Below are 144,179 nucleotides of genomic sequence, written 5' to 3'. Positions count from 1 at the left end.
TTAGCATAAAAAATAATGAATGACATAAGTGTATAAGTATATGCATGAAAGAATTTTGTGCAAAATTGACTTAACATGACAAAATTGTTTCAATACTTATGATAAAAATTTCCGTTACTCCCCGGCAACAGCGCCATTTTGATGTAAGATTTTTCCTACACGTCATATAACTATGTACACGTGAGTATATATAGGATCGTTTCCACAGGGAGTTACGTTTAATCATAAGCATTTACACAATCGTTCACATTAAGGGTTTGGATATAATTTGTTTGTTTGTAACACTATATCCATGTTTGACACTAAAGTAAAAACGAGAGGGGATCGAACTATTTCGCTTGCGGTATAAGATAACGAGCAAGCATAACAGCAGCAATCTCTCGATCGATTAACAGACTCTAGCTTTATAACCAATATTATTACAATCATTTCTACAATATCCTTCGTGTCCAAAGCGACATCGTTATTTCTAGGTTATCGTTTAAACATTCGTGTCCAAATTCCTTAAACGATAACAAAGTCGATCGGATAACTTAATCGACCGTGTCCAGCCTGGTTAAGCATCCGAAAGCATTAAAATCTTGATTAAAAGTAATTATCAAAGGTTTACAAACTTGTCAAGAGTGATATAACATAAGATAAATTGTTATTCTAGTTCTAGATTCAAGAGTTTGTGTCCAAATCATCTTGAATCTCTTTGAAAGCATTAAAAGCAAGAATAACAATAATATTGAATCATATAGCTAGAACCATATATATTAAAAGATCAAAAGATTACATAATAGCTTGATTGTTACCTCAATACTACAAAGAAGGTTAGTTACATATAGACATGTAAACTAATGCAAGGAATGAAGGAAAGATGAAGATTCCATGCCAAGATCCTTGATGTCTCAATGAATCTAGGGTTGAATCTACTCCTTAATCATTTGCTTTGTGTTTCTCTCTATGAAATAGCTCTAACCTCTCTCTAGAAATGTGTAAAATGTTTTCAATGGAATAGTGAATAGTCCTAGAGAGAGGGAAAACTTGTATTTAAATGGGCTGAAAACGTGCAATCTCGCTTAAGCGAGCTGCATCTCGCGCAAGCGAGATGCCTAAATATCTAACAATAACCAATGAAGTCTTGCCACGTAGCCCTGCTCCTTGATGAAGTTGTATCTCGCGTAAGCGAGTTAGACCTCGCGCAAGCGAAGTTGCTTCAAACATAAACCGCCTTAGAATCCTGCTTGAGCGACATGGAAGCGAGATGGAAAGCGAGATGCTCATCAGTTCCCTGGAGAAATCTCGCGTAAGCGAGATGATCTCGCGTAAGCGAGATGCCAAAATCCACAAGCGACCCTGGAAGCGAGATGCAAGCGAAGGTTGAGCTTCTCCCTGGAGGAATCTCGCTTAAGCGAGATGACCTCGCGTAAGCGAGATTTGCTTGGTTCACACAACTTGAGTTTTGGTCCTTGCTTGTCATTTCCTGCATAAATTGGGTAGAATTAGGCATATAAAGCATAAATGGTATAATTACAACAATTGGTTGCTTTTCCGTAGATAACTTGCATAACAAGTCACTAAAAATGCCTCTTTTAACACATGAAATATATTACTTTTGAGCACTTATCAGTGAAAAAATATAAAAATAAAAAATTGTCTACAATTTTCGCGGGTGGGGTTGGGGCGGGGCTGGGGAAACCCATCCCCGTTGGGGGCAGGTCTAGGTGTAAAATTTCTATCCCCGACGGGTTTGGGGGCGGGGCCGGGAATGTTAAAATTCACCCTGCCCCGTTGCCATGTCTAATATACATTCAGGGACCAAAATGACTATTATCTTGACAACATAATGTGTAAAAGAAATTACATCGGCAATACATAGAAATTAATATTTAATAACAAACATCCTTTAAAAAAATAAAATAGAAAATTCTTGTAAAAAAACATAGAAATTAAATTTCTAAATTAAACTAATAAAAGATGCGTGAAAAATAATTGCATTGATAATAATAAAATTAAAGTTGCTGATTTTATTTGTCTATATCTCTTAAAAAGTTTTTTTATGTAATGGTATGAGATACGTCAGAAAAAATGTACTGCCGTAAAAAAAAATCGATACATAACATTTTGAAATTTTAAATTTCATAACTATTTTCAAAATATTAACATTAATATAGTGTTTTTATTAATTACTTTGTTATTTTATTTGCAAAACAACTTCATAAAGTGGTGGGACATACAATGATTTCATCCAATAAATAATGAGTGCAAGAGATAGGGTTGAAAAGTGAGTGTTGCTAGCATTCCTTTAAAAGATAAATGAGGTTTTTGCAATTTAGTCTATTTGCAAAAGAGAAAGAGTTTAGGAGTAACCTGTTTTGATTGTAGAATGTTAACGGCGGTAAGGATTCTTTGAATCCCCTCTATTCATTTATTAAAATTAATTAATGGTCAAACATTATTCAGGTATTTGTTAAAAGTCTCCCATAAACGTGATGACTTCGTGGGGTTTTATTATCCTACCAGTTGTCGAGTTGCACAGATTGATCACACGGGTTTGTACGTGTGGGGTCTTACTCTCTCAAAGGTCATGTTTTTATTCCCCTCCAACTGTTGAGTTACACTTATTGATCACGCTAAGGTTAAACACGCGTTATTGGCTAGGGTTGTCAATCAATTAGGATATGTACTGCTTCGTAAGAAATATTAGAGTGAGGTCTTACTCTCTCAGATGTAATTTAAACATATACTTAAATTATCGTTCCTAAATTTACAATGATCCTAAAGGTTCCCTTATCTATGAATCTTAGAAGTATATCAACATACTCTCTCTTTTGGTAGTTCTACAAACGAGTAGTCCTATATCGTCTACCTAACCAAGGATGAAAGAAGAGTAAAGTTACTACGCTGATTTAATTCCCTGAAGTTACTACGGTTTCCCTAATTACTGTAAGTGTTATCTCAGTTACTTCCTAATTCGGGTAGGTTTTCACCAATATTATGTATGTCACTTTCCTAAGTACCGTAATCACGAGGGTGGTTCGATTCCGTAGAAATAAATAATTCGCATAATAAAATCAAATAGAATTCATAAAATAACTGAATAAGTAACTTCAATTAAATAATCCAACAAATAAGTTAGAGGTTCATCTTAGAATCTTACCCTAATAGAGTTCGGTTACTCATGGTAACTAAAGATAAATTACAAAAGAAATAAAACATACTATAGAAACATAGAGTGAGGAGAGACTCCTAGTGCTTGCCTTCCTCTTGAACCGCTTCGTTCTGAATGAAAAATTATTAATGAGAGAAGTTGTATTTATAGGTTTGGTTTCCACATTTATTTATAGGTTTGGGATGACAAAGCTTCGTATGACATTTTGGCTATGTTTTTAGTACTTTTCTTTGCATTTGAAGACAAATAAGATGATAATTAGAAGAGTTGTCAATGGTTTGAGGAACAAATTGTATTGTTTTCACTCGAGTCGTGGTAATTTAGTTTTATCCTAGATCTTGCAACTCCACAAGTGTTTTGAGTGTTTTGTAGTGAGGAATCATGTAAATCAATAAATAAAGACATCAGGTGAAGGATCAAGGATGAAGAATTGAAGATCAAGGGTTCTTAGAAGGTTGTTGAAGATAATACAAAGTGAAGAAAATTCATTTCAAGTTCCTAGGAGTTTCCAAATGAAAGAACGATCGAAAACAAGAAGAAAACGCAAGAAATTGCACCAGAGGGGCTGCCTCATGCACCCATACGCATGTACCATGTGCCCCTGCACATGGGACAACGTTCCTTGCTGCCCCATGTGCCTCTGCCCTTTGGCACCGGGTAAAAACCCCTTTTTGCTTGTTTTCAAGCTGGATCGGCGGATAAAAGTCCAGTTTTCTTCTCTTGACCCCTAAGTAACCTAATGTTATAAATAGGAACCCCTGCCCACTATTATATTCATCAGAAACATTGACGGTTCAGAGCAAAATGGTCAAGTATCAGATATTTAAGGCGGAATTTCTCCTCCTTTTATTCTTTCTAGGGTATGTTTTCTATTGTTTTGTTGTGATGTATGTTGCCATGAGCAACTAAACCTCTTGATTAGGGTTCCATGATGAACTCTTGTTATTTGTTGGAATTTATTAATAAAGTTTTCATTCAGTTTATTCTTTTTATTGTGTTGAGATTTAAATTAAATCATGCCCGTTCTTAATGCTTCGACAATTGGTTAACTGCGAGTGTAACCTTGTAGATTGATCTATAGGATTAAAGTAAGCACTGACAACCCGAAATCTTATTAGTTCATTGGCTTTTCCAATTACTACTTCTCATAGAGGCTAGGAAGTTAAGTTTTGATTTGTCTCCGTCGCTACTTTTTCTCTGATAACGAGTAGAATCGTCGTGACACATTAAATCGATGATCCACAAAATAAGTTGTTTAATTTCTTAAAAGATAAATTCCAATCAAAGACGAAGGGGAGATTCGAGGAAACCCAAATCGTTGTTAATCATCTGCATCACAAAAACCTAATCTTACATTGGGCAGATCAATTCAACCCTGCAAATCTATTCATCTTTTATTTACTTTTTGCCTTTGAAATAAGTTTTACCAATTATTAAGTTGAACGACAATCCATGTGGAGAACGATACAACTTACTACTTTACTACTTATTGCGATTTGGTGTAATTGCCAATTTCGTTTATCAATTGACATCTTCCTTCTTTTGGTCCAAGGGGAAATTTTTTTCTCTGGTTTCTGAGTTTTGTATTCTTGAATCATATGACACTCTTCCCTTACATAAGAATTGTCGATCTTGCCCCCAACTAGTAAAAGCTTAACTGGTTCTGATAATTTTTTTGAAAACTCTCTTTGCCTTCTTTATATATGTTTATTCAAGAGTCTCTTTTCTTCATCCATATATCTCTTGAATTCCTCATACACATCTTCTACTTGCTTATTTTTTCGCTTGAGAATATATTCTACGAAAGTTTCCTTCCCACTCAATAGGCTGAAATCCTTTACTTTTGTTCAGAAACCTCTTTTGTATTGTGAATACACCCAGATAGTTTACTTGTTCGTGCTTAAATCACAACCCCTTTGGAAGACAGCTTCATGTGAGATGTAGCTCTTCACAAAAATTGCATTTTTCTCCTGTTGTTGTTAACTGTGCTACTTTCAACTTTTTAGTGACCATATCTAGTTTCATCTCCAACAATTCATCGTTGGAGAGCAGATTTTCTTCGAGCATTGTCTCCTTTTCTTATTTAACTTTTTGACTTGTTACCTCTTTGAATGTTGGTTGGTAATCATTGTGGGCCATATTCTCAATCAGCTCTCTGACCTCTTCTGTTGTTTTGGTCTTGATGGTCTCTCCAACTGATGTGTCAGCCAACATTCTAGTCGGTGCTTGTAAACCACTTGTGAAGTACAATATCTTATCCATGTTTGAATACTTATGTCTGGAACACCTCTTCAACAATAGCTTGAACCTTTCCCATGTGTCATGTAGTATTTTGCCTTCTTGTTGCTTAAAGTTAGTTACCTCTTTCTTCCTCGCCAAGTATTTTGTTGTGGGGAAGTGAAGGTCCAAGAACTTTCGTTTGAGCTGATCCCAGGTTGTGAAGGTACCTCTTGGTAATGTGTCTAGTCAATTAATCATAAAGTGCGTAAGATGAGCATTGTAGTCTTCCGACTCCTTACCTGAAAATTAATTACTTTTCAAATCAATCAACACATTGTTCTTGATGTTGAACACCACATGGTTTGCTGGTTGGAAACCAAGAGATACTTCATCCAAGTTATCTAGCCATTCATAGTCTCCTAGAGTTATGCAAGGATTTTTGACTCCCGATTATGTCTCATCTGATAAGTAGTCTTGAATTGGGATGATCTCTGTTTGATTAGTCCATTCTCTTGCAATTTAGGCAACTATCTAAGGTACTCGTTTAGTTTTATCTATGTTTGGATCTAGCGGGAGAATATCTGTTTTGGTATCACGCATGAAACAAACTAAACAAAGTTCTTAGTAGGAAAAAGTCAATTAAAATTATATGTGTATATATATATATATATATATATATATATATATATATAAATTTTTTAATTTTTTGAACAATAATTAAAACGAAAATAAATAAAAGACGAAAAAAATAAAAACAATTACGATTAAGTAATTTAATTGTCTCGTCGAAAATATCAACAATCCCCAACAACGACACCAAAAACTTGATGGTCTGATTTAAGCAAGTGTACCAAATCGTTTACAAAGTAATAAAGTAGTAAGTAGAGTATCGTATCCACATGGATTGTCGTTCCAACCAGGCAATTCGCGTTACTTATTTGGGAACAACAAAACAATAAATAAAATTAAAGATAAAGGGGAGGTTTAGCAATTTAGTTTGTTTGCAGTAGAGCAAGAGTTTAGGAGTAATATGTTTTGATTGCAAAATGCTAGCGGCGGTTAGGATTCTTCGAATCCCTTCTTTTCAGTTGTTGGAATTAATTAATGGTCAAGCCTTATTCAGGGATTGCTTAAATGTCTCTCATAAAAGTGATGAGTTTGTGGGGTTTTATTATCCTACCAGCTATCGAGTTGCACCAATTGATCACACGAGTTTGAACATGTGGGTCCTTACTCTCTCAGAGGTCATGGTTGTATTCCCCTCCCGCTATTGAGTTACACCTATTGATCGCATTAAAGTTATATGCGTACTACGGTCTAATATTGTCAATCCTATAGGATCCGTACACCTTCGTAAGAAATATCAGAGTGAGGTCTTACTCTCTAAGAGGTAATTGAAACATAGACTTAGATTAGCGTTTCTAAATTTTCAATGGTCCTAAAGGTCCCGTCATAAATGAATCTTAGAAGTACATCAACATACTACCTCTCTTGGTAGTTCTACAGACGGGTAGCCTTATAACGTCTACCTTACCAAGGATGAAAGAAGAGTAAAGTTACTATGCTGATTTAATTATCCAACAAATAAAATAGAGGTTCATCTTAAAATCTTACCCTAATAGAGTTTAGTTACTCATGGTAACTAAAGACAAATCACAAAAGAAATAAAATATACTCAAGAGACTTAGAGTGAGCCTGAAGCTCCTAGTTCTTGCCTTCCTCTTGAACCGCTTCGTTCTGAATGAAAAATTATTAATGAGATGAGTTGTATTTATAGGCTTGGTTTACACCTGGGTTTGGGCTGAAAAACAAGCTTATTCCACTTAGAAAGTATAAAAAGCAGTTTTGACCCACTCCCAGCATGGCTGGGTGCATATATAAAATCCCATGCCCTAGTCGGATGGTGCATGCCACAGGCGCATGGATCATGCCCTAGACCCATGGGTTTTATATTATCGCGCGTAATTGATTGTTTCTTTGTCTTTTGGGTGTTTTCTTCCGTATAAGATGTCTTGGGACTTGGGAATAGAATTCCTCCCTTTGTAATGTTTTCCGAGGCCTCTTGAATCTTCATTCATTGTCTTCCCAAGATCTTCACAAGTCTTCAATATGTTTTGATTTGCCGATTTGCATGATTTCTTCATGAATTACATCAAAACACGCTAGAATTTTATTGTTTCGGGAAAAACTAGAATTACATGACTCAGATAGAAAACATTACAAAATGTCCTGAAAACCATAGGCAATTGTTCTAATACGCCTCTATTTTGGATTAAAACTAAATAAAAATGATTGAAAAATATGCTATAGATAACATAATAGGATATGTCATAAACAGTCGTCGAAGGCAGTATGGCGACGGTAACAGTGGTGGCAAAAAGAGGTGGAACAGAAACATGTTCAGTGGAGCTATAACAATATTCAACAGGCAATTAGTTTTGGTGGCAAAAACATTGTTGTTACAAGAGATATAGCGATTACTAGTATGCAACAAAATAGGATAGATATTATTGCTTATGATTAAAAAGCAAGTGCGACAAAAAAAAAAGGCTTAAATGAATTTTCTATTCCCTTACTTGAAACGAAACCCCAATCCCCCCTCCCCCCATTTCAAAATTCGAATTTTGATCCCCTAATTGTACATTTTATTGCAATTTTGGTTAGAACCCATATTTTTAGCCAAAAAAAAAGGTGAATTTTGGCTCACCAAAAGTGGGAATTTCTTCAATTTTGAATTTGAAGAGAAAATACAAAGAATCACTACTATTTGGGCTAAAAGTCACCATTTTTAGGGAAAAATATTTGAGTTGGGACTAAAGTCGCAACAATACGTGAAACTGAGGACCAAAACCTGAATTTTGAAGTGGGGGGACTAAAATGATATTTTTGGTAAAATAGGGGCATCAACAGTTCATTTAAGCCAAAAAAATATTATGTTAATCAATTGATATTTTGTATTGTGTTTCCATAAAATTATAATTGTGAAAAACAACATTGATTTAGGAGTGAAATCTAATGACTTTTGTACTAGTATAACTATACTTTAATGTAGATAGTAAATAAAGATATAAACAAAAATAATAAAAGAGTCGGGGTCGCTACAATTTCCAATGCTAATTGCTCGAATTTCAACTTTCTTTATGTGGCCCTACATAGACGTTTCCTTGTTATCATAGCCTATAGTCAATGGATAGTCCCACTGGCATGCAAAACACGTGTTGGATTGTCATTCCATATTGCCACACTTGCCCGCTCATCATTTTCTCACTTACAATATTACACCATCGCGTAGATAAATAAAACTCAAATCTAAGTGATAAATTCGAACAAACATCAAATAAATCCCATCCATCAATGACAAATTTCCCCCCTCAATCACCCTCCTTGAAGAATAATGACTTTTTTCCTGTTACATCTGCCTCCAGCACCATTGGCAACAAGATGTTGTACGCTGAGCGTCTTGTTATTGAACTGAGCAACCCCGATCTACGAGAAAATGCTCTTCATTTGCTCTCCAAGGTTTGTACCCATACATCTTTCAATTTATGGGGTCTTTTTTTTAATGTTTTTCACTGAATTCACAACTAAGCTCCAATCCCATACAAGTTGACACACACTATATTAAATGTGAATACTCTCTATGGGAGATTCAAACTCTGATGCACCATGTTACGAGACTAGCCCCATTTATATTTTTTTACTCAATTTAACCATTTGGTATTTTGTAAGAATTAGGATGCGGTTTTGATCCCAAATGAGTCAAAAAGCTATATTGTTTGTGTATCTTGAGAAAAATGAAAATTTTAATTAGGATTTTTTATATTTTATTTTTTCCTATATATCATTCAAAGCTTTGTATTAGCATTCGTTTATGTTTATCTTGTTGCCATTTTTAGGGAAAAATATTTGAGTTGGGACTAAAGTCGCAACAATACGTGAAACTGGGGACCAAAACTTGAATTTTGAACTGGGGGGACTAAAATGATATTTTTGGTAAAATAGGGGCATCAACAGTTCATTTAAGCCAAAAAAAATATTATGTTAATCAATTGATATTTTGTATTGTGTTTCCATAAAATTATAATTATGAAAAACAACATTGATTTAGGAGTGAAATCTAATGACTTTTGTACTAGTATAACTATACTTTAATGTAGATAGTAGATAAAGATATAAACAAAAATAATAAAAGAGTCGGGGTCGCTACAATTTCCAATGCTAATTGCTCGAATTTCAACTTTCTTTATGTGGCTCTACATAGACGTTTCCTTGTTATCATAGCCTATAGTCAATGGATAGTCCCACTGGCATGCAAAACACGTGTTGGATTGTCATTCCATATTGCCACACTTGCTCGCTCATCATTTTCTCACTTACAATATTACATCATCGCGTAGATAAATAAAACTCAAACTCAAATCCAAGTGATAAATTCGAACAAACATCAAATAAATCTCATCCATCAATGGCGAATTTCCCCCCTCAATCACCCTCCTTGAAGAATAATGAATTTTTTCCTGTTACATCTGCCTCCAGCACCATTGGCAACAAGATGTTGTATGCTGAGCGTCTTGTTATTGAACTGAGCAACCCCGATCTACGAGAAAATGCTCTTCATTTGCTCTCTAAGGTTTGTACCCATACATCTTTCAATTTATGGGGTCTTTTTTTTTTTTTTTTTAATGTTTTTCACTGAATTCACAACTAAGCTCCAATCCCATACAAGTTGACACACACTATATTAAATGTGAATACTCTCTATGGGAGATTCAAACTCCGATGCACCATGTTACGAGACTAGCCCCATTTATATTTTTTTTACTCAATTGAACCATTTGGTATTTTATAAGAATTAGGATGTGGTTTTGATCCCAAATGAGTCAAAAAGCTATATTGTTTGTGTATCTTGAGAAAAATGAAAATTTTAATTAGGATTTTTTATATTTTATTTTTTCCTATATATCATTCAAAGCTTTGTATTAGCATTCGTTTATGTTTATCATGTTAATTATATGTGAATATAAAAATAAAATATTCTTATATGCGTTAAATTTTTTTATTACCTAGCTTTGGATAGCTATTGCATCATTCTTTATTTCATGAGAAAATTTTGTGTCACACTCCATGATTTTATCAGGATGAAACATGGTTGAAGAAATACATGTAGTTAAAGGAGAAAGCAAATGAGAGTGTGACAGTGAATATATGAGGAAAAAGGAACAAATGAACAATGAAATATGAAATTAGGATAACAAATATTACAAAATCAAGCTCACATTCACTATAATAAAAAATTCATTTCATCCATGTAATCATCTGGTTTAAGTCATTAGATCTAATCATGTGATCGACAATGTGAATTGGGAAAATAATAAACTTGATATCTCGACTACTCGATATTCAATAACAATAGATATCATTGATTGCATTGGTTGCTGATTGAATCAAATCCATTTCTAAAATCACCTGGGTTATTGATGTGTTTCACAAGCTTTTCTTTGATTTTAGAATTTTATATGTTACAATCTTGTTAGTACTTGGCAAATGCTTACTCATATATTATAGTTAACATATATATTTTTATTTTTCTTTGTTATTTATATTTCAGATGACAGATTTGTTTCAAAAACTCGCACCGTTATTATGGAATTCAATTGGTACTATTGCAATATTTTTACAGGTATACTAGTGACTTTCATTTTATATTATTTACTTGCTGATTTTATTTACAGTAGAATTTCTAGGAAACTTCTTTCATTGTTTGTAATATTTTCTTGTCTTAATTTTTCTTTCTCTTTTGGCCTATTTGTAAACACAAATATTTCACCATTTTATGTTTTATGTTTCCAACCTTTTACTTTCACAATTCCAACCAAAGTGACTTAGTGTTGACGAGGGAAAGTTAAAACTAAATGGTTATGATATGTTTAGTTATGAAGTTGTTTTAAATAGTTCACTCTATATTGGGTCAAAGTACCTTGCTAATGCTTAATTTGTTTCTTGATTGTTTTAAGTATTTTTTAATCTTTTACAATTGTGCTTAATTATTGGTGTCCTTGCACTTACCATGAAGTGAAATTTTAAATTTCTCTCAGGAAATAATTACAATATATCCTGCTCTTTCACCAGAAAATCTTACTGCTGCACAATCAACTCGAATATGCAATACTCTAGCTCTACTTCAGGTGAGATGAGTTTGTCCTAACAAGTTTTGTATCTTGTTTAAGGTGTCCATACATAAATATTATAATTTTTTCTCCGTTGTTTTTATTTTCTTCTTATACGAAAAACTAATATCTTTAGCATCTTTCTCTCATGATTTTGTTACAGTGTGTGGCTTCCCACCCTGACACAAAGTTTTCATTCATGAAAGGTAATTTTAATTTGTTTATTAATTTATTAATCTTAATTTCCAACTATTATTGTACTTGTCAATTTCACATAATTTAATTTGATAGTGTTATGACTACAACTTATATTGCAAGAATGCCATGAAGATACTAACAACTTAATGTGAATTTTTATAGTTAAATGTTAGTAGTTAATATAATTTACCACTATCCTTCAAGGAAATTTGTTGGGATTTATAATTGCTAGAAATGAGGGTTAGAAACCAAACAAATAGGCTCAAACTACACATTGACTTGGGATTTTATATTTCTCTATGATAAATATGTCACATAAATTGATGGTAAAATCCTCCCTCCGTTAGATATTATTCCACTCATCTAAACTTTTTTATCATATGATATATTGCATAAATTATTGATCGAAATAATTATCTTATGCCTTCTTTTCTTTTTCTTTTTTTGGTACAAATCTTATTCCTTCTTTATTCTCTAATAAAATGATTTTTTTTGTATAAAAATGGATATACCAACTACAAAGTAGGTCTTAGGTTAGTAACTAAATTCTATGTGAAAAATTGAACTTTCTCTCTAATTTATTTTGCAGGTAGTCATACATTCTCTAGTGACTTGTATTTTTTGCTTTCAATGTTTATATTGTCACAAACATCTGTAAGTAAAAGCATTTAAATTAAACTCAAATGCTTATTATTGTTTATTTTTTATATGAAATACAAGGGGAGCAATTTGACATTATCTTAACATCATTTTTCCTCATAAAAAGGCAACATTTGAAGAAATTTATATTGTCTTTTTATTATTCAAATTTACCTTTTCTTATATGCAGCTAACATACCTATATATCTGTATCCCTTCCTTAATACATCAAGTAAGTTAGCTCCATTTGAAGATTTAAGACTTGCGAGTCTTGGAGTCATTGCTGCCATGGTAAAGGTATTATTCTATTTTTATTTTTTTTTTCATGATTGATTGATTTGTTTTATTCTATTTTTATGTGTATAATTTATGTTTGTATTTTGTCAATTGTAACAATTTCCATTTGTTGATACATGATATTCACAGGTTAAGACTAAGGAAGCAATAGGCTTCCTACTCGCAACTGAAGTAATGCCGTTGTGCCTACGCAATATGGAAATTGGCAAAGAATTGTCAAAAACTGTGAGTTTATCACCATGAACCACCACAATTTTGATAAAAACTACACTTTAAAGTTTCAACAAAACCACTTGTAATTTAGTTACCAATTATAATTCCTAATGAAATGTGTATATCACTACAGGTTGCAACATTTATCGTCGAGAAAATTCTGTCAGATGATGATGGTTTGGCGTATGTCTGTGCTACACCAGATCGTTTTTTTGCAGTTGGTCGAGCTTTGGACAGGATGTTGGCAAGTGTTGACAATCAACCTTCACCTCGTCTTTTAAAGCTTATGATTCCGTGTTATACAAGTCTCACAAAAAATCTAGGGTTGTTTAAGCCGAACCCAACTCCACCATCTTAAGTGCTTCCTCCATTCATGCCCTTTCCCTTCTTTATAAACTTTGAATAAAATCTTTCAGCCATGTTAAGGCATGTGACTTTCACATGGTTACCTTTAAATAAGTACTTGTTGTGAAATGATTATTTGCAAATTTGATTCAGGGTCTGTTTGATACACATGATTGGTTTTCTGTGATTTGAAGGTTTCTAACCATTCTTGATAGGATATGATGGCTCCAATGCAATATCTTGTACCGACAAAATCTATTGATTGTGATATGACTTATTCTTGCATTAGATGAGTTAAAAATAAGGGAAGTTAGGCTTGGTTTTCTGTTAAAGGATCGATTGGAGCTTATAGAGGACCTGCATAATTTTGCAGGTTTGATTGTATAAGAGCATGCATATTAATGCAAGTTTTAATTTGGAATTAGGAGAGTTCTCTTGCAAGTTCCAATACATTTCGATATGAATGTGATGATTGTTCCAGAATTGTTTCGTAGGCTTCTACTTCTGTTGGTGTTCGGCTTCCTGCCATCCATGTTGTGCATGTTTGAATCATTTGGCCTCTTTCATCTCTCAAACATAAGCCGTAACCAAACTTGTTCTTGATTGGAAAAAGAGCCGCATCTATGTTCATTTTAGTGTGCCTCCTGGTAGTTTTCGCCATCTGATATTGCTTCCCGATCTGCTGTGATCCGAGGCTGCACTGTGGTTCGCGTGCACTGCCCTCCAATCTTGTAATGCATTTAAAGCTCTTCTTGGAACCTCAAAGCTACTTCTAATACAACCCTCCCACTCAATGTCGTTCCTTGTCCACCAAATACTTCATGTTGTCATTGCTATAACCCAACTTTGCTCACTTGATAAATTTGACAGCATATGAAATATGGCCCGCCTCACAGAAACCTTCAGCTTCATACACAAGATAAGTTCAGAAAATCAAATAACTTGGTTGTAGTTTAAATAATGTTAATCGAATCAAATCTTATTTTATTTAAATCAAATGAAACATATATGATTTTGTTGTATAAGATCCAATAGGCGAGGTAAGCTATTGGTTTAGTACTCAACCTATAGTACTAAAGGCTATAGATTAGTAAGAGGGTGAAGGATAAAATTAACCATTAATTGCATCCAGAAAATACTTTACCAGAATACACATATCCGGTTTAGACGTGAGACAATATCCGAAAGAAGTTAAGTCCAATATTTTCCCAAATAGTCCTGGGAACAGGTTATTTAAGCATTTTCATTGTTCAATGAATGATGTACTCATATAAAATGCAGAACATGGACAAAATGGCAATTAATCAAGACATTACATACATCTGAACTATGATATTCAAACCTGATTCTACCATATCTATATCAGTTGGCCAAAATGTAAAAATAACAAGCAGCATAAAGTGCTATGTAAGGATAGACTAAGAATGCTAATTGCATAATATTTTGAATAATTGATATTGATAACCCTAATTACAGCCTTCATATTGGAATTTGGGAGCTCTTTACAATTGTACCGCGAACATTATGACAGCTGCATCTGTCATTATTTGCATTCTTTATATTTGCAAATTAACAAAAATTGCAACCAGAACCTAAAATTAGTTCGAACTCAGCAACATAGTTCAGCATAGCATAACTTATGTTATAAATTATTGGACTAAACAAACATGGAAGAAGAAATGACACTCACAAAAGAGTATTCCATGCTCATATATGCAAGAAGAATTCAACTTTTACATGTATTATTGGCAAATCGTTAGGTATTATTACAAGTACGACTAATATACATCATGATTTTGAAAAATAAAATATCAATCATAAAAAAACCAACATTTGTCCTAGTAGGAAATGAAACAAGTTAGCTAAACTAGCTACAACCAAGGTCTGTACGAAAAATATTCAAATCAAATACAGAACATGATAACAAATTCAGGCTTAAATACCGGGAAACTTGCGTTCTTTTTTTTCCGCTAACCCTCCATCAGCAGAACTGAGACCCTAAACCATTTGGCAATGGCCATACTCAATTGATCGATCCAAAACTTCATCACTACATTTATTTTATGAATGGAGGTTAACATACAATGAGGCTGTTTGTAGAACATCTTCATCAGACCAACCCCATCTCTTAAAGGCATCAACTGTCTCTTTTCACCTGGTTTTGGTTACCGTTCTTAAATGCTATTGAGAAAAAAGATTTTGAAGGATTAAACCCCAATTACTTTAATTCTTCCACCACCTTCAGAATGTTGGTTGTGTTGAGTACCTTGCGCTCGAAGCAACCTTGCAATGTTTGAGTCTTTCACTCCATTCTTAATCAACACTAATGTTATGTTGCACAAGATTGTCAGAAAGCAAACTTGGATTGTGTGTTACACAAGCAATAGTGTCCTTGTCTGGTTGCAAGAATGTATACATAATTTCGTAGGTTGGGATTACACGATTCACCAGAAATTTTTGAGGAGAAGGCAAAATTGTGGATGAGGTAGGAGAGTGGAAATGAGATTGAATGGGTGCAGAAATGGAGAGAAAATAGTAAGGCCTTGAGATAGAAAAGGGGTCTATGGAGATGAGTAGTCAACATTTTTGGTTACTTTTGAGGGAATAAGTTAGTGTTGAGTTGAAGTTGAAAATACATAAAAGAATGAATGACGGTCTTTTACCATCAAAGGGAAAATTTGATTGACACTATTAAATAAATAATTTCAATTTATCATAAAAATTATATGTGAGTTAAATAGGGAGTTGGTATAGTATATTACTTCCTACATCCGTAAACATAAGATCTTCATGGCAAAATCACAAAAAATTGAGAAAATTGTTGGTAATACTAAATTTGTTGATAACTGATAGTATTATTTTTACAAGAGGGTCTCATGGGGTATGTGAATAAAGAAATAACTAATACAGTTGAAAGCTTTAAGAGAATTATGAAGAGAAACAAAAAAATCAAGTGAGTCACATATTTAAAGATGGAAGTAGTATGTAAGTGAAAAATAACTAACCTTGTAAGAAAATTATATTTAATTGTTTGTTAAATAAGATTAAATGCATATTTCAATAATAATTTTATTCTGGACGTTCTAATTTCAATAGATTTTAGTTCCATTTAGCATTATGTGCGATGTGTCATCAACATAGAGAAGCCACGGGTGTCACATAACATGACACATCATTACCTCTAACTAAACTACTTGATCGAATGCACATTTTGACTGATCTAACTGATGTAAAACAATTTGACAGAACAATTATTTCATATATATGGTATTTCAAATTGTCAAGACACTTACAAAATCATATCGATGGAATTAGCATTTAGAATTTTGATTTTTGAAGGACGTTAAATGGTGTTTGTTCGTTCTGCAATAACAACTATTTTTTAAGTGAATTGAACAATAAATTTTAGTGTAAAAATCACGTTGAAACTCAAGCTAGAAATCCTAACTTAAGGCAAAATTAATTCTGCTCGAGAGTAGCCAAACAAATCAATCAATTTTACAGCTCAAGAATTAATTCTAAATCACATTGAAACTCAAGCTAGAAATCCTACTCGAGAGTAACCAAACAAATCAATCAATTTTACACCTCAAGAATTAATTCTAATTGCGTGGAACCAAAAAAAGTATAAATCATTCAAAGTACAAATGTTTAAATCAAGGAAGTTAAAGAAAAAACATAGCCAACAAGATATAGTTGCAAATGGTTTTGTCATTCTAAAAGTTGTGCACGTGCTACATAAATAAATTTCAAGAATTTTTCTTTTACTGGACATTTTTTCAAGAGCTGTAAAAGCTAAGAAAAAAGAACTTAAAAATGTAAATATAAAAGTGCAAAATGAACCCCTATTAGGTAACTTAACAGCAAGAAGTTAAATATGAATTAAATCATAGCATCTTAATATAACTTCTACAAAAATCAGTATATCAAAAAGCATAGTCTGTCTAGTAAAATATAGGTATGACATCCTAAGATAAATATCATACCAATGGGTATATGTGGCCCAATGCTAACTCAGTTTCCCTAATGAGAAAATTCTGATGTTTCTATCCCTCTTTGTCCTTCCCTTGTCGAGTACTATATGTCCTTTTTAACCCAAAAAAAAAAAAAATAAATAAATAGATATTGTACATATACATTCCAGATATTATAATAATATCGCTAGCAAAATCGTCAAACTTAATTTATTATAACAGCTAATGAATGGCAGCACAAAGAACCGTCAGCCCTGGAAAAAGAAATTATTGCATGACTTGATTATGAAGCAATTCAATAGCAGCAGCAACCACTGCTTTTCCTTCATCAGAAATGTCAAAACCTGGTTCTTCAATTTTTCTGTTTAGAAGCTTGTCAAGCTCCCCACGCAATTTCTGCATATTCAGTTACGATGAGATTGCTTTATGTAAGCATGGCTCAGAAACAAGTTACAAAGGAAAAGCATTAGAGATTTTGTTGGAAAAAGAGGAAAATTACCTTTATCAACTCAATGACACTCTTAGAAGCAGAGAAATGAAGGTAACCCCCAAGCATCTCAATGCCCTCGCCATTTTTGCTAGGGTCAAGATTACCACCAAATAGAAGTAGGGCATAATCTGAAATGTTGGTAGAGTCTCTAATATAGATGCTGGTTGTTTTCACTTTTTCACTATATACTAAGTAGGGCAGAGGGAAGGAATGAACTCCGGCATTAACAGAAGAGGGATGAATGTCAACCTTCCCGGCTTCTTTAGTGTAGAATGCTGTCCGTTGTCCCCTTCTTTTGCACTGCACAACATTAGGGTAGAGACCAGCACAAAGAATTGCACAAACCATCTCCAAATCATGACTGTATTGGTTGTAAGCCTGCAGAGATATACATCAAGATTGATACACATCCATATCCTTGTTCTCAATTTCGAATAAACTTCAGTTGTCTTTTGTCAGAGTTAAACAGAAAATGGGAGAAGTGCCCAGACTAATATAATTAGTCAATAGGGGAAAAAAAGTATTTTAAGTTCATTCAAGAGTAAGACACTAAATAGGGAGAGAAGATGGGAGAAAGTGCTTCAATTAATATTTTTAAAGAAAATGGGACAAGGGCTTACTTGGACACCCTTTGACTTGTCAACAAACCCAATATCAGATAACAAATCGAGAAATTGTGTTCTCATATCATCAATCAACCGCAAGGTCACTGGGGATAGGAAATTTTCCCAACAAAAATTCTTTTCATCCCCCCAACTTTTTGCGTCCTTCCATTGTTCAAAAGCTTCAAGAAGGGCTAAATGATCACTGAATAAAAAATATACTTATAATTAGCAAGCACAAGCATGGTTAAAGTAGTCAATTTGAATGAACAATCGACCCATATCAATAACTAACCTGCAAGAGTCAGCAGAAAAAGATCTTTTTGCTTCATCAGCTTCTTTTTTTCTGTTTATAGGTAGGACAAATGGGTTGCGGTAAGCAAGAGAAGCAGCAATAGTTAAGGCAGGACTGAGACACTGAAAGATAGAACCCATGAGAAGCATCTTCCCTATATTTGGGTCCAAAGGTACAGTACAAAGATGCCGACCTGTAAAGACCAAATTAGCTCAGATAACATCTAAAGATTAGACTAAAAATAGCCTGAGAAGACAAGCATGTCCAGTACAATATACCCAGTGGAGTAAGCTCCTCATTATTATCTAATGCCCCAATTGTCTTCAGAAGTTCTATAGCATTTTGAACAGCAAGAGAATCTGGCGGCTGAAGTGCTTTCCCTAAAAATGGTGCCACAGTTCCCAGCTGCAAGCTTTTAATGTGCAGGCACAACTCTTGCAAAGGTGTTCGAAGGATTTCAGGTAACTGATACTCTGGCATAGCATCGTGTATCAGTTTTGGATACAATCTATAACAAACTCCAGGTTGTACTCGACCAGCACGACCACGTCTCTGAAATAGTCTACCCATTAGTAATAGAAAACATAGCATGTTATTCAAGCTCAGCCTAGATTCAGATGTACAAAGAGAGCAATAAGCCTTATGCTGTTAAAAAGTTATGTTCCACAGCTTCTATACCTGACGTGCCGAAGCCTTTGAAATCCATGATGGCAACAAGCTGGCAAGCTTATTAAGAGCATCATAGCTGGTTTCCTTTGCTTTGCCACAGTCTATGACATACACAACATCATCTATGGTGATGCTACTCTCAGCAATATTTGTTGCTAGCACAATTTTTCTGCAATGACAAAACAACAGCGATAAAAAAAAAAATGCTAAAATGATACCAAACTCAAGTAACATCCAAGAAAAAGACAGCATGTCTTTACTTTAAAAATCAACTGCTTGTCAATGTATTAAAAATGCCACATAAAAGTAGAAGTCAGGTTTCCAAGAGTTTAAGCCAAGAATATTGGGATATACCCATCAAATGTACAAGAGCCTTCTTGCAATGGTCGGAGTTGGAATTGTTACTGTAAGACCACAGATTCAAGTCATGCAATGAGCCTCTTGCTGATTAAGATTACTTTATATTTTTTAAAATTTGATAAAATTGTCACAGAATCCTTATCATTAAGTGCTAGTTTTGATTTTTATCAATTAGAGTAATTTGTCAGTAACGATCTTATAACTACGTTCATTTTCTTTTAGATTGGAAGAAATAGTCAAGAATTAATTAAAAATTCAGAGAAATCTGTTTCAGTTTAGGAGGATGTCTATCAAGGACAAGTCATTTTCTTCTTTTCACAATAGGTCGAAAGGAGTCTTGATTTGGTCCTGGGTCACAATTTATTCAGGGAAATTCCAGAAAATATAGTCAAGTAAATACGATTAACTGGTTTCCATTCACAAGTTCCCCTTTGAGATCCAAAATGTTTGAAGGTTCAACCTCCATGATTCTTGCATACATATACATATATATATATATATATATATATATATATATATATATATATATATATATATATATATATATATATAAAAACATTCTTTACTTTAAAAACTTGTCCAAGCATATTATCACAATAAAAAACTGTCTGACAAAATTAGCAAAAGAAACATGCTTGCCTTTTATTAGGGGGAGGACGGTCAAATATTTCACATTGGTCGATGGTAGGCATTGAACCATGTATTGGAAGGATTAAGAACTTGCTACGGTTTCCAAGTAAGTAATTTTTTTCAAGATTCTCAAATAGCTTAGAGATTTCATCCCAGCCAGTAAGAAATACAAGAATTGCTCCACCACCTTCATTTCGACATATATATTCAATTGTTGCTTCTACCTGAAACATCATAGTAATCAAACTGAAACGAACACTTCAAACTGATTCAACAAACTTAGAAAATTTCGTCAAAGGCATAGAGCAACACGAATAAGGAAGATGGTAAGAAATGAAATACTACAATTTCAACCGAGAACATAGAATGCACAGTTCATTCAACGAGGAAAGTTAAATAGCAAGCTGTTAGAATGCTTATCTGGATTCATTAGTATATCTCACACAAATTAGAATATTAAACTACTGTAGTTAGTTTAGAGGATGTGAATAATATCTTAGTTTCGTTAGCATATCCACCTCAAATATAGAATACAACAATAACATAATACTCTAGTGGATTTTTTGATACCCATGAAATTTTAGAAAGGATAAGATCTTTTTTTTTGGTGGTGGCCGGGGTTCGAACCCCGGACCTTGCATATATTATGCATTGTCCATACCAACTGAGCTAAGCTCACGAGGACGGAAAGGATAAGATCTAGTAAGACTCATCCTTTCCTACTTTTATCCAACAATTTTATTTAATGAGTCCACTCCAGATCTACTCCAGTTCAACTTATGTCCAGTTTTCTATTTCCCTCCAGTGGAGGACGACCCGTGGCAAACATTCAATAGCTAGGATTAAATAAAAAACAGAAACATGTTGCATCTTTTTGGCCGCCGTTGAACTCCTTTTGCTCTGGATCTAGCAGCACCCTCACTGCTCCGCCACCACGCACCACCTAGCCTTCCATCTCACCGCTGGCAACACCCTTACTGCTCGCCGTTCCTCCCACTTTATTGAACAGGTTTGTCAATGTTTTGATAAAATCATGTCACAACCTCTTTCACCAGTTTCAACAAAACCATAGATGAAAAGCAATGACTCCAATTTCAGCAAAATCAAAACCTATGTAAAACAATGAAACCAATTTCTTGAAAACCAAAGGAAGAATAGTGATTTGGGTTGTTGCAGTCCGAGAAGAAGAGAAGAGTGGCGACAGGAGAAGCGAGAAGAACAGTATAGTGGAGGACGACACTGCAAGACGGTGCAGAGAAGCGGCGAAATCGCAGGGCAGAAGGGTTTGATGGGTGTGGAAGAAGATGAAACGTGTTTCTAAGAATGTGTTTTCTACCATTACTGATTATTCAATCTCAGCCACTGGATACTGCTTTGCCACCTATCGTTCATCGGTGAAGAGAAATGGAAAATTAGAAATAGTTGGGACTGAAGCAGATCTGAACTCTTATTCTATATACTCCCTTTGCACTCAGTTATAAGCGGAAAAAAAACTACTTGCACACTTATTATTTATTAAGAATAGTAATTACGTGCATTTAATTTCCTTGGTTTCATGTAAAAAAAAGTAGATAAATTTACTAATCTACTCCTAATTATAAAGTTCATCTCACAGTTTTAAAAAAATTAATCAAGGGTATCTTTGGAATAACATTAAATGCGGTTCGGTTTGTTGACATTTGCTTATATTTGAGTCCAAAAATTCAGACATTTTTTACTTATAATTGAGTCCAGAGTAGCATAACCTTATTCTGTTATGGTCACTAAACAAACCTATAACTTCAACAGTAGGCTACTGTTGAAGTTATAGGTTTGTTTAGAGACCAGTAGCTACTACTAAGCTCTATAATCAGTTCATGGTTAGCTCATACACCCAATGCACTCATGTTTTAAATAAGATGAGCTATGAGTACACAGCACACTCAATTTCTCAGAAATACTCAGTTTCGACAGAGACTTCTGCACTAGCTGCACGCAAAAAAATCAAACACTTCTAGACTGGACACCCACTGAGTTAAGAGACTTTCCCCACAGCCGGTACCTCTAATTCATAAAATAGAGATTCATCTGGCATTTGCAAAATAAGGAAATGGTGGACATACATACCAGACTCAAATCAATCTGTGAACCTGACCAAGCTTCAAGAGATTTTCTAACACCCGAGCTGTAACTTTTGTAATGAGTATCTATATCAACGTCCTGCAAAAACAAGGAGATGTGCAAGTATCATTCATATATTTATATATACAGCAATGATTGCAAGGGTATGACATTGGTAGGCAGCAGAAACTTAAGAAATAAAGGTGTAAAGCATATTACAAATTGCAAAAAACAAGGACTGTTGGCTACAAAGGCTAAATCTAAGCAAATTTTCATCATGTTTTGGTTTTTAAAGGATTGAAGATTTTACTAGAAGAGAGGAGCATTTTATACGAAGGTCTTTCACTCCTTAAATCTCCAACCCACCACACCTCATCAGAAGCACTGTCAAAGAAGAACATATCACACACCAAAAATCAAGCATATGACCCAACTAGCATCCAACAACTAAAGAACCATTTTTCATGATTCTTGAAGTCACGACGTATGGTCATATGAGAAATTCTAGGAACACTATCTTTCTAGCACTCACTCTCTTGTTTAGTAAAACCCATGTGGGTCTCACCACTTTATGTTGGATCCATTTCCAAAGTGTGAGACCCGCATGGGTTTCAGCCAATAAGAAAGTAGGTGTTAAGAGTGTTTTCAAAGAGCGTGTCCATAGCACTCATCATGGCCATATTGCTCATACACAAATTTCACCACTACACCAAAATCGCTTGTCTATTATCAAAATGTCGCTCTTCGATGATGCTATCAGAAAGACCCATCGGTCATGGTGAATTGTTAATTACCTTTTGGTGACAATAAAAAAGGTTCTTAAAAGAACAAATCTTTTGATCCCAACAGTAACACCATATCGACTCTGTCACTATCATGAACTGAATGCATAACTTTGAGAGAAAAAAACGTAGTGTGACATTAATAAGACAGTTGTTACAATGCTATTGTTACGGAATACAACATTCAACTTGACCCAAGAAACAAAATCAGTGGAATCGTCAATTTAAGTCCTAATTCCATGCAACTAGTATGGTGAAGATAAAAGAGCTCATAATTCAAGGTATCTTCTAAATCACGAATATTGTATATACATGGATTGATTGATATATAAAGTATACATGCCTCAAACATTTCAGCCAAAGGATCCTTCTTAGAATCTTGTTGTTTCTTTTTTCTCCTTGAATTCCCCTCAATATCGTCAGACTCCGACTTGATGCTATATCTAGTTTTCTCCAACACATCTTCTAGGAAATGCTCCACCACAGGGAAAGTAAATCCCTGGCACATATGTCCAAATAAAATAAAATAAAGCAATACAATTTGCATTGAAATAATATGTATATATAACTCAATAAGTCAATAACAACATGAAATTTTAAAATAATGCAATACCGGTATGTGCATTGTTGGGGCATTTGCGAAGTATTTCGAGAACAAATCAGCATTGATTGTGGCACTCATTAGAATGAGGCGTAAATCTGGACGCCGAGGAAGAAGGTCGCGTAAAATTATTATTAAGAAGTCTTCATTCATGCCTCTTTCATGAATTTCATCCACCAGCAAATGACTAACACCAGTCAACTCTGGGTCTTGTACCTATTCAAAAACCGAAGATATAAAAAAGAAAAGTGAACACCATTGGCTGTCAGGAAAAACATATGAGCATCCCACATATAAGGCTGCAATATTATTAACTTCATTTTTTTTCCTCTTTCAAATTTAAAATATATATATATAGTAACACTAATCTTGTAAATACTTAACTACATTATATCCTCCTCACTGTATGAACTTAATTTTATATTCTACATTCATACAAACATCACTACAATTTGAAATAGATATATAGTAAAACGAATCTTGTAAATACCTAACTACATCCTCTCCTACTCACTGTATGAATTTTATTTTAAATTATACATCCATACAATACAAGCATCACTACAACAATCTGCAGGGAAGAAAGTATTAATCACCAACTATCTGAATCTATTAAGTGAAGGCTCGTAATTTATTGTATATCTAACACGACCCTGACACAAGATTTTTATGGGCTCAATGCATTGTCAATGCAAGTGTCTACTATGCCTTACATTTTAAAGCAACTTTCATTTAAATTAATGGGTATGGCGACTTGGCAAGAAATGACTTCATGACTAGCTGATTATAGAGGCTACAATATAATGTTGATGAGATGAGACTCAAATACCTGTCTAAATTTTTATTAATACAGGAATTGAAATCTTAAAAACAGGATGTTCAGTTTTAAGGGAATCTAATAATACCAGTTGCCGCAGTAATACACCAGTGGTGCAAAAAAGAAGGCGTGTTTCCGCAGAACGTTTTGCTTCAAGACGGATGTGGTATCCAACAGTTTTGCCAAGAGTTTCTCCCCTTTCAGCAGAAATACGAGCTGCAACAGAGATTGCAGACACACGACGAGGCTGAGTACAGATTATGTTGCAGTCAGCTCCACGCAAACAAGATATTTCTTCTTCCAGAATGAACTGTGGCAGCTGTGTTGTTTTGCCACAGCCTGTCTCTCCCGAAACTACCAATACCTGCACCAACACCAGTCAGATTTTACTGTATTCTAGAATGAAAATTACAGCTAGAACTATAGAATGAACATGAGCATAGTATTAACATAAGTTCAACCAGTTTGAGCATCACATTGACAATTAGTCCACTTAAATATGAAGCAACAAAGTTTGCCCTCTTTTAAATTTTCATGGAGATTTAAAGATATAATATTTTAAAAGCATCTTGAAACAACAGTTAATAAGTCATATTTCCATGAATGATGATAAATAGCTCTCCACACCTGATTTCCTTGAACTGCTTTCAGAAACTCAGACTTCATTTTAAATGCAGGAAGCTTCTCCCTAAATGATTTCATTTCCTTCAAACTACCACTTGCCTGCACGTTTTCAATATCGCATATGTTTAAAATACAGCATAAAGCAGTCAAATAGATGGCACAATAGATGCAGACAAGAGATACTAGATTAATAGTCAAAATTCCTACTAATTGCTTCAATACCTGCTCCAGTTCCTGCCTTTCCTTGAGTGCAACACTGAGTTTCTCTCTTGAAGTATCAGTCTGTTGTGAAGAAGCAGAGTTTATATTGGTCATTGTTTTTTTATGTCCCGTATCAGTTGATGCAGAAGGCAAACTAGCAGCTGCCGTAGCCGTTGAATGTGAGGTTGACTGTGAGTTATTTAAAAGATTTCCTACTCTTCTCTCTATGTCTGTGGACATTTTAATCTGTAGAAAATCAAACTTGATATATTAGCAAACTTTCAACAAGAAATTGGTAATTGGGCATTGAAATAGAGTATGTATACTCCACCTCCTTCTGTGTTGATCCATGACGCTCATCAAGGTCTGCACGGTAATCAGGCAAAGGAACTTTGCTAACAACAAGAGTCTTCCCTTTATTATATGCATGGCTTTCTTTGCGCAAGTAAAAATCAAGCAACGAAGAATTAAAATGTTAGACAAAACCAGAAAAATATACATCGGATTAAGTTTAGATGTTCACAGGTAGAATCAATAAATGTCGAGGGTGTATTGAATGCAATCTGAGGTCTATATTACTAATGGTGGACTGGAACTAACTTGATCAGTTAGTTAGAATCAGTTAAAACTTACAAGGGTAGTGCTAGTATTTGTGCAATCTACTGTTTCAACAATGTACTTGAGGTATTTCTATTTCATATCATATACTACTACTAGTGTTAATGTAATTGGTGTTACATAATTTCTGTTTTGTTACCTACTTTTCTGATAAACAGCCAAGTTCAATCCAAAATAACCCATGACTTAGATTGTGAAGTTCAACAAAAGTCAAGTATGGTTTGGTTCGAGGCTGATCCTCAGACAGACCCCAACTGGACAATAAATGTTTTTTTGAATAAGCTAAATTAGCCCACCCAAATTGGCACCGAGGAGGATCAAACCTGGGACCTTGAAGAGGAGCACTCCTAGATCTCAAGCCAATACCACTAGGCCAACCCAAGTGGACAGTAAATGTAATCACCTCTAATTCACCCAACAGAATCAATTTAACATTGCAGCAAATTAGAAGCAAACATTAACCACAGGGCCGGGAGGTATCACACTCACAACGGGAACTCATTAAAAAAAAAAAAAAACCTAACTACTCTTTAAGTAAACTTTATAATAAAGTACTAATTCGGACAAACAAATTTAGCTTATCTAAAATAAAGAGTTCATTTATATTTTATAAGGAAAAATAAAGACATACTATAATCAAATATTAAAGTCTTCTCCTACAAGGCATAATTGTTTATCATACATATACAGAAATATTTAAGACAAAAATTAGAAACATACAATTAAAAAATGGTTTCAATTAAATTCATGGTAAAATGAAGAAGTGATTCATACAAGTAAAGTTCAAGTTGATAAGCCATATCAGCTAGGGTTTGCTGGTCTGCAATACTGAAATAATGCTTTATAACCAATTCTTGTTCTCCTCCTCTTTTCATCGTTTCTATCTTTCTCCACCATTCTTTCTCATCAAGCACCTCCTTCTGTAACTCACAAAATTAAACCCTAATTATTAACAATCAAATTCATCAAAGTACAATTTAAACGCACCGACACTTCTGATTGAATGCATGTCCGGTGTCTGACACATATCAAGTGTATGTGTCCAACCCAGACACATGTAATTACATTCAATTATATAATTTTATCATTTTCTCTTGTAAAATAAAACAAAATCATTTTCTTAATCTACACAACTGTGTCAGTATTGTGTTCGGTGTCTGTGACAGTTTCATAAATTAATTGAATGTACCTCTGCTTGTTGTTGTCTAAGGCGCTCAGCACGCCAAACAGGGTCCCACCATCTCTGCTCACCACCGCGTCCACCGCCACCACGTCCACCGCCGCCACCGCCACGGCGGCCACCACCGCGATTGGAAGATGAGGAGTTGCCTCTGCGGCCTCCGCCTTGGTAGTTAGGGCGGTAGGACATTATGAGAGAAGTGGAGATTGGAAGGTTGGAGAGAAGAAGTTTGGGTGCGTGGGGGTGTAGAGAGAAGAAGTGATGAGAGTGAAAGTTAGGTCGGAGAAAGGAGTGAAGCATTTATAGTAGAAGAGATAGTGGAGAATTGAACATAGCAAGAGGTGTTATGGTTGAGACTTGACAGGGGAGTGGACACAGTGTGGAAAAGCAACGTGTAAGTGAAAATTAGTGGGATTTTTTCTTTCTCCACAAGTCTTGCTCATAAATGTTGGTTAGAACATTTGTTAAAGGAAGAAAAAATTACTTCTTATACACAGAAACAAGTAATTAAACTAGCATGATTAATGAGATCCACTAAATAACAAATTATTTGAGAAAATTTAGGGCCCGTTTGTTACGGATTAAAATAAAAGTGATTTTGATATATAAAATAATTTAGAGATTATATTTTAGAAATTATATGAAAAATCAGAATCTATTTTGCGTTTGTTTACTGTAATAAAAATCACTTTTTTTAAACAAATAATCTAGTTTGTTTGGATACAACTATATAAAAGGGATTTTTTTGTTACAAAATTAGTTCAATCTTTTAAATTATATTTTCTCTCTCCTCTAAAAAAATCTATTTTATTTTAAGCTGCTCCTAACAGCTTCTCATTTGAAGCTGTTTTTAGATTATTTTTAGATTCTGATTTTTTTAAAAATCTGTTACAAACGGATGCAAAACTCTTAAAAGTGATTATTTGTTTAAAAAAAGTGATTTTTTTCTTAAAAAAGCTATAACAAACGGGCTCTTAAGTTTGATTTTAGAAAAAAAATTATCAGACAATGTTATGATCCAACTTCGGATTATCAAGAATTCTATGTTCTCTCTTTCAAAAAACAATAGAACTCTTTGTTCTCGGAATTAGAGGATTCAAAATAGGGTTGAGACTTGTTATTAGAAATAATAATTTTGAAGCTTAAATACATTTTTTATTTTCTTTTTTTAAAAGAAAAATGAAGTGTTGGTCCTCTCGTTTTTTTTTCTTTATTTAGCTTTTTTATTTTATTTTGTCCCCAATGTCGTTTTTTTGTCATTTTTTTAATGATGTTGCATATTTATTTATTTATGATGTGTCAATGCTTATTATGCCACATTGAATATCTCTGTAAACAAAAATAGGTCTTTAACTTTCTCTCACCTCTTTTGTCGGCTCAAATCTTGAAATTTCTCATACTACAAGTGATTAGTTCAAAAAACGAGCATCGTAAGTCATCTTTTGGGCGTCATGGGTCATTCCACAATCATCTTATTTTCTCTTTTTCTTGGTAAGTCATCTTTTAGCCAACATGAGTCTTTTTTGTCGTTATTCACAAGTTTAATCTTAATTATTGAAAATTGTATTAAGATATGTTCTCATTGTCTTTAGTTTTGCTTCAAACATGATTACATATAAAGTGGTGTTATTATTTCATTGTGTTGTCACCGTAGGGTATGAATGTATTGAAATTGTAAACACATATATCTGGTCTTGTTTGTTAGTAATTTTATTAACAAAATTGATCAACGAAAAACACATTCAATGACCAAATTTATAGCTTAAAAATATATTTGATGTCAAAAATAACTAATAAAAGATACACTTGTTGAAGCCTTTGCAATTTTGATACATTTGATGACTACAATGACCCTATCTAAGACATTCATAAACCAAAATGGTGGTTTACCCTTTCATTTTTGTTCTCACTTACATATATGGGGTATACCTTTTCGATGGTGGGTCGAGATCAAGGTCTGAAAATAAAGTGTCTATAGGGTTTTAGGGTAGCGTCCTAGCCAATACTAAGATCTATAAAATGTTCTTACAAGGCTTATCACATTCAAATGATTATGAAATATAACCACTCCTTATAAGGTTATAGGGTCACTCGTACTAAAATGTGTGGTCTCTCACAAACCAACACAAATGTGTAGTTTCCCACGAACCAACATCGGGATGTGGTTTCTCACAGACCAAAACAAAAGTTTTACACTTACATCAAATTGTGAACTTACCAAAAATCAAATTTTTCACATACACATGATCTACAACTTTTCAATATGCTTGTTTTTTTTTTTGTTGAAATGTTGTTTGCTAAAGATAATTGTTTGCCACTTATGGTTATATGTGATTAATGCGATGTTAATAGCGATTATTGTTTTTATATGATTTATAATAAATATGTATTATTTGTTGATTGTAAAAATGTTGCTACATATGATAATGTTGAATTATATGTATAAAACAAGCATGTTGGTGTGACTGCATATGGCATGTGATGCGTTTGTTACATTAACATATATGGGGAATCGTATGCTCATGCATTTCATAGTAAATTAAGGTGTTGGTATGTGAGAGACTACATCCAAGTGTTGGTTTGAGAGTTACTACACCTTTGAACTGGTTCGTGAGAGACTGCATATTTTAGTATGAGCAGGGATGGATCCAGAAATTTCAATAAGTGGGTCAAAATTGTTTATCATAAATATTTATACAAAAATATATAATATTTATAACCAATAAAATTACGATATCATTACATTAACCAAAAATTAGAGATTACAAAAATCATGTCATTGTATATACGTAAAATGAGAACAACTTAATATTGAAGAATTACAATATTAATATTAATTGCTCTGTGTGTGACTTCATATTTTAAATGTGTTGTTAGATTTTTTCATTTTTACCACGATCAAATATATCACTATCCATGTATATTACCCGACAATCATAAAAAAATTCATCTACCTTAAGATCGCGCAGTTGATACTTCACAAAGTTCATAGCAGAGAAACTTCTTTCAACGATTGCATTGTCACATGCAATTGTGATGATAACTTCAAAAGTAAGTACACCGTGGGATAAACAATACGTTTTCTAGTAATTTCTACCAATTTTTTTTTTTTGAAAGATCACTAATCCTATCTAAATTAGAAAAATATTCACAAAAACCAACATCCATGATATAATTTTCAATTGATTGTCGAGTCCATAAGCTTTTCAACTTCTCCTTATTAAATGTAGAAATTAAATCTCTTAAATTTAAACTTGCTATGCATATATGCATTTCACTACTTACCTTCATAAATATCTTATTAAACTCTGGAAGTTGTATGTCAATCATTTCATAAAACACCTCCACTTGAAAGTGAAAAGGAGAAGTTGAAAAACTTGATTTGTTTTAGACCCTCTAATTCTCACTTTTCCTTAACCAGTATATACTTAAATTTTCTTTTTATCTTTAGAGCATTTTATATTTGTTTTAAACAAAAGCTAATGACTCTTTGTTTCTCACACTTGGTTTCTACACACGGTAATTGTAACGCCCGTCTTAATTATTTGATTATTTAAAAATATATTTATATATATGATTTAAGTGATTTTCATGATTGATATGTGTGAATTTTATGATTCATGAAGTTGAGTGGTTTATATGATTTATAAATGAATTATGTGGGGTATTTTGTTGTGGTGAAGTTGTTATGTTGTTATGACTTATTTTATTATTAAATAAAATAAGATATGATAAAGAAAATAAAAATATTAGAATTTGGGCTGTGTTGTGAGGTGAGTAAGTTAAGTGGTGAGAAGAGTAATACAAGTATTATAAATAGAAGGTTTAGGTTGTGAGAATTAGTTTTTACAACGTACGTGAAACGTTTTTGGAGAAAAAGGGAGAAAAGTCAGAAAGAGAGAAGAACCAAGGAAGGGCTGCGATTCTGCTATTACCGGGTAAGGGTGAGACTAATTTTCAATATTATTATGGGTATAATTTTATAGGATGAATTTAGCATGATTAGGTTAAGTTTTGGTGAGAATTGAGAATTAGGTTTAAGATCAATTTTGATGATTGAATCAAGAACAGATGTTAGATTGATGCAAAATTAGTGTACAGACCTTAGATATTACTTAAGATGATAATTAGATGCTATTTGGATGAAAGAATCATGAATATAGGTGAAAAGTTGTGATTTTTAGGTTTCTGGCCGTACTGACATTCATCGCTCGCATCTGCGAGCAAGGACACTCGCAACTGCGAGCTAGAACCCAGAGCTCGCAACTGCGAGCAATGCAACTCGCAACTGCGAGTGACCTGTAAGCTCGCCATTGCGAGCAGAATAACTCGCCACTGCGAGTAAGGACTTAGGAACCCAGAATGCATGCTTTGCTCGCCATTACGAGCAAAGTTACTCGCCACTGCGAGTTAGGCTGATAGTTGCCCAAAATTGTCCCGATGCGATCCTTTCACACGTGTAGTCTTGAGTTGACCTTAGAAGTAAGTAAGAGAGCTGTTTAGGATACTTTCATAAGCTCCAGAAGTTTGTTCAGGTGACTGAGATTAGTAGTGTTGTTGCATGAATGTTATAATGATGCTTTATGATACTTATGTTGATGTAATTCATTCCTTAGATGATGTTAACGCATTCAAGTGTTATTAAATGCTGTATCTTGCTGCTGTTCCCTGCTATTGACTGTTAGTGTCTTGAAGTTGCATGAGTCGGTCTAAGTGTTATGAAATGAAAAATATGCTAAGTGTTAATTGTTGATATGTTATTAATGTTTAACTTGTTAAATGCATTTTATTGGATTATATGCTTAATGTATTGATTATGAAATCTCACCCCTTCTGCGTATATGTTGCCTCGACCGTGGGTAATGTGCAGGTAATAAAGATTAGAGGCGTTCGTGAGTGGACTCCTCACTTGGTGTCTAGGTGCTCTGATACGTAACGGGATGGGGGCTTGTTTTTACTTCTATTCCTTACGTGTCTCTTTTATGAACTAATTTATGAGATTTTCCAATAAGGCCTGCGTGCCAAGACTTTTAAATGTTGAACTATTTTCCGCTGCAACAGTTTTAAGATTTTCATGATATTGAATTTGAAGGATAATTATTATTATCCATTTTATGATTTAAATGAAGTATGTGACATTCCGTTTGTGATCACAATACTCTGATTTTAAATGAAATTTTATAAGTTGGGAAAACGGGGTGTTACAATTGGTATCAGAGCAGGTCGGTCCGTCCGGCCAAGTAGTTGAGTCGCGTTGTGTCAGTTGACAGTTTTTGTACTGTCATTATGTTGTCCTAATTGTTGTTTGTTGTTTTTTGTGCAATCCCTGGTATGAACTGGTTGGAGTACAACCATGTTCGTATTAATTGTTTTAGTAAGTCGGTGTATTTCTCTTCTGCCGAAGAAGAAAGTGGAGCAGAGTTTGGTCTACTAAGCAGCTGAAGCAGTTAGCACGCGATGGAATTTTGATGTTTTCGTTGATGGCGTCACTATCTATTGAGAATCAAGTAGTGAGTGATAAGTTACAAATTGTGTGAGGATTTCCCGAAGTTTTCCTGAAGAGATTGTTGTTTGATCTTACCGGCACATCAGGAAGTGTCTGCCACCGAAAAGAGAAGTTGAATTTTCTATTGATCTTGTTCCGGGAACGAAGCATGTGTCTATGACACCTTACCGTATGTCAGCTTCTGAGTTGGCTGAGTTGAAGAAACAGTTGGAAGATTTGCTAGATAAGAAGTTCATAAGACCGAGTGTTTCACCTTGGGGAGCGCCGGTATTGTTGGTTAAGAAGAAAGATGGAAGTATGAGGTTGTGTATTGATTATCGACAGCTGAATAAAGTAACGATAAAGAATAGGTATCCACTTCCTAGAATTGATGATTTAATGGACCAGTTAGTGGGTGCACGAGTGTTCAGCAAAATTGATTTGAGGTCGGGTTATCACCAGATTAAAGTAAAAGATGAAGATATGCAGAAGACGGCTTTTAGGACGCGATATGGACATTATGAATATAAGGTGATGCCTTTTGGTGTTAGTAATGCGCCTGACGTGTTTATGGAATATATGAATCGCATTTTCCATGCATTTTTGGATCGCTTCGTGGTTGTGTCCATCGATGATATCTTGATTTACTCTAAGACAGAAGAAGAACATGCAGAACATTTGAAGATTGTCTTGCAAGTGCTGAAAGAGAAGAAGTTGTGTGCCAAATTGTCTAAGTGTGAATTCTGGTTGAATGAGGTAAGTTTTCTTGGCCATGTTATTTCTGGTAGTGGTATTGCAGTCGATCCATCTAAAGTTGAAGCGGTATCACAATGGGAGACTCCTAAGTCGGTTACAGAGATTAGAAGCTTCTTGGGATTGGCTGGTTATTACAGAAGATTTATAGACGGATTTTCTAAGTTGGCACTTCCGTTAACGCAATTGACTTGTAAAGGTAAGACCTTTGTGTGGGATATTCATTGTGAGAACAGTTTTAACGAATTGAAGAAGCGTTTGACGACGGCTCCAATCTTGATTTTGCCGAAGTCCGATGAACCTTTTGTGGTGTATTGTGATGCGTCCAAGTTGGGTTTAGGCGGTGTGCTTATGCAAGATGGTAAGGTGGTTGCTTATGCATCAAGACAGTTGAGATTACATGAACAAAATTATCCTACTCATGATCTGGAATTAGCCGCAGTTGTATTTGTGCTTAAGATTTGGAGACATTACTTGTATGGTTCGAGATTTGAGGTGTTTAGTGATCATAAGAGTTTGAAGTATTTGTTTGATCAGAAAGAATTGAATATGCGAAAACGAAGGTGGCTCGAATTGTTGAAGGATTATGATTTTAGTTTGAATTACCATCCAGGTAAAGCTAATGTTATTGCAGATGCCTTAAGTAGGAAGAGTTTACATATGTCTGCTATGATGGTGAAGGAATTCGAATTGCTTGAACAGTTTAGAGATATGAGCTTAGTTTGTGAAATGTCGTCTCGGAGTGTTAAGTTAGGAATGCTGAAAATTGATAATGATTTCTTAAAAGATATTAAGGATGCGCAGAAAGCTGATGTTAAGTTTGTGGACTTGTTGGTTGCTAGTAATCAAACTGAAGATAGTGACTTTAAGGTCGATGATCAGGGTGTGTTGAGGTTTCGAGGTAGGATTTGTATTCCAGACAACGATGAGATAAAGAAGATGATTCTTGAAGAAAGTCATAGGAGTAGCTTGAGTATCCATCCGGGAGCTACAAAGATGTATCATGATTTAAAGAAGTTGTTTTGGTGGTCTGGATTGAAACATGATGTAGCACATTTTGTGTATTCTTGTTTAATTTGTCAGAAGTCGAAGGTAGAACATCAGAAACCTGCTGGATTGATGACACCGTTAGATGTACTAAAATGGAAATGGGATAGTATATCCATGGATTTTGTGACGAGTTTGCTAAATACTCCTAAGGGAAATGACGCTATTTGGGTGATTGTTGATAGATTGACGAAGTCGGCACATTTCCTTCCGATTAATATTAGTTTTCCTGTGGCTCAGTTGGCAGAGATTTATATTCGAGACATAGTGAAATTGCATGGTGTTCCTTCAAGCATCGTGTCAGATAGAGATCCAAGATTTACTTCTAGATTTTGGAAGAGTTTGCAAGAGGCTTTAGGCTCTAAGTTGAGATTGAGTTCAGCTTATCATCCTCAAACAGATGGTCAGTCGGAAAGAACAATTCAGTCACTCGAAGACTTGTTGAGAGTTTGTGTACTTGAGCAAGGTGGAACTTGGGGTAGTCATCTCCCGTTGATAGAGTTCACATACAATAACAGTTATCATTCAAGTATTGGAATGGCACCTTTCGAGGCCTTGTATGGTCGGAGGTGTAGGACTCCGTTTTGTTGGTTTGAAACAGGTGAAAGTGTGGTTTTAGGACCAGAAATTGTTCAGCAGACTACTGAGAAAGTGAAAATGATTCAAGAAAAGATGAAAGCGTCGCAGAGTCGACAAAAGAGTTACCATGATAAGCGTAAGAAAGACCTTGAGTTTCAAGAGGGAGACCATGTGTTCTTGAGAGTTACTTCAACGACCGGTGTTGGTCGTGCATTGAAGTCAAAGAAGTTGACTCCAAAGTTTATTGGTCCTTATCAGATATCTGAGAGAATTGGCACGGTGGCTTATAGAGTTGGCTTACCACCGCATTTATCGAATTTGCACGATGTGTTTCATGCGTCGCAGCTGAGGAAGTATGTTCCAGCCCCGTCCCATGTGATTCAGAGTGATGATGTGCAAGTTAGAGACAACCTTACGGTGGAGACCTTACCCTTGAGGATTGATGATCGCAAGATGAAGACGTTGAGAGACAAGGAGATACCTCTAGTGAGAGTTGTTTGGAGTGGAACGACTGGTGAAAGCTTGACATGGGAGCTAGAGAGTAAGATGATGGAGTCTTACCCAGAGTTGTTTGGTTGAGGTAAATTTTCGAGGACGAAAATTCTATAAGTTGGGGAGAGTTGTAACGTCCGTCTTAATTATTTGATTATTTAAAAATATATTTATATATATGATTTAAGTGATTTTCATGATTGATATGTGTGAATTTTATGATTCATGAAGTTGAGTGGTTTATATGATTTATAAACGAATTATGTGGGGTATTTTGTTGTGGTGAAGTTGTTATGTTGTTATGACTTATTTTATTATTAAATAAAATAAGATATGATAAAGAAAATAAAAATATTAGAATTTGAGCTGTGTTGTGAGGTGAGTAAGTTAAGTGGTGAGAAGAGTAATACAAGTATTATAAATAGAAGGTTTAGGTTGTGAGAATTAGTTTTTACAACGTACGTGAAACGTTTTTGGAGAAAAAGGGAGAAAAGTCAGAAAGAGAGAAGAACCAAGGAAGGGCTGCGATTCTGCTATTACCAGGTAAGGGTGAGACTAATTTTTAATATTATTAAGGGTATAATTCTATAGGATGAATTTAGCATGATTAGGTTAAGTTTTGGTGAGAATTGAGAATTAGGTTTAAGATCAATTTTGATGATTGAATCAAGAACAGATGTTAGATTGATGCAAAATTAGTGTACAGACCTTAGATATTACTTAAGATGATAATTAGATGCTATTTGGATGAAAGAATCATGAATATAGGTGAAAAGTTGTGATTTTTAGGTTTCTGGCCGTACTGACATTCATCGCTCGCATCTGCGAGCAAGGACACTCGCAACTGCGAGCTAGAACCCAGAGCTCGCAACTGCGAGCAATGCAACTCGCAACTGCGAGTGACCTGTAAGCTCGCCATTGCGAGCAGAATAACTCGCCACTGCGAGTAAGGACTTAGGAACCCAGAATGCATGCTTTGCTCACCATTACGAGCAAAGTTACTCGCCACTGCGAGTTAGGCTGATAGTTGCCCAAAATTGTCCCGATGCGATCCTTTCGCACGTGTAGTCTTGAGTTGACCTTAGAAGTAAGTAAGAGAGCTGTTTTGGATACTTTCATAAGCTCCAGAAGTTTGTTCAGGTGACTGAGATTAGTAGTGTTGTTGCATGAATGTTATAATGATGTTTTATGATACTTATGTTGATGTAATTCATTCCTTAGATGATGTTAACGCATTCAAGTGTTATTAAATGCTGTATCTTGCTGTTGTTCCCTGCTATTGACTGTTAGTGTCTTGAAGTTGCATGAGTCGGTCTATGTTGTTGGAATTTAAGAAGTTGTCCATGAATATGAGTCGTATGAGTTGTTCATGTTGTTGTCTAAGTTGTTGGAAGTTTGAGTTCATTGCATACTCATTAAAGTTGGGGGCTTAGGGCCCGGCTGCCTTTGTGCTCATTAAAGTTGGGGGCTTTAGGCGCGGCAGCCTTTGTGCTCATTAAAGTTGGGGGCTTTAGGCCCGGCAGCCTTTGTGCTCACATGTTGAAGAGCCTATTATGCTCATTTTTGTAGTTGATTGGTACCACATGCATTTGCATATCAAGAAGTTTCATGATGGTCTAAGTTGTTAAGCTGTTGTTGAGTTGATAGAGTTGCATGGTCAAAGATGAGTTGTGTCGTGAAGTTGAGTGTTATGTTGATTATGATTTGAGATGAAAATTAGTAATAGTATTTGATGATTGTATTTGTTATGAAATGAAAAATATGCTAAGTGTTAATTGTTGATATGTTATTAATGTTTAACTTGTTAAATGCATTTTATTGGATTATATGCTTAATGTATTGATTATGAAATCTCACCCCTTCTGCGTATATGTTGCCTCGACCGTGGGTAATGTGCAGGTAATAAAGATTAGAGGCGTCCGTGAGTGGACTCCTCACTTGGTGTCTAGGTGCTCTGATACGTAACGGGATGGGGGCTTGCTTTTACTTTTATTCCTTACGTGTCTCTTTTATGAACTAATTTATGAGATTTTCCAATAAGGCCTGCGTGCTAAGACTTTTAAATGTTGAACTATTTTCCGCTGCAACAGTTTTAAGATTTTCATGATGTTGAATTTGAAGGATAATTATTATTATCCATTTTATGATTTAAATGAAGTATGTGACATTCCGTTTGTGATCAAAATACTCTGATTTTATATGAAATTTTATAAGTTGGGAAAACGGGGTGTTACAGTAATATAACAACTTATACATAATGGGGTCAACATAAAATATCAACTGGAGGCAAAATGTAAAAAATTCCTATTATTGGTTGAAATATGAAGCTAAGAGTAGGGTTAGCTAACCCCAAACCACACTACCTGCATCTGTACCTGAGTATGAGTGGCCCTACAACCCTCTGAAGAGTGGTGATATTACAGAATCAATTGTGTGTGATAAACCAATTAGGGTTGTAAGAACATTTTACAGAGCTTATTGTTGGTCATGACTCAACTTTAATTCATCCAGATAGGATTGAGGCCCACCATTTTTTGGTCGGAATACCAATATTTTTTGGATTTGTAACGTTGATGTCTAAATCATTATAACTGAATTTGTAATAGATCAAAGCTGATATGTCATTTAAACCCAACAAACCTCACAACAAGACAAAAATCAAATAATGTTGTACCAAAACGACAAACAAAACAACACCAATGCACCCACCTGATCAAAGTCAATAAAAAAATACAATTTATATGAATAACACTTATGTAAATAAAATGCAATGATTGTACCCAAAAAAATGCAAGAAAAATAATATTCCCTCTGTCCCGCAATAGATGACCTACTTGCCCATTTCACACAGATTAAGAAAAATGTATAGATGAAATAAAGAGAATGATATTTTTACTAAATTGCCCTTATTATTATTTTTAAACCTTCAATTTTAAGTAATGATTACTTTCTTTGTTCCACTACAAACTTTTACTATTGATAATAAATGAACTTTGCAATAAAGACTTTAGCTCCACATGCCAAAGCTACGTAGTTGAAATGACACTAAAGAACCAATACATGCCTTATTATTTTTGTCAGATACCAATACTATGCCACAAAAATTGTAACGTTAACCAACCTTTAATGCCCACTTTAAATGCTTAGCCAAATTCTTATTGTTTTACGTTAACCACTTTTAATTTACCTCTCTAAATGCTTAACCAAAATTTCATTCTTAGTTTAAATTTCCCACCAAAACATTAACCAAAATTTCAATCTTATTTTAAATTTTCCACCAACTTTACTCTATAAAAACTTGCAATAGTGGTGATAAACATATCATATGTGCAAAAGAAAATCAGAAAATGTCTTTGAGAGAAATAGATTTAAATTAAAATATTATCAATTCTTATGAAGACAACCAAGATGAAAAAGAATATCACATACCCGATTTGAATGATAGTGTAGAAGAATTAGACATTAGTTTCAATCAATGTCCTTCTACTTCAACAATTCAATTTTCTTCACCAAGTCATTTTTCTTTTGATTTGAATGATAAGCTATTTATGGAAGATGGTACACAAATAGGAGAAGTGTTGCTACAATCAAATTCAAATAATGGTATGTATAAATTATTTATCTAACTTTTATATATATATATATATATATATATATATATATATATATATTGCAATTTTTTATCTTAGGATATATTCTATATAACTTGTATTTTATTAAAAATCTTCTACGTAGTAGGATATATTCTCATAGGAGTATTTATTTTTTACACCAAAAATTTATTTATTTTACCACTAATGTTTATATATATATATATATATATATATATATATATATATATATATGTGAGGCAAGATCCGTTGACACCAGGTGTAGGTCAAAAGACTTACACCAAATCTCAACCGTTAAATTTAATTGATCGCATGGCTCAAATTATATAACATAATAACAAATAAAAACGCAACACACTAGATATCGTTCCTTCTTTCTTCTTTCTATTGCTTTTCTTTGCCACCGTAAAACTAATCAGAAAAATATTTCCATCGGTGCCATGAGAATAAATTAGGATACCTCAATTATTTTAGGTTTGTTCCCTCAATTAAATGAGTGTTGGACAGAATCTCAAAGTTGCACTCATAATATTATAGAAAATCAAAATTCAAAATTGACGATGATTGCTTCATTTTGGTATGTATACGTATTGCCTTAATCACAATTTCATTTTCAAATATAGTATTTGCCTAGTTGTATCCATTTTTTTATAATCTACACATAGTTGGATAGTGGCATCAACCCAAATCGATCTCTTTCAGAATCCCATTTGTCCATGTCAAGTGAAATAGGTAATTAACTTAAAAATAGTGTATTTGTTAAATAGGTATTAGCCAAAAATAGTGTATTTGAATAATTTATTGGATCTATTGTTATAGTTTTTGAACTATGAATATTTTATTATTCATAGGCGAAAATATTGTCAATGAAGTGACAAATTTGCAATCTACAAAAGCATCAACACAGACGAAAAATTTGTGTAATGGAGATAGAATGGCAGTATATAATGCTCTTTTGGGTAAGAGTATTGAAGGAAAACTCATGAAAGGGGCGCTTGAATCGGTGGGATCTCAATTTTGAGTTTCAAAAAGTATTGTTCAACGTATTTGGAGGCAAGGAAAAAATAGTGGTGTGCATGTTAATGTGTCACATAAAAGGACCAAAAAATGTGGTCGTAAGAAAATTGAACTTGATTTGAATAAAATTTGTGAGCTTCCTTTACATCAAAGAACAACTATTAGATCTATTGCTTGTGCATTGAATATTGGTAAGAGCACTTTGCATAGGCATCTAAGGTTGGGACTCATTCGAAGGCATTCAAATGCTATAAAGCCTTTGTTAAAGGAAGAAAACAAAAGAGCTAGATTGCAATTTTGTTTATCCATGCTTGATGGTGCTAGCTTACCACATGATCCAATTTTTTCAGGGATGCATAACATCATTTATATCGATGAGAAGTGGTTTTATATGACGAAGAAGTGTGAGAATTATTATTTAGTACACGATGAAGAAGAGCCCATGCGCACATGTAAATGCAAAAGTTTTATTGAAAAGGTCATGTTCTTAGTTGCTATAGCTCATCCAAGGTTTGATGCAAATGGGAATGAAACATTTTCTGGAAAAATTATTGTATTTCCGCTTGTCACACAAGTGCCGGCTAAAAGGAAAAGCATTAATAGAGCAGCTAGGACACTAGAAACCAAACTAATAACTTCGGTTACAAAACAAGTGATAAAGTCATGCTTGATTGAACAAACTTTAAATGCCATCATGGAAAAATGGCCAAGGGAGGATATAGGGTCTCCAATATTCATTCAACAAGACAATGCAAGAACACATATTGATTGTGATGATGAGGACTTTCGTCGAGCGGCATCGCAAAGTGGATTCGACATTTGTTTAATGTGTTAACCGACAAATTCTCCATATTTAAATATTTTAGACCTTGGATATTTTAGTGCTATTCAATCCTTACAGTATAAAGAGTCTCCTAATTCAGTTGATGAACTTGTGAAAGCAGTTGAGAAATATTTTGAAGCATTTTCAGCAGTGAAGTCAAATCATATTTTTTTTTTAACTTTGCAGATGTGTATGACAGAAATCATGAAGAAAAAATTCCACACATGAAGAAAAAAAGATTGGAACGTCAAGGACAGCGGCCCATGCAATTGAAATGTGATGGTACATTAGTGCAAGATATTGTGGAATATTTGGAATGATTTCTTGACTCATTTAAGATGTTTACGTGTTCATTTTGTATCACCAAAATTTCATATCAGTATGTAGGACAATGTGTATCTTTTTGTGCTCTTTTAGTTTAATGGTCTTTACGTGTCGATGGTGTACGAGTACGATTTGCATTAAGAATTTAGTTGGCACCATTTCAAGTTTAGCATTAGCATATGTGCACCATTTTTTTAACAAAGTGGGAACGTGAGTCCAACTTCACAACATCAATCCAGGACATAAATATTTAATGAGAAAAAAACATGTGGCACTAAAATAATTCAAATCATAAAATTTTCAAAGTTTAGAACAATATTTTAAGTCATGACAGTAAATTACTCATTATAGGTTGGAACCAGAATTTGTAACATATTCTTCACTTCTTCTTTGATTTCAGGATCTTCATTTTCTTCAATATGTTCAAATTCTTTCTCATGCAACTCTCCTTCTTCTAAACCTTCATCTTCTTCAATAGGCAACTCATTCAAATCAAAATCATGATGTGCAGACAAATTTAAATCTATATCCAATAGAACTCTATTAATGTCTTCAAAGTTTTCATTATCTTCTTCAATCTCCGTCTCTCTAAAGAGTCTTTCACTATGTCTTCTTCAAAACCTTCATTATATTCTTCAATATTGTTATCCAAATCTAAAGAATCTTCAACTCTCTATTCTTCCAAGTTTTCATTGTCTTCTTCAATATCACTCTCAAAATCTAAAGATTCTTCCACAAACTCTTCTTCCAAATCTTCATTATCTTCTTCAATATCCATATCCAAATCCAAAGAGTCTTCCACTCTTTCTTCTCCAAAGTTTTCATGATCTTCATTTCCAGCAGTATCTATCTCTAGTTGAGTTGACATAAGTATTTCTTACTTTGTAGGATGATTACTTTTTTGCAAAGATATTACGAATGGGATGAGTATTTCCAGCACTATTTATTTTTGCAAAGATGTTTCTATCTCTGATCATATACCTTCCTCAGCCGTTTTGCACTTCATTGTCATTGACTAACATTTTCCATGCTAGACATGCTTAATTATGAGATACCATTCTATTGGTTATTGTTGTCAAGCTATTGGAAGTTAACGAGACTTGCTCTTTTTCTCAATTGTTTTTGCAACTGACACACACTTTTTACATGGAGACCAGAAAAAGCATTTATAAGGGGTAAACTTGTCAAATTCTGCTTAAATATTTGAGAGGTCAAGTATTGCAGGACACTTTTTTTTCCAAATAGGTCATGTATTGCGGGATCGAGGGAGTACATTGTAATAATGACTCAACCACATTCTCTAATTGATAAAAGTGATATTTACTGTCACACATGGGCACAATTCAGTTGGCAGAGATATTACAAGATGCAAGAGTCAGACTTCAAACCCATGTTTCCACATTGATTCATCTTAAAGAACTGTCTTAGACCTAAATGGGATGGATCTCCAGGCCTTGATGGGTTCCCAAGTCACTTTTATCAATATTATTTGAGTATTGTTGGGACTGATGTGGTGTAGTCTACTCAATATTTTTCATTCATAATGAGATCATGCCTAACATTAACTCTAACCTCGTGATTTTAATCCCAAAAGTAAAAGGTGATGATAAACTAGATAATTCATGATCCATTACTCTTGCTAACTTTCAATTCAATATCATAACTAAGATATTAGCTGCTAGATTGGGAGTTATAGCCTCTAAAATTGTTTCACAATGACAAAAAGGTTTCATCCCTGACAGGAATATTCAAGACTGTATTGTTACTGCCTCTAGGGAAGTTAATCTTTTAGAGATAAAACTTTGGGGGCAATCTAGATCTTGAAATTGACATAAGGAAAGTTTTTGATACACTTGAATGGACTTTTCTTTTGTATGTGTTACATAATTTTGGTTTTAATCATACGTTTTGCTCTTGGATTCTCAAATTTCCGAACTCATATCATTTGTTTATTTCTATGAATGGGAAACCAATTGGTTTCTTTGCCTACTGCAGAGGCGTGAGACAGATAGATCTCTTGTCTCCTTTGTTGTTTTGTTTAGTTGAAGAAGTAATGAGTAAAGGGATAACAAATATGGTTATACACGGAAAAATTACTCCTATGTTAGCATGTAGAAACATTGTTGTCCCAGACCATTGTTTATATGTCGATGACATACTTGTATTTGCAAAGGAACTTTAAGGAAGGTTTATAATGTTGTTTCAAGCTTACAGAGAATATCCAGGACAAATCATTAAGTGCAGTAAAAGTAAGTTCTACTCAGGTGTCATACCTTTGATAAGGAGAACAACTGTTGCTTCCATAACCGGTTTTCATCATGGCTCACTGCCTTCCACATATTTAGGTATACCTCTGTTTAAAGGAAAACCTAAGTGTTGGATATTTGTATGTTGGCCTCATTATTGCTAAAACAAATATTCATGCAAGATGTTTGATACGATGTTCAAACATGTGGTATGGTTCAGTGTGCCCTATTCTTATGCCTTGTATCGCTTTCTTGGATGTTTTATTTTTGCGTGAGATCACTGAATATTCTTTGAAGATTTGATTCACGTGGATTACTGCCCAAGAAGCTTGTTCATAGAAGCAAGGAAAGACGGTTTATAGTTAGCTTAATTCTTAATAATGTTGTTGCGACATTTAAGGAAATAATATATTTGCTTCTAGAATATTGTGGAGACTGAATATATGATTTGGTCTACTGATTTTTTAGCTTATGACGAAAAAGCCCATGCTGCTGAATGGCTATATAAGAAAGACTCAGACCCTAGTTTTATTCACCAATTCAATGTTATTGAATTGAGTCTTTTAGGGTTTCAACTTGTGCTTTATTTGTGAGCATCTCTTTGTATCATCTTGATGCACCGAGCAGAACTTGTAGTAGAGTTGTAATGGATCAAAACATCGATTGATAAAAGTCTTATTAGGGTTCTGAGTCCTTGTTATTTGTGAATCACTCGTAAGCTTTTAAGTAAGAGTGGATTTTATTTCTTGGAGTGTGTCTCCATTTTGATTGTATTTGTTTAAATCACAGGGGCTGTGATTGATTAGGGGAAGTGAGATGAGATCTCAGATCTAAGAGTTTCTAGGTTGAAGTCAATACGGGTAGGTCCTAGGTCTTAAGTTGTAAACTTGGAGTTTGCTGAGAACTTAGAATAAGGACTACACTAGTGGATTTCCTTCCTGGCTTGGTAGCCCCCATAGTAGGTGTGTTTGTCACCGAACTGGGTTAACAAACCTCCTGTGCCATTTATGTTTCTTTCATTTACTTTTACCTTGATCTGTTTGTTTTCTGCTAGCTCGATTTTTAAACATTAATCTCAACATTTTGTTTGTGTCTGATGTTGAAGCATCGTATAAAACACTTGAAAGCTAGCGTACCAGAATTTCAATTGGTATCAGAGTAGGCACCCAGTTCTGCTATTGGGTGAGCTCTAGGGAAGATAAATTATGGACTCATAGACAGCTTTAAGGAATGAGGTATTTGATTTTTTTATAAAGCTAGCGTACCGGAATTTCACTAAGCCTCAATTTTGGAAACCTATAGTGGTCCATGCTAAATTGGAAACTTGGAAAGGAAGTCTCCTCTCTATTATGGGGAGGGTACAATTGGTTAATTTTATTATAAGTAACATGTTGGTTTATTTATTCCACTTATATGCTTGGCATGTGGGCTTACTTAAGCAACTTATAAAATGATCAAAAACTTTATTTGGAGTGGGGATGTTAATCACAAGAAGTGTTGTGAATTCGTTGAAAATCACACCAATTAAATACTTGATGTGTGGAGGAAGTAATAATCAAGCAACCAAAACAAAGTGTATGGAAGTTATAAAAACAAAAAAAAAGTAGGAAAACATCGAGAGAAAAGAAAGAGAGAACACACGAATTTTTTTTACCCAGTTCGGTCCAAAACTGACCTAATTTGGGGGAGAGAGCAACCCTCCGTTCCACTATAATGATGAGTAACTTTACAAATGAGATATCAATGAGTTACAAGAATAAGTCTCCCGCCTCATTCTACCCAAAGTCCCAATCTCTTCCCGTGACCAAGAGACTCAATCCTAATAGTGTTTCCCAAGGTGAATCAACCCCAACTCTAGTGTTTGTTGCCAAGAGCAAACTCTATACAAACCCTAGTTTTCTTGTTGACTTCTAAACCCTTGTTTTCAGCCCCCTATATCTCAAGGTTTACTCAGATACAAGGTCTATATTTATAGTAACAATATCACTCATAAAATTGGAACAAATCCAGCCTAAAAATAGGCATACCCAAGGTCATCCATAGTCGTACCATTCCCAGTGTGTTCAACTCCAACTCAAGTTGAGCGTACTCTACCTCAACAAGCAAATGCATAAATCCCACTATGTCTTCCACCTTAAAACTCCACCTCACAGGTAGATCACAAGCATTCTTACCACCACCTCTCCAGGCTGACCATGAGTATTCTTACCACCGCCTGTCCAGGCTGATGTTGAGTGTTTAACGTCTCTCCAGACGACCACCGCTCTACAAGGTATGACTCATAAGGTGAGAAACAACACCTTTTTCATCCTCCAAACAACACACCACCAAAGCACTTGCATCCTCATAACCCTTAGAGACAATTTGTGATGAGTTACCATTAATCTCCGGACAATCCTTCATGAAGTGACTTATCTTGTTACATTTAAAGCACTTAAACTTTGACTTGTTACCACTCTTTCTTCGGTTACCTCTACCTCCACCATTCCCTCTTGGCCTTCACCGTTTTCATCAGCTCTCAAGTTGTTGGACTTGGTCAACTCCTTGGTTCTCAAAGCCGCTTGAACTTCTTCCAAGGTAACAGTGCCTTCTTTGCCATAGAGCATGGTATCTTTGAAAGATTCAAAAGATCTCGGTAGAGAACACAACAAAAGTATAGCTTTATCTTCATCCTCAAGATGCACCTCAATATTCTCCAAGTCATCAAGGATTTTGTTGAACTCCGTAAGTTGCTCCATGATGGCCTTTGACTCCACCATCTTGAATGAGCAAAGTTGTTGTTTTAGGAATTGCCGATGAGTCAAAGACTTTGTCATATACAAAGACTATAACTTTGACCACATCAATGCCGTGATTGGTTCCTTCGCTACTTCCCTCAAAACTTTATCCCCGAGGCACAAGACAATGACACTCCTGGCCTTGTCCACCATCTCGGTCTTCTTCGCTCGTGACATGGTGACCGGTAACGCACCTTCACCCTTCAAAGCTTTCTCACACTTTTGTTGTATTAGAACCGCTTCCATCTTTACCTTCCATAACCCAAAACTGTTACCTTCCATCTTAGACCCCATGGTGGGTGCCAATTGTTGTGAATTCGTCGAAAATCACACCAATAAAATACTTGATGTGTGGAGCAAGTAATAATCAAGCAACCAAAACAAAAGTGTATGGAAGTAATAAACACAAGAAAAAGTAGGAAAACGGCGAGAGAAAAGAAAGAGAGAACACACAAAATTTGTTTACCCAGTTCGGTCCAAAACTGACCTAATATGGGGGAGAGAGCAGCCCTCCGTTCCACTATAATGATGAGTAACTTTACAAAAGAGATATCACTCATAAAATTGGAACAAATCCAGCCTAAAAATACTTTTCCTTTTTTTTCACTACGCGAATTCGGGCGCCGATTTGCACCCTTTTGCCGTCGAAAAAAGCCGCATTGAAAGGCTGAAAAAGCCAGTAAAAAATCGGCCACCGATAAGTCCAGTTCGGGCACCGATTTTGCACTTCCAAAAATCCAATTTTGAGTCACTTTCCCAACAATCTCCACCTTGACTCTAAATTAGTGATGATGCCAATTTAACATCAACACCTTGCTGTTCTTTCCCTTGCTTCCCACTACACCATGTAGCTCCACAAGTTTACACCCAACCTCTTCAACCATCCGAATGCCTTCCACCCTTTTGAAGATTCCTGCATCCAACTACACAAGGAATTTTAGGTAGTTCCACATGTCTACACCTTAATCTCTTCAGCCATTGAAATGTCTTCTGCCTTCTCGAAGGTCCTTGCACCCAAATACACTAGGAATGTTTAGGTAGTTCCACAAGTATCCACCATAACCTCTTCAGCTGCGGAACATCTCACGCTTCCTTGAAGATCCCCTTGCATCCAATCATCCTTGGCCTTTTAGGGTAATCCAATTTTGAGTCACTTTCACAACAAGAATTTGTGACGATCTCATGTCAGCAAATTTGCAAGCCTATGAATGAGGGAGGTCTGGGCATAAAAATGTTAATGGTTCATCTACGTTTCACTTATGTTTGAACCTTGAAGCTTTTCACATCTGAGGATCAGTGGGCCATTCTATACAGAACTAGATTTTTTGAAAAATGGTCACCCCGTAGTTCATCATATCTCTTATTCTATCTGGTTAGGGTTAAAACCTCATATACTCAAAGTTGTAGAGAACTCTGTTTGGAACGTAGGGGATGGGAAAAGTGTGAATTTTTGGACTTACGGGTGCTTGTCTAGACCCATAGTGGATTTGCCGAACTTGCCTGAAATCTTCCATGTTGCGCTATCCATGAAGGTATATGCTTATATTCACAATGCTACTTGGGTTGAACATTCTACTTAGAGCCCCTATGTTGGCACATGAAATCAACAGTGTAACAATTGCTTTGGAACTTGTGCCAGATAAATTGAACTGGTCTCATTCTTTGAATGGATTGCTCACCAGGAAAGAGGCTTACAACTTTCTGAGAGGTTTTTGGCCCTCTGTTAGTTGGTGTAAAGATATTTGGAACAACTATATTCCTCTATCTAGATCCTTTATTCTATGGAGGTTCACTCTTGGAAAGCTCCCTATAGATGAAAACTTAAGAAAGAGAGGTTGTATAATTGTCTCTGTTTGCTGTTTTTGTCAGAATATTGCTGAAACATCTGAGCACATTTTTCTCAATTGTCCTTTCATAGAGAAAATTTGGGATTGGCTAAGCGCATGAATAAAGTGTAACATTGATAGAAGTAGTTGAAGTGCCTTGGTTGATAGTTGTAACAATCACTGGGGAAGATATGCTCACTGTTTGATATTGTCTATTGTGGTTTATATAGTTTGGAAGGTTTAGATTGAGAGGAATCCTAGGAGATTTCAAAACAAGCACTCATCTATTCAAAGCCTCGTAAGTCAGATTCTTGTTGAGATTAAGCTTAGCAGTCCTCGAGCGAAAGGAAATGGCACTTCTATGTTACTAGGTTCCTTGGTGTCCCTTACAAACATGTCAGGTTGTTGGAGAAAATTGAAGTTAGGTGGATTCCACCTGCGCCTAGTTGGATTAAGGCCAACATTGATGGCTCGACCTTTGGCGATCCTTCATCTGCTTCTATTGAAGTCATCTTTAGAGATGGCTATGCCAATTTTAAGGGTGGATTCGTGCAGAATATATGCATCACAATTGCATTTACTATAGAACTTTGTGATTTGATGTTTGTTGTTGAAAAAGCAAAGGAGCTGAACTGGCGTAATATCTGGATTGAAACAAACTCTCAAACGGTGGATAACACCTTTAGACAAGCTTATGTGGTTCCTTAGAGTTTAAGCAATAGTTGGGCTAATTGTTTAAAGATAGTGAAAGACATCAATTGTTGCTGTTCTCACATTATGAGAGAAGGTAATGCAGTAGCAGACTCTTTGGCAAAGAATGGTCATGGTTAGCCTCAATTTTACTCCCAATTAGGGCTGGACAAAAAACAGTCGACCGGCCCAAACCGCCCGGTCCGAATGGCCCGTTGGCGTGCGGGTCGGGTTGAACGGATTAAACGGGTTGAGCGGGCTTGCAGATCTGGTTTTGTGTGGGTTAGTACGGACGATTTTGGATCGTAGAAACCCAACCACGGTAACCCAATTATAACCGTATACACTGCAAATATTCTACTCTATATGTCTACTCCCATCCTATAAAAAATTGACACATCATTGCTCCTTGAGACACACAATGCTGACAGCTAACACTCTTTCTTTTCTCTTTCTTTTCTCATTACTCCACTGTAACTATTTCAACTTTCCACACTTCCCCATCTCTCCTTTCTCTCTCCCGTGATTCTTCTGCATTCTTCTTCTTCTACACCCAAACAAATACTTCTCTTTATATTAAACAATGGAAAAAAGGAGAAATTCATATTCCAACAAAACCAGAAAAATAAATTCAATTTTTCAATTGCATCAAATTTACTCAAGGCTTATAGATCCACATAACCTTCCATAGTTATTCAAACATCAACACACACAAGCATCGCTTTTCTCGTCTCTGTACTTTATTATTCATCAAATTCATCATGTGTTCTTCCCCCTTCTCATCTCAATATTTCTCTATTATCTTGTTCAACAAATTCATCAATCATTTGAAGTGTTCTTTCATCCTCTATCCATGTCTATTTTTTCATTTCAGTCAAAACCCATCTATGTCGTGAAATCAAATACCCAAAAAAAAAATCATCTCTGTTTTTTAGGCTTTGAAGAATCCGAATAAACCGTCTGAGTAAACCGTCATCCGACGAAACCGATACCGAAGTTACCCGTAAGCTTAAACGGACGGAGATGGGTGATATATTCCCACCCGCGGTTTGCCTTCGGATTGGGGTTTTTCACCCGAAATCCGACCGAACCGTCCGATTGTCCAGCCCTACTCCCAATGGTGGGAGTAAAATATTTTATATAAGTTTTGTCCAACAAAATTTACACATCTTTTGCTTTTAGTTTTTGTACCAACCCAAAATCATATTTTTCAACACTTTATCTTTTACCTGTTAAAATTTATGTGTGTTTCACTAAATTATACGAGTCCTATGTAAATTTACCAAACCTATATTTTAACAAATAAAAGAAATTTCTATCGAAAACAACTAAATGAGATTACATGTCAAAAAAGTATGTTGTTAGTATTATTTTTTGGCAGCATTACATTGGCCCGAGGTCCGTAAAAAAAAAAGGGAAAATAGTCACTTTGGTCCTTGAACGAGTGACGAGCAGTCATAATAGTCCTTCAATGTATCGAAATAGCAAAATAGTCCCTGATTGTGCACTTTGTTAGTCAAAATAGTCCTTGATATTAAAATATTTCGTTAATATTGTCATATTAGTTCTTATACGTACTTACTTATTGTCATTTTAGTCCTTATATCAAAAGAGTTATTGTGAGTATTGAGGGGTTATTTAAGCTTTAGGGACTATTTTGACTAACAAAGTGGACAATCAGAGACTATTTTGGAATTTTGATACATTGAAGGACTATTGTGACTACTTGCTACACATTCAGGGACCAAATTGAATATTACCCAAAAAAATTATATTGCTCCGAGTCTAAACGCATTCATACCTCTTAAACGAGAAATCAGATTAGCTCTCTAGATGAAAAATTAGATTAGCTCTTTTTTCTTTTCTTTGGTGAACAATTAGATTAGCTCTCTAGATGAAGAAATACTAGTAAAGATGATTAATTAGACTTTAAGACAGAGATTACTATCATTACGAAAAAGTGACATATTTGGATTGGATATGGATGAAATAATAATAATCTTACCTTAAAATCCTTCAAAAAAATAATCTTACCTTAAAAGTGAATTTTTCCCCGCGTTTGGAAAGTTTCCTTTATTCTTAAGCTAAAAAGTCATAATTTGTAAGCACACGGACAGCACAATCAAAACTACAAATCAGTAAAATCATTAATCAGACCAATCATGAATCAACGCGCTTCTGTCCTTCACAGTTTGAACTTGTCTCTCCACTCCAATACGAAGTTTCTTCTTTTAAACCAAACACGCCACACGCACGCACGCGGTATTCTCCTCTACATTCCACCCCATTCTCCTTATCCTACTCCATCATTTTAAATATCCATTGACTTCAAAACTATTTCAGTCTTTCTTCTCTCTTTCTCACAAGTCATAACCAATTTTTTTATTACACATTTTTCGATCATTTCTGAATCGAATCTCACACAAAAAAATGAACAACTTATTCAGCGGTTCATTTTCTCGCTTCCGTAGCGAAGAAGTTTCACCGGACCGGCACCACGTCATCGAGATGACAGACGGTGCCGGTGCCGGAGCCAGAACCGGAGCAGGAGCAGGAGGTAGAATAAACCTCGACAAATTCTTCGACGACGTCGAAGGAGTAAAAGACGATTTAAAAGAGCTGGAATCAATCCACCAACGACTTTCTAAGACTAACGAACAAACCAAAACGGTTCACGATGCTAAAGGAGTGAAGGAGCTTCGTTCACGTATGGACGAAGAAGTTTCTGTGGCGTTGAAAAAGGCGAAGATGGTGAAGCTGAAGCTGGAGGCGTTGGAAAGATCTAATGCGGCGAACCGGAATTTGGAAGGGTGTGGACCGGGTTCGTCGTCGGACCGGACGAGGAGTTCGGTGGTGAATGGATTGAAGAAGAAGTTGAAGGATTCTATGGAGAGTTTTAACCGTTTGCGTGAAGTTATTACGACGGAGTATAGAGAGACTGTTCAACGACGTTATTTTACCGTTACTGGCGAGAATCCTGATGATAAGACTCTTGATCTATTGATCTCTACTGGTAATTTTTGAATTTAAAACAAATGTTTACGATAATTTGATGTTGAAATTAATTTTGATATAATGTTTGTTGTTGTATGAATGTTTTAAAATCTAGGATCGAATTGAAATACAAAATAATTAGTTTAGAAAATTTGATAAAAATTTATTAGTAGGTTAATTGGTGTTTTAGATTATGGATTATGTACTAGGAGATAATCATGAGTTTAATTCTTCATCAATTATTTGAATGAAAAATAAACTGAACTGGTGGAGAATTGGTTTATTGATATAAAACTACAAGTGAGGAGAATGTGTACATGATTTTCCTTAGTGTGAGGTTACTAGTAAAATGATGTTCTTAGTATCAACACTTCTAATCTTCGAAGGCGTGTTTGTTGTCTGATTCGTGTCAGTGTCGGATACCGGTTGACATTCAGTTTTGTTATTTTCTTAAATTATTACCAGTGTCAACATGTCAGTATTTATGGGCGTATTCAATTCATGTAACTGACCTCACTTAGTGGGATAAGACTGGGTTGTTGTTGTCGACGTGTTAAGATTAATGTTGCGTCTAGTGTTCGAGTTTGTGTCAATGCTTGATTGTAATAATTGAATCTCTTGAAGAGATGTGCTACCTGGATTTGGTTTCCATGTAGTTAGATTCCTTGGATTCACTCAGTCTAAAGCAAACACTGTCTAATCTAAACCCCGACTCAAATTTCAAAATCAGTTAAGTCAATCAGAAAATATTTGAAAGCTCACCCAAAGTCTGAACTGAACTATCTATCAAATGACATCGATCTACCGATTGTGTGAATGCAGGGGATCCTGGCTTCTAGAGAATTTGTTTTCGTCCTACCCTCCATTAGCCTCGAACAGCCTCTCACGGCATGATACATGTGATTTAAGTTTTAACACTAAAAAAGTGTCGAACTACTGACTCCGTGAATGCAGGAAATCCTCATTGATGGTGGAGAATCTTTTATTGTCCTACCCTTGATAAGCCTCCGGTGGCATGATACATGTAGATTTAACACAAAAAGTTCTTAAATTTTTTTAGTATGTGAAGTGAATCACTTTTAAAGATAACTTGTTTGTTGGGTTGGTGAAGTATACATTGCTAGTGTTTGTCTTTTAATTAAGTTCAGGTTCAAATTTTTTCTTGATCTAATTTGATGTGAGTTTCACTTTGATGCAGGTGAAAGTGAGACCTTTCTTCAGAAAGCAATTCAAGAACAAGGCAGGGGAAGAATTCTGGACACCATCAATGAAATTCAAGAGAGGCATGACGCTGTCAAAGACTTGGAGAAGAGTCTACTGGCATTGCACCAAGTGTTCCTCGACATGACAGTTATGGTACAGTTTCAAGGTGAGCAATTGGATGATATCGAGAGCCATGTGGCGAGGGCGAGCTCGTTTGTGCACACTGGTACCGAACAGTTACAAACTGCAAGGAAGCACCAGAGAAACACAAGGAAATGGACCTGTTATTGTATTATACTTCTATTGATCATTGTCTTGATCGTGGTTCTTGCCACGGTGAAACCATGGCAACATAATGATAGTGGAGGCGGTGGGGGTAATCAGCCTGCTCCAGCACAGACTCCCCCGTCACCTCCTCCTCCTTCGGGTGGTACTTAATCGTAGGGATTAAGAGTGTCTGTCTATAAACTTCTATGAATATTGGTTAAATTAAATCATGTTTTTAGGATCTTGGAAGGGTGTGACTAACATGGATTGACCTACAGTTTTATTATTTCAATCCATGAAAAGGTTGGATGATGAATGTGGGGTCTGTAATCTAGAAAGGAATGGTTGGTTGGGTCTTTTGTTTTGAGGAGGACTTTTGGAAGTCATTATTTTGAGTATCATATTCTTTTTCTGTAAGTATCATGCTGGTTTGAATTTTGATCAGTTGCTTTGTTTGGTGACTGATATTTTCGTTTTACATAGTACAATCCGCTTAATAAGTTATCTTCTTTGCTTTTACAATTTGTGAGGCTCAATTAAACCAAGGCAGAGAAATGCAGCAGCTATTCCCATCCAATGAATTTGTTAATTTTGTAATATCACAAGATTCATAACTGTATCTGTAATTATGTGGGTAAATATGATATGGTGCCATATATGAAGGGTCATCTTCATCGTGGTGAAGAAAACCTTGTGAATTTGCAGCATTTGCAGACTCAGTTTAATCCTGCTCTGATGTTTATCTATCATGGTCACAATGATATATTTAAGCTATGTCCTTGCATTGTTTAAGGTTATAATTCACATCAAAAATAAAATAAATGTATTTATTAATATTTTGTTGATTGATTACCTCAAAAAAAATATTTTGTTGATTGATATTGATGTACTATTTATTTGTATTAAAATAATGATTTAACTTCTTCATAATGTCTTCTTGTACTATTACATAAACATTGATATGTGTGTTATTAGCTAATTAGATAGATAAAAATAGTGATGAAATACATTAGGGTCGGTGGGACTGCAATGTTTCTTATTTTTTGGCTTTTGATGCTGGAGATAAGTCTACATGTTTCATTAGAAGCTACTTTTTACCCACTTCGTTTCTAAATAAGCTGACTTATGTTTTTAATATGTAATTTAGGATGGCATAGTGCTTCTGAACAAACACAAAACTAACGTTTTTATTTTATTTTTATAACTATGTACTTGATCATGATAGGGTAGGAAAAGTTTTTCCATTGATGAATTGGTCTTATATAACTCTAGTTCTGCGGTTAAGAGGTCTATTGTTAGAATCAACTTAATAATTAGTCATATACAAAAATGCTCATTATATTAATCGAAACTCAAATAATATAAATATATGAAGAAAAAAGGGCATGAGTAATGACCTGTTTGTGATTCTTTCTCAATCAAAACTCATTATTTCTTGGATGTTCTTGAGACAGGAAGAAGAAATAATATGTTGTGTCCGATATATTGGAGATCATAGTCAATATATAAAACGAAGATCAATTAAAGTTTCAATTATTTTAAACGATCTAATAACATCAACTTATATTTTCATCACTTATCAATTGGGATATAAACGAGCCAGAGACATTCACAAATTATTTTTGAGTGAATAAATAATATAAATGCATACATATTGCCATCCATATGTTCATTTGACATAACCGATTAAAATTATCTTTGTTCAGGTTGATGTTATTCTATTTGAATCTTCCACAACTGAAGTTGTAGAAACCGTTAGATTTAAAGAGTAAAACCATCTCTAAATTTGACATTTCTACACCAAAAACACCATACTGTAGTCGTAGAGGATCCAAAATCCGATATTTACAAGACAAAAAAAACAAAAAACCATTTTCTCACCCAAAGAACAATTTTCTTCCCAACCTCTTTATTTATACACGTATTACCTTTTCCATTGACAATCAAACAACCTTTCTAGCAGCTTCCCTTTAATTTCACTCTTCATTCATAGGAAGTTTCCTATGAAGCCATTTGTACACGCCCAATTCTCCCAACCCCCTTTGACCAGTTACCCTCTCTTGCCTGACTGCTACTACCAATCTAGACTATATGTTCTTTTTTTCTTTTTTGAAAAAGCCAAGAAAAGCTAGATATTCTTATAAACTTGCCATTTGTGTGTTGATTGCTCAATACATTAATATTTCATAAAAATAAAACTAATGTTTTTTCTCACTATTCCTTTTATATAATAATAATAATAATAATAATTCACATGTTGCACCTTATTGTAATTTGAACTAGTCTCGCCCACTTCCTCACCCTTTTATTATTATTTTTCAAAGAAAACTTCAAACTCAATATCATTCAAAAAACAACCATTATATAAACCCCAAATTCATAATTCTCTTCATTACATTACATATCATATAAATATAAATACTTCTTCATTCATATTCTCTAATCAGGTTCTAAGTATATATATCCAACTTCGAGAAAAAGTAACAAAACCTTCTCCTCTATTTTTTCTTCCACAACAGAAATTGAAACCACATAAACAATATGAATGATTTATTCTCTGGCTCTTTCTCTCGGTTCCGTAACTCGGATCAAGTTTCACCGGACAACCACCACCATGTGATCGAAATGTCATCGCCGAACACCGCACAAACCGGTGTTCATCTTGACAAATTCTTCGAAGAAGTCGAAGGTGTTAAAGAGGAGTTGAAGGAGCTAGATCGTCTCTACGAAAGCCTTAGAGTCTCCCATGAGAGGAGCAAGACCCTTCACAGCGCAAAAGCTGTGAAGGATATTCACTCCAAAATGGATGCTGACGTGGCTTTAGCTCTTAAGAAAGCTAAACTTGTTAAACTCCGGCTCGAGGCACTTGACCGGTCCAATGAGGCTAGTAGGAGTTTGCCTGGCACTGGACCGGGTTCGTCCTCGGACCGGACTAGAACATCTGTGGTGAGTGGTTTGAGGAAGAAGCTTAAGGATTCCATGGATAGCTTTAACAACCTTAGACAACAAATATCCTCTGAATATAGAGAAACTGTACAACGTAGATACTATACTGTCACCGGAGAGAATCCTGATGACAAAACCGTTGACCTCCTCATTTCCACTGGTATGTATATATCATCAATTCACATAACTTATTACTATGATCAGCTTTTGTCTGTGTTTAAATTAATCATGAAGTTATTATACATTTTAATAATTCATGTGGAAGGATTTTGAAAAGGAAAGAGAAGAGAGGGTTAATTTATCTTTTAATAGTTAAATGTTATGTAGATTAATCTATTTTTAAGGTCAAGAAATAAAACCATAAATCTTTATGAAATTTAATATTTTGATATCTTAGAATTTTTTTTATATAGATATTATCATATAACCCTTTCGATTCTGAAATAAAAATTTTATTCTGATTTTGTTTGTTCCTCCAAAATTCTCCATGTACCTTCATACAACTTTGGGTTTTTGACAATCTTAGTTAATTTTCTTTCCGGATCAAATTACTCTGTTTGAAATTTTGATTACTAAATTTTCACATTGATTAGAATTTGATCAAGTAGACCATAAGATTCAGCTCAAGTGATAATGTTGATATTGTTAGGCTGGACACCTTCAACCGAATTTGAATCTAAAACCATTTAGTTGTATGTGTAAGTTTCAGATGGTGTTTACCACTTCGTTTACGGACCTAAAAATAAATGAATCAAGTAATATTATTGTAAGCAAAGACCATACTTAAGTTTCTTTTTATTAATTCAAGACCAATATACTTATATATGTTATATGTATAAAATCCAGAGTATATGGTTTCTTTTTTTAGTTTTTACATTTGCTTGAAGTGAAAGTTTTTAATAGGAGGTGGCTTGAAGTGAATTTTTTTTCTCTTTCTAATTATTGTTCACAATTAATTAAAATTATTGATAGTATACATCTTTTTAATGTACCATAGGTGAAAGTGAAACATTTTTACAAAAAGCAATCCAGCAACAAGGAAGAGCAAACATCATGGACACAATCCAAGAAATTCAAGAGAGGCATGACACAGTGAAAGAGATAGAAAGAAATCTCATGGAGCTTCACCAAGTGTTTATGGACATGTCTGTTTTGGTTCAATCACAAGGTGAACAATTGGATAATATTGAAAGCCACGTGGCACGTGCTAATTCGTATGTAAGAGGTGGGGTCCAACAGTTGCATGTTGCTAGGAAGCACCAAATGAATAGCAGAAAGTGGACTTGTATTGCCATCATAATTCTCCTCATTATCATCTTGATCATAGTTTTACCTATTGTCCTTAAAAAATAGTTTTGAGACTTTTCAAATGGGATATTTTTAATATTATAATCTTGGTGGCTATGACTAGTTCAAAGGTTATTATATTATTAGTCAAGTCAATTCATGCTGCCTTGACAACTATGGCATGGTATTATATAAATATTTTATTCATTGATTTACTATTTTCATATATTGGTTGGTTTGGTACATGTTTGAAGATTGAGATATTTTTTTTTAGATGATTTCTAGAACCCCATATGATGGTAATGGTCAACTACCTTGAGGAAAAACTAGTCAAGAATTTTATCCCATTTTGGCATGTGAATTGGAGGAGAAGGATATAGATGAATGTTCATGGTGGTATTCTTTTTTGTTTTATTATGTTTATTAAATTTATATGTGTGGCAGGAGTTCAATTGTTTTGCGGGTTTATGCCATTGTACAAAAGAATTGCACCTTATATTCTTTTTTTTATTCAGTTGCATTTTTGTATTTTATTATAAATACATAGTTGCATTGTTTAATTTTACTTGGGTTTCTTTGTCATTATCTTTGATAAATATCATAGAAATTGCATGTAATGTTGTAGCATCAATTAAAATTATTATAGTGCACTGCTTATATATATTTTTTAACAAATCAAGATGGAATATAATATTAACCAAGAGTGATTCACCCCACACAAGATGTGCTGAAAGTGAATCACTTAACAAATTACAATGTCAGAGATTGCACCTAGCTAAGATGCACATGAGAACTATCTCTATAAACAATTACATAGAAACTCCCATACAAAGAAGTGGGTGACAATACCAATCATGATAACAAAAAACAAAAAATGGATGCAGGGGTCGTTACCCCATAACCGTCGAAACTAGCATGAGAGTAGTTATTCCCATAGCAGTTGACACATTGGCGCCACTAACCGTCGAAATTGGCGCCTGAGTTGAATGTTCTTGCGTGGTTTGAATGCTAATTTGTGTATTAGATGCAGATGAATTATTAGTTGAATTAGGACAAGCCATTTCTGGAAGGGCATTGCCACTTCTTAAACACATACACAAATGAAAACCATTTTAGAAAAAATTATCAACACGCTTGAAAAAACTTTCCCAGAAACAAGTTTTATCCAAGAACTGTTATCGACACTCTTAAGAAAACTTTGAAACGATGGAGTTTTCTTCCAAAAAATTGCACAAACAGGGTCCCACTAGGTGTGCCAATTTGTTTACCAGTGATTTTGGTAAACAAGGACTAGTTTTAAATTAATTACTTGAATGATCAAACTAGAATCCTAGGCCATGTTGTGCAATGTTTTTTTTTCTAGAAAATATATGAGAATGCATGAATGTTCATCATGTTATTGAGTTTAAACACGAAAATGAATGTTAGCATTTGATTTGGCAGAATCAAACGGGATTTTAGAATTTTGAATAGAGACTTAAAGCTTTGAAGATAAAAGGTGAAAGTTTAAAAGAAATAAATTTGCATTGCATTATTAAAGATGATTCATCAAATCATGCACATACATTCTGTTACTCTTTTCCTCTCTATACTTGAATAATCCGAGCGTGATAATTCTGATAATGATTTGTAACCCTTATTTTCTATGATTGCTCCTATTTAAACATGAGTAAAATAACTAAAAAACTAACGGTCGTAAACTATAAACCTTCGACACATTTGACTTAACTTTCACGTGTCTTGGACCCTTGATCTTGTCTCTTCAGAGAGGATTTGGATTCTCTTAATTTGAATTCACATACTTGAAAATGCTCACATACAACATATCTTGTCGAATGTAATTGTATCCAACCTACGCTTGAAAGAAATTCGCTTTCGACAAACAACTTCTGTTATCGAAAACAAACATTTGAAATACAGGCTAATACCCCGTCATTAACCCGTCTAAAATGGAACGGAACTAGCCAACTAAAGATGTAGGGTTTAAAATTTCACCCGCTTCGTTTTTATGTCAAGTTGGTGGATTGACCCGTCAATGTTTTGTCAAGTTGTGTTAACAAATTTGGATTTGTTTTAAAAAATCATCGTTATTTTTTACCTTATTTTAAATTTGTTTTGGATGTATCACTATTTTAACCTTGAGAAACCCTACTAGGCAATATGTGAGAGACCGTAGATGAAAAAAACAAAGCTATCACCTCAGAAATTTAAGAGTTAAGAAGAGGCATTGGAGTGTAATTGTTGGCTACTAGTTTTCTTGTTCACTTCATTCCCACTTTTGACTTATGGACTCCATCTTTTGCTCAAGAACGACACCCTTTAAGTCGATGCATTTCATGTATATGGCATGATTCATGCATATAAGGTTGAAGACAAAAACCAAACCTCAACATGAATAGGCTAAGGGCAAAATGAAAATAATATTTCACTCAATCAAGATTGTCAAGAAGAAAAAATGGCGTGATTGTCACAACTTACAAGGATGTAACCAATAAAAATCGACCAACCTGCCCCGTCATTAACCCGTCTAAAATGAAGCGGAGCGAGTCACCTAAAGATGTAGGTTTTAAAATTTCATCCGCTTCGTTTTATGTCAAGGTGGTGGATTGACCCGTCAATATTTTGTTAAAAATTGTTAATTGAAAACTTCAATAAACAATGTAAAATTAATAAATATCAGGGAAATTTAAAGAAAATAAGATATGTAACCAACATGTGTATTAAAAGAATGGAATTTATTCACAAAAAAATGAAATTTATTGTTGGTGATCTTCACCATAATATCTGCATTGGGTGATCCATGGGGAAACCACCTTGATAGAATTGTTGTACATTTTGTGAAAGCAATCTACTTGTTTCTACCTGCCGTCCTCTGGTTTATATGTTTGCTCGTAACTTTTTCCACAAGCCTTTTTTGTATCTAGCATATGCTAGGATACAAGTGTTTCCTCTTAACAACACTCTCATCTGGGTTACTATATGGCTTGATTGCTTGCTTTGAAAAAGCATATTGCTACACTGTCAAGATAGGACCCCACCTACTCCTGAATGGGGCAGCTTTTAAGATTGGGTATGTTGTTGTGGCTTCCATAGTTGCTGGTATATTGATCCTCATAATTCTAAGGAAGAAAACCGCCGAGAATGATCATTCCAGAGGCCCACCAAGAGTTGTGGGAGAAAGGAGGTTCAGTGGTGACCGTAATGACGGATGGCCAAGAGACATAGCTTTGGGGGACCTGATGGTAGACCTAGAAAGTGGTTTTCATGCACTGTGAGTTGCATTTGTTGGTGTTGAGTGGTTTTAAGATGGATATACAACCATATTTTACATGACATTTTAGTTGGCACCGGATGTCCTGATACAAAAAGTGAAACTCTTAATTTGGTTTAACACTTTTAAGTGTGTTTGACACGAGCTTTGTATGTTTGAAACTATGACTCATATTTTGTTGTTGGTATGGAATGGAATGTTCCCATTTGATTGACTTAAAAAAAAAAAAATGAAATTTATTGTTCAAACACCCACGTCTCATCATCTAAACATATACGATAAGATAACACAACTAAAATAAAAAGTTCACTAACCGACAAACTATTAAAAACACAAGGCTAAAATCATTAAATCAAAGTAATATTAAATGATTTTATCTCTATTCTATGGAGGAGGAAATTGTAAAATAAATTGTGACTTATAAATAAATAACTTTATTTTATTTTAATCAGACAGACCAATCCATCCCGTCTCCGCATGCTATTTTAATGGATTAGATGGGGCGACCAACTAGTAGTGACAAATTCAAAATCTCAATCCACCTCACTAAAAAAACGGACTAAACATGCTAACTCAATAGATCAAACCTGTCCTTACTGGCCATTAAACTCTTTATATTAATTAAACCTTTTTCTTTTGACAAATATTAAATAAACCTCTTATCTTTTTAAAAAAAAAAAAAAAAAAACTAAAGCTGTCCATGTGAGAGATATATATTAGCATGGTTTGTAATTTTTTTTTATCATTCAGCATTTTCCTTTTCAAAAATAAATATTGGTTTTATAATTAGAATTTAGATTACAATATGTTTCAAAAACAGAATCAATTTTCTTTTTGAAGGGGAAATGGAATCAAGTTTGAAATGTAGACTTGTGTTAACAAATTTGGATTTGTGTTTTAAAAACTCATCATTATTTTTTTACCTTATTTTAAATTTATTTTAGATGTATCACTATCTAACCTTGAGAAGCCCTACTAGACAATGTGTGAGAGATGGTAGATGAAAAAGACAAAGCTATCACCTCAGAAATTTAAGACCTCAGAGGCATTGGACTGTAATTGTTGGCTACTAGTTTTCTTGTTCACTTCATTCCCACTTTTAACTTATGGACTCCATCTTGTGCTCAAGAACCACACCCTTTAAGTCGATGGATTTCATATAAATGACGTGATTCATGCATTTAAGATTGAAGACAAAAACCAAACCTCAATAACATGAATAGGCTAAGATCTTGTCAAAAAAAAAAAAAAAAAGAATAGGCTAAGAAGGGCAAAATGAAAATAATATTTCACACAATTAAGATAGTCAAGAACTAAAAAATGGCGTGATTGTCACAACTCAAAGGATGTAACCAATAAAAATATTGTTATGAGGAAAGAATGTAAATAATCCATCTTCTGAATGAGTAAAGGGATAACACATGTTTATCAGCACTGTCGACGGTTGTAATAAAAGTATAACGCTAAGATTGGATGCTTAATTAATATCAATTTCATTCTCAATAACATTATTGTGAAATTCCAACATTATCATAAAAAGTATATGTTCATATCTCATCATCATCATTCTATTTCTACCTTAACGGATGACACAAACACACAGTGGATTGCCATGGTATAAACATATCACATGCATTCTTTGCACCCTGACAGTGTCATGGTATGGCTTGAACATTAATGTACCGTCGTTTGAGTAAAAAAATAAAATAATTTAATGTACCGTCGTATAACAGGAAGAGTAATGCTATATACAACGAAGGAAAATTCACGAAGACGTATCAAAAAAATAACTGGCAATCACACAAGTTGTTTTAGCTGAATACATGTTGGTGTGCCGATATAGATGGAAAGTCAATAAGTGTTTATCCAATAAAAACATGTCAGACTTGCTAGTTCTTTTTTCGCTTTACATAACATATTCATAATAGGAGAGTAATGCTATATAGAACGAAGGAAAACTCAAGAAGACATAGCAAAAAAAATAACTGACCAATCACAAAAGTTGTTTTAGCGGAATACATGTTGGTGTGCCAATATACATATATGGGAAGTGTTACGGGTTGAAAGTGAATTTTTACATGAGTTCTTTGATAGGTGTTAATGTTCCTAGAGATTTTATGGAGGCGGCTTGTAGATTTTTGCATTGTAGAGAAGGGAGTGTTCCGTTCAATTATTTGGGGTTGCCGGTGGGAGCTAATCCTAAAAAGGTAGCCACTTGGGAGCCTATGTTGGAAAAATTGAGGAATAGGCTTAATTCTTGGGGGAGTAAGTACGTGAGCCTTGGAGGTAGAATCACTCTCCTAAACTCCGTGTTGAACGCTATTCCGATATTTTTCTTGTCCTTTTTGAAAATTCCGGAAAAGGTGTTGAAGATGGTGATCCGGATCCAAAGAGCATTCCTTTGGGGTGGTGTTGGTGGGGGGCGAAAAATTTGTTGGGTAAAATGGAGAAGAATTTGTCTTCCTAAGAGGAAGGGTGGTTTGGGGGTTAGAGATGTAAAATTGGTAAATATGAGTCTTTTGGCTAAGTGGAAATGGAGACTTCTTCAAGAGGACCTACCTCTTTGGAAAGTAGTGTTGAGAGAAAAATATGGGGAGAACATCTCCGGTTTTCCTCCGATGGACGGGATTAGATGGCCGCGTTTCGCTTCCGGTTGGTGGAAGGAGTTGATGACTTTGGAAGAAGGACTTGGTGCCAATTGGTTTACTAATAGAGTGGTGCGGAAAGTGTCAAATGGGAGGAGGACGAGGTTTTGGGAGGATAGGTGGGTTAGGGATAATGAGTTAGCTCTCTCTTTCCCCCGGCTCTATTCTATTTCGACGCAAAGGGAGGCCAATATAGGAGACTTGTGGACTTTAACGGAGGGAGAGGTGTCTTGGAACCTTAGTTGGAGGAGACAACCGTTTCTTTGGGAGCGTAATTTAATTGAAAATCTATTGACTCTCATAGAAGGGACGTTGTTGGGGGAGGAGGAGGATAAATGGTGGTGGTTGCAGGGTGAGGGTGGTATTTTCTCGGTTCTATCTTCGTATATAGTGCTAGAGGAAATTTTGTTATTGGAGGAGGGCTTGAACGCTTTAGAGGAAAGGGTGTTGGTGAATCTTTGGAAGAGCCCGGCTCCATCCAAGGTTGTGGCGTTCTCTTGGATGGCTCTCTTGGATAGAATCCCAACACGATCGAATCTTGCTTTCCGTCATGTTTTAGCTCAAGGGGATCCTAGTAGTTGTGTCATGTGTGGTCAAGGGATTGAAACTACATCTCATCTTTTCTTGCATTGTGATGTGGCTTCGTTGATTTGGCGTAAGGTGTTTGATTGGCTGGGGGTGAATTTTATTACTCCGCAAAATTTGTTCATACATTTTGCTTGTTGGACTGATGAGATTAATTCGAGGCGGTTGAGGAAAGCCTTTTGGTTGATTTGGCATGCTACAATTTGGGCAATTTGGAAAGAAAGGAATGCGAGGATTTTTTCCAATAAATCGAAGAGTTTCGACGAAGTGGTGGATGAGGTAAAAGCATTGTCTTGGTGTTGGGCTTTATCAAGATTGAGGATTGTGTCTTGCCTCTTTTACGAGTGGTGCTGGAATCCGAGAGAATGTTTGAAGAGAAAGTGAGAGGTCTTTTGGCAGGGAGCTGCTGCTGTCGTGGTGTTTTTTGGCATGCTGGTCTGTGTGTTTTGCTGTCTTTTGCAGCAGTTAGGCGCATGCCTGTGTTGGTTTTTGGTTTTTTAGGTGTTGCCTTGTGGCGTGTTTCTTTCGGTAGCTTCCTGTAGTGGCTTTTTGATTGTAGGTGGTGTGTGTTTTGACTACTACGCTTGTGTGGTGGGTTTTACACTCATCCATCCCCTCTTTGTTGCTCATGCGGCCATTTGCATTTCTTGTGCATGGTCTCTTAATAATATTATGCTGCTTCAAAAAAAAAAAAAAAAACATATATGGGAAGTCAATAAGTGTTTATCCAATAAAAACATGCCAGACTTGATCATGAGAGATTCACTTGGTTCTTTTTTCGCTTTACATAGGATTTCTCTAATAGGAGTAACACTATATACAACCAAGGAAAGCTCACAAAGACTATAAATAAATAATTGACCAATCACACAAGTTGTTTTAGTGGAATACGATATATTTTTCTATTATTTTTATGTAGATATTATTAATAATCTGTCTTATATAGGTTCTATGTATTTATAAGATATAATTTGGAGTTAGGATCTTTTCCATTTCTCAAAAGAAATGAAATGCTCTATTACTATAGTTTTGTGTTTATAAATCACATAAATGTCACATGTTTTAGAAATATGTGATAATGTACACACAAAACTATAGTAACAAAACTTTCAGTTTTTTTTTGAGAAATGTAGAAGATTTTTGGTCACTGAATATGTAATGAATACTTTTAATAGTCTCCGAATGTATTGAAATTATAAAATAATTCATGATTGTGCACTTTGTTAGTCAAAATAGTCTATTGCGTTAAAATATTTTGTTAATATTGTCGTATCAATCCCTCAATATACTTACTTACTATCATCCTCATCATCATTCTATTTCTACCTTAGCACGTCTCTTTTTTTTAAAAAAAAAAAAAAAACTAAGTTAGCACGTCAACAATATTTTGGCAAGAGACTTAATCACCAAATATAAATAAAGTATATTTTCTCCACTACTAAAAAAAGTCATTGTTAAAAATTAGTGACAGAAAATTATAAAATATTTCATTGATAACGGCTCAAAACTTTGCGACAAGGTAATTTGAGAGGGATTTCATATTTTTGAGGAGTTTTCTTTGCAATTTACAATTCGCATGTTAGTTTTATTTATAAAATATTCATCCTACGTAGGGAGATCTATCTAAACAACATATATTCAACTTTGTCCAAGATAGAGTTTGGAAGAAGTTGAAAGGTTGGAAAGGGAATCATATGTCCTTTGCAGCTAGAGGTTCTCATTAAAGCAGTAGTCCAAGCGATTCCGATATATGTCATGAGTTGTTTCAAGATCTCGGATAGCCAGTGTGAACACATTGAAAATATGATTAGTGGATTTTGATGGGGGAGAAAACAAGGTGATCCGAAAATTCATTGGGTGTCATGGAATTCCCTATGTAAAGAGAAAAACAAAGGTGGGATGGGATTCAAAACCAATAAGCAGGGATGGCGTATTATCCAGAATGAATGAAGTTTGCTCGGCAGTTGCTTGAAAAGGTGATACTTTCCAAGAACCAACTTCCTCAATGCAACTCTTGGATATAATCCAAGTTACACTTGGATGAGTATTCTTTAAGCTCGAATGGAGGTTATAGATCATGTTGGTCTTTGGAGAGTTGGTGATGGTAAAAGTACTAAAATTTGGGGTGATAACTGGTTACCATATCAGCAAGGTCGTAGAATTTGGTCTCCTCAACCTCCATATTATATTCTTTCAAATGTGGCAAACTAATACATTCAGATCGGAAATAATGAAATTCTCAATTGATTAATGCTACCTTCCTTGCTTTTGTGGCTCAACAAATCCTTCAAATCCCTCTTTCCTTCAATAATCCGCGAGATCACTTCATATGAGGAGAGAATAAAGTTGGTGAATTTTCTGTTAAGTCTGCTTACAAATTCTAAAAACGAAGAAATGAGATGCTCATCTCCAATCAATCTGTCATACCTCAAGAGAGTAATCTATGGAGTAAACTATGGAAGCTTAAAATAATTCCGCGTCATATGCACCTTATGTGGCGTATTCTCCATAAGAGACTGCCAGTAAGAGTCTCTATTTAAAAGAGGAGTTACCTATTCCCCGTTATGTTGTGTTTGTGATCAACATAGCAAGTCAATTAATCATTTATTTATGGACTGTGATTATGTTAAAACAGTTTGGTTTGCATCACCCTTACGAATTGCTTTCATTACCAATGATGAAGATACTTGCGAATGGGTAGCTAAAATTATTACTCATATGAAACAAGAGAAGTTGTGCAATTGGTGGAAGCAATATGTTATGAGATATGTTGGGTAAGAAATAAGAGGTGCTTTGATGGAATTGATATGCCTAGTGCTCTTTCAGTTTGTAACAGTGCGCTTAAAGCAATTCAAGAATTTAACTCAGTTGATACCATGTTAGTACAAGCTGTGATGCATCCTATTACGGTTCAAATATCAGCAGTGCAGTGGACACCACCTGTAGGCAATTCTTTCAAGTTGAATGTGGACGTAGCTGGTCAGAATAGTGACGAAAAATGGGGGTTAGCAACGGTTATTCGATATACAGAAGGTATGGTTGTTGCAGCGCAGTGCTGGTGCATATTGGCGTTGCAAGAGTCAGATGTGGCAGAAGGTTTGGCCGTGCTTAAGGGATTGGAATTTGCAAAGGATATTTTTTTCTAAAGTTGATTGATGAGTCAGATTCATCTATGTGATCACCTCCATCAACGAGACTCAATAGCAACAATCCTATTTGAGATCAATCATGGAAGACTGCAAGAGTTTCGCCTCAAGTTTTCATAGTTCATACTTCTATCATATTCGTCGAGAGGAGAATCAAACTGCTCACTATTTAGTTAGATTTGCATTAATATCTAACATTGATTTTGTTTGGGTTGAAGAAACCCATCCTTGTATTTCAATAGTTGTTGCTCTTGATCTAATACCACCTTTAACTTAATAAAATTAGTATCTTCAAAAATATGCAAGTGTTTTTTTTAGACAATTATGTAAGTGTTATAAACACTCTTTTGACATTCTCTCTACAACTGTTAGAAATCTAAGTGGGCCCACCATCGTTTTGAAAGAGTCCCGCGTCCTACATATATTCATTGGACCAATTCATAGGCAATGTATGTAACATTGTCGGATAAATTTAGGATAACGATCTTCTACCTTTTGAGAGAAAAATGTATAGCGACTTTCGGCTAAAATGAGGGGAAATAAAAGAGATAATGATGTTAGAAACGGAGGAAAAAAGAAGTGAGAAAAAGAAAATCAAGCGAGAGATAGAGAAAATGTAGAGAATCCAATTGCATAAATTTATCACTGTTATATTGCAAGATTAGTCGAAACCTAAAAGTGTTATGTGGTATAAACGGCTGCATGATATGAAATAGAATGACAATGTTGGCAATGCACATTTTTGAGCTTGTTGAAAGAAAAAGGAAGATGATTAAGAAAGAGAAGAGGAATATAAATAGAAATACGAAAAGGGCAATGGTTGAAAATTTGAAAAAGGATAAGGGTACTTTTGTTTAACCGGGACTTAAAATTCACGAGGAGTTACTAGAACAAATCTTTCATCTGCTACAATATTGTTTCGTCTAGATTACTTTCTTGACAACATAGGTTCATTGTTCTTGCGTGGAAATTGTTTGCTAAACGTGAAAGTAAAGTAAGAATGTGTTTTTTTATTGTTTGTTATATACACGAGTTTCTGTCTTTATACACTGAAGATATCCCAAGGTTCCTTGCTTTGGTGAAAGCTGAAATATCCTCAGGCTCCATCCTGCAAAAATGTACATGCTTACTAGCAATTAAGGATATTAATCCCTTAAAATGAATCTCTATTATTTCATGAGACTAAGAAACTCCTATGCTTAATGATTGACAATGTAGATCACATATGAATTTGAAGAGCCAATTGAACATGATTACTACATTCATTACTTTTCAAAGGACTGTCTACATCATATCATGGAGTTGGGATTTTGATGCATGGCCACATTGGATCGTCTATAGATGACTTTACGCTGCAGCCAATCACATATCGTTAGGTTAAGATAGATAAATTGTCTCTATTTTCATCTAACAGTCTACGATCGACTACACGGTAAAGTTGGTAAAGCCGATTGTAGAAGACTTAGGTTCTAGTCCCTCGCCATCATTACAAAACTAAATAATTTACATTAATCTAGTAGTTAGTGTATGCCAACATGATTAGTAATTGTCAGAAAAATATGACATTAGGGAAAGGGAGAAGATAACTTATATAACTCATTTGCATATTCCAAATTAAGGGGAACAAAGATTCATAATTAATCATTCCTTGCTAATTCAATTTTTTTGTTTGTGAAAAGCCATATTTTAACGGCCCAAACTGCCACATTATCGTTGTTTGACGGACTTCAATGAAAAATGACAACATTGAATAACTTGAAAATCTAATTAAAACTTTAAAAAAAAAAAAAATTTAAAGGACTAACTTGGTACAAAGGTAAAACCTAAAAGACCCCATAAGATATATGACACAGATTCTCTAACATATTCTTTTCGATTTATATTCAATTTTTAATTAAAACTCTCTCACACAAGATGAGAACAACTAGTAATAGATTTTCCCTTCTTTGATTGATGTACAATCACAAAGTGGAATTCTATCACACAATTGTTATTCAAGTAACATTCACCTATCCAAACATGAAATTAGTTTCTTCACATTGGCTCTATCCAAATGCTGTGAATGTTAATCAGTGCTATCCAAAGCTTGAATGTTGCAGTACATGACTTCACAGATTAGTGACATCAAAACCAAGTCAGAAGGTTAGTCACTCTACGGCAACATATATTACATTTTATAACAGCTGATATTCCTATATTGCATCAGATTGCTGGACAACATCTTTTGCAAGTAATCCAGGAATTGCCCCTCTCTCCGTCCCCGTGCCCCTCTCTCCGTCCCCGTGATCGCGCCACATACAATGGCAAAACATAACGCTTCTCGGAGACGTTCCTCATCCTGCCACACAAAATAACTTCATCAAATCCAAACACTCACAACTTTTTTTTAAATCAACAACTAGAATGTGTAAAGATATCCGAATTACCTCGAAAATACTTGGGTCAGAAGCTATGTTGTAGAGAATCCCACTAACAAATGCATCACCAGCACCAGTTGTGTCAACAGGTTCAACATTGACATCTCTAACTTTGCCCTTAAAACCCTGCACAAACATTTAGTAATCACTGTTAGCTGAATGCTGGTCACTCACATGACAAGATAGTGCTGTGAAATATTGAACCTCAAAGCAAACCTTGCCCATGGTTTACAACCTGCTAGTCGTCATTGAGAGTGTCGAATATGTTAATTTACATTCGACAAGTCACAACCAACATTTCAGTCCACTCATCAGAATAAAGAGCAAAGAAAATAATGAAATGACATTGGCAAGCTTACCTTGGTGTAATATCTACAACCCTTCGACCCTTCAGTAACAATAAGAAGCTTGAGATTAGGGTGAAAAAGCTTGTTTAATACAACATCATCATCATAAGGATCACCACCACCAATCAAAAAAGTAATCTCATCTTCACTGATCTGCAATACATAAGAAAATAACACTTCAGATGGACTCAGAAAGAAAAAAGAATGACGTGCAATGGCATTGTAAAGTGTATTGTATAAAGGTAAAAAACTAGACAAATAAAATTTACCTTTATTACATCTGCTAGATCCCATATGCTCATTATACCAGTTCGAGCAGCCTCGTCTGATGGCCATGGTGTCAATCTCAAATTCGGATCATACGAGAGAATGCAATCAGAGTCTTTAGCGATTCTCAAGGCAGCAAGATGAGCCGACTTGCATGGCTCGTCAATCAAACTGATGGAACCATAATGGAATATTTTGGCCTGCAATCAGTATTAAATTAAAATTATACAGACTTAGACCATAGGTCTTTTTTTTTTTTTTTGGGTACATTTTATAAACAGAGATGGAAATTAAAGGCACCTTCTTGATGAGGTTATGATCAAGCTCTGACTTATCCAAAAGCATATCAGCGCTAGGATTTCGGAAAAACAATATCTCGCGCTTGCAATCAGCTCCAAATGTAATAAAACCCAACGTGGTTCTGGCATTAGAATCAAACCGCATGCCAGATGTATCAACATTATTTTTCTTCAAAATATCAGCCAACATATACCCACATTCATTTGCTCCAACCTAAAACACAAATCGTAAGGAGTTAGGCTATCATTTTCTCAGCCAACATAGATTCACATTCCTAAAATGCAGAATACTATTACAAGAAGTACTATTCTTCGGTACAATCTACAAGTAAATCATGATATCTCTAGGAACATGTTTTAAATTTATTTAATTTATCAATAAGAAATGGGAGAAGGGTGGAATGGGGTGGAAATGGGAAGTTACAGATGGTTAGGTTTTAAAGTGGTTTCTATTCGATGGGAATGGAAAATAGAAAATACGAGTAAAAGATATTCCTCAAAATGCACGAACTTTAACCAAACATGACAATGTTACATTCCCAAGCTCACTTTTCAGGGAGTTTATTTGATAGCTTGAAACACACACGTACCATTCAGAAAAGTGTAATCAATTTAAACAACCCAACACATTACAGATTTCTTAAATATGAAGATTTGAACAAATCAAACATGGAAGTCTTGTAGATAGTAACAAGAAACCAAATAACCATGCCAATAAATAGATATAGATGCACACCTTGCTTATAAATGCAGATGAACCCCCCAACTTAGAGATGCCAACTGCCACGTTTGCGGTACCACAAGGAGCTTTCTTGTAAGCAGCCGTTTCGGCTGGAGACGCTCCACCCATTGATGGCACGAAACCTATTAACATTTCACCAAAACAAACAACCAGTCCGCTTGTTTTGTTGGAGCTTTCTGTTATGAGATCATCAGTTTTACCTGCAAAACATGAATTGTTGGTTCAAATTCTTTTACTGGTAGCACTGCAGAGAAGTAAAATAATAAAAAAATGACGTATTTAAATGTGAAATACCACAAAACATCCTTATTAAGTTATGCTAATTAGTATTAAATAGAAGAATCCTTTCATACGGGTAACATGATCTTGACATCAACAACAGTATAGAACATTATGGAAATGCTAATCACAGAAATAGAACCCCGGCAGAATTATTATAGCTTCCGTGAAACACATACATAAAGAGCAGTTGAGATCAGAGGCAAGAATACTAAGATTGATTGGTTACATCATAGGTATAGACACCTTGTCTCACACACGTATTTATGTAATCTAATCTAGAACATAAGGACTTACCTTGGTTGCTTGCCTGGACAGCATCAGTGATGTTCAACGTTGAGCTACTGTGACTAGGATCATCAACCACGGGCTTTAGAACTTCTTTTAGAACTTCTTCATCTAGCTGCTTAACTAATCCCCCACCCAATACCTTAATATTTTCAGGAACCAGAATCAATAGTCCACGTCTCACCTCAACATTAGAGATTTCGACCTACAAATACCAATAGATCCCTCAAGTTCACCCTTTTACTCAGAGAGAATAGCAAATAAAAGCATTATATATGTATTCAGATGAAAAGGATGTCTCGTGGCATCGAAGAAACCTTTAATCCACGAGGCGCACAAACTTGAAGGGCTTCAATAGGCTTGAGCTCTATTCCATAAACTGTTTGAACACCATCGGTCATTTTGAACATCAGGCACCTTTGAATTTGTAGAGGACAACAGCCATGGATAATTTCATCGACCTGCCAATGCCAATGCATTTGAGTGTGAAGTGTCCATCATATAGGAGCATAATTTACATTATTCTATTCCTTAAGAATATATATTATGAATTTGAGATCCACTCTTAAACAAACAGTTGTAGTAAACCATGGAGCAAATTCAAAAAAAATGAAACAATAAATTGCAGAAAACCGTGATAATAATAATTTATTATAATAATAAATAAAGAATACAATCAATTAATTAACTGAATGGAACGAGATCGAAATTGAAACCTGCAATATGAAGGGACCATGGAGAGAAGTTTTGAGCATTTTTTCATCAATATGAGGCAGTACACCACTACCACAAGAATTGAGATCGGAAAACAGAAACTTCTGGAAACAGATTTTCGCCTTTTGGGGGACATCGAAGCCATTTAACAAATCCCCTAGTTGGCGAAGACATTCAGCAACCTTGTCTGCCTTCAAACCAAACCCGAGTTTGAAAAGGTGATGGTTAACGGGGCAATCGGAAGTCTGAGGTTCGAGAACAGGCGGCAGTGGAGAAGTAGGTCAGGAGTGGTCATCGTCAGTGATTGCAATGTTTTTTTTGGATAAAACATCAAAGCCCATTGCAAATTTTAACGCTTTTTGGAGACCTTCCTCATCCTGCCACACAAAATAACTTCATCAACTCCAAACACTCACAACTTCATTCTAAACCAACAACTAGAATGTGTAAAAAGATATCTGAATTACCTCGAAAATACTTGGGTCATAAGCTATCTTGTAGAGAATCCCACTAACAAATGCATCACCAACACCGGTTGTGCCAACAGGTTTAACATTGACACCTCTAACTTTGCCCTCAAAATCCTGCACAAAAATTTAGTAATCACTGTTAGTTGAAAACTGGTCACTCACATGACAAGATAGTACTGTGAAATATTGAACCTCGAAGCAAACCTTGCTCAAGTTTTACAACCAACTATTCGTCATTGAGTGTCGAATATGTTAATTTACATTTGACAAGTCACAACCAACATTTCAGTCCACTTCATCAGAATAAAGAGCAAAGAAAATAATGAAATGACTTTGGCAAGCTTACCTTGGTGTAATATCTACAACTTTCCGACCCTTCAGTAACAATTAGAAGCTTGAGATTAGGGTGAAAAAGCTTGTTTAATACAACATCGTCATCATAAGGATCACCACCACCAGTCAAAAAAGTAATCTCATCTTCACTGATCTGCAATACATAAGAAAATAACACTTCAGATAGATTCAGAAAGAAAAAAGAATGACGTGCAATAGCATTTATAAAGTATATTGTATAAAAATAAAAAACTAGACAAATAAAATTTACCTTTATTACATCGGCTAGATCCCAAATGCTCATTATACCATTTCGAGCAGCCTCGGCTGATGGCCATAGTGTCAATCTCAAATTCGGATCATACGAGAGAATGCAATCAGAGTCTTTAGCGATTCTCAAGGCAGCAAGATGAGCCGACTTGCATGGCTCGTCAATCAAACTGATGGAACCATAATGGAATATTTTGGCCTGCAAAATCCGTATTAAATTAAAATTATACAGACTTAAAACCATATGTCTTTATGGCCACATTTTATAAACACAGATGGAAATTAAAGGCACCTGCTTGATGAGGTTATGATCAAGCTCTGACTTATCCAGAAGCATATCAGATTTAGGATTTCGGAAAAACAATATCTCGCGCTCGCCATTAGCTCTATGTGTAACAAAAGCTAATGTGGTTCTGGCATTAGAATGAAACCGCATGCCAGATGTATCAACATTATTTTGCTTTAAACTATCGGCCATCATATACCCAAATTCATCTGCTCCAACCTAAAACACAGATGGTAAGGAGTTAAGCTATCATTTTCTTAGCCAACATAGATTCACATTCATAAAATTCAGAATACTATTACAAGAAGTATTATTCTTAGAAACAGTCTACAAGTAAATACATGATATTTCTAGGAATATTTCTTAAATTTATTTAATTTAACAATAAGAAAAGGGGAAAAAGGTAGAATGGGGTTGAAATGAGAAGTTATAGTTGGTTCGATGGGAACGAAAAATAAATAGGGTTACTACGAGTAAAAGATATTCCTCAAAACGCATGAACTTTAACCAAACATGACAATGTTACATTCCCAAGCTCACTTTTCAGGGAGTTTATTTGTATACCTTGAATTGAAACACACACATACCATTCAGAAAAGTGTAATCAATTTAAATAACCCAACACATTACAGATTTCTTAAATATGAAGATTTGAAGAATCAAACATGGAAGTCCTGTAGATTAGATAGTAACAAGAAACCATGTCAATAAATAGACATAGATGTACACCTTGCATATAAATGCAGATTCACCCCCCAACTTAGAGATGCCAACTGCCACGTTTGCCGTACCACAAGGAGCTGTATTGAAAGCAGGCACTTCGGCTAGAGACACTCCACCCACTGTTGGCACGAAATCTATTAACATTTCACCAAAACAAACAACCAGTCCACTTGTTTCGTTGCAGAATTCTGTTATGAGATCATCATATTTTTTACCTGCAAAACATGAATTGTTAGTTCAAGTTTTTTTAGTGGTAGCACTGCAGAGAGAGAGAGAGAAGGATATATTAAAATGTGAAATATCATAAAACATCCGTTTGAAGTTAAGTTATGCTAATTAGTATTAAATAGAAGAATCCTTTCACACGGGTAACATGATCTTGACATCAACAACAGTATAGAAATGCTAATCACAGAAACAGAACCCCGTGAAACACATGCAAAAAGAGCAGTTGAGATCAGAGGCAAGAATAGTAAGATTGATTTGATTGGTTGGTTACATCATAGGTGTCTCACACACACGTATTTATGTAATCTAATCTAGAACATAAAAGGACTTACCATGGTTGCATGCCTGGACAGCATCATTGATGATGAACGTTTTGCCCCTGTGACTGGGATCATCAACCACCCGCTTTAGAACTTGTTTTAGAACTTGTTCATCCAGCTGTTTCCCACCCAATACCTTAGTATTTTCAGGAGTCAGCATCAATATTCCACGTCTCACCGTAGCACCAGAGATTATGACCTACAAGTAACAATAGAATAGATACTGAGAGAGAGAACAGCAAACAAATATTATATATTTATTTTTATGTATATATTGAGATTTCAACCTTTAATCCATTGGGCGCAGAAGAAACTTGAAGGGCTTTAATAGGCAAGCACACTAATCCATAGACTGTTTGAACACCATCGGTCATTTTGATCTTGCATTGCTCAAATTGAGATTGAAGTTGACCGTGTATCATAGGAAAATATTCATGGATAATTTCAAGGACCTGCCAATGCCAATGGCAATGCATTTGAGTGTGAAGTAAAAAATAAAATTGCAGAAAACAACAACCATAGTAGTAGTAGTAGTAATAATAGAATACAATCAAATCAATTAACTAAACTAACTGAATGGAACGAGATATCGAAATAAATTGAATTTTGAAGAATTGAAACCTGCAATTTGAAGGGACCACAGATATAAGTTCTGGCCCTAGTTTTACCAAGATCAGGAGGCAGATCGGAAAAGTTAAAGGGATCGGGGTCATAGGGGTCGTAGGGATAGCGATCGGAAAAGTCATCGGCCCGGTCAAAGCCAAAGTCATCGTCGTCCGAGAAGTCATCCTCATCCTGAGGGACTTGGACTGGAGGATTCAATCGAAATTCCTTGTTTATTTTTACTTTTCGAACAAAGTTATAGTAAATTCGAACAAAGTTATAGTAAAAATAGTCATCGTCATCGTTAGTGATTTCGACTGGTTCCAATGGAACTTTTTCACTTTTTTCTTTTCGAACTACGGCGGCGGATGAAGCTTCTCCTTTGTATCTTTTATTGAGATTGGAAAAGTCATCGTCCGAGAAGTCATCGTTAGTGAATTCGACTGGTTCAGATGGAACTACGGCGGATGAAGCTTCTCTTTCTCTTTCTCTTTCTCTTTTTGTCATGGTTTTGTTTTGTTTTGTTTTGCTTCTTCCGTTTCTTCTCTTCCTTCTTTTATTCGTTATCTCCGTCAATTAACAAACCGTGCAAAGGACTCTACATCAAAAGCCCATTTTGCAAATGATTTGCAATGTTTTAAACCCTAGTGTAGTGTCTGTTCCCGCGCATTATTTTGAATACTATTTCTTTATTTATTTCTTTATTTTAAAGTATTATTATATGATGATATATGATGTGATATAGCTTTTCATAATTATATGATGAAAGTTAAAATTATTTATATCTTCAAAAATATTTATATATAAAATATAAATTATAACTGAACAAATTATTTTGAAATTATTATATAATGTTATCAAATTATATAATGTAAATTATAATCAACAGTATGTAAAAAGTTAAAATGATTTTTTCAAAAAAAAAAAAAGTTAAAATGATTTCTATTCATCTTTTAATATAATATAATTAAGGTCAAATACCATTTGTGATCCTTTAAGTTACAAGATTATAACAAGTTAGTCCTTTAAAGTTTTTTTAGTTACAAATTGGTCCTTTAAATCATAAAATATTTGTAACATTATCCTAATTTCATCAAGCTCAATCAAAAAGTGTTTATGTGGATGTTTAATGTTAAGTTGGTTTGTTCAAATTCATTGCTTTCTACACTAGAGCTCATAGGTGTGTTATTCGGACTTGATTCAAAACAAAATTGACCGATTACTTGATTTATTGATCAATATTTATATGTAAAATTAGGTTTAAAATTCAAAAACAAGAACAAGAAAATTTGTATAAGTAATCCTTATTTATTAATTTTGTTACGTCTGCAGCAACTTAACTTAATTTTTTCCCGCTCATTTGCTTTATTAAGTTTGCAATTATTTAACCTAACAAATTCCATCTAAAAAAAATGCATTGCACACCAATTTCATTCCTATCCGCTTGCCTTTTTTTTTGAAGAAAATATTTTCTACCATATCAATGATCTTACGGGTTAAAAATTATTTATTGGTCTCTATTATAGTCGAGAAAACCCGTGCAACGCACGGGTCAAAAGTCTAGTCATATTTGATGTCATAAGCTCTTTTGGACCTACCATCTTAATGTTAAACGGTCTATAAGCACTTTTTAACGAAGTTGGGTGAAAAGAGGGATGACAGTGTAAATATTTTATGACTTAAATGACCAATTTGTAAGAAAAAACAACTTAAAGGACCAATTGGTAACAAAGAAACTTAAAGGACTAATTTGTTATAAACATATAACTTAAAGGACCACATGAGGTATTTAGCCAAAATATAATATAATTTATTTTAAATTATATTATATTTTTAAAGTAAAATATTCAAAAAGGTAGCCCATGGCGAGGGGGCATGATCTCTATCCTGATTTCTTTCCAAAATTCTAATCTAATATAATTCAAGGTAATTATATGTGATTTAATTAAAACTTTGATCATGGTAGTTTAATTATTAGTATTTCATGATCGTAAGATCGCAAGCCAACACCACTAGACTAATCCAAGTGGTTTTTTTTTATTTCATTTTAACATTAATTTGTATTAATGGAATATAATCATCCTTGTTAAAAAAATGAAATATATTTTTATTTGAAGGGATTTGCGTGTGCTATATTGTTACTCAATTTTTTCTTTTTTGATAAAAATATCTTGTGACTCATAATTGATCATATTTTTATTTATAACAATGAGTTTATTCTTTTAAATTGGGGAAGAGGATTTTTTTTTAAGTGAAACTAATAACCGTTTTACAAAAGAAATTTAAACTCAGTACTTTAATCATGTTACAATGTTAAGCTATTACAACTAAAGTTAGCACCTCAAGAGTATTTTGGCAAGAGACTTCACCAAATATAAAATAAAGTATATTTTCTCCACTAAAAAAAAATTATTGATAAAAATTAGTGACAAAAAATTATGAAATATTTCAGTGATAACGCCTCAAAACTTTGCGACAAGGTAGTTTGAGAGAGGTTTCATATTTTCAAAGAGTTCCCCTAGCAATATGCATGTTAGTTTTATTTATAAAATGTTTATCCCACATATTAAGTGTAATTAATATGTTCTCTCAAAAAAAAAAAAAGTGTAATTAATATGTAATTTTTTTTAGGCAAACATGTAAGTGTGTTATAAACACCCCTTTTTTGTAACCAAAAAAAAAAAAACACCCTTTTTGACACTCTCTACAATTGATTGAAATTTAAGTGGGCCCACCGTTTTGAAAGAGTCCCACGTCCCACATATATTCATTGGACCAATTCATAGGCAAGATAAGGATCTTCTACCTTTTGGGAGGAAAATGTACAGTGACTTTAGGCGAAAATGAGGAGAAATAAAAGAGAAATGATGTTAAAAACGAAGGAAAAAAGAAGTGAGGGAAAATGTTATCATTGTAGAGAAAATGTAGAGAATCCAATTCCATAAACTTATCATTGTTATATTACAAGACTAGTCCAAACCTTAAAAGTGTTCTATGGTATAAACGGCTGCATGATATGAAATAGAATGACAATGTTGGCAATGCACATTTTTGAGCTTCACTGTTGAAAGAAAAAGGAAGATGATTAAGAAAGAGGAGGAATATAAGTAGAAATATGAAAAGGGCAATGGTTGAAAATTTGAAAAGGGATAAGGGTACTTTGTCTAACAGGGATGTAACTTAAAATTCACGACGTGTAACTAGAACAAATCTTTCATCTGCTACAATATTGTTTCCTCTAGATTACTTTCTTGGCAACAAAGGTTCATTTTAATATTTCCCTTCTGTCCTTACATGGAAATTGTTTGCTTAAAGTGAAAGTAAAGTAAGAATGTGTTTTTTTTCTTATTGTTATATACACAACAAGTTTGTCTTTCTACACTGTGAAGATATCATAAGGTTCCATAGTTTGGTGAAAGCTGAAATATCCTCAGGTTCCATACTGCAAAAACGTACATGCCTACTAGCAATTAAAGATATTAATCCCTTAAATGAATCTCTATTATCTCATGAGATTAAGAATCTCCATTGCTTAATGAAAGACTGTATATCACATATAAATTTGAAGAGCCAACTGAACATGGTTACTGCATTCATTACTTTTCAAAGGACTATCTACATAAGATTATGGACTTGGGATATTGATGTACGGTCAATTTGGATCGTCTATAGATAACTTTACGCTGCAGCCGATTATAGATCGTTAGGTTAAGATACAGAGATTGTCTCTGTTTTCATCTAACTGTCTACAGTCGACTGCACGGTAAAGTCGGTAAAGCCAATTGTATAAGACTTAGGCTCTAGTCCCTCGCCATCATTACAAAACTAAATAATTGACATTGATCTTGTAGTTAGTGTATGCCAACATGATTAGTAATTGACAGAAAAATACGACACGAAGGACCACTTTGAACAGAGGGGGAGGAAAACTTGTATACCTCATTTGCTTATTCCAAATAACATTTCCAAGCTATCAACATTATTTCCTTTATTTTGATCAATTACCGAAGGAGATGAAGGCTTCCTGTTATCCACAGCCAAATTCAGTCGTAAAGGTCGGCCTTGAACCTCCTGAAAAACAGTACATTATACACACAAAAAAATGTTACATAGTTATTAGATTGAAATATCACAAGATGAACAAAATTTGCACAACTAATAATGGACAAAAGTTGTTCACTCATACCACGCCGTTCATAGCACTCAAAGCAACCTCTACATCCTCAGCAGTTTCGAAAGAGACAAATCCATATCCGCGAGATTTTCCGTTGTTCCTTTCGTAGACGACCCTGGCACTCAGTAAGCCTGATTGCTCAGCAAAGGCTTCTCTAAGATCCTGGGAAGTCATATCCCAACCAAGGTTTCCAGCATAGATCTTGTGAGGGCTGTCAACATAACCTCTATAGTTTGAGCCTATTTGTACCCTTTTGCCTACTTTGGGCACTTCTGGGAAGTTCACCTTAATAACCCTACCTCCAACTGTCTGTACAACATCATAGCCATTACCATTATAATTGGACTCTGCTAGTTTGTTCAATGCAGTAAACAATAGAGTTGCAATTGACAATTTGGACCAGTAAGCTAGTTGAATAAGATATTTCTTAAATCAAGAAAAGATATAGGTATCTCCCAAATGATTTATTGGTCTGTTTGAGTTGACTTATTAAAACTTATCAACTGACTACATGTCCATAAGATGATTTCAACTTATTTGCATAAGCTCTCTATAATAGCTTATATGAGAAAGATTGACTGTATTTAATATTGTTATAGAAATAACTTATAGATAAGCACTTATGATATAAATACTTAAATAAGCTATTTATCCAAACAGGGCCAAATTTATACCCAAAATGATAATAAGACAAGAAAACAAGATACTGGCCCTAACTAATTTTCAACTAAGCCTTGATTAAGCACCAAATCATTATGGTCTAAATGTCCATCTTCATCTATAATAGAATAAATTAATAAATTACCATACTATATACTAATATAAGACAGTGTTAATTAAAACATCAAAACTAAATAATTAATAAACCAGGTTCAAGTGATAGTGCAGGTTGTTTATAAGGAGGGTGCAGCAGGTTGTTGTGCAAGACTACCACCATGATTTTGGCACACTTTGCAATCTTTATTTTCACAATCATACCATATTTAAAATGTAATCAACAATCGATACTTACAGTGCCATCAAACATTCGAATTGCTTCTTCAGCATCCTCCACGCTCCCCATTGTAACAAATGCAAACCCTCTGCTTCTATTTGTGATGTCATCATACACAATCTGCATAACTCAAATCAAACAAAATAGGTACAAACAAGATCACCACATAATCCCAAAACCAAAAATATCTTAAATTTATTAAAAGCCAAAACTCAAGTTGGTCCTTGAAATCGTAGGGTTTTATCAACCTAGAGCACGCATATCAATGTTCCAAAATAATCATTGGAATTGCATCGACATAGACATCAGACATGGACACCTGACATAACATGTCAACGCCATGTCAATGTTGATAAAAATGACATAATTGAATGTAATCGCACAGAAGTTTCAACTAAATGTCAATCCAATCCTACAAGTATGAACTAAATTGATTAAAATTTTGCAATTTGAGGGACCATTTTGGAATAAGGAACTAAATTGATGCAACTTTACAATGACTAGTTTGAGTATTTCCTCATATATGAAACAAACAATGATAAAAAGTGAAAAGGGTCAAAGAAAACCTCCACAGACACAACATTTCCAGCCTCTCCAAAGAGTTGAGCCAATTGGGAAGAAGACAGTGAAAATGGCAAGTTTCCAACAAAGAGTCTCCTTGATTGGGTTGATTCTGCTTCCTGTTTTAGGTCTGAGTTCTGTAAGGTTTCAATTTCAGTTTCAGATTCAGATTCAGAGTATTGTTGTTCTTCCTCCTCATGGAATGAAAATGAAGGAGGTGGATGAAGAGGGTTGAATAATTGAGGGATTAGATTGAAGGGTTTTGTAGAAATGGTTGTTGTTGTTGTTGTTGTTCTGTGTGGGAAGTTAAGGGTGATGAGTGAAATGGAAGAATGGGTAGTAAAGGAAAAGTTGAAGAGTCTGTGGTGGCAGATAGGGAAGGAACCAGTGCTTGCACTAGCCATGGTTATTATGTTGTAATCTGTATTCAAATATTCATACACCAAACCATTTTTGTTTTGGGGATACTTTATTTTTCTTTTCACAAATATTTTTATTTGTGTTAAATATTTTAATGGTCCTTCTAAATTTATCAATTTTTAGTTTAAATTCAATCCCATATACACATATCTATCCTCAAAATTAGTCTATGTTGTTAACCCTTGTGAAATGTGATGGGCATCGTATAAAATACATCATTGGTGTGTTCATATAATATTGAGGTGAGAGAAAAAATGCTCATGAAGAAAGGAAAAAAAGTTATTCTATTGTGTCGATGTTTTTGATGGAATCTGGATTCTCTCCAATGATTAAAGAATTCGGTTAAATTCAAGCTACTCATTTTTCATTAACGTCTGTAGGATCTTCTAATGAAAAGTGAATGAATGGTTTTGATTTACACTACATTCTCTCATGTGAAAAATTCATCGGAGGGGATCCCATTCCGAAGTTGATATCCATCGATGCCTATTTTCAGACTATTTAATCATATTTTTTTTATTTTGAGTGTTTTTATTAATCATTTGAATTTATTTGATGAAAACTATTAAAATATTTTTTATATGCCAGTCACGAGCTATAATCGAATTTAATAATTATGCAACACAATAACATTGAAATATTTTTTTGAAAGAATAACATTGAAATATTAGGACCTAGAATGAGTGCAAGTTGCAAACATTGGACCCCCAAATCATTGATCAAATTTTGCATTTAATTAACGTTAATAACCAGTTATTATTGGAGTACGAAGTTCCCTGCATAAGTACCTACATTGTGAGCATGCTTGGGCTTCTACAAGCCAATTTGATTGTCCTAGAAATATAAAAATCATACACAGACATAGGAAATAGGATTAAGTAGAGTCTGAAAATAAGAGGTTCTTATACAATCCTTAGAGAGGGAGAAATAAAATGTTACACTTCTTAGTAGAGTTACAATACATTGCTCCATAAAGTCAGAAATCCATTACAAAACACCAAACTTAGTAGACAAGATTAAAAACACACACATGCACCTAGCTAGAGTTCATGTTTTTTTATTTTAACAACAAACAAAGACACATCATAGTTATAACTGCATGAAAATACCAAGTCATTAGCACGCCTACCATGCCACGGCAAGCCTGCGCGGAAAGACAAAGACAATAGTACTAAATATTACGAGCCAAGGATGAGTTTCCTAAGCATAAGCCAAGAATGAGTTGCCTGAGCACCAGATGGAAAAACAGTCTTCCGGAACTAAATTTGTCGTGGTAAACACAACAAACTGCGACATAGCTTCTTCATCTGGTCTCGGAAAGGATGAGTTTAGTGCAGCATATTTCACATTGCACCAAACTCATTTGTTTCCTTTCTGAATCGAAACTTATGGTTCCAGCAGCTGTCTACCAGCTGCTGCAAACCATTTTGTTGGCATGACAATACCGTGTCCAGTATCGATCATGTCTCCCAAAGAGTGGACAGTAGATCCGATATGATTGACAGTAAAGCTATCAAGACCTCCCTGTGAATACATGCTAGTCACCTCTGACCCCGAGACGTTTGGACTGCCTCCGTTTGTCTCCTTTGACGAATTTAAAGTTCCAACCTCAGATTGTAAGACTTCGGAACTCTGAGAACCACTGGACTGCAGCTGTAGGCCACCAGTGTTTATGTTCTCTTCACTCCTGCTTTTACCGTTTCCATTAGCAGAAACTTTTGTGTTCAAGAAACGACCACCGCATCCTCTTGGTCTACGCATTGCATGTAGATGACGCGATTCGTGCATATATGGCTGCAAGACAAATACAAAACCTTAATACATGTATAAAAAGGGTAGAATGAAAAATACTATTTCACAAGTTTTCAAACATTGTTGTGAGGAAAAATACTCAGTTTCATACCTTGTTACGCTTTATCAATTTATTCTGAAGCACAGCTTTGGCACGAGAATGCCTGCGTCTGATGATACCATGGTATTGCTTAGCATTCACGTATGTTGGTCCGTCGTCAGATGTCATGCTAAGTGGAAGCATAACACGTCCCTAATTTATTAAATATAGATACATAAATGAATAATAATAGATGAAATATCTGCAGCAGATAAACAAATGGTAACTAAAAGCAGAACTTGAATACATGCAAAAACTTCAACACAGATTGCATCATAATAATTCAATTTTAAGGCTATAAGTTCACTGCACTCCAATTTTCTTCTCATTTAAATCATAATACTAACTTAATATTGTCACACTTTACATCCTTAACCATAATTTTTTTTTTTATTTCATTGCTTGTCTTACAATTCATTCAGAAAGCCTAAAACTCATTAACAACAAATTTCATAATCAACTCTATTACATTTGAAAGATTTAGAAGAATACTAACAAGATAGTTGTAAACAGATTTCTGGCTTTCTCATGTAAGCATATACACTGTACAAAAATAAAACAAATTCACATTCAAGTACTTATAGACACTGCATGATATATACAATGATTAAGAAAAGAGCCGAGGTAAAGACAAACCGAGATTTGAGGTCCATAAGTCGAGAAGAGCCCGTAAAATTGATCCATATAAGGATATTTTGCACAGATCTAGCATGGAAAGGATAATAAAAACATAATGAATTTATGTACTAAAACACGGATTGGTTAAAATACTAAAACATGATCAAAGGGATTGTTTTGTTAAGATTTACCATAGGCTGGTTAAAACCTAGCTCAAAACGGTTAAGTGGCTCAGCAGCAAATGATGATTGCAGTGATAAGGTTGCTTGATGATTCGGTGTATCAACTGACATCTTACAATCATCTGTAGAAGAAAATGTTTGAATGGCCAGGCATAGGAAAGTTCAAAAGTTCAAATGACAATTTATGTTCAACTCACTTTTAGATAAACGTATCCGAACATAAATCATGTTACATAAAACGTATCCATGTTTAGCCAGAATCAACTTAACAAAAATCAATTCATTCAAAACCGGAGTTATATCGAATAACAAGTACCTGGAAAGATGGTGAATTGGTTTGTATGTCCTTTATCAAACAATTGTTCAACTCCTCGAACTAAGTTCTTACTCGGAGCAATTTGGTCTATGTAGTTGGAAAGCTCTAGTGAAAAAGGTTTCATTTGGCCACAAGACTCTCCTCCATAAACAGGTTGAGATCCATAGGCATTACTCCACCATGGTGCTGTAGTCACAGATGAAAACTGTCCAACAGAATTGTGGACATTTCCTTCATGTTCTTTAAGATAAACAGGTTGCATAGCCATATTTAGCCTCCAAAATGATCCAAATTAATTAATCAACTATTTCCTTCAAACAAAGATAGAAAAATGTTAATTAATAAGACTAAGCTCAAAGTTAAAAACAACAACTTTCCAACAAAGAGAAATAACAAGAGAACTCTTTTAGACCACTTTCGCGACAACTTTTTTAGAGGTTAATGATATTCTAATATGTGGTTAATTATATTCGGTAGATGGTTATTAGTTAATAGATATATGAGAAATTGTGGACAACTCCATCAAATTTTTTTGATTAATCACATCAAAATTCATGGTTAATGAAGTTATATTAGTGATTAATGAATTTTGACACCGGATATATCAATTAACTATCTACTTAATGTAATTAACCACCTATTTAAAATAATTCAACCACTTAAAAAATTCTCGCAAAAGTTGTATAAATTTAGATGTTCAAATAACACATGAATGAAAAAACATGCTCTTGTTCTCTACCCATGTATAACTCATACATATGGTTCTACCACCTTAGTGTTTTTTTTTTTTTTTCAATCTTCAGCATCAACATCAAGAAAGAGGAGCTGAAGTGAAAAATAAACATGAAAACAAAAACTTCAATTTCCATAGCTTATTAGTAGAAGACATGAAAATGAAGCTAAAGAGAATATTTATATTTGTAAGTATACAAAAGAGAATGATAGAATAGACAAGAACCTTTATCAGTTCCAAGAATAATAAGTATCAAAGAAAATGAGAGAAAATAACTAACATTCAGATAAAGCCCTATAGGTTGGAGTCATGTCGGTACTAAATGAAGTAATAACAAAGTACACATATCATAAAAGGAAAGATAGATCATAGATAGAGAGACAGAAAGAGAGAGAAAGAGAAGGAAGTAGAAAGCTTACAAGTGTAATGGAAGTACAAGCCAAATCCCTTCATTCAGTACTATGTTCTTCTCTATTCTTTATTTATATTTATATTTATATTTAATTATTTGTATAATCTCTCTCACTCTTAATTCAACATTTGTCACTTTACAATAATATATATATATATTTTTTGTGGTGGCTGGAGTTCTAACCCCAGACAATATTGCATATTTTATGCATTGTCCCTACCAACTGAGATAAACTCACGAGTACGTTTACAATAATATATAATATTATGCATATATTTTGTTATATTATAGGTGTCGACATTTAGTATTTAAAAGTATTTCAAATAAAATTACCTCTGAGAAAATCTATGAAAAATAAAATAAAAATATTGTTGTTTTCATTATTATTAATTAAATTAGAGGTGGATAATATTTTCCAGTGATTTTCTTTAAGGGGAATTTTTATCAGTGATTATTTTGCTTGCTCTTTCTTTATGTTCCATTCAACTCTTTTCTTATATTTTTTCCTTTCTATGAGCAAACCAAGAATGAGGGTGAAAATATAGGGAGAAATAGACTAAGCAAACAATTACAATGGTTTCTCACACTAAGAGCACTTAGATAAAATAATACGAGTTTTTTCAGTTTACTCATTGATCTCGAGTTAGAGTCGAGTTCAGAAAATACAATAGTGTTAAAAAAAATGTCAATTCTTAAGTTGTCTATGTGACAATATCTAGTTCATAAAAAAGAAAATTGTTTTCAAGTTCTTAATATTTTTCAATAAAACAATTAAATAAAAATAAAACATCTTTTTTTAAAATAACATTCCCTCCCCAAATTGTTTTGTTACTAATATATTATAATTCTTTTTTAGTAATGGAACAAAGAGGAAACAAATATGGAGAAAATAAAATAAGTGCTTTTATTTCCTAACAAATAAAGATAATTTAGTCTCACATAGATAGTTTGGTTGGCAAGCTAAACTACTTAATAAGAGTTTTAAAAAGTAGATTGAACCTTAAAAACTAATATAATAACTAATTTATACTAATTTGCCAACATCTGTCTATAAAAGATTAGCAATATTTTAATATCCATTGAGCTATGAGTGGTAAATTTATTGTTATACTATATTCTTACTTGTGCAAGTGGAAGTGTGTTCTTCGTGTGGTAAGTTTTCAAAATTTGAGAAAAGTTGTGCTGAGTGCATAATTTGTTCTGCCCCATCAACTTATAGGAGAGGTGGGTATCATTAGCATTAGGAATAATCTCATTATTTTATTCAAGATTTTGGTGATTGAAGAATCTCAAGTTTCTTTCAAAGTGATTATGCAACAGTTGATTCATTACTTAAAAGTTAAAACCGTTCACATTTGATAATTACATCCGATTAACCAATTTAGGGGACTTTTGAGCGAATATATTACTTAAAAAGAAAATATATTCTTTTCAACAAAAACTAAAGAGTTTGATAAATATGCTTTGTTAATGCAAATTAATTTTACACTATCATCTAATAAGAATCAATTATTTTTCCATGTCATTCCACCTAGCTTTTACAATTTTTTTGATAGATATATTATGATTTCTTTTACAAATTATTGTTCCAGACTCTTTCAAACATTGATATAAATATTTATGTTCCTCTTAATTCATTTTATCTTAAATAAGTTATGATTATATCCACCTAACCTTTTTTTTTACACCGTGCGTCATAACTAGCTTAGTTGGCATTAGATAAAATGGTTAACTATTGTTAAAGTAGTGACTCCTAACAAAAAGAAGCCTCTTTAGTGGACTTTCTTGTCCATCATTAAAAGTTTCACTAGTGATCTTCAAGAACAAAAGTATCTTAACTAACTAGACCTTTTTTTTTATATATATATATATATACGAAACTAATTAAACTTTTAGATCCAAGAATGTAGAGCAAGTAATATCATACTACTACACTAAATGATTAAAGCAAATTCAATTTTGACTGAAAAATTATAGAGAACAAATTAACAATAACCAAAGTACAATTGATTAACTATTTAACCTTTTCAGATTATCAATTAATTACCTCATGCATATGCATGTCTCACAATTACTAGACTTAAAGCCCGACAAACCATTTTGTGAATGTTGGACCACAAAATTGAGAATGTCATTTTTGAAATAACTCAAAGATCGTTGGTGACGATACAAATTATCCAAAGGAAGTAGTATCTCAGAATTTGGCACTTTGTTTAATGAGTATATAACCTTTATTTTTTTGTACAAATTAGTCTCTAAATGCAAAAACTCTCATGTAAAACTTATATCGTACATTTTATTATTGATGAAATGAAGTAATTTAGTTTCTATGAAAATAATATATAGTTAAACCTGGCATTGTTGAATTAATTAATTTCTAGAAGGCAAAATAAAGTATTAAACTATTTATGTTGCATTCTTAAATCATGCTAGTATAGTTGGAGCAGTAATTAAATAGAATCATAGCTAGGATAAATTACAAGTCAATTATTAGCCCTTTGGTATATAGTAATAACTACACTATGTACAAAGTCTAATTGCCTTCACGCTTCAAGTTTGGGCTATTTTTGCAGCCGGCCATTTATGTGTTTAAAATATAAATTTGTGTAAAAGAAACCGTTAATAAGATTGCTCTAAGAGCCATTAGAATTCAATTATATGAAGATTCTACTTAGAGATTCATTTTCTTAAGCCGAATAGAGTTGCTTTTGAGACCCAAAAATTTCCAATTTAATGCGAGCTCAAGTCAACTTTCACTTAGCAAAAATTCCTTTGCGGCAGCAAACATTATTATGCCTTCTTTTTCATCATACTTTGTTGTTTTACATTCTTTTTCTGATGTTATAAAATGTTCTTATCTATTAACTATATTATATAAATGCAAACACCATACATATAAATAATATATAATTAACCACTAACTAAAAGAAGAAAAGAAATAAAGGCGACACCAAATAGGAAGTGTAAAAAAAAAAAAAACAAATAGAAAGTGGGAAGTGAACTATGGTAGTGAGCAAGAAAGATCAATGAGGGTTGGTATGGAGTTTATGGTAGAAATATTTGCGATGATTTATTCCATTGTATAAATATGTATATATACAATAAGAATATCAAATTGTAACGGTTATCCCTCAACCAATTACAATAATATTTAAACAAATACAAATGAATACATATTAAATATAAAAAATATTTAGTACTTTAATACACCATTTTAGTCAAAATTGGAGATTTTCGGATGTTGAAATTATGTTTAAGGTTGTCAAAGAGTTGTGATGAAAGTTCCTTATTGAAGATGAAAGTTATTTGATATGATGAAGGAACGTGTAACACTCGTACCTAACTATGAGCAACTTTTTTACGCACAAAATTTATATTCATTTCTATGTTTTTAGTGCATTGATGTTGAAGGGACTTGCCGGAGAGATACATGACGCTTATCTATGATCTTAACAAGGTGGCTTGCATATCTTCAACACATTCTAGCGGGATGTTTTTTTCTTCAATTGTTTATGAGTTTTTTTTCTTGGGTGCCAGGTATTTGCAGAGAAGAACTAGGGCTGCATTTGGTTTCATGCGTTTGAATTTGGTTAATGTGTCAATTCTCTCTTATGCCCTTGGTTGATTGCTATAAATATGTTAGATATGCGGCATTCTCATCACACTTGCAAGTTTATTTCACATCGATTGATTTTGTAGGATGCGTTATCTTGATGGAGAGCTCATTTGATTTTCTATCTGATGTTGTGCTCGGCAAAGATTCTTGGAGAATTAAGGTCCGGATTGCAAGGATTTGGGAGGTCCCGACGTTTCTAAAGTCTGATCAACCAAATTCTCTTGAGATGATACTCATTAACGAAAATGTATTTTTGTTAGTTTCGTATGACTTTTGAAAATTCATATATTGCAGTCATGTTATTGTTGTGTTTATGCTTTGGGTGTTTTCTGGAAGTTGGTTTTCATTATGTCATGTGTCTCCAGTTTATATGTTAGATTTCATGTTGTTTATTTAACGGTTTATTGGTATAGGGCTGCAAGATTCATGCAAGTGTGAGGAAGCAGTTGTTGTATGTGTTTCAGCATAAACTAAAGGAAGGGGATGTATACAAGATGTCCTATTCCATTGTTGCCCCAAGTGTTGGATCCTACCACACTACACTTCATCCTTGCAAGCTACTTTTTCATATAAAGACCAAGGTTCAGGCTGATGAGAGTTCCATGTTCAAGGAGATAATCTTCAAGTCTTAGGGTTAACTATGTTCAAGGAGATAATCGCCAACTTTAAGACTTAGGGTTAACAATGTTCAAGGAGATAATCGCCAACTTCAAGTCTTAGGGTTAACTATGTTCAAGGAGATAATCGCCAACTTCAAGTCTTAGGGTTAACAATGTTCAAGGAGATACTTGTCAACTTCAAGAGTTAGGGTTAACAATGTTCTAGGAGATAATCGCGAACTTCAAGTCTTAGGGTCGGGGTTAACTATGTTCAAGGAGATAATCGGCAACCTCAAGTCTTAAAGTTGGGGTTAACTATGTTCAACAAGATAATTGCGAACTTCAAGTCTTAGGGTTATTGTTAATTAATATTTAATTTTATTTAATGTATTAATTTTTTTATTTAAAAAAATAAGACATAATTTAAGTAGTAATAATATTTCCTTATTTTTTTTTACCAAATATCGCCAACTAATATATACTACCTCCGTCCCTAATTATAGGGCTCTTTTGAAAAAATAACGGGAATTAAGATAGTGGATATTTGTATTAAATATGTTTGTAATTACTATTGTTTTTACAATTTTATCCTTTAAGAGAGAGGGTTGGTTTATGTTTTCAACATGTTATTTATTGCTGATTGAAGAAAAAGATGTATAATAAAATAGGGGCATGTATGTAAAGAAATAATTAATGTAGTTGGAAATAGCAAATGGGTCTTATAAAATGGGACAAAAAAAATTCTCAAAAGGGTCTTATAATTAAGGACGGAGGTAGTAATATTATTATTTAATATATAATTCAAGTTTTTTACCAAATATCGCCAACTTCAACTTTTTAATATTTTTTTTTTTGGATAAGTCAAGAAGTAGACGAGGCATCAAGGAGCCCATAAACATCCCAACTAGGTTGGCACCCCACTGGGACTCCTATCCTATGCCGTCTACTTAATATATAATTCAAGAACGAGATAAAAATAATTTTCCTTTGTTGGGTATTTGGGTATTGGCTTCATTGTTGCTAAAATAAATACTAGTGTATGTTGGATACGATGTTCCAACATCTTGGCACGGTTCAGTGTGCCCTGTTATGTGGCTTGGTTTACGCAATCTTTACCTCAGTAAGAAACCACGCCCTATTTCTTGTTCACCAAGCAGCGCGTTATTGCCCAAAATCAGCTGGAAGATTTGTTTCTAAAATATAAATCATTTTAGGATTCCTTGGTGGTGTGCTTGGTGGTTCCTAAAAATGTTCCTGCTTTTTAGGAATTACCATAATTGTAAGGCTTAATATGTATTTACCCCCTGTAATTTGGGCGAGTTCCGGTTTACCCCTTGTAAAAATAAAAGTTTACATTCCAACCCTATAATATGAAATTCTCCACAAAACACCCCTGACCCCATCCAGACGATGACTTGGCACGCCACTGTGTAATTATTTAATTTTTTTTTTAAATCTGACACATGAGTAATGGACGCTGACTTTATAATTATTTTTATTTTTTATTTTTTTAAAGGGCACACGTGGCATTTGTGATTTTAAAAAAAATAAAAAAAAACAAAAAAAAATAAAAATTAAATAAATTCTGGAAAAATTAATAAAAGTGAAAAATATTTTGAAAAATAAAAAAAATTAATTAAAATAAAAAATATCATTAAACAAAATAAAAAAATTCTGGAAAATTTAATAAAATAAAAAATAATCTGAAAATTTTAATAAAAATGAAAAAGAATTTGGTAAAACGAAAAATAATGAAAATAATTTGGAAAAATTAATAAAAATGTAAAAAGTTCTAGAATATTTTAAAAAATAATAAAAAATCTGGAAAAAGTTAAAAATATGAAGAGAAAAAAAATATATTTCAAAAAATTCATATTTCTGGAAAATTCAGGAACTTAATATATTTCGAAATTTATGAATATAAGGAACTTAAGGGCTTAAAATATTTCGAAATTCATGAATATAATAAGAAAATAAATTTTATTTTTTTAAAAAAAAAAGTTCAGATTTTTCTTTCGAAATTAAAAAGTTTGTTTTTTTTTATTTTTTATACAAAAATAAAAATATTGGAAAATTTTTCAATATTTAAAAAAACATAACATTAGATCATGAAGAATAGAATTAAGGGTTTGTTATTCAATAGTATAACATGACTTATATATCGGTGTCAATCAATATTCATTGTATCTTGTTATTCATCTTGATTATATTTTCGAATAAAATAAAATTCTAGAAATAAATTTTAGAATGGTAATGTTGCTCCTATTCTTGAGAAGTTAAATAAGGACTATGTTCTTGAAAAAGAGAACAAAGAGCTCAAGAAAGATCTTTTTGAGCAAAGAATGTTGCGTGCTGAACTTCAAAGAAAAATGATTGCTCAACAAGAAGAAGCAAAGGTCAGAGAAGAAACTCTTGTCAAGGGTTACAATGATCTTAAGGAAGATATGCAGAAGCAATTAGAGAACACAAACAGTTTGATTCAAGATTTGATGGAGATGGTGAAGAAACAAGTCCAACCTTAGATTGCACACACTTTTTAGCTTGTTTACTTTATGTCAATTGTTTGTTCTTCTAAATATTATTGCTTGATTTTGCTTCTGACTATATTATTGCTTCTGAACGTGTTTTATTTTTTTTTATATTTTGAATTTTCTCACTTCTTCTATTTGTCTTCTTTTTTACTTTTTGTTGATGACAAAAAGGGGAGTAGATTTATTATTTATTTATAGGCTTTGAGCCCCACTAATTTAATTCTAAATTAATTAAATTATAGAACATTATTCTCATCTCTTAGTCTATTATTTTAATGTGAGATTATTCTGAGTGAATTACTCTTTTAAAGATGAATTTAGTTAACTTGCATAGAATTTAGGGGGAGCTTACAAACCTCATACCCATAAAGTCAACTTGTTAATTAAATTAACAACAATTGAACTTTTTAAATACTAGTGTTTGTCATCATCAAAAAGGGGGAGATTGTTGGAACAAAATATGTCAATTGGATACTAGTGTTTGTCATCATCAAAGTATTAAAAAGGCTTAATTACACTTTTGGCCCCCTAAGTATCCAAAAGTTGCGATTTTGGCCCCCTAAAAAAAATATCTCTTTTTTGGCCCCTTAAGTTCACTTTTGGTTGCAATTTTGGCCCCCAAGCCAATTTTGACCCAGTCAACAGACACGTGGGCGCCACGTGTGTAAATTTTTTTTATTTTATTTTTATTTTTTTAATTTATAAAAAATAAAAAAAATATTTTTGTAATTAAAAAAATGTTTTTTATTACAGAAATAAAAATGTTTTTTTAATTACAAAAAAATTGAAAAAAAATCCGAAAATTAATAAAAAAATTGAAAAAAAATAAAAAAATTATGGAAAATTGAAAAATTAATAAAAAATGATTAAAAAAATAAAATAATCTAAAAAAATAAAATTTCGAAATTTTCTGAAAAAAATTAAAATTCTGGAAAAATGAAATTTTCGAAATTTTAATGAAAAAATTTAATTAAAATTCTGGAAAAATTCTAATTAAAATTTTAATGAAAAATAAAAATTCTAGAAAATATTTAAAAAAAATTCGAAATTTTCGAAAAAATTAAAAAGATTAATCATTTTTAAAAAAATGAAATTTTTGAAATTTTCATTAGTATTTCTCGAAATTTTGAAATTTTCATTAGTATATATGTCGAGCTTAGGTTTTTTCAGTGTATTTTTCGAAACTTCTAAATTTTCATTAGTATTTTTTCCGGGAAAATTTTCATTAGTATTTTTTCCGGGAAATTTTCATTATGTGTATTCCGGTTTACAAAAAATTATGTGTATTATGGTTTGTAAATACACAAAAAATTATGTGTATTCCGGTTTATAAATACACTAAAATTCCCGGAAAAAATACTAATGAAAATTTCAAAAATTTTTAAATATTTTCCGTATTTTCCATAAATTTCAATTTTTTCAATTTTCCAGAATTCCGTTTTCAAATTTTCCAGATATTTTCGAAATTTTTAAATTTTTTTCAATTTTTAAATTTTTTTAATACTAATGAATTTTCAATTTTTTTAATCATTTTTTATTTTTATTAATTTTTCCTGAATTTTTAAATTTTTTCCGTATTTTTTCAATTATTTTTCATTTTTATTAATTTTTCAATTTTCCAGAATTTTTAAATATTTTTTTTCAATTTTTTTATTAATTTTTCATTTTTCCAGAATTTTTATTTATTTTTAAATTACAGAATTAAAAAAAATATTAAAAAATACAAAAATGCGTCCACGTCAGCGTTGACTGGGTCAAAATTGGGCTCGGGGGCCAAAATTGCAACCAAAAGTGAACTTAAGGGGCCAAAAAAGAGATATTTTTTTTAGGGGGCCAAAATCACAACTTTTGGATACTTAGGGGGCCAAAAGTGTAATTAAGCCTATTAAAAATTGTCAATTGGATATGCTAATATTTATTCAAGTGTGCAGGACCATAGTCAAAATTTTAGTGTCTTTAAATTAAAAGCACAGGTTCTGAGCAACAAATGAGAGCAATTGAATCTACGAAAAGGAAGCTTGAACATCTGAGGAAAAGAAGTTCTGAAGATCATCAGAAGCTGGAAGACTGGAAGCTTCAAAATTGTGTCAAATGCTGTTTTAATCAAGCCTATCATTGCAGAAGGATAGAAGCTGAAGCAACGGATAAATCAGAGGATTTTGGAAGGCATTGGATGCTTATCCTTTGGAGAACGATGGAAAAAGGACAATAGTACAAGTGTACAACAACCACTACCTCTACTACTCTGTTTTGTGTCTGCAATAGTTCTCTCTATAACAAGCTGACTGTATCGGTATTATTTCTATGAATGTGTTTGTTGTTTTCATTAATCTATTTTACATTTGGACAGTTGAGAAACATTCCATCCATCATGTATTTTTCACACGGGCTAGTAATATCAGATAGTTGTTAGGATACCTGGTATTTCTATCGCTATTATCTTTCTTCTTTATATCAAATCTCCATTCTAAACTTGGATATGATGACATTTCTTTAGAACTTCCATATCTCTGAGTGATAGAGAAGCTTGTGAATTTGAATTGGAATTGCAGTGTGCAACAGAAGGTTTTTCGTGTATAGCTGGATGTACTTATTAGTTTAAGAGCTAGGAGTCAATTTATTTTCTATTCTAAACTTGACTAGAAACACTAGAATGAGTAGTTTTCATTTGAGTAGGAGTAAAAGAGAGTATGAAATGAAAGCTTAGCTAATTAGCAATGTCCTGGAGCTAAATTTGGGATATGGAACTGCAACACTTACAATTTTTGTTGGATTGATGAAATAAAGAATGATTCAACTTAACTTGTGATTGCAAGATGTCAAACGTTCTGAAGCTAAACTTTAATCAGTTATAACCATAAGCCCTGCAATGCTTTGACCTCTGAGGAGTAAAGTTCCAGCAAGGGCAAAAACTTGGTGTGCTGGATATGTGAATGATGGAGTAGCACTTGTTGAGGAGATGACAGAAACTCATTTCATATAAAGTTTATTGTTCAAACTCCATGGAAGGTGGAACTATAGTCTGCACATACTTTTTGTATTGTTGTAAATTAGAAGTAAAAATGTCATCCTTCTTTTGGTGATAATTTCTGGGATTCTAACTTATGGGAATATACATGTCATGATAAGTAGTGTATTTATGATTGGGATTCTAACTTATTTTTTGTCCTTGGGGACAGAAGGCATTCACAAATTATCTAGGTGATAATAAATCTGAATGGGAGGTAAACTAGAAGGGGAAATTCAAACTTGCATGTTGCATTATTAAACTAGTTCTTATATTTCATTATACTAAGCAGTTGAAGAATGCAGGACAACGAACGATGCTACTCACTTGGTAACAAAGTTTCCTGGTGTATCTGCCAGCATTTTGATTGATCAGGTAAAAGATCATGTGAGTGTTTTCTCTTATTTAAAAAAAACTTTTGAGTGATGATAGAAGTTAAAATTGTAGTTGCTGAGAGAAATGAACCAAAATGGTCAGCTAGATATAATGCTGTTTATAATACAGTAAGATCACAAGTTATTATTAACATGCTCCTATGCTCTTTTTAATTCTTGCTGGTTTTTAACTGCATCTTACTATTGCCCTACTTTTCAGGGGGAAGATGACAAATTTCTGCATGATCAACTGCTACCTCGCAAGTTTGAAGAGGCGTGCAAGAATGCAAATGTTCCACTGCTGTTACGCTTTCAACCTGGTTATGATCACTCTTATTATTTTATTGCTACATTCATCGATGATCACATCCGACATCATGCTCAAGCTCTTAGACAAGTTCTGTGCACTCTGATGATCTAAAACTGTTCTGTACTTCAGTTAAACTTCACTGAATCTGCGGATTCTATTTACACGTGATTTGAGATACTTTGGTTGTTTATATTTTACTATGGAATTTCACGTCTTCATGCCAGTTCAAAACTAATCGCATGTTTATGAAATCTACAAGATTATTTGTTTATATAAGATTATTGTAGGCTATAGATATCATAGAATATATATCTTCTGTCTATATTAAAACAGCTCCAAGACATATCATTGACATCTTACCTCTTTCAATGCCACATCGCTCAACTTTTGCTACATGAGAGTAACAGGTGATGCGTCACTTTGTGGGTGTTTTAGAGTTCTCTCCCTCTTCAATATTTGATAAATGAGCGGCGAAAACAATGTGACTCCTCAAAAGGTTCAAACCATTCTATCAATGTCTAAAAGACTGCAACATGTCAAACTTCAAATACTTTCATTACTTTGCTAGCTCCTCACAATAATAACAAGGTGCAACCAGAAACCTTTACTCTGTTCCAGTGAAATTGGACTTACGTGTAGTTGAAGTTTCTTTATATCTGACGAAAAGATTGCAAGGCGGTGATTTTACCGAAGGCTTATTTATACATACAATGTAGTGGCCTGGGGATTTGGAAGCAGAGCAGCGTCAATTTAAGAACGAACGTGAATCAAACAAAATTTCACAAATTGAAGAATTGTTGGACAGTGAAACACCAGAAATTTAAACCATATTGAATCTCCTTGGACTATCATATTGAAGCTGCACTTTTTTGGCAAGGTCAAATTATGTCTTTCGATCATAGGAAGACGTTTGTAGGATCTCAACTCAACATCTTTTTTTTTTTTTGGAATCAGTAAGTTCAGAGAATACAGTAGATGAGACAGGTTTAGGAACATTTCCAAACCAGGACATAGAGCCCACATTTCTAACTACTACTACTAGGCCAAGAACAACCTTGTTTTTACATATTTTAACAGCCAAAACACTAAAAACTAACAAGCTAAACAAAATATCCTAGCTATCAACAACAATAAGATCAATTTCACCAAGGTTGAGTTTACCCGGGAAACAGTCTACCTAGAATCCAATCTGATCCCTTTTTGTTCCAGTCTGGCAGGCATGATTTTTTTAGCAACTCTACACAAGAAACTTTTAACCCGTTTAGACGCTTGAATTTTCCAAATTGGCTTCCACATATCAGAGATTTTCTCGGTGTTGATGGTTCAGGGTTATCTCTGAGTATCTCGCCTTGAATAGATGATATGCCGATCGAACAGAATAGAGACCACTCCTTTCCCAGCTCCAAATCCTGTTGTGTCTTGTCCTCAGGTAGGCGCCAAGAGCGAGGGATGTTTAGGATTTGATTGGCCTCAAAAGCAATAAAGCTATTAAGCACATGCTCTCTCTTCCATTGCTATTCATAGTGTGCTTTTCAACGTTGCACAATGAGGCTCCACACCTTAAAGTTAGATAATTCTGGAAGCCACAGTTCTTTCTGGATTTTAACTTTCTAACCATTTCCAATTGACCATCTAAGATCAAGATCAAGCACTGATTTTACATTAACCAAACTTCTCCAAGCATAGCTAGGCTCGTAACGAGTTTGCAAAAAAAAAAATGATCAAAGAGCAACAAAAAGATAAACATGATCTAGGAAAGTACATGCTCTTAAAAAAACATGATCTGGGAACATTTGCCTCCAACATTGCTTGGCTAGGAGGGCCTTATTGAATTGAGAAATGATATTTGTACAACTATTTTATGACAACTTTTGTGACAACTTTATCTCTCATACTCACATTATGTTTTTACTTTATCTCTCTATTGTTTTGGTTTTTGTGTCAAGACTCACTTTCTCTTTGTAAATATATGGCTGTCAAAGAAGTTGTCAACCAAATGGTTGTTCAAATAACACAACTCTATTGAATTCGCTGAAACCTCTAAAACCGAGTTTCCCTTTACTTTTGACTCTCCCTTATCTGTCCAAACTCATCCAATGAATTTTAATTTTTTGTTCAGGAACCCCACCAAAACTTTGATAGCATGGCTTCAATATTGTCACAACAACCTTATGGGATCTTATAATATGATGTAATTTGGTAAGGCTTGGGCCACTGCCTTAATAAGAGTCTCTTTTCCTACATTTGCCTGATAAAATTGTCCCTTTAATTTGAGTGGTACTTTCATATCACATGAAACACTTGAGGTTCTTCTCCATTTCAACCACACAGGTTGAATACGATGATCTACATCTGCTCTATTTCTCCATCATTTTGTACTATGAATTCAAGATATTTAAACTATGTAACTTGTGGCACGACATGATCTCAAACTTGTAAACTATGATAGAAATACTTCACATGTTGCAAAAAATTATGTTTCATATACTCTATCTTGCATCTACTCATGTGGAAGTTATACGCGTTTGTCACCAACCTCCCATTCATATTGTCCCTCAATCATCGGTGATAGGTTTCAATTGTCATCTGCCAAAAAAAAAAAAACATACATCTCGATAGTTGAATCCTATCATCGATGATTGAGCGACACCTTGGTTTCAGAATCATAATGGATAAAATATATATTAGTTGGATTTGTCTATGTGAAAATATTTCCATACAGGCCTAAAAAATAACAATATTTTGAAAGTTGAATTTTAGATTGGACATACTCTATCAATGCAAATCATTTTTGCACTAACATTCAACAAGTGTTCACTACTTGGTCAATTCATATCATAAAATTCAATCTGTAGCTGCAAAAGTGAACTGACATCTTAAAGTTCAATAAGCATGCACACAACTTGATAGTTTCAACTTTACAAAATTGTAATTGATCGTGTGATTAAAAAAGTGACATGTTTAACAAAAACTCCAAAACGTGTAGCACATCAAAGTATTTGTACAATATAACCTTTATCCTACCAAAAATACTTTGGTGAGAAGTTGGTGTGGGTTTTCTTCCACTTTTTCCGTGAGATAGTTTCTCAAAAACTACAAATGAAAAAAAAAAAACCAAAATTTCATCCATGTTTTTGCACAACAGAAAATGAAAAGAGAACAAAATCACACTCTTTCAGGACCAGAAGGCAGTGCCTCATAACCATCATGATGCTTTGTTGTGGTATCTCTTTCAACTGGTATGCATTTGAGGATAGCAGCTAAAGGCATGCTAAGTACACCAAATAACAAACTGAGTAACCAGAATTGCCAGGTTAGAGGGACAGTGCTGGCAAATGTTCCCAGGAACTCAACTATGATTACTTGAAATACAGCTGTGGCGAGAATAACACTTAAAAATATCCAGCTGTCAAACATGCCTCTGAATATGTTTATCTTTTCAATTTCTCTGCTGTTTATCTCATTGAACACCTGGTAAAAGACAAAAGGAAAACAACAAAGTAAGCTTAAGAAATTGGAACAAGTTTCTTTAATGTACATTTTCTTGAATGCGTCACACCTAGTATTTAAGGAAAATTGATAGATCATAGAGGCAATAACAGAGTTCCCCTCAAAAAAACAAAGTTATAAGCACATTAAAACTTCTCAATTTATGTATAATCCATAGATACAAGAGTAGAATACTAGGACTTGTTATCCACAAAACTACAGTAACATTGTAAAAACATGTTAGCAAGTGTTTTCAATTTATTTAAGTCACGTTAACACGTAATAACAAATGGCAAATTTTCATTTTCTTCAATAGCTGATATTTTCATATAAAAATGCCAGAATAGTTGGTGAAATCCTCTTTAACAGTTTTAAGTTTTCAAAACTTAAGATAATTGTTGAAACTAGATTAGAATTTGATTCTAACTCAGTTATTTTATTGGAAAAAAAAGCTAAGAGTTATTTTCTTTGTCCTTTTAATATTATGATCAATTAGTTTCCTACAATTCATTTTATCTTCTTAAATACATTTTATCTTCTTTGTCTGTTATATAGGCATTAGGCAGTTTGATTATGGTTTCGTCTCTGTTCGAGCAGTTTAAAGCAGCTGAACAATGACCCAGAGGTCTCGCCGGTTTGATGTCCGGTTCGGTATTTAAAATGTGTTACAATAAATCGTAGTTGATTTCGATGACGTTGATGAGACACATTACCTGGCAAAATACAAAGGAGTTGAATATCAAAGTGTTGAGTACAGCAGTTGAATCTGGGCCACTTAGTCCCAGCAGCCTCTTCCCCTCAAAATTTAGAACTCCAAGGACAATCAGTTGATACAAACTTTGACCGAAGATATTCCTCCACATTGGTTTGGTAATAAAACTTGCTTTCTTTCCAACTGGTTGTCTTTCCATAAGTCCATCATTAGGAGGTTCAGTAGCCAAAGCCAATGCACCAAGAGTGTCCATAATCAAGTTAACCCAAAGCAATTGAACAGCAGTTAGTGGAGCAGCACCTGAAAATAATGAAGAAAGTTTAATCTCAGTTTCTTGAAACATAGTATTCAACATTTCAGTGGAAACAAAACTTGTATAAATCAACAAACCAGTGATGCATGCAGAAACGAAATTAGTAATCAGAGCAACAACATTGACTGTTAACTGAAACTGCACAAATTTTTGAATGTTTATGTATATGGCCCGTCCCCATTTTGCCACTTTGACAATAGTAGTGAAGTTGTCGTCCATTATAATGACATCAGCATTTTCTTTGGCAACCTGAAAAAGGTGTAATTTAAGGAAAGTTAACTTAAACATCAATTAGGGATTAATATAACATAGGTGGCTGAACAAGTAGAACAGATTCTAGAAAGAAGATAAGTGATGCCCAAAAGCCATAACTTTTTAGGACACGTTCAAGAAAAATGCTTGATTCTTAGGGAATAACTGGATTACCAAATAAAATAACATGTAGCAAACATGTGGAAACATTTACAAGGTACAAAAGGTAAGAAGATGAACTTATGTCTCGAAAGACATCAATGCTTAAGTTTTGATTATCTACTGCTTCCTTAATAGACAAAATAACAGAATTGTTCAACAATCAGTCATACATATTATTTAAGACGCCTCCACCACTCTAAAAAGTGGAGGGGAGGAAGTACAAGAGGGAAAAGAAATGTAAAAGAAATGAGCAAAACATAATATAACTAGAAGGCTAGAACAGAAGAAAACATTTGTGAGCCTTAAACAAGATTCAATTAACCAACTACATAAGAACAGTGCAGTGGATTGTCACATTAACACTACGATTCACCATGGTAAACCAATAATTACTAGAGACAAACCTCGGTTCCGGCAATGCCCATGGCAAGTCCAATGTCTGACTCGTGCAGTGCAGGAGCATCGTTGGTTCCATCACCAGTAACAGCAACAACCTCACCAAACATATTCCTCAAACGGGTTACCAAGGTATGCTTGTCAAGAGGCAAGGATCGTGCCATTACCTGAAACCATATCAATTAATAACATACGAAAGAAATGCATATCAAAAAAGATTTGAAAGTCTCAAACATAACACGAGAACAGAACCTGAATTCTAGGTATGATATCCTTCATTTGCTCCTCAGACAGATTGCGAAACTCTGGTCCTTCTATAGCTACACCTCCCTCAGTAAGTATACCGCATTCTTTAGCTATAGCCTTAGCTGTATTTATGTTATCGCCGGTGACCATGCGAACGCCTATTCCTGCTGCTAAACATTTTTGAACAGCTTCCTTAACTCCAGGGCGCACAGGATCCTTGATTCCCACAATGGCTATCAAAGTATATCCATTCTCCGGGATGTTGGTTTCTCCTTGGGTTTCATCTATGTCTTTGACAGCCAAACAAAGAGTTCTCAAAGCTTCATGGGCAAATCCATCTATAATGTCATTCACAATCTTTGCTTTCTCTTCAGGAAGATCAATAGTTGTTCCATTACTATCAATGATTTTATCACACATTTTCAGCACGATTTCTGATGCACCTTTGCAGAAAGCTCGGACCCCTCCATCAGGAAGACCCACTAGCACCGACATCTTCTTCCTGTCTGAATTGAAAGGCTCAACCTTAAGTACCTTACAGGATCTACGCTGTGCATCGAAATCACCACCTGAAACCAAGCCAAATTCCAATATTGCTGATTCTGTTGGTGTTCCCAGTATTGTCTGTTTTCCTTCTTTGTCTTTAACTACTTCCGAAGAAGTATTCTGAAATATAGCCTGCAAAAGGATGTTTAGAACTTCATCAGAAATCTCTGATTTCAACTTATCGGTACTTTCATCACCTTTCATCTCCACAGTCTTTTCACATATCCAAATTTTATCAACCACCATATGGTTGGTCGTCAACGTTCCTGTCTTATCAGTGCAAATGCAACTAGCTGAACCCATAGTCTCACAAGCAGAAAGATGTCTGACAAGCGCCTTATCATTCATTAATTTTTTCATTGCAAATGCAAGACTAAGTGTTACAGCTAACGGTAATCCTTCAGGAATCGCAACAACTATTATAGTTACAGCAATGGCAAAGTAATCTAGTAGCTTCAGTGCATCCTCTGAAGACCAACTAGCGAAGTCTCCATTAACTGCTTTTTCAATCACAAACCTTGCTGTCAAGACCAAAAACGTCAGCACAGCAAAAGTCAAACCGATTTTACCAATTACTGTAGCAACTCCATTCAATTTCACCTGCAGTGGAGTCTCATCTTCTCCTCCCTCACTCAAAGTTTCCATCAGCTTTCCCCACTCAGTTCTCATGCCAACAGTTGTAACTATCATCTTCGCTTGACCATCTTGCACTTTGGTTCCCGAAAGAAGAAAAGGTCTTCGATTGTCTATATCTACAGGTTCGCTCTCACCTGACAAACTTGATTCATCAATTAGCAATGAATATCCATGAATGAAAATTCCATCAGCTGGAACTTGATCACCAGTTGACAAATGAACTATATCTCCAACTACCAAGTCATAAATTGAAACCTTCTGTCTTTTACCATCCCTGGTAACATGAATAGAAATCTTTTTCTTCTCTTTGTCCAAATCTAAGAACTGCAGAGATTGCTGATAGTCACTGATAGCAGTAACAGTGACAACCAAGAATATACTAAGTAAGATTCCAACACCATCATAAACACCTTTTGGCCACCCTTCTGTGGGAATCCCTATGCCTATGGAAACTAAAGCACAAACCATTAGAATGATCAGTGTTAAGTCATGCAGTGCATCCCAAACAAACATCAGAAAACTTTTAGATGGTTTCTCGGTATAACGGTTGAGCCCATAAATCTCTTGCCTACTATGTATACTGTCTTGACTGACACCTTCATCAACTGAGACGGAAAGTTTACTTGTAATCCCTTGAACTTCACCAACCTTTTTATAGTTCTTGAAATCATGGCTTCGAACAACTGATGCAATATCATCCGGTTCGATACCAAAACCAGCTGCTCTAGTCTTTTCTGATACCTTGAATTCAGGTGTACCAATAGCTGCATAACAAAGAAAACCAGACCAGTCTGAATTAGCTTATGGAAAAAGTATAAAGACATTGAGCTGGGGGCATTTAAAATCATCTTTTGCTACCACTCCTCTATAAATCAATCGATAGAAAATATAATTTTAACTACTGTGGATATCCTAGATCTAGAAGACTTGTGGTGAATAGAAAATTTCTCTTTTCCAATAACTGCTAATTGGAAAATTTATGAATTTCAATTATTATAGAAACTAGAGCACCTTACCATCCGTAAAATGCAGTGCTGCTCGTTGAGCGGTGATAACAGCCCGAAGCTTTCCCTGATATTGGTTATCAAGATAATATAGTCAAATAAATAATAATAACAAATTGACAGTATGTATCAGAAGAAAAAGACTATAAGATAATGTATTTATAACTTGAACATTATGTGAAATCTTTCAAGCAAATAATCTGCTTCCACTTTAAGGATTCTGACAATGTGCCTAGCTAGTTAGTAACAAGAGGAAATGTTGAAGATTTTATATTGAAAAAATTGGTAAAATAGAATAAAAGTAAAGAGTAGAATACAGATACATTTTTTTAATTCTTAACCTGCAATCTTTTATCAATGCTATTGAATGAAAACCTAGAAAAACTTTAATGTTACAAGTTATAAATTCAATAATTTTGTTCAGATGATATGTAAGTACTCCATTTTTTAGAGAAAGAGGACCGTAAATCTTTAACTCCAAAGAAGCAATTAGCAAATGGCAATTCAGAACCAAATTTAAAATATAAATTGTGATAAGATAGACAAAAAAAAAAATCTGTTAATATATTAAATCTCCCTAAGAATATATATATATTAAATTCTTTTCCAAATTCAGTTGATAGATTAAATAGAGAAAAAAAAAATTAATACAGATATATTTTAGTTTTTCAATCTAATTAAATCAAATATACACATACATAATTTTCAAAAATATAAAATCATCGATTTTTTCTTTTCTACTTTTTTGTTGTTTTTCTATTTTAACTTGTTTGGGGGGATCGTCAAAAAGATGACTAATGTTGGTCACAAAAACAAAAATTTACTGTCATTCTTGTTGTAACGTCTAAGATAGTTACATAGTTTGACACATAAACAAGAAAAATTTATTATTGTGTTTCAAATGTCAATACTCAATTTACAAATATTATTCTTTGATTTGATTTTTATAATGTCACTAATCAAACCATCATCTCAATCGTAAAGACAAAGAACGTGAATTTCTCTTTCTTCTTTTTTATGCTATTTGCTGAAATTGATTGGAACCTCCTGCAGGTCCTATTTTTTATGTGGTAAAAGAGGTTATTTATGACTTATGAATAATAACTTGGCATGGAAAGTTCCACCAAACTTCGTTTTTGGCAGTATGCAAAATAGATTGGCTTAAATGCACATTCTGCCCCTTATGTTTGTCGTTGTAGCAATTTTGGCCCCTAACAAAAACAATGCAATTTTGACCCCTTAATTTTCCCAACTATGCTGAGAAGCTGCCATATGACCTAACCAGGGGTTATAATCGCAATTTTTTTTGCAAAGATAAGGGGCCAAAAGAGCATATTTCCCTAAGCATGACAAAAATAGGGGGTCAAAATTGCATTTTTTTTTTTGGGGGTCAAAATTGTTACGTCGGCAAACACAGGGGGTCAAAAGTGCATTTAAGCCAAATAGATTTACAATGTAATCATAGGTTAAAAATAATCATACAATTTTTGTATCAGAATTTAATTATCTTTCGGTCCAACTTTAGAGTTTAGATTAAAGATTATTTAGACCCCTCCTCCCAATAATGTTAATACTATAAAAAAATAATTGATTTAGATATAATTTAGATCTTTTGTTGACTAGTCATTCGGTCATTCCTATGCCACAAAAGAAACGCGAAAATCAAAATTACACATGGTGATATGCACACCTCACGTTTTTTATTTTATTCCATTTTTGACAAAAGGCTCCAGACCACGTTAATTGCCGTCCAACCCAAATTTAATTTAAATAACACTTGCAAACAAAATGTTTTTGAGGTCTTGAATCATAGCAGCATTGAAGGGAACAACGTGGCAATTTGATTTTGTTGACAAAAAAACAAAACTAATTTGTTTTTTTTTTGTTGGTAAAAAACAAAACTAATTTAATATTATGCAATAGGGAAAAACATAATAAAAAACCTTTGCCTAACCCCGTTTGACAATTATGGAGTACACGAAATTATAGTCATAAATCACGAATTATACAAGTTACTTTAGCATGAGCAATTTGACTTACCCAATAGTATATTCTCATAACATAAAGTTCTAATATTTCGTCGCCTCCTTTTAATTTGATTCGATGCCGTCAATAGTAAACATGGTTGAAAAGCAAACAAAGTTTTTTTTTTTTTTAATACATTTCAAAAAAGGTGGTTGATAAGGTCCAATCCAAAAAGTGACAAGTCTATCGGTCTAAGACCAACAGATTAGGACATTAGGTAAGTCATGACGACGGGGATGAAAATACAATTTCAAAAGAACTTTAACAAATACACTAAAAGCATTCGTAATGGAAACCTTTAATTTAGAGTTCTTAAATGAGTTTTATATGTACACATTACTTTTTATATTATTTTTTTAATAACAGTACTTAGTAAGCATTCAGTCACTCCAATGAAAACTCTCTAACAAAATGTTTAAATGGTTCCATCAATAACTTCCAACAAAATAATGATTATTTTAATAAAAAATTGTGTAATGGAGGTCTAAGTAAGACCCTCACTCTTAGAAGACTTCCAAAAAAAATTCCCCAATAGAGTACCTAATAGGTATATGGCCTTAATTGGTTTGCTATTGGAATGTCAATATATAAATGTCAATATTTGTTTTACCATTTATTAGTGCTAAGTCTCAACTAATTTTATTGATAACTAGTATTTGTTGGAGAACTAAACCAGCCAGTTCATTTTATGATTAACCATGTCAATAATAATGGAGGAAATATACCCGGCAAATTAAAAAGTCTTGTGGTGTGAGATAATAATATGGAGAATGGAAACTGTCCATGAGACACAAGTTATACAACTAAAACATGTAAGTTTTTATCAAATATATTATAATTAGGGAGCCCCTAATATGGACCCTAAAAATAAAGGTCCAGTGGTGGACCTCAGTGAATGACCGACTATAACAAGTTCATGCAAATGTTAACCGGTTTTGTTTTTTGTTTATTAATGAATCTAGTATTAATTTGCCTTTCATTTATGTCTTACTTGGTCTTGTGAGAACGATGGGACCCATCTTGCTTCAATCCTAAACCGTAAATCGTGGTGCGAAATCTCTAATCAGATCCGATAACGTTATTACATGGAGTGAAGTTGAGAAGTCAATGATAACTATGGGGTTCATTTTCACATAGTCTTAAAGTAGAGAAAGCTTTAATTTTGACGTGGTGGACCTGGTGGTGTGGTATAGGTATTGTTGTTGGTTGTTGTAATGTGAGAATGGAGGCTTGGATGAAGAATAATGTGAGAGGGCCAAAGTATTGACTAGGAAATTCCCCAATACCACCAGATTCTAACGGTACCTGGATTTATTATCTATGTTGAAATAGCTTTTTGCAGCAAATACCCCACTCAAATCCATGAGATTGTTGGTGTTTCCTCTTCAAATTTGGTGTTTAGTTTCGTTTTCCATCTCAGGGACCATATAAATCTAGTGATGTAAACAACTAATGGAAAAATAAGTAAGTTACAGAAGTGATTATAAACCAAGTTCAGATCTGCGATGCAAAATTCTATAGTGTATGAATATTTGAAGAATTGTGTTGAAATCAAGTTCAGATATACTGGCAATTGAGAGTAGTTCCTCACAATTTTGCAGTGTAACAAATCCTAGCTTTACGATTGAGATTCTGAAATTGATGAATGTCTCCATGGATGTGTGTGCGTAGAAACAGAACGAACTGGAAAATTAAGACGTGTGAACCAACCCAACAATTACTGAGCAACAGAGGTGACTGACTATAGCCGGTAATATATTAAGGTCCACCACTGGTCCTTATTTTTTTGGGTCCATATTAGGGGCTCCCTTATAATTATTACTTCATCAAAACCAAAAAGTTATATTATTAATATTTATTTGCAAATGGACAATGATGCATTAGACATTCGTCATTATATCACATGTGATGAGCATATGCTAAAGTAGCATTAAAAAATAAAAAATAAAGATGCAAACCACTAAGTACAGTAGTGCTGGCCACACACTAGGCACGTGAAAATGACATTATACTCAAAAATAGAAAAGGATTTTAACTTTTAATTATATGACCATCCAAACATGGACACCATTTCTTCTTCATTATTATTGGATTTTTCTCCAAATTAAATATCATTTAATAATAGTAAACTCTAGCAATTAAAATTCAATTTTATAAAACTAAATCATGTAAAATTAGATACTCCCTCCGTCCCGGAATATCTGACCCATTTACTAAAAAAAAGTGTCCCAAAATAACTGAATCATTTCAATTTTCAATAAAACTTTCATCATTCCCAATACAATATAACTCTAATTAATACTACTTTCATCATTCTTAATTCAATATATTCCATTTTCTCCTTTATTTATACATTTTTCTTAATCTGTGTGAAAAACCAAGCTCGGATATACCGGGATGGAGGGAATAAACAACATTGTAAATTCCGCCCCCCCATGTGTCCCATGTGTCTGCACACATAATTTGACTTGCAACTACGACAAAAAGAAAAAATCATTATTGTGCAGAGATTAATTCAACATTTCATTGTTTTCCGTTCAACCAAAAGTGAATTAGTTGTATCACTTTTCACTTTTACGTTTTTTTTTTTTGTTCTTCAATTTATTTATATTTATCGTCGTCTATATTGAAAAATAAAAAATAAAAAGGAAAAAAAGAGATTAAAGAAGAAAATGTTGGTAGAAAGAAACCTGAATTTTCTTCTGCTTTTCTTGAGCTAGAGCACGTTTGGCGAGATCTGCAACGTTTCGAAACCTTCGACGAGGATTCTTGACCAAAGTAACGGCAGTTCTCCATCTAGTGAGAGCTTCGATTGAACGATCCTTGTCTTCCAATTCGAAATCCTTAAGATAACCTTCCATCGATTTCAATCTGTTTTTCTGTTACTATTATACACTGTAAAACCATACAAAACCAAAGCTAGGTTAGTGTGATGATGTGATAAGAGAGAGAGAGAGAAACGAAACGAAACGAAAAGGTTGTTAAATTGAAAGGATACCTTGAATTCAGGTATACCAATAGCTGCATAAGAAAACCAGACCAGTTTGAATTCGCTTAAAATCGTCTTTTGCTACCACTTCTCTATAAATCAATCGAATCGATTCAAAAGATAGGAATCCTAGATCTAGAAGACTTGTGGTGAATAGAAAACTTGTCTTTTCCAATACCTGCTGATTGGAAAATTTATGAATTTCAATTATTTATAGAAACTAGAGCACCTTAACATCCGCCGTAAAATGCAGTGCTGCTCTGCTCGTTGAACGGTGATAACAGCCCGAAACTTTCCCTGATGTTGGTTATCAGAAGAAAAAGACTTTATAAGATGCTGTTTTTGTAAGACTCGAGCAAAAATTGAACGACTTTAACATCTCCTTAATTTCATGTGCACAATGGTTATTTTGCAAAATTTAATTTAAATATTTTTAAAAAAATTATGGATAATGATCATTAGAACTGTAACAAATTTCTACAATTTCAACGGATAATTATGAAATTAATTATTTGTTAAAAAAACAACGGATAATGGTCATCACAACTCTAACAAATTTTCACAGATAACTATAAAATCATTTTTTTTTAAATGACTTAAAAACAAATATTATGGGATGCAAAATTAATAAGTCTTTGGAATACTTTTAATTTAAAATCAACATTAGTTTTTCAAAATTTAAGCATATCAACTTTCTCATAGTATACAACTAGTTTAGAGATCCGGCGTTGCCCGGGTTAGATATTAAATAAGTTTTTATAAGTTTGTGTGCACGTTAGATTGAATTTATTTAAATTTAAAATTATAATAATATCATAAAAATAAATATAAATGATGAGATGAATGTCCAATGCAAGAATAAAAAGTGTAACAAAATCAATAATGAATTAGTTCAACTAGTAAGAGTTTTGAGTCCCTTTAAACATGTGGTCATGGGTTTGTTTCGTGGCCCATGCGTATGAGAGAGAAAAATCGATTGAAAGGAAAGAAAGTGGTTGAAATATATATATATATATATATATATATATATATATATATATATATATATATATATATATCAAAGTATATGTATGAGAAATAATAAAATTGGTGTTTGGCAAACCAGAAGAAGAAAAAATGTTAGATGAAAAAGAAGGTTTGAGGTTTCTGTTTGTGCTCAAAATATGTAAATATGTGATTAACGAAAATTTATTTATTTATAGTTAACATTTGCATTAGAATATACTGCTAAAAGATAACATAATAACTAATCGAACCCTTTTTTTTATCAAAAAAAAAAAACTAATCGAACCTTTTTTTTCCTCAAATATAAAAACTAATTGAATTTGAATGATATAGTGCTAAAAGATTAGTAATAACTAATTGAAGATTCTTTTCCTAAAAACAAATAAATAAATTGGAGTCTTTTAATCATAAAATAAGATCGTATATGTAAACTTTGTTGAAAGTATTATGTGTAGTTTGTTGAGACATTTCTCCTACATAAAATATTAGAAATTCAATAAAAATTTAAGGAAAATACTGAGTGCATAAGATCAAAAGTTTGTTGACATATTTATGTTAAATAAAATATTGGTTTTTAAAAATAGAAAAAATAATAAAAATATTGGGAATGAGTGTGAAAGTGACACATGGCATAAAAAACATCACTTCAATAGTATATATATAAAGTAAGGTTTTTTATGCCACATGTCACTTCCACATTCATTCTCAATATTTTTATTATTTTTTCTATTTTATTTAACATAAATATCTCAACAAACTTTTGATCTTATGCACTCAGTATTTTTTATCTCAACAAACTACACATCAATCAATCAATCAATCAATAGTATATATATAAAGTAAGGTTTTTTATGCCACATGTCACTTCCACATTCATTCTCAATATTTTTATTATTTTTTCTATTTTTATTTAACATAAATATCTCAACAAACTTTTGATCTTATGCACTCAGTATTTTTTATCTCAACAAACTACACATCAATCAATCAATAGTATATATATAAAGTAAGGTTTTTTATGCCACATGTCACTTCCACATTCATTCTCAATATTTTTATTATTTTTTCTATTTTTATTTAACATAAATATCTCAACAAACTTTTGATCTTATGCACTCAGTATTTTTTATCTCAACAAACTACACATCAATCAATCAATCAATCAATAGTATATATATAAAGTAAGGTTTTTTATGCCACATGTCACTTCCACATTCATTCTCAATATTTTTATTATTTTTTCTATTTTATTTAACATAAATATCTCAACAAACTTTTGATCTTATGCACTCAGTATTTTTTATCTCAACAAACTACACATCAATCAATCAATCAATCAATAGTATATATATAAAGTAAGGTTTTTTATGCCACATGTCACTTCCACATTCATTCTCAATATTTTTATTATTTTTTCTATTTTTATTTAACATAAATATCTCAACAAACTTTTGATCTTATGCACTCAGTATTTTTTATCTCAACAAACTACACATCAATCAATCAATCAATCAATAGTATATATATAAAGTAAGGTTTTTTATGCCACATGTCACTTCCACATTCATTCTCAATATTTTTATTATTTTTTCTATTTTATTTAACATAAATATCTCAACAAACTTTTGATCTTATGCACTCAGTATTTTTTATCTCAACAAACTACACATCAATCAATCAATAGTATATATATAAAGTAAGGTTTTTTATGCCACATGTCACTTCCACATTCATTCTCAATATTTTTATTATTTTTTCTATTTTATTTAACATAAATATCTCAACAAACTTTTGATCTTATGCACTCAGTATTTTTTATCTCAACAAACTACACATCAATCAATCAATCAATAGTATATATATAAAGTAAGGTTTTTTATGCCACATGTCACTTCCACATTCATTCTCAATATTTTTATTATTTTTTCTATTTCATTTAACATAAATATCTCAACAAACTTTTGATCTTATGCACTCAGTATTTTTTATCTCAACAAACTACACATCAATCAATCAATCAATAGTATATATATAAAGTAAGGTTTTTTATGCCACATGTCACTTCCACATTCATTCTCAATATTTTTATTATTTTTTCTATTTTATTTAACATAAATATCTCAACAAACTTTTGATCTTATGCACTCAGTATTTTTTATCTCAACAAACTACACATCAATCAATCAATCAATAGTATATATATATAAAGTAAGGTTTTTTATGCCACATGTCACTTCCACATTCATTCTCAATATTTTTATTATTTTTTCTATTTTTAAAAACCAATATTTTATTTAACAAAAATTAGGTTTTCGGGCTACTTGATCGGATTGCTCCGAAACATCCCCAGAAAATCAGAAAAAATTCAAGGACCATGACTCCCCTAGAAGGGACTTCTTATGTGACTCCGCCCCTCAAAATGCAAAATTCCTTCGTTTAGACTCATTTTTCATTTTTATTAATTTTTCATATTCTCAGAAAAATCCGAAAAATTTTCCATTAGTTTTATTTGATTTTTAGAATTTTTTGGTACTATTTTTATATTTTTATGATTTTATTTGACAGGTTTTTAGCATTTTTTACTTAGTTTTTTTGTTGTTTTTAAAATGAAAACTCAAAACTGTTGAAATGTGAGAGAGTCTGATGACTGATTATACATAAGAATTGTCCGGATTATAAAATCCGAAATAGTAAACATGAATCCGAATTTTAAAATCTGGAATGCACAAGGGCATTTTTAGAAATTTTACAGTGTGCGGGAGAAGGCAATAGGGTGGGAAAGTAATAGTCCATGTTTAAAGGACCCAAAACTATTACCACTTGGACTAATTCATTATTGATTTTGTTACACTTTTTATTCTTGCATTGGACATTCATCTCATCATTTATATTTATTTTTAATTTTTTTTGAAATATTTATATTTATTTTTATGATATTATTATAATTGTAAATTTAAATAAATTCAATCTAATATACTGACACGTGTATTCGTGCACACAAACTTATAAAACTTATTTAATATCTAACCCGGGCAACGCCGGGTCTCTAAACTAGTAGTATATATATAAAGTAAGGTTTTTTATGCCACATGTCACTTCCACATTCATTCTCAATATTTTTATTATTTTTTCTATTTTTAAAAACCAATATTTTATTTAACAAAAATCGGGTTTTCGGGCTACTTGATCGGATTGCTCCGAAACATCCCCAGAAAATCAGAAAAAATTCAAGGACCATGACTCCCCTAGAAGGGACTTCTTACGGGACTCCGCCCCTCAAAATCCAAAATTCCATTGTTTAGACCCATTTTTCATTTTTATTAATTTTTCATATTCTCAGAAAAATCCGAAAAAATTTCCATTAGTTTTATTTGATTTTTAGAATTTTTTGGTACTATTTTTATATTTTTATGATTTTATTTGACAGGTTTTTAGCATTTTTTACTTAGTTTTTTTTGTTGTTTTTAAAAGGAAAACTCAAAACTGTTGAAATGTGAGAGAGTCTGATGGCTGATTATACATAAGAATTGTCCGGATTATAAAATCCAAAATAGTAAACATGAATCCGAATTTTAAAATCCGGAATGCACAAGGGCATTTTTAGAAATTTTACAGGGCGCGGGAGAAGGCAATAGGGTGGGAAAGTAATAGTCCAAGTTTAAAGGACCCAAAACTATTACCACTTGGACTAATTCATTATTGATTTTGTTACACTTTTTATTCTTGCATTGGACATTCATCTCATCATTTATATTTATTTTTAATTTTTTTGAAATATTTATATTTATTTTTATGATATTATTATAATTGTAAATTTAAATAAATTCAATCTAATATACTGACACGTGTATTCGTGCACACAAACTTATAAAACTTATTTAATATCTAACCCGGGCAACGCCGGGTCTCTAAACTAGTTATATATATACTATTGATTTTTTTTTGAAGTCATAGTATACATTTTTTTTTGAAGGATTCTCATAGTATACATAAAATTTGATTTTGGACATATAAGCATATATCAATAGTATATATATAAAGTAAGGTTTTTTATGCCACGTGTCGCTTCTACGTTTATTCTCAATATTTTTATATTTTTTTCTTTATTTTATTTGACATCATATTTGACATAAAAATCTCAGCAAACTTTTGATCTTATCCACTAAATATTTTATTAAATTTTATATTTAATTCCTAATATTTTGTGTTGTCAAAATATCTCAACAAACTATATATAATACTTTCAATACTATCCATTAAATTTTCCTTTTTTTTTCTTACTTTTTTTTAGGAAAAGAAGTTTCAATTTGAGGAAAAAAAGGCTTCGATTTGTTTTTTTTTAACTATAAATAAAGGAGAATTTTTTAATCACGTAAACACATATTTTGAGCAGAAACTGAAACTCAAACCTTCTTTTGATCTAAGCTTTTTCTTTCTTCAGGTTTGCCGAACACCTATACTATTTTTTCTTTTACTTATGCTTAGATTTTTATTTTTATATATAATATGAGAGGGAACTAACACCTACGAGTGAGTTTACCGATTGTTTTTTTCTTTCTTTCAGGTCCTTGAACTATTGTTGCTGGCATCCATTACAAACACCTACGAGTTTCAGGTCATTGAACTAACACATATACTATTGTTTCTGTTTCAAGTCCTTGAACTAACACCTATACTATTTTTTTTTCCTTTTCGTTTCAACAGTAGCGTTTTAATATTATTAATCACCTATACTATTATCACCTATACTATTTTTTCAGATCCTTTTCGTTTTAATATTATTAATCAGTAGCGTTTTGATTTTAATAATAATATTTCAGGACCTGAAATATTTTTATTTAATTTTATATTTAATTCCTAATATTTTATGTAGCAAAAATGTCTCAACAAACTATATATAATACTTTCAATACTATCCATTAAATATTTCTTTTTTTTTTTAGGAAAAGAAGTTTCAATTAGTTACTATCTCTTTTAGCACCATTTTATTCAATTAGTTTTTTCATTGAGGAAAAAAAGGCTTCGGTTTTTTTTTTAACTATAAATAAAGGAGAATTTTTTAATCACGTAATCACATATTTTGAGCAGAAACTGAAACTCAAACCTTCTTTTGATCTAAGCTTTTTCTTTCTTCAGGTTTGAAAAACACCTATACTATTGTTTCTTTTACTTTTACTTATGCTTAGATTTTTATTTTTATATATAATATATATAAGAGGGAACTAACACCTACAATTGAGTTTACTGATTGTTTTTTTTTTCCAGGTCCTTGAACTATTGTTGTTGGCATCCATTACAAACACCTACGAGTTTCAGGTGCTTGAACTAACACCTATACTATTGTTTCTATTTCACGTTCTTGAACTAACACCTATACTATTTTTTTTCTCTTTTCAATTCAATAGTAGTGTTTTAATATTATTAATCATCTATACTATTATCACATATACTATTTTTTCAGGTCCTTTTTGTTTCAATATTATTAATCAGTAGCGTTTTGATTTTAATAATAATATTTCCAGCCCTAAAATATTATTATTTCACCAGTAGCGTTTTAATATTATTAATCACCTATACTATCATTTTATGATAACACATATACTATTATTTCAGGTCCTTATTTCTAAATAATTATTATATACATATATCAACCACTTTTTAATCCTGCTTTTTAATTTAACATGTTTTCATCTTTTTGTTATTTTTATTTTTTGATTTTTGTAGACGAATTTTTAAACAGCATTTTAAAAATTTCTAATCATGTTTACGCACACTTGCAATACCTTCATTCAAATTTGATTCCTATTAATAAATTTCATCAGTTTGGTTTCTAATTTTCTTTTTCAGAAATTATGGCTGCAAAATTTTGACCTCATTGATAGAAAAACAATCAATAATAAGTACAGAGTATGGAGTTTCAAGATTAGGATCATTAGAATGTGGAGAATGCCAAACTTTAAAGATAGAGACCAGGTTGATTTAATCGATATGGTTTTCATGGATGAAAAAGTATGCATCGGTTCTTTTTCCTTATTAACTTTTACAAACTAACATGATTTTACATTATTTAAAGTTATTTTATATATTATCATTAATCTTTACCGGTTTTTATTTGTTTTGTTTTATTATTGTTTTATTATTCACAATTTTTGTTGACTTTTGTTCTTTCTAATAATCTAGAGGAGCAAGATTCAATGTACTGTGTGGAGTGACAAAGTTACAAAATATCAATCTATCGGAGACATTGTTCTCATTCCTAGAATTACAGACAACCTTAATCTACCATTTAAGTTTAAAAGAAGACAATTTCCAGTATCCATTTGTTCTGGTATGACCATTAACAAATCTCAAGGACAGACACTTTCAGTTGTTGGGTTGTATCTTCCAAAACCAGTCTTTAGTCATGGTCAACTGTATGTTGCTCTTTCAAGGGTTAAAAGTAAGCAAGGGCTAAGGATACTTATTGAAAATAGTGTTGATCTTCTTCCGAATACAACAATTAATGTTGTATACAAAGAAGTATTTGAAAACTTAATATAGCAAGATATGTAGCATTTGTCTTTCATACATTAGTTGGGATTTAATTTTAACGACAAAGTACTATTCCTTTCAATTATCACATTATTATATTTTATTTTTTCATACTACACTTATTAATTACTACTTTTGTATTCCAAGATTAGATAGCTTATTTTATGTTCGTTAATAATTTTTATTTCTCTTCTTCAAAAAAAAAAATTATTTCTAAATTTAAATAATTTCAATTTTTTTCATGTATGTGACCATGAACATAACCTTATTTAATATTTTCTATGACTATCCCGGGAAACGCCGGGTCACTACACTAGTATAAATTCTACAACGAGTGTGGTGTAAATATTTAACGGTAATTTGGAGAAACAATACAGTAATGTTGATATTATGAAAATAGTCACGACTTTTCTAAATTTTATCATATCGACTATGTTAAATAAAAAATTTCTTCTACATGTATTAGCTTATAAAAGCCTCAATGAGTGCGGTGAAAATACTTATACTTATTGGTGTTTTAAATATAAGATAAAAATTTAAGTAATAGAAACACTACATTGATGTTGATATTTTGAAAATTGTTATGAATTTCTAAAATTTTATCATATCGATCTTCTCATATATGTACATAAAAAATTTATTTATGCATATATAAACACATAAAATCTGCAACGAGTGCGGTGCAAAGATTGAACGGTGTTTTGCATATAAATTACAAAGTTTTTTTTTTGGTACTATAAATTACAAAGTTATTCAATAGAAACACTATATATTAATGTTTAAATTTTGACAATATTATTTAGTTTCCATGATTTTATCATATCAACTTTCTCATATATTTACATAGAAATTTGTTTCTGTAGATAAAACACATAAAATCTACAATGGGTGTGGTGCAATCATTGAACGGCATATTGCATATAAAATAAAAAATTATTTAATAGAAATACTACATTGATTTTTTTTTTATGGTGGCCGGGATTTGAACCCCAGACCTTGCATATTTTAATGCATTGTCCATACCAAGTCCATACCAACTGAGCTAAGCTCGCGAGGACCACTACATTGATGTTGAAATTTTGAAAATTGTCATAAATTTCCAAAATTGTATCATATCAATTTTCTCATATATGCATGGGCCATTCCTACGAATCCAGAGGCTCGGCTCTGTAAGTGAAAAGAGGCCCGTAATAAAATAAATACCCAACGGTGAAAATCACTACCTACATGAGGAACATCAAACCACCATCCAAAAAAACACCCACATAACACCAAAAGCAAGAGGACTCAATTCTAATAGGCCTAACACAAGACAACAGAGAAGAAAAGTGGAAACCTAGAGTAGTGGGGTAGTACTTAGTAGTACTAGTGGCTATAATTTTTTTTTTTTAGGTCCATACATTGGGGAGGCCCGACTCAATTGAGCGGTTTGCACACCCCAAGGTCCGGCCGTGCATATATGTACATAAAAAATTATTAATGCATATATAAACACATAAAATCGACAACAGGTGCTATAATATAAAATTTATTCAAGAGAAACACTATATTAATGTTTATATTTTGACAATATTAATGAGTTTCCATAATTTTATCATATTAACTTTCTTATATATTTACATAAAAATTTGTTTCTGGAGATAAAACGCATAAAATCTGCTACATGTGCGATGCAAACAATGAACGATGTTTTGCATATAAAATAAAAAGTTAGCTAATAGAAACATTATATTATTTTTGATATTTTGAAAATAATCACGAGTTCTATAAAGATTTATTTTATTGACTTTATCATATATTTATATAAAAATTTATTTTCGGGTATATACGAAAATAAAATCCACAATACGCGATTCAAATATTTAACTTATTTTTCTATATACAATATAAGAAAAAAAATAGAAACATTATATTAATGTTCATAACTTTCATTTAATATCTTTAAATATTTGACAATATTAACAATGTAATTATTTTTAGTATGAGTACCACAATCTTTCTAGCAAATAATCTCCTTCCACTTTAAGACTCTGTTTCGATTGATGGAATAGAATGGAGCGAAATGAAATGGAGTGGAACGGAACAAAAATCTCATTTCATTGTTTGAATATTTTATGATGTTGTAGAATAATATTTTCATTCCATTGTTTGGAAAATAGATGGAACGGAACAAATTAAAAAATATTATTCCATTTTTACCCTTGTTTAAAAAACATATAAATAGAAATAAAACATATTATCTTTTTTTAAAAATAACAACAAATAATGTAATTGGTGAAAAATTACAGTACTCTTTTTGAACAATTATAATGCATTATTTGATGCTTGTAAATTTATTAGAATTATTCACAAAATATATTAAATATTACGATACTTTTTTGAACAACTAGCAACAGACCCATGCTCCGCACGGGCTGATCCTTAAATCGTGATTTATGCGTCAAACGCATTTAAATATTATTTACATTGAAAAATTAGCAAAAAATTAATGATAAAGATGAAGATAAAAATAAAAACATTGAAATAGTTGTTGTTAAATATTATGAAGTGGTAGACTAAATATATATGAAAATATTATAAATAATAAAATCACAATAATGACAACGGGAACGTTAATAAACCCCGTGATTTTTATATATCTTTGAAAAATATTTGTAATTTTTTTAGCATTTTGTTATTTTTATATGAATTTATAAACAATAAATATGCATCTCGTGCAAGATTCTTATATCAAATTAGAATTAGTATATTATAATTACTCCCACTATTCTTTAGAATATAGAATTAGGCATGGCAATGGGGCGGGTGGGGACATGTTTTACCTATTTTCGATGGAGAAAATTACGACTATTGGAAAGAATGCATGAGTGTTCACATCCAATTGGTGTAGCACAAGATAAGCCTAAAGCCGATTATAGCGATGATGACAAAAAGAAAGTCCAATACGATTTGAAGGCACATAATATCCTCATCTCCTCTCTTGGGGTAAATGAGTATCATTTCGTATCTCATTGTAAGACATCCAAAGATATGTGGGATGCATTGGAAACCCTTCATGAAGGAACCGATGAAGTTAAACAATAAAAAATTAATACCCTTGTGCAACAATATGAGCTTTTTTGCATGAATGATGGTGAAACCATCACATCTATGCAAATGAGATTTACTCATATTGTAAACAAGTTGCAAAACATTGGTAAAACAATTTCAAACAAAGATTGTACAAATAAAATTTTGAGATGTATGACAAAGGAATGGCAGCCCAAGCTTACCGCTATCAAGGAATCACAAAATCTCAATGCTCTTAGCATGATCACACTCTTTGGTAAACTAAAGGAACATGAGCATGAGGTCAATCGCTTCAAGTCAAGTGAAGATGACTCTAAGAAGAAGGAAAGGAAGTCCATTACTTTGAGCACCACTTCATCCGTTTCTACCTCTTCGATTCAAAATAATGAAGAATTCGATGATGATGGTATACTTGAAGAGGAAATGAGCATGTTTGTTAGACAGTACAACCTTTACATTAAAAGAAATGGGTTAAAACACAATGACAAGAATCTAGTGAACTTTAGGAAGGCTTCAATGAAGGGAAGAGAATCAGATAATGATGAGAAAGTGGTTAGTTGCTAAGGTTGTGGCAAAGTGGGTCACTACAAGAATGAATGCCCGGAACTTGCTAAAGAAAGAGAAAGATCCGGAGCCAATCGAAACTCAAGAGGAAGAAATGCCTACATTGCTTGGGAAGTAGATGAAGTTACCTCCAATACTAGTGATGCCAAAAACAAGGATGAAGATGACCTATGCTTCATGGGTCAAACAAAGAAAGCTAAAAATGAGGTAATCTTCTCGGACTCAGATTCCGACTCTTACTCAGATTTTAAACCCACTTATAAGGACCTACAAGATTCCATTGAGGAAATGCATGCCGAATCTCTAAATGCTTTTGATAAACTAATTGCTCAAAAGAAAACTCTTTTAAAACTAGAAGCCGAAATTTCTAAACTTATGGAAGCATTTGAAAGTTTGAGAGATGAGCATGTTTTACTTGTTAATGAGAAAATTGTAAGTCCCGCAATTGAACCTAAAACAAAGTCACCCAAGTATGATAATTTGATGGACATTGCTAGTTGTGAGATTTGCCCTAGTCTTCATGAAGAAATAAATTCTCTAAATAAGAAGCTAGAACGTGTCTCTAAGGGAACTTATTTTTGGTGTAAAAATATATTATAGAATATGCTTAAACTTTTACCACTTTTTGTCTAAAACCAATTATTTTGTTAGGAACCTAAAAGGAATAGTTATTAGACACTAAAGATAGTAATATTTTTAGTAATATTTTTAGAATGAGAGAACTTTAGAATAAAATTTTATACCGGCTAGATTTCTTTTCTCAAAGTAACGTTGTAGAAAGTAATAGTTTCGTTATGTGTCTTTAGTCCTTTAGAAATAATAATGAATAAATGGCTGAATTACGATCTCATTTAATTTAAAACAATTAAAAATATTGTTTATACGGTTTTTAATAAATTCAGACAGCGCACGTAAAGTTTTAACGGAATTAACAAAGTCTAGAAAGTGACATAAAATCAAGCGAGACTCGGTCAAACTTCAAGTAGAATTTTAGAGACAAAAACGTTAAAAACTATAAATTAAGGCTGGTTTAAATTAAGATAACCTTAATTAAAGTTAGAAAAGTTTGCTTGATCAAAGATTATTTTGAAGTGTTAGTTAATTTTAGAAAAGGAAACCTTCTAGTGATGTTAGCTTTTATCTAAACAAATAAAATAAATAAATAAATAGTAATAGTAACAATAAATCCTGGCCTTATCCTTGATCTTCAACATCATGGTCTCCTTGGGTAGAAACTAGTTGAGTTCTATCTTTCTTGCTTTCTCTCGAGTCCGGTCATCTCTCTCTATACTCCTTTAGTTTTATTTTTCGTTTCACTTGAGCATTGGTGTTGTAAACTTTGAGAGTAAAGTGAGATTGTGAGTGTAGGAGCGAGAGTTGGGGAAATGAGTAAGAAGAGAAATAAAAGCATTTAATTGGAGGGCTATTGGATTCTTAAGGGTTTTTGACGTCTAAAAGAAATTAAAGAGAGAAAGACATATTGTTTTGATGAAAAGCTATTCGAGGTGAGGGCACTCTCTCGAAACACTATAATTACTTAAATGCGTGGTTGGTTTATGTGCTTATATTTGTGTTGTTTGTGAATAAACATTTTGAGTAAATATGTTTGCCCAATTAGGGATGATATGCTATCAATTGATCATGATATGTTGATGTGCTTTGCTTTCAAATTAATTGAAATGCTTGATGAAATTATGATGTTATGCATGATGTTTATGAATGTATGTATGAACAAGAATTCTATTGAAATTACATATGCTTTTGAGATATGTAAGTTGTTGCATTAGCACAAGGGGAATCGTATGCTCATGCATTTCATAGTAAACGTGGCCACCAGAGAGGAGTCACGAGGTGCACATCGGAGAGGTGGCACGGTGTGCGTTTTGAAACCACCTTATCCCGTAGTGGATCATTGAGTCTGATAGATGAGTAGATACTCATCTCCTTAGTGGCGTTGCCACGACCCTCTGCGGAGCGGTGATAATTTCCGGAATCATTTGCATGTGATGTCCTGTGATAGGCTTCACACTCATGTAGAGTCTGCATTTTTAGGCTAAATGTGCATTGTTATAGTTTATATGTTGAATATTTATTTTAAAGCCATTTACCATGTCTACATGCAATGCATGTTGTATTTCTGTAATTATGTTGTTTTTAGATCGTGACCCTCTACATTAATTCGTGGATCGGGCTTTGCCCCACATCCAAATAGGGAGTCGTTAAGCGGGAGTGACAAAGACTTTGGAGGAGTAGCAGTTTGGGAAGTTCAGGCTTGAGGTCATCAGTAGGTCTCAAACCAAGTCATAACAGTTTAGAGTTAAGGATCAGCTTAGAGTTTTTATAGAGTTGTACATGCTCTACTTCTCCACATCTTAATAGTACCATTGTAAATAATACTACCATGGGTAATGAATACCCAATTTCTTTATCTTAGATTAAGATCAGTTTAGTAGTTCCTTTAATTTAGGCAAAACTTTTGATAGGAAAATTATCCCTCTACGTAGGGATGTACTTGGGTCTTGTAAATTATTTAGTTGTCTTACAAAACTCTATATAACTCTGATGTTCATTTTAAAAAGTAACCTTTAGTTTATTTTGTTAAAGTCTATGACTTGTGATTAAAAAGGTTTAAACTTTATTCTTTCGTTTTCATTAAAAAAAAAACAGACGCACAGTATTTGGTGTTGAAAAACGGGGCGTTACAATGTGGTATCAGAGCTTTGGTTGACTTTTCTTAGAGTCTTTGCGTCGTCTGTCCTAAGCTGATCAATAGTCGGATTTAGTGGGAGAAATTTGTTTCGAGTCTTGTTGTACTCTGAACTTTTTCCCTTTTGTGAAGCAAGTTTTGCTTCCTTTAGTTGATCTTTTCTTAACTAAAACAAGCCCTTGTAGCACTTATGTGGTCCCTTGGTTTTGGGTCTTATAGGAACTTAGTGGGTCAGAGAGGTAAACAATGTTCCACAGATCGAAGAATTGTTTGGCAAAAGTCGTTCACACATATCTACGAACTGCTTAGATTGTCTAAAGATGTTAGTACCCAAACTGCCTTGTGACTTTGTAGTATCTACACTAACTAAGGTTATAACTTTGAACACTTCATACTTACCATGTAAAGTAATTGTTTAAGAGAGGAAATTTCTAGTAAATATAATTTGTTTACCCCTACAATCTATCGAGATTATTCTCGAAGTGGATTGGATATCATTATATTAAGTCATGTTGAATGGAACAATTTTCTTACCTATCGTTGTCGTGCGTAAAGATATCAAATACCCTATGTTGAAAAGGGTATGAGATCATCATTTTGTGAGTCCTTAAGAGGAAAATATCTTTGTGTTAATTTGAGGACGGAGTTAAAAACTATAGCGTTTGGATCTAGGCGTCCGAGGGGTCTGTAATTGGTGAAAATATTTTTCAAATGAAGCGAATGTTGTTTAGTTAAGCATAAAATTGCTAAGGATAAGCTCACAAAGTGTGGTTTTCAATATAATGTCTGTGAATTTCGGAGAATGATATGGTGAGAATAATAAGTCCAAGTGATATTTTTTAGTAGTGCTAAACATTTTGTTGTTGTCTACAACTAATGAACGAGTATGTATCACCAAGTTTCGAGGACGAAACTCTTTTTAGGGGGGTAGTAATGTAAGACCCGTAATTTTAAAAATAGATAAATATTAAGAATATAATATTATGTTCTCATATCTATTTTAATTGTTGTTCAACTAAAAATAAATAATACCTTCGACGATGAATTTTTATCGCTACTCGAATATTTTGTAGTTTTTTTCGCGATAGCGACTCATGATAAATTTTTCAGAAAATTTCTCGAGAATTTAATTTTCAGTCTCTTCCACAAACGGAAATTTTACCGCGCTTAATTTTTAAAACAAACTCCGTTTTGTACGAAATTTTTTGTATAGACTCATAAAATTATTTATGATAGATTTATGCAATAAAAATATTTTGTCCATCGAAAATTTTCTCATAAGAAAACGTCGTATAGAATACTCGGATAAAAAGTTATTTTATCGGTAAATATGATTTTGGACATTTTTATCGGTATCACATATCACTGTCAACTGCGATCGATTGCGTTTAAAATTAAGTGACGTTTATAGAAATGAAAGTGGAAGAATAATCATGATGAGTTTTTTTTAGAAGTAACTAAATGCTTTTGGTTAAGGGAATGAGTAGAACTTATATTAATTATTTTTTTTTGGTTACAGAACTTATATTAATTAAAGAACCAATTGTAACTAATAAAGTCTAATGAGGATTTGCCTTGTTGAGAATGAAAATATCTACTCTAAACTCTTATCCTCTTATCTCTCCACGGCACATGCATTCCATTGTTTAAATTTATTTATTTTCACTTAAGTTATATTTTTTGAGAGGCACTTATTTTATATATATATATATATATATATATATATATATATATATGTGTGTGTGTGTGTGTGTGTGTGTGTGTGTGTGTGTGTATCCAAACCAAAGTAGCTCTCATTCACACTTCCTCATCGAGTGCTGATACACATACCACCATAGGTGTCATACCACTCCTACACCCCCCAATCACACATTGCCATGTAGTCTAAATGAGTGACTCATCCCGGCCCCACACACAAAGACACAAACACAATTTTGTCGTGACCCTCTCTTCTCTCTTCCATCTCCCTTCCTTCACCATGTCTTTTCTGACCGACCACCGCCGCCAACACTGCCACTCCACCACCACCATCACCCACCCTCCTCCTCACCACCGTCGTTCTTTCTAGTACTGGATTTGCTCAGATCTGTCCTAACCACCATCACCTATACCTCCACCATCGACCTCAACATCCACATAGATCCGGTCACTCCATTACACTGCCACCATTTTAATGGGTTCAGATCCGACGAGAGAGAATTCCGGCAAGCGACAATCCGGCGACATAGAATTCCGACGAGAGAGAGCTTAGAGTAGTAGAAAGGGAGAGGGGAACGAATCTTGTGGGTGAGAAAGAAGAAAAAGGAAAGAAAACAGAAAAAAAATTCAGATCTACACCGAGCAAGAAAAAAAAGGGTGACGACGTTGAAGACAGTCGTGGGTGGGTGTGCCGGTAGTGGTGGACGGCGGTCGTTGCGGTGGTTGTCTTCTTTGGAAATTGGGGAAATCTTCGCATGTATATATTTTGCCTAAAACGATATTATTTACTCCTGGGAAAGATAACTAGCCAAATATATAGTATGTATGACCACATTTTTACACATGTGTGACCGCTATTTTTTCATAAATTAGAACTTGTCCGTCCTTAGGCGTGATAAACTTGCCGATTGTAAAACATGTTATTTATGGTTGGAAATGCTTTTAGTGCAGTGATCAAATGAGATCATGCGTTCGATTCTCCTAAAACGAAATTATTTACATCTGGGAAATATAAACTAGCCAAATATATGGTCTGTATGACCACATTTTTACAAATACGTGACCGCTATTTTTTCATAAATTAGAACTTGTCCATCTTTAGGCGTAATAAACTCGCCGATTGTAAAACAGGTTATTTATGGTCGGAAAGGCTGTTAGTGTAGTGATCAAATGAGATCATGTGTTCGATTCGCCTAAAACAATATTATTTACACCTGGGAAAGAAAAACTAGCCAAATATATGGTCTGTATGACCACATTTTTACAAATACGTGACCGCTATTTTTTCATAAATTAGAACTTGTCCGTCCTTAGGCGTGATAAACTTGCCGATTGTAAAACAGGTTATTTATGGTTGGAAATGCTTTTAGTGCAGTGATCAAATGAGATCATGCGTTCGATTCGCCTAAAACGAAATTATTTACATCTGGGAAATATAAACTAGCCAAATATATGGTCTGTATGACCACATTTTTACAAATACGTGACCGCTATTTTTTCATATATTAGAACTTGTCCGTCTTTAGGCGTGATAAACTCGCCGATTGTAAAACAGGTTATTTATGGTTGTAAAGGCTGTTAGTGTAGTGATCAAATGAGATCATGCGTTCGATAAAATGGTTACGCCTTTGTAAAATTGGTTTAAACACATGAAAGAAAAAAAAACATGGTTACGCCTTTGTAAAATTATGGTTACACACTTCAAATATTTGGTTATACATAATTTTCCTGTGAAAACAATATTATTTTAAGGCGAGTTATCACTGAAATATCAAAAGTGATAAAATGTAGTGAAAACAATATCATTTTAAGGCATTTTAAGGCGATATATGTATTCGAGTTTAAACTATTTACTCATATCATTTACATGGTGGAATAAGTGCTTCAAACAATAAAACTAAAACTAAATAAGTTAGCCATATCATATACATGGCCGAATTAGTACATCACATAATAAAATAAAATTCAAAAAATTGAACGTAGTTGCTTGAAGTTGATTCTTCTGAGCTTGACTCGGATTTTTTATTGACTTCTATCAATGATTTCGTTTCAAAAACATGCCTTAACTGTACCTGAAAATGAACCATTTACACATCTATGGCTTTAGTCTGGGACAATTATACAAACTTTGAAACCAAATCTAAGTGTACTTACATTACTTTCATTTGCCACATGAATTTTTTGTGTTTCAGATGGCCCATCTTGCGTCATTCATGTATGTCCTGTATAGAAATGTATAAGAAAAGCAACATAGAGAGAAATATTTGCAACAAAGGCAATCTTTCAAAAGTTACAAACAATAAATAATTAAGAATAGAAAGACACACCTCAGGCTTGGCATAATTATTCTTCCTAAATTTCAAGGATTTTGGATCAATTTGACAATTTGTCTGGTCTAACAGCAAAAAAATATTGTTTAAATACATGACCTCTGTTGCGATATAGAAAGAATCAAAACCAAATGATACAAGAACAAGTACAATATACAAATAACAAATATTCCACCAAAAAAGTAGGCTATATGTCTATCAGAGAAAACATAAGCAAACCAATTATGTTAAAAGTTGTAAAGGTAATGAGTTACATAATGTGGTTGGTTTCAGAAGAAAAGGGAAACAACATCAACATGTGTGACTATCATGGGTCTGGCACCAGGGCCCAAAATTATAAAGTCTACGGAAGGAGGATGAAGAGATGTGAAGTGCTTGATCAAAACTCCAGAGGGGATATGAGTTTCAAATTTCTACCGAGGAAGTAGTTGAGAGAGCAATTACAGGGCAATCTATATTTTTTTAACAACGCAAGGATAGTTATGTGGAACACACAGTCAAGAAACCATATACATTAATAGATAAAATTCAAGCACACATATGAAATAGTTTGGACAAGCCTAACTACCTAAGTCAATTTGCCAATTATTCAAGGATGAACCAATTATTAATTGCAGCTTACTATTTGAATGGTAGTTTATGCAAACACCAAAGCCATAGCAGAAAGTTAAATTTCTAGTTTGAGCATTCAATTTTTAAAGATGTAGTCATCTAAAATATAGAATAATAAGAAATTAAAAAAAGTTAGGGGAATATTAGAACTAAAATATTAGTATCTATTAAGTGATCTAAAGGGACTATAAAGAAAAATATACTTGGAAAAACTTCCCTTTTCAAACATTCCTTTCATACAAGATTCAGGGTCTTGCTGGAAGTCCATTTTTCACTTACTATGCAAAGTCCCAAAGCAAAAAGTACATCTAGAGAAGTAAAATGTACTATCCTACCCTATATATGAAAACCCCAACTCCTTTCATCCTATCTTTCTATTAATTCTTCAAGCCATGTTCCAGATATTTTCAATTTTTGGTAAACTCATCAACCATTTAAATGACATTTCCTCAATTATAGACTCTTGAACTTGTGTCATCTTTTCATTAATTTTAAAAATAAACTTCAAACTTACATTCATGTCTGACCATGGGAAATCAAGTGGACATTCTAATGGATGAAATTACTTCAACTTGGATTTGACAACTGAATCATTAAATTCCATTTTTCTTCAATAATATCCATAACCTGTAACAAACAAAAATTAAATTAATCATCAATTTGCATAACAATCACATCCCATCAGTGGAAAGATGTTTAAACATGCTGAAACAAAATGACTCAAACCTTGAGCAAATTTAAATTAAATACACAATATTCTCAACACCTCAATTTGATGGATCAAAGGTGAATGAGAGGCTGCACAAGTCTTCACTATTCTTATCTCAAGATAACCCTCCACCAAAATTCAAGGTATGGTTGTATTCAATTCATCTTGATGGTGGTGCATGGCAATGCCACACCGTAATTATATGATGTCCAAATTTAATATCATCCTATATTGGCCACGAGATATGTCAGATGTTCTATTGAATTTTGGCGACAAGCAAGAAGATTCACTATTATTTTGATTGAATTGAATCGAACTGCAATAAACGTAAACCATCCCTAAACACTTGATCCTCAATTATACTTCCAACACCATTCAACCAAACCAACATTATCTAAAGCTTAAGTGATTCTCAAAATCCTTCATCATCTTTATCAAGTCTAGTATTATCAGCAAATTAAATACTAAAAACCTAGAAAACTATCATGATAAGTGCTTATAACATTAAACCTAATTCATTAAATGCAAAAAATTAACTTTGATTTTGAAAAACTAATTTCAAAATCAGTGTTTACTAATTTCAAAACTAACAAGAGTTTATCAATATTTACCAATTTCAAAACTAAAGTTGTTTTTCAATTATTAACATTATTCAATGTAATTTTTCAAAACCATTTTCAAAACACAAAATCCCTAAACTACAACCCTCAAACCCACAAATTGAAGGAAAAATTTGAGATAGATCTCACCTTCAACAAAGATGGAGAATCAACAATAGAGGCAGTTCGACAATAGAGAGTGAAATAACAACGAGTGGGAGGAGACAACAAAATTGAGTTTAAGACGAAAAAAATGAGGACCGAAAGTGAGGGAGTGAGAGTGATCTGACGGCCGACGACTGTGAGAATGGGAGGAGAAGGCCAGGTTGAGTTTTCACTGTTTAAGGGAGAGAGTGGGAACGACCGGTTATGGGAGTGGTATACTAGGATGCGGCGGCGGCCAGTGGTGGTGGCAGGTGAGTGAGAGGCAGAGTGAGAGGGAGAAGAAAGGGAGATCTAAGAGAGAGAAGAGGGTGAGAAAGAGAAAGTTGTGTGAAATTTCAAAAATACTCATGCCACATAAGGGGTGTATGGAAGAGTGGTATGGAGAAGGGTGTTTATGAATCTTTTTCCTTCTCATCTCTCTTCTGTCTTCTTTCTCGCTCATCTTTCTTCTTCTCCCTAACTTCTCTCTTCCCACTTCTCTCTCTACAAAACCATAAACTCTCATCTCTCTTATTTCTTCTTCTTTGATAAGAAGGAAAATTGTTCAAGGCCCTTGACAAAGCTAATCACTCATGAAACCTCACCTTCTTCATATATCTTTTGCTGTATTTTGTGTTGTTATTCCCCTCCTTCTAAAACTCTTTACACCACTATCATTATTTCCGACAACCTACGAAGTGGCGCCGCCGTTGTTACAGCTGCTGTTACCTTCATATCTGGTGGGTTTTCACCTTTATTTTATCTCTTCACTCCACTGTAAAATACTTACAAAAGTCATTGGTTTCAAAAGAAAAATCAGCGTGTTTAGTGTTGTTTGTGTTGTTCACTACTCTGGTGTATAACATTTTGTATAGAATGATTTGCAAAACCACAAGCTCTAATCTGGTTTTTCTCGAAATAAATATTGAAATAATGATGTTTGATTTTAAAATGATTTTATCTTGTTCAAAATGATTATGAGAGTTAAACTGTCATAATTTTAAAAGTAAAAGCATATAATTAGGTTTAATGACTTTAAAAATTGGCATAACTTCTAGTTGAACTAAAACTGGAAATAACACTTTAATATGGAATTTCTATTATATTTTTATCATCTTAATTGATTTCAGAATATGGGATCAATCATTTACAAAATATATTTTTGGACATAAATCTAATTGAGCAAAAATGTTCTTGGTCAATAATTTGAGATGTTCGAAACTGGCCGTAACAAAAGAAAATTAAATATATGGACATATTGGACTTTGATTTTCTTCAGACTATCACTAACATAGTTTAACAATATGAACTTAGGGAGATATTATGTTTTTTTTTAGTATTAATGATGGGGAATAATTAAAGGTTATGGATGAATTTTGGTAAGAAATTATATTCTATCTTTGCTCTACTTTAATGGCCGAGGCTTAATAATCTTTACCATAATTTAACCTCTATAAATCTATGACTTTATGTGTTGTTGTGTCTTTTGAAATCTTTTTCATTTACTTGTTGGAGTTTAAAACAAACGTGGCTCTCTAAAAATAGTCTCATGAGTTCTAGTCATGAACCTTGTTAAGGAAACTTATTTTTGGTGTAAAAATATATTATAGAATATGCTTAAACTTTTACCACTTTTTGTCTAAAACCAATTATTTTGTTAGGAACCTAAAAGGAATAGTTATTAGACACTAAAGATAGTAATATTTTTAGAATGAGAGAACTTTAGAATAAAATTTTATACCGGCTAGATTTCTTTTCTCAAAGTAACGTTGTAGAAAGTAATAGTTTCGTTATGTGTCTTTAGTCCTTTAGAAATAATAATGAATAAATGGCTGAATTATGATCTCATTTAATTTAAAACAATTAAAAATATTGTTTATACGGTTTTTAATTTTATATGGTCACTTATTGTAAAGAGCAACTATCAAAGGTTAATGCTCATTACCTTTAAGAAAATGGACGATGCACCATGAGATATTGGCCATTCCAATTTCATATAATAATTGTATATAATATAAAACCACTTCCATATTATTACCAAAAAAAAAAAAAAAAACCACTTCCATATATATACAATTGATTATATGAATCATTTAAGATGCTCAAAGTACAATTGACCATTTCCATATAAAATTAAAGACGTTTCTTCAACGTACAACTTATTTAATTTAATTTTTATTTATTTCAAAAATAAATAATTATAATATGCTCAATTTAATTATATATATTATTTGTATTCTTTGTACTAGCAAAAAAATACAATAACATTCCACTTAGAAAATTTATATTTTGATTAATTAAATTTTCAATCTAATAATCAAATAATAAAATAATTCTTTAGCAAGAACTAGAACACTCGATTGTGTGTCACCCTGTAAGTTCAATACTAAACTGGTAATAGATTAATCAAATTAATATATTAATCGAGGTATGCGTCTAGTAACACTCCTTAACGTCCAGATAGTATGAAGTATTATTTTACTTTCAAGAACCAAATAGAACGATATAATATTTTTCTTCCGTCGTTACAACTCTTGTTAACTCTAGAGTATGGTACAATTGTCAAACTCTAATAAGTTAACATATATGACTTAAGAAACTCATTTCTTCTTTTATTTGATTTCCCTGGCCAAGGTTTTAATTTTTTAATCATGAGAGTTCAAACTCATTACCAAGAGTTGACGGATCCCATCTTGATTAGTCATTAATTATACAAGTATTTAATCGTATCCAATATCCTTTCAACTAGCACCCTAAGGTATTAGGCGTTCAGAATCAAAATACAATAAATAACATGTTAATTACCATGACAATCTCAGGTCAAAGAAAATTATTATATTCTTTCTTGAGAATTTTTCTATTGACATTTTAAGGTAATATCGACCATTAGAAATTCTCAATCGAGTCAGTTCAATGATCATATCACTATATGTATCATCTATATATGTAATTTAATAAATGAGACTTGTTTCTCATTATCATAATCTCTATTATGATAACAAGTCTATAGTTTTAACCAAGGACGTTATCAAATTAACTATTTCACTATATAGTAAACAAGATAATGAATATTTATTAAGTCTAACATTGATTACATAATTGATTGGATCTTGGGCATCTCCAACAAATTACACCAAAAGCACAAAGGCTGTCCAAGTGGAGATCTGTTGTATAGTAGTTTGGTGTTAGATTTGCAATCCACATCATATTTATTGAGGACAACAACGTTTTCACTTGTTAAAAGTCCTCCTCAACTGGGACACCGCCGCAATGTGTTCACTGTTAAGGGCATGTGGATTAGATACAGTGGATCTTCTCAATTTTGAGCCAAATCCTAATACTAGTTGGATAACTTGGATTGCATCACCCTTTGAGCATCTCCAATAGGGTCCTTACTTAACAAGACCACTCCCCGTTAAGGACCCTCCATTGGAGGAAGAAAAAATGAGTCTCCGTTAAGGAACGAACAACTATATAAGGACCATCTCTCGAGGGTAACCAACGGGTCCCACGTTTAAAAAAGTAATAAAATGTGTACTACTTGGTCCCACTTGCATAAATGAGTAATAAAATGTGTACTATTTGATCTCACTTGTAAAAAGGAGTAATAGTTAAATTATTTTTTTCAATGATGTAAAGATAGTGAGACATATTTAAGTACTTTTCATTGGAGTCCTTATTAGTGTATTACCATTGGAGTCATTGAGTCCTTAATAGGTACTTTTATTAAAAAATTATAAATAATGATGTGTCACGTAGAGTCCATTTAAAGAGTCCTTGTTAGGGAACTAGCATTGTGGATGCTCTTAGGATTCAAGTGGATATGCGAAATGTTTGTAAGTTAAATTTGTTTTCATATGGAATTTGAATTTTTATTGTGTTAAAGATTGATTTCTAGATATTAGTCAGACTTGTATAAGACACTAATTTTAATTCACAGTCAGTGTAAAACTTTTTAGTATATACACAGCTAACAAATTATAAATTATCATTTGTATGACTTTTTAAGCAAATATAGTTAAAATCAAATATTTATTCAAAAAAATTGAACAATGTAACTTGATAATTTTAATTCACAGTCAGTGTAAAACTTTTTAGTATATACACAGCTAACAAATTATAAATTATCATTTGTATGACTTTTTAAGCAAATATAGTTAAAATCAAGTATTTATTCAAAAAAATTGAACAAAGTAACTTGAAATGGTTATTAAAAATAAGGCTTAAATATAGTTTTGAGCCCCCTATCTCTAATTGCACGATTTTGCTAATTCATTTTAGAAAATTTGAACAACTCATGAATTTAACAATCTATTTTGATGACGTGACAATAAATTGTTTACTTTGAGCAACTCGTATCAACGATGAAAAACGACTCTAGCTCCATTGGATACGACACTGTCAACAAACGAGCAAACCCCAGAAATTTTTACTGTAATATATTTTTGATCAATTTTCACTAGGCGATCAAAGTGGATCAGTGATTTTAATGTTTGTTATTTCCATCCAACTTTCTAGTTGCAATGAATAAAATGTGTTTGTTCAGACATAACAAGGAATTATCTTTTCGAATCTTGTTCAAGTTTTCAAATCTGCCATAGAATCTTCCTTGTTTTTACTCTTTCTGTGAATCACAATTTAAGAAAAATTTGTGGAGAGATGTACCATTGAGTGCGTAAACTATATAAGGATATATACAGTTGATGTCATAAGACACCATGAATAATTAATATTGATTTCTGTGATTCACATATTTGCCTAGATTGAACTGAAAACTAAATTATAAGAAAACTTGCCCCCTTTTTGTTAAATTTAGCACTTGTTATTTTTTCACTACTTTTTTATAATCAAAATAATGCATTCATGCTACTTCAACGGTTCAACCCATTAAAAAAAAGAGTCTGGACAAGGAACAAGAGAATGGAGAAGAGAGTGTGACTGACAATATGGTCTAGAGGTATTAGCTTTGACTGTAAAAGGGCAACCCGGTCTTAAAGCTCCCGCATACGCAGGGTCCGTGAAGGGGGTTGGACATCACAGTAACGCACATTATCAACAAGTAGACCCATATAAATTAATCTTTTCTTACATGTAAATCACTGACTAGTGACTGCAGAAGTAAATTCCATCTTGAGCGAGCTCTGGTATTTTTAATAACAAACAATAAACTAACACCATGATCGCTTTTGGATTTGCTTATCGCTGAAATAAGCACTTGATGCGGTGTTCGGAAAGGTTGTTTAAACAATTTATGATATGTTCATAAGCTATTTTCAGTCTATTTTGACAAGCTCCCTAAGATAGTTTACGAAAATAACTTTTAGTTTATATAGACACAAATCTAAAATATTTTTTCTTTAACTATAGGAATAGCTAGTGATAAACACTTATCCTATAGGTGCTTCATTAAGTTATTTATCCAAACAAAACCCATGTTAAGTACCAATTGAAATAAATAATACACTATCGAACCCACGTCTTAAGTTATAACTATGTTGTGTGTGTATCAATTTATCACATTACTTCTTATACTAAATCATCATTCATTATTGATATTCTAGCTTATCAGGAATACTTTTGTTAAAAAGAAAAGGCCCAACTCAATCCTCCCCTTTCTTTGCATATGTTAAAGAAATTGGCCAAAGATATGCAGAATCCAACTATGAATACATAAAGGACTAATTACACTTCAGAAAAAATTACACTTCAGTAAAAAAAAAGGACTAATTACACTAATTGGCATGTCAAATACATTTCACAGCAGTTAAATAAGAATTCATAAGGACCGTATCCAGCATAATCAATATAACATTTGATATACAAATGTACACACCATCATTCTAGGTTTCACAAATACATTTAGAATAGAAGGGAGCAGGTGGGAAATTGATACATTAAAAACACGAGTAAATCACAACAGAATAGAACAAATAAAATCAACAAAAGAACTATAGGAAATTAGAAAAACTTATCATACTGGCTAGTGAGTGAACTTCTCAGATTTGAATAAAGGCCGTAGAGCGAATACTGGCGAAGGTTTTTCACTTCATACCAAGAGTTAAGAGCTGATAGGTGTTTATCAGTGCCAGAGAATGCTAATTGTATACCTAAGCTGCAATCCACAGTTCCTGAATGGGTCTTGCAACTAGAAGTTGGTAGTGCACAGTCCTGACCGTTAAGACAGACAGCTTTTGAGTTTTTCGGGCATTTAGAACACCCATCTCTTTTCCAGAACAAATTTTGCAGCCTGCCCTTCTTAAATTCAAGAACCTGCAGGAGTAAGATTTCAAATGGTTCTTAGTAATGATTACAACTACAACAAATGGTTCTTAGTAATGATTACAACTACAACAATTCAAAAGAACACACAATTATTGAGAAATTTTTTTAACCAGGAAAAAATCTCCTTACGAGAGTAAAACTGGTCACAGTATATGAGCCATTTGCAATAAAAGCAGGAGGGGATCTTGCTGCATATTTCCGACCAGCAAATGCAACCATATAGCCATACGAGTCCTGGAACAACGACGAACACACAATCCCACACAAACTAATCAAAAGATAACATAAAAGCAAAAATTGACGAAACTGGTGATGAAATTAAGCAGACACAAGACAAACATTAAAAACCTTTCGTGCTCAATTACGGAACTATACAAATATGTACTTCTTTGGTTTATAAACTAAGGCAATGCCTTTCCTAGCAAGTGGAAAATAAGAATATAATTCAAAATTGAGTTAGATAAAGATTCGGATCTTCAAGTTTCTCTAAGAAATCAATTTTAACTGATATTCATGCCTACAAAACTTGTATTGTAAATTAGTTTCACTTTCAATCATCCCTCGTTTTTGTGTTGTAAACTACAGAAGTGAAGTATTTTTACTACCAAATTCCCCAACTCCTATTTTCAATTAAATAACTCAACAATCACAGCCAAAATTAAAAACTAAAAAAAGTGTTGTCAATTGCAGATAGTGGATTGTTAAGGTTCCTCTACGAAATAGTGCTATAATGCTACTATAGCCATTATTTGATAACATTTTATATTAAATACTGTATCGCGTCCTATTTAGCACGGATACGGACACCGGACACGACACGCCGTCATTGCTAATAATTTGAGAAAATTTGAGAAAATCACATTAGTTCATTGTAATTATAAGTGTCAATGTCGGACACGACACGTGTCCGACACCGGGACAAGTCTAATCCAAAGAGTGTCTGTGCTTCATAGATCGCGTCAGCGTCACAACAACGGTTTGTCCAAATTCCACTGTGCTATAGCGGTAGAACACCACTCTAGCTTCTATTTAACAATATTGCTAAAAATATAACAAACATTTTCATCAAAATCCCAAAACATAGAGACTTTGATCCATATATGATATACTCGAAAATGTCCATCATTAAAACCCAATGTCCAGTAAAAATGAGGTTTCCGGAAATTTCGCAGTTAATTAGCATTCCAGTTCAAAGATTACACTTCATTTCTAGATTATACAACACTGCTACATTACCCAAAGTACAATAAATTAGGGTTTAGGAAAATTTGCCAGTTAATTATCAAATAAACTAATCAAAATCATAAAAACAACAACAACAACAAAAAATCAAACTTTACCCTAATTGAATTCAATTATTAAAATTAACAATAAAAAAACATAAACTCTAAAAATCAAAGAGAAGAAAGGAGAAAAGAACGAACCGCGACGAAGGAAGAAGAATTAACAGTAAGCAACGAGATCTCATCGACCTTAGGTCTAAACAAAGAGATCTGAGAATTGGAATTGGAAAGCGAGAGTCTAGAATCACACGGAGATAACTGAATGCTATTGTTATTGTTGTAGAAGAATTTCTCCTTCGAAGCGAACGCCAATCCCAACGTGAATCCGTCGGATCTCTGGACGCGTGTGTCTGTGCACGGAGAGAATACTTTGTTTGTGTCGCCGGCGTATGCTGAAGCTAGAAACGCCGCCGTGATTGCCGCCGTTAGTAAGGTGATAACCGCCATGGAAGAAGGTGAAAACTGCTAATTGGTTTGATTTTGAAGTTTGGTCGTGTTGCGTTTTGACTTAAACGACCACGTTAACAAAAGTTTTTCAAATGCATAAGTGAATTGGTTACTATTTACTACTCACTTTGTTTCAAAATGTCGCTTTCGACTTTGACACACAGATTAAGAAATGGAATGAAATAATCATTAGATATAACGCTTTTACTAAATTACCTTTACTTTATAAGAAAAAGACGAAATTAAAGTTGCATTGAAGATTGTGTGAGAGAAAAGTCGGAGTATTTATTGAGGGTAAAGTTGGAAGAAAAAAATTAAAGTTGTATTGAAAATATAAAGTGACATTCATTTTGAAACAATATTTTTCTAAAGTGACACTCATTTTAAAACGGAGGGAGTAATTATTATCAATATCACTTAGTTTATTATCCTAATATGTATGAGTATTTTTTGTTGAAAGATAATTTGTATAAGTTGAGATCCACATCGTTTCATAAATAATTTGTTGAAAGATAATTGGAATATGGTTACCACCCGAAACATTTTGGTGGCCTAGATATTTGTGAGTGTAGGATTACTAATGTAGCTATGTTTGGTAAGTTTGTTTGGAATATGTTTTACAACAAAGATAAATTGTGGATGAAAGTTCTTTCTCATAAATATATGGACAACATTTTTTTGTGTATGAATAAGAAACATAATAAACCCTCGATCATTTGGCGAGGTATTCAACATGCCATTACCACTTTTGTTGCAGGATATAGTTTTCGTGAAGGCTCCGGAGACTCATCGATTTGGAATATTGATTGGCCACAACTCAGTCTCTTATGTTAGTTGGTTCCATTTGTTAATATCGGTTATTCAATTATGTGTTTGAAGGACATTTTGTATGATGGTAAGTGGAACTTGTAAGGTCTTGCCACTATGATACCAAATGATATTGTTCATTATATTCAGCAGCTTCTAGCTCCTAATAACTTGGACGTGATGCTTCAACATGCGTGGACAAAAGGTCCCTCCTCTATTTTGTTTGTCGGGAGAATGGTATATGTTTGGTGTTGGAGAAACAGTGCTATTTTTAAGGATAACATTGGTGTATTCAGGATGTGGTGTGAAAGACCTTTTTGTTACATGATGAATGCATTTCTTACTATCCCAATCTTGAACTGGATCCACACTCATCACGTCCCTTAACTCATTGGATCCTCCCTTCGTAAGGAAAACTCAAACTCAATATTGATAGTAGCTTTCTATAAGACTTTGGGTGCTTATGTGCTGCTGGTGTTGTTCGCAACCACGATGGAGATTTGATAGTTGATTTTTCTCACTATGAAGTTGAAGGTGATGCATTATTAGCTGAGTTGTGTGTTATCCAGATGAGTTTTGATTTTTGTCGAAAAAAAGGCAATGACAACATTATTTGTGAGAGTGATTGCTTGGAAACAATTGAGCTGATTATTGATGGTCGTGATTATACCTTGCATAGTTATTCAACCGACATTCTTCATATTATAGATGTTTTACATGAAAATGGCAAACTACATTGGTGCATGTTCTTAAAGAGCAAATATGTGTGCAAATTTTATGGCTAAGGAGGGATCGCATGCAATGCACTCTGCTCACTAGAACTGCCCCCCCCCCCCCCCCCCCCCAACTAGAATGAAATCTTTCATCATGAGAGATAAGCTAGAACATAATTTCTTCTTTTCCTTTTTTCTTCATTTATCTCGTTACTTTGTAACACCAAAAAAAATGTACAAATTCATTACTATAGTTTTAGTTTTTTTTTTACTATATTTTTTGTGCATAGTTTTATTATGATTTATGTTATTTATGTAGTTTATATGATAATTGTGCATCAATATAACCAATTTTTAGTTGAAATATGTTGAATTTTAATTTTAATTTTTTCTTAAAGTAGGGTGGCGAATGCTAGATGCGAGCTATGCCTATGTCCAAAAAAAGAGAAGCTAGATGTGAGCTAGAGCTGTCAAAACGGGTCGGGCCTGCCGGGCCGGGCCGAAAAAGCCCGAAAAATGAAGGGCTTGGACATAATTTTTTTGGCCCGTTTAAAACCGGGCCTTTTTAGCCCGAGCCCGTTGCGGGCTAGCCCGCCGGGCCGAGGGTAGCCCGTTTATTTTATAATAATTTTTTTAATATTAAATTTTCTACAACCCAGCCCAGCCCAAAGCACCAATTGTATCACGATGTACAGGAAAAAAAAATTCATGTTTGGCTAAAGAGGCCCAACCCAAAATCCCAAATACAAGGAAACCAATTCACTTCACTCACTTCATTCTCTCTCTGACTCTCTCTACCACATTCACAAAGAAAAGAAAGAAAAGCATGACTAGATCTGCTGTCACTCATCCACCGCCGCCGCACATCACTCCTCCACCTCCCACTCTAACTGAACATAGATCTGCTGTAGCGCCACCATCCTCAACCACCACACCACATCGCAAGCTTCATCATCTTCAGTTCTTTGGTGAGCCATCCTTAACATTGGAATTTATTTTCCATTTTTCTCTCTCAAATAGTAAGCATGAATTTAAACACGGTTGTTGATTACAAATGTTTAACAGTTGTGTGCTTTTCTTTGTCTTTGTTATATAAATAATTATGCCATGGTAATTTAAGTTTGATTTATTTTTATTCATGTCTTTTTCTCAGCCTATATTTTACGAGAGTCAGCCTATATTTTACATGAATGATACATCCCATAGGTAGGCTCTGATAATTGACAGTTGTTTATGACTATTATTTTCGTTTTATAAGATCACAACTTTGTGTTTGTGATAGTGATACTTCGTAATAATCAGTACTAGTATTGTTCACAAGTGTAGCACATTATCTTTTTTTGAGAGGAACAATGTTGATCACGTTATAGTGTTTGTGATAGTGATACTTCATAATAATCAGTACTTCGTGATACATCCCATTAGTACTAGTATTTGGATTCACAAGTGTAGCACATTTCTTCTCTAATTTATTATCACCTATTCTATTTCACTTCAGGATAATCAGCATTGTTCCTCTCAAAAAAAAATCAGCATTGTTGACTAGTGGAACCGTTCAGAAGAAGCTCCACAGGTTTGAATTATGAATTACTGTCTTGGCCATATATGTCTCGTATGGTTGTAATTTTGTCAATTGTCTGGTTACCAAATCACTCAATATTCTAAAACTAAAATAAACTTCCTATGGTTGTAATTTTGTCAATTAAAATTCTAAATTAACCGAGCTGGCCCGAAAGCCCGTAGCCCGCAAAGGACCGGGCTTGGACAAATATTTTTGAGCCCGTTTATCTTCCGGGCCTTTTTGGCCCGGCCCGCAAAAGCCCGAGCCCGTCATGGGCAGGCCCGTCGTGGGCCGGGTAGCCCGTTTTGACAGCTCTAATGTGAGCTATGGTGGAGATCCTATGTGTACAAGTTTAAAGAGTTTTCTGAGTGGAAAAATGTAAAGTCCCATCATCAGCGTGTCTTACTGTTAAAAATAAAAAATATTTGATCGAACTCGTGATTCTATTTTCGACAAGGCAGATGAATTATTTCGACATGCTGCAAAGTGCAAAGGTATTTCGATCAATAACATACAGACTTCGACACATCACAATTTCGATCAAAGACAAGGAGAAATAATTCGAAGTTGCAATTGGAGCGCATAATGACAAACAAGGCTGAAGTGCTCCCTCAAAAAAAAAAAAAAGAAGGCTGAAGTGCTTTGAAGATTATTTCCTAGTGTCGTAGTGCATGGAAGTTATTTTCTAGTGTCATAGGAAGTTATAGGAAGTTATTTCTACTTTTAATATAGACCGTAGGATTTAGTGGTAGTTTTCTCTACAAGGTCTGTATATATCAGTTTTTAATAATAAATGGGTTGGTTTCTTCATTTCTAAAAACTCTGCAACACCAACGCCATGGGAGCAAACAGATTCAGGAGTGTATGGATTGATAGATTCCAACCACCTTTTTACATTCCTGCAATTTAATATTATTGTTCTTGCTTTATTTTCCTCTTTCTTTTGCAATTTTCATTTCTTTTCATCTTTCTTTTCTTCTTCTTTTGAATATGCTCACTTGAGCATTTTTTTCTATTATGTTGTCATGAGACAACTTGTTATTAAAAGATGTCGAATGCAATTCTAACATAAAAAAGAACGATACTTTTGTTCTTAAAGAATGCACGAAGTGATATCATAAACCGCGAGGCTTGAACGAACCACATTAAAAAGACATTATCCGGTCCTAAACCGTTGATGGATAATGAAGTTTACGTTACAAAAAATTGGTGTAAACAAATTTGTGAACCCGACGTGAATCTTCAAGTTTGACGTGATTTCACACTTTATATGCATAAAAAATGGTTTCAGAAAAACATAAACCGTAAATGAAATGGTCTTTAAGCCATATTTAAAAAAAGGATCTTGTTAACAAGTGCACTAAGGGCATTGTTTAAGGAACCCACAAAAAGAAACTATATCTTGAAAATACAAGTCCAACACATGTTAAAGTCATAACCGTATAATTTCCAATACAAAAATTGCTACTTTTAGATGCTTAAACAATGTCCTTAGGGCACTTGTTAGCATTTTCCTTAAAAAAATTGTTGTTAAAGCCATTAAAGGAGGACAACAATTGTCAGAGAATCTTATCAAGATGATTTTAAAAAGTTTTACAAATATTGATCATGGTGATGTAATCCCTATGGCTGACAATTATTTTGAAAATATTGATATTTATGGGCAAATTACAAATCAAATTGTGGCTATGAGAAACTGTCTTTGAAACCGTAATGAAAATGGTTTTTGAAACAATAATTTTGAGAGTCAATATCTCAACAGTTTGAATTGCTTACATTCATCATGTAAAGGTGTAGTGGCCTTAAAAAATATATGAGAAAGATTGAATTTCTTTTAACTTCAAAGTTCAAAGTGGTATGGAGAAGTTTTTAATAAAACAAAAATCAAGAAAACAATGATCAAAATTGTTTCCTAATAGTGCCAGCGATGCTAAGACTGGTATAATTAATGTACATGTACTTGATTTCATGAATCAAAATTGGCTAGGTACGTTAAGCCAATATCTAGATGATTCAAATTAAATTTTGATGAAACTCTTTTCCATGCATGATGTTAGGATTGATGAAAATTGGTAAAGTGATCAAAATTTTATTGATCTTATCAAGTAAGTAAAGATAATCAAAATATTGGTCAAACATGGTTCAAGAGATGTTGTAAGACTTGTCGAAATTTCATATGTTTATCTCATTCTAAGAATGATGTTTTTTCGACCAAAAGCATTTTTTTAAGATGTAGACTGCATTTTTGACCAAAAAGTTGGTAAGGTCTTACCATGTATTAAAAAAAATATGATGAAGTCGAAATCATCTTCTCTAAAATTTGGTTAAGTTTTCAAAAGAGGTTATCGAGTGTTTTCACTAAATAGGTGGCATGATTCAAAATGTTATTCCTATCATGTCTTTCGAGAAACAACATTTTGGAGGGCCTCTATTAACACCAAAAATGAAATATTTGGTCGAACTCGTGATTCTATTTTCGATAAGGCAGATGAATTATTTCGACATGCTGCAAAGTGCAAAGGTATTTCGACCAATAACATACAGACTTCGACATACCGCAATTTCGACCAAAGACAAGGAGAAATAATTCGAAGTTGCAATTGGAGCGCATAGTGACAAACAAGGCTGAAGTGCTTTGAAGATTATTTCCTAGTGTCGTAGTGCATGGAAGTTATTTTCTAGTGTCTTAGGAAGTTATAGGAAGTTATTTATACTTTTAATATAGACCGTAGGATTTAGTGCTAGTTTTCTCTACAAGGTCTATATATATCAGTTTGTAATAATAACAATGGGCTGGTTTCTTCATTTCTAAAAACTCTGCAACACCAACGCCATGGGAGCAAACGGGTTCAGGAGTGTATGGATTGATAGATTTCAACCACCTTTTTACATTCCTGCAATTTAATATTATTGTTCTTGCTTTATTTTCCTCTTTCTTTTGCAATTTTCATTTCTTTTCATCTTTCTTTTCTTCTTTTGAATATGCTCACTTGAGCATTTTTTTTTCTATTATGTTGTCATGAGACAACTTGTTATTAAAAGATGTCGGATGCAATTCTAACATAAAAAAGAACGATAATTTTGTTCTTAAAGAATGCACGAAGTGATATCATAAACCGCGAGGTTTGAACGAACCACATTAAAAAGACATTATCCAGTCCTAAACCATTGATGGATAATGAAGTTTACGTTACCAAAAATTGGTGTAAACACTTACAAATTATTCAGTGTGTTTTAAGGGTTTTGAATTGTTTAGGTCTAGCCTTGAATGATTGGAGTATCAGTAGAGGGTTGATTTAACCTCTTTCTCTGATTCAACAGGGACCTCTTTCTGGATATGGTTCCATTAAACTGTGCCATTTATGGAGCCCCGTGTGTGTTGACAAAGTAAAATGGTGCGCTTAAAGTCTTGTCCTTTGTGGGCAGACTCAAGTTCTGGGTCACTAAGCTCGAGTCTAAGGTACTGACTTTGGGCATTGGGTCATGTTGCTATGACAAATTGGGTCGAGCTGAAAAACCTATTTATGATAGTCTACTTTTCTCCAAGCACGAAACATGTAAGGTTAAAGTGCTTAAGTTAACAAGAGAATTTTGAAAGGACGGGATGTTTAATTATTCGAAATCCCTATTCTTGCGCATTTTTCGGCTGAATGGAGTACTAATTTTTTTGACAAATGAATGGAGTACTTACTATTATCCTATTAGTACGTTATGCTCCTTGACGCATTTCCTAGCGAAAGTAGATGTTTTTATTTGGTGTTTTTAGTATTGTTGTGTACACCCTCCGGTCACTATTATAAGCAAAACTTTGCATTTTACATTTATTCAATT

The 144,179-nt window shown here is 33.3% G+C and overlaps 10 protein-coding genes, 4 long non-coding RNA genes and 2 pseudogenes across 29 annotated transcripts; 8 read left to right on the top strand and 8 right to left on the bottom strand.

The window, feature by feature from the left end:
• Positions 1-8,719: 8,719 nt before the first annotated feature.
• On the top strand, positions 8,720-13,453 carry LOC146955561 (uncharacterized). 3 transcript variants are annotated; one of them, XM_085722042.1, is made up of 8 exons: positions 8,725-8,896; positions 9,914-10,007; positions 10,986-11,057; positions 11,473-11,562; positions 11,708-11,750; positions 12,572-12,678; positions 12,808-12,903; positions 13,025-13,453. In XM_085722042.1, exons 1-8 carry the CDS (start codon positions 8,874-8,876, stop codon positions 13,247-13,249), a joined length of 750 nt encoding a protein of 249 aa, XP_085578168.1. In that variant the 5' UTR covers positions 8,725-8,873; the 3' UTR covers positions 13,250-13,453. The 3 variants fall into 3 exon arrangements, with proteins under 3 accessions (XP_085578164.1, XP_085578168.1, XP_085578162.1); XM_085722038.1 differs by lacking the exon at positions 9,914-10,007 and having other exon boundaries at positions 8,720-8,896; XM_085722036.1 differs by lacking the exon at positions 8,725-8,896 and having other exon boundaries at positions 9,697-10,007.
• Positions 13,454-17,089: 3,636 nt separating this feature from the next.
• LOC146955560 (RNA helicase family protein) lies at positions 17,090-27,556 on the bottom strand. 3 transcript variants are annotated; one of them, XM_085722027.1, is made up of 16 exons: positions 27,189-27,556; positions 26,774-26,919; positions 25,713-25,812; positions 25,403-25,627; positions 25,184-25,279; positions 24,645-24,920; positions 23,752-23,955; positions 23,482-23,637; positions 22,363-22,455; positions 20,266-20,480; positions 19,276-19,435; positions 18,876-19,149; positions 18,598-18,790; positions 18,321-18,507; positions 17,710-18,078; positions 17,090-17,606 (listed from the first exon to the last, which is right to left on the bottom strand). In XM_085722027.1, the coding sequence occupies exons 1-16, from the start codon at positions 27,477-27,479 to the stop codon at positions 17,478-17,480; spliced, it is 3,114 nt and encodes a 1,037-aa protein (XP_085578153.1). In that variant the 5' UTR covers positions 27,480-27,556; the 3' UTR covers positions 17,090-17,477. The 3 variants fall into 3 exon arrangements, with proteins under 3 accessions (XP_085578153.1, XP_085578160.1, XP_085578148.1); XM_085722034.1 differs by having other exon boundaries at positions 25,713-25,816; positions 27,189-27,448; XM_085722022.1 differs by having other exon boundaries at positions 25,184-25,627.
• A 12,306-nt stretch (positions 27,557-39,862) lies between these two features.
• Positions 39,863-41,306, top strand: LOC146955559 (uncharacterized; annotated as a pseudogene).
• Positions 41,307-51,233: 9,927 nt separating this feature from the next.
• On the top strand, positions 51,234-53,791 carry LOC146955558 (syntaxin-121-like). Its single transcript, XM_085722018.1, has 2 exons — positions 51,234-51,862; positions 53,042-53,791. Exons 1-2 carry the CDS (start codon positions 51,280-51,282, stop codon positions 53,482-53,484), a joined length of 1,026 nt encoding a protein of 341 aa, XP_085578144.1. The 5' UTR covers positions 51,234-51,279; the 3' UTR covers positions 53,485-53,791.
• A 1,912-nt stretch (positions 53,792-55,703) lies between these two features.
• Positions 55,704-58,111, top strand: LOC146955557 (syntaxin-121-like). Its single transcript, XM_085722012.1, has 2 exons — positions 55,704-56,419; positions 57,257-58,111. Exons 1-2 carry the CDS (start codon positions 55,855-55,857, stop codon positions 57,610-57,612), a joined length of 921 nt encoding a protein of 306 aa, XP_085578138.1. The 5' UTR covers positions 55,704-55,854; the 3' UTR covers positions 57,613-58,111.
• Positions 58,112-66,539: 8,428 nt separating this feature from the next.
• LOC146955556 (uncharacterized) lies at positions 66,540-67,470 on the top strand (annotated as a pseudogene).
• Positions 67,471-68,423: 953 nt separating this feature from the next.
• LOC146955553 (33 kDa ribonucleoprotein, chloroplastic-like) lies at positions 68,424-81,981 on the bottom strand. 5 transcript variants are annotated; one of them, XM_085721997.1, is made up of 5 exons: positions 81,514-81,969; positions 80,966-81,067; positions 79,966-80,262; positions 79,718-79,850; positions 68,424-68,545 (listed from the first exon to the last, which is right to left on the bottom strand). In XM_085721997.1, the coding sequence occupies exons 1-4, from the start codon at positions 81,910-81,912 to the stop codon at positions 79,719-79,721; spliced, it is 930 nt and encodes a 309-aa protein (XP_085578123.1). In that variant the 5' UTR covers positions 81,913-81,969; the 3' UTR covers positions 68,424-68,545; position 79,718. The 5 variants fall into 5 exon arrangements, with proteins under 5 accessions (XP_085578123.1, XP_085578119.1, XP_085578127.1 ...); XM_085721993.1 differs by lacking the exon at positions 68,424-68,545 and adding an exon at positions 74,636-74,747; XM_085722001.1 differs by lacking the exon at positions 68,424-68,545 and adding an exon at positions 75,518-75,628.
• Positions 69,048-72,682, bottom strand: LOC146955555 (putative fructokinase-7). The gene is made up of 9 exons (XM_085721980.1): positions 72,549-72,682; positions 72,150-72,293; positions 71,842-72,037; positions 71,260-71,465; positions 70,525-70,737; positions 70,227-70,424; positions 69,970-70,110; positions 69,620-69,736; positions 69,048-69,531 (listed from the first exon to the last, which is right to left on the bottom strand). The coding sequence occupies exons 1-9, from the start codon at positions 72,585-72,587 to the stop codon at positions 69,361-69,363; spliced, it is 1,425 nt and encodes a 474-aa protein (XP_085578106.1). The 5' UTR covers positions 72,588-72,682; the 3' UTR covers positions 69,048-69,360.
• On the bottom strand, positions 72,785-76,419 carry LOC146955554 (putative fructokinase-6, chloroplastic). Its single transcript, XM_085721972.1, has 9 exons — positions 75,798-76,419; positions 75,464-75,628; positions 75,189-75,375; positions 74,635-74,843; positions 73,912-74,124; positions 73,621-73,818; positions 73,363-73,503; positions 73,014-73,130; positions 72,785-72,923 (listed from the first exon to the last, which is right to left on the bottom strand). Exons 1-9 carry the CDS (start codon positions 76,284-76,286, stop codon positions 72,828-72,830), a joined length of 1,815 nt encoding a protein of 604 aa, XP_085578098.1. The 5' UTR covers positions 76,287-76,419; the 3' UTR covers positions 72,785-72,827.
• Positions 81,982-82,807: 826 nt separating the features above from the next.
• On the bottom strand, positions 82,808-86,126 carry LOC146955552 (nuclear transcription factor Y subunit A-10-like). 3 transcript variants are annotated; one of them, XM_085721966.1, is made up of 7 exons: positions 85,949-86,126; positions 85,707-85,760; positions 84,936-85,246; positions 84,629-84,741; positions 84,456-84,524; positions 83,832-83,972; positions 82,808-83,722 (listed from the first exon to the last, which is right to left on the bottom strand). In XM_085721966.1, exons 3-7 carry the CDS (start codon positions 85,201-85,203, stop codon positions 83,315-83,317), a joined length of 999 nt encoding a protein of 332 aa, XP_085578092.1. In that variant the 5' UTR covers positions 85,204-85,246; positions 85,707-85,760; positions 85,949-86,126; the 3' UTR covers positions 82,808-83,314. The 3 variants fall into 3 exon arrangements, with proteins under 3 accessions (XP_085578092.1, XP_085578085.1, XP_085578082.1); XM_085721959.1 differs by lacking the exon at positions 85,707-85,760; XM_085721956.1 differs by lacking the exon at positions 85,707-85,760 and having other exon boundaries at positions 86,088-86,126.
• A 2,599-nt stretch (positions 86,127-88,725) lies between these two features.
• LOC146955551 (uncharacterized) lies at positions 88,726-90,685 on the top strand. Its single transcript, XR_015016692.1, has 3 exons — positions 88,726-89,537; positions 89,618-89,943; positions 90,110-90,685. It is a non-coding gene; the product is annotated as an uncharacterized LOC146955551 (long non-coding RNA).
• A 4,022-nt stretch (positions 90,686-94,707) lies between these two features.
• Positions 94,708-96,793, top strand: LOC146955550 (uncharacterized). The gene is made up of 3 exons (XR_015016691.1): positions 94,708-95,119; positions 96,139-96,208; positions 96,428-96,793. It is a non-coding gene; the product is annotated as an uncharacterized LOC146955550 (long non-coding RNA).
• A 2,631-nt stretch (positions 96,794-99,424) lies between these two features.
• LOC146955549 (calcium-transporting ATPase 4, plasma membrane-type-like) lies at positions 99,425-109,633 on the bottom strand. 4 transcript variants are annotated; one of them, XM_085721938.1, is made up of 9 exons: positions 109,517-109,633; positions 109,297-109,319; positions 108,989-109,193; positions 104,286-104,340; positions 102,094-104,033; positions 101,850-102,008; positions 101,109-101,280; positions 100,720-101,018; positions 99,425-99,988 (listed from the first exon to the last, which is right to left on the bottom strand). In XM_085721938.1, exons 3-9 carry the CDS (start codon positions 109,157-109,159, stop codon positions 99,683-99,685), a joined length of 3,102 nt encoding a protein of 1,033 aa, XP_085578064.1. In that variant the 5' UTR covers positions 109,160-109,193; positions 109,297-109,319; positions 109,517-109,633; the 3' UTR covers positions 99,425-99,682. The 4 variants fall into 4 exon arrangements, with proteins under 4 accessions (XP_085578064.1, XP_085578069.1, XP_085578057.1 ...); XM_085721943.1 differs by having other exon boundaries at positions 108,989-109,177; XM_085721931.1 differs by having other exon boundaries at positions 109,297-109,633.
• A 5,020-nt stretch (positions 109,634-114,653) lies between these two features.
• Positions 114,654-116,999, top strand: LOC146955548 (uncharacterized). Its single transcript, XR_015011118.1, has 3 exons — positions 114,654-114,907; positions 115,558-115,608; positions 116,473-116,999. It is a non-coding gene; the product is annotated as an uncharacterized LOC146955548 (long non-coding RNA).
• A 9,694-nt stretch (positions 117,000-126,693) lies between these two features.
• LOC146955547 (uncharacterized) lies at positions 126,694-130,521 on the bottom strand. 3 transcript variants are annotated; one of them, XR_015016681.1, is made up of 4 exons: positions 129,262-130,521; positions 128,318-128,738; positions 127,016-127,251; positions 126,694-126,933 (listed from the first exon to the last, which is right to left on the bottom strand). It is a non-coding gene; the product is annotated as an uncharacterized LOC146955547 (long non-coding RNA). The 3 variants fall into 3 exon arrangements; XR_015016680.1 differs by having other exon boundaries at positions 128,318-128,430; positions 129,262-130,520; XR_015016683.1 differs by having other exon boundaries at positions 127,016-127,083; positions 128,318-128,430; positions 129,262-130,516.
• Positions 130,522-134,982: 4,461 nt separating this feature from the next.
• Positions 134,983-137,330, bottom strand: LOC146955546 (uncharacterized). The gene is made up of 3 exons (XM_085721916.1): positions 136,962-137,330; positions 135,667-135,771; positions 134,983-135,525 (listed from the first exon to the last, which is right to left on the bottom strand). The coding sequence occupies exons 1-3, from the start codon at positions 137,265-137,267 to the stop codon at positions 135,214-135,216; spliced, it is 723 nt and encodes a 240-aa protein (XP_085578042.1). The 5' UTR covers positions 137,268-137,330; the 3' UTR covers positions 134,983-135,213.
• Between the last annotated feature and the right edge of the window lie 6,849 nt (positions 137,331-144,179).

This window comes from Medicago sativa, chromosome 1 (genome assembly GCF_051527215.1).
Source record: "Medicago sativa cultivar Bolivia chromosome 1, Bolivia_mono, whole genome shotgun sequence".
NCBI classification, from domain to species: domain Eukaryota; kingdom Viridiplantae; phylum Streptophyta; class Magnoliopsida; order Fabales; family Fabaceae; genus Medicago; species Medicago sativa.
This window is presented reverse-complemented; position numbering and strand designations above follow the sequence as displayed.

Coding starts and splice junctions, on each gene's coding strand:
- LOC146955557 (XM_085722012.1), top strand. CDS start 55,855: ATGAATGATTTATTCTCTGGCTCTTTCTCTCGGTTCCGTAACTCGGAT. Junction 56,420..57,256: donor TGACCTCCTCATTTCCACTG/GTATGTATATAT, acceptor AATGTACCATAG/GTGAAAGTGAAACATTTTTA.
- LOC146955554 (XM_085721972.1), bottom strand. CDS start 76,286: ATGACAAAAAGAGAAAGAGAAAGAGAAAGAGAAGCTTCATCCGCCGTA. Junction 75,376..75,463: donor CTGCGCCCAATGGATTAAAG/GTTGAAATCTCA, acceptor TGTTACTTGTAG/GTCATAATCTCTGGTGCTAC. Junction 74,844..75,188: donor TGTCCAGGCATGCAACCATG/GTAAGTCCTTTT, acceptor CATGTTTTGCAG/GTAAAAAATATGATGATCTC.
- LOC146955558 (XM_085722018.1), top strand. CDS start 51,280: ATGAACAACTTATTCAGCGGTTCATTTTCTCGCTTCCGTAGCGAAGAA. Junction 51,863..53,041: donor TGATCTATTGATCTCTACTG/GTAATTTTTGAA, acceptor ACTTTGATGCAG/GTGAAAGTGAGACCTTTCTT.
- LOC146955552 (XM_085721966.1), bottom strand. CDS start 85,203: ATGGCTATGCAACCTGTTTATCTTAAAGAACATGAAGGAAATGTCCAC. Junction 83,973..84,455: donor CTTATGGACCTCAAATCTCG/GTTTGTCTTTAC, acceptor TTAATAAATTAG/GGACGTGTTATGCTTCCACT. Junction 83,723..83,831: donor AATTGATAAAGCGTAACAAG/GTATGAAACTGA, acceptor TTTGTCTTGCAG/CCATATATGCACGAATCGCG.
- LOC146955560 (XM_085722022.1), bottom strand. CDS start 27,479: ATGCTTCACTCCTTTCTCCGACCTAACTTTCACTCTCATCACTTCTTC. Junction 25,813..26,773: donor TATCAACTTGAACTTTACTT/GTATGAATCACT, acceptor GCGCAAAGAAAG/CCATGCATATAATAAAGGGA. Junction 20,481..22,362: donor CACAGATTGATTTGAGTCTG/GTATGTATGTCC, acceptor ATGATGTTTCAG/GTAGAAGCAACAATTGAATA.
- LOC146955561 (XM_085722038.1), top strand. CDS start 8,732: ATGACAAATTTCCCCCCTCAATCACCCTCCTTGAAGAATAATGACTTT. Junction 11,563..11,707: donor ATACTCTAGCTCTACTTCAG/GTGAGATGAGTT, acceptor ATTTTGTTACAG/TGTGTGGCTTCCCACCCTGA. Junction 11,751..12,571: donor AAAGTTTTCATTCATGAAAG/GTAATTTTAATT, acceptor TCTTATATGCAG/CTAACATACCTATATATCTG.
- LOC146955549 (XM_085721931.1), bottom strand. CDS start 109,159: ATGGAAGGTTATCTTAAGGATTTCGAATTGGAAGACAAGGATCGTTCA. Junction 104,341..108,988: donor AAAAGCAGAAGAAAATTCAG/GTTTCTTTCTAC, acceptor AACCAATATCAG/GGAAAGCTTCGGGCTGTTAT. Junction 104,034..104,285: donor AGCACTGCATTTTACGGATG/GTAAGGTGCTCT, acceptor TTTGTTATGCAG/CTATTGGTACACCTGAATTC.
- LOC146955546 (XM_085721916.1), bottom strand. CDS start 137,267: ATGGCGGTTATCACCTTACTAACGGCGGCAATCACGGCGGCGTTTCTA. Junction 135,772..136,961: donor ATTCTTCTTCCTTCGTCGCG/GTTCGTTCTTTT, acceptor TCGTTGTTCCAG/GACTCGTATGGCTATATGGT. Junction 135,526..135,666: donor CTGTGACCAGTTTTACTCTC/GTAAGGAGATTT, acceptor TTACTCCTGCAG/GTTCTTGAATTTAAGAAGGG.
- LOC146955555 (XM_085721980.1), bottom strand. CDS start 72,587: ATGCTCAAAACTTCTCTCCATGGTCCCTTCATATTGCAG. Junction 70,425..70,524: donor ATCATAACCTCATCAAGAAG/GTGCCTTTAATT, acceptor TACTGATTGCAG/GCCAAAATATTCCATTATGG. Junction 69,532..69,619: donor CTGACCCAAGTATTTTCGAG/GTAATTCGGATA, acceptor TTTGTGTGGCAG/GATGAGGAACGTCTCCGAGA.
- LOC146955553 (XM_085721987.1), bottom strand. CDS start 81,912: ATGGCTAGTGCAAGCACTGGTTCCTTCCCTATCTGCCACCACAGACTC. Junction 81,068..81,513: donor GAAATGTTGTGTCTGTGGAG/GTTTTCTTTGAC, acceptor TGAGTTATGCAG/ATTGTGTATGATGACATCAC. Junction 80,263..80,965: donor TTCGAATGTTTGATGGCACT/GTAAGTATCGAT, acceptor GATGTTGTACAG/ACAGTTGGAGGTAGGGTTAT.